We start from the raw sequence: 144,179 nt of genomic DNA, 5'->3' as shown, positions 1-144,179 counted from the left end.
TGTAGCTACTTACATGGCCATGTTATATTTAATTTGCTACAATTAACCACCTTCAAAAATAATCACAATAGATATATAATTAAGGAAGTGTACATACACTGTACATGTATTGTAAAGAAATATGGTTAATTACCCGGAGATCCCTTGAGTGTCAATGATAAACAATGCCATGGGGTGGTTCACACACGAGCCTCAAGTACTTCAAAAGAACCCTCTTGGTGGCAGGTTAAACAGATGGTAGAGGGATTGTGTTACATTAATGAAAGGTCTCTGCTTCACTTGAGGTATCTGTCTTCCTGACAGTTCATGTCCCTGTTGAGGACTTATCAAAGTTTCCCTATCATTTTTAAAGAAGTTTCATGTCACCTCCATTGCCAAGAGCACTCATTTTTAACATCCTCAAGGCCAGGCGAACGAGCACAGGGTGATTATGACACTTTAACCCCTCAAGGGAGCGTGTCACAAGAGGATCGCTACATTAACACAGAAAAACACATACATGCTCGACATTCTCACACACATCCACACATGCACAGATGAAAAATCTTGAGGAAAAGCTTAAAGTACATTCAGAAAGAATTCAATGTATATTTCACCCTTATGCTAAAATCATAAGAAGCAAAAATATGATACATTTTTGCAAATTTATGAAAAAGTGAAAACAGAAATATTAACATAAGTAGTTAATTAAAGCATCTTTGGCAACGATTATAACCTTGAGTCTTGTTGGGTTTGACACAGCTTTGCACACCTGGGTTTGGGAATTTTTTTGTCATTCTTCTCAAGCTCTGTGGGGTTGGAATGGGACTGGCACGGACAGCCTTTAGTGTCTGTGCAGAGATGCTCAATTGGGTTAAACTTAGGTCTCTGACTGGGCCACTAAAGGACATTCATTGAGTTGTCCCTAAGCCAGTCACGCATTGCCTTGGCTGTATGCGTAAGGTTATTGTCCCGTTGGAAGGTGCACCTTCGATCCAGTATGAGGTCCTGAGTTTTCATTAAGGGGATCTCTCTTTACTTTGCTGAGTTAAACTTTTCCTCAACCCTGACCAGTCACCCTGTCCCTGCTGCTGAAAAACACCCCCACTGCATTATGTTGCCACCACCATGCAATTGGCAGGTGATGAGCAGGTGATTTCAACATCATCACCTCTACTTTGTATTTAGTGCTAATTAGCAAATGTTAGTATGCTAGCATGCTACAATAAGATGGTGGACATGGTACATCAGCATGTAAGCATTGCTGAGCGTGATAGCATGCTGGTGTTAGAATTTAGATCATAGCCGCACTGAAGGACAGCCTCACAAAGCTGCTGGAATGGCTGTAAACTCTGCTGCCAGTATACTCAGTGAGAACTGCTTATTGCGTAGTCGAATAGCTTTGGAAATGACGGACAGCTTTTCTCTCTACCTTTCAGTGTGGTTGTTAAGAAGGGGTATAAACACTTGATCTTCAACGTGATCAGGCAGAGGCATCACAACAGAAACAAGTTATTTCTTGACTTCTCTGTGCTACGTTGAACAATTTAATAGGATTTGTACTCATCATGGCATATATTGTTCTTACAGATTTAATTAATTATGTAATAATTGAAAATATTCAGCACCCATTTCAGGTCTTTAATATTGCTACTTAACGCATAGTTTTGTGCATGATAATTAGCAGACTCGGAAGTACAGCAGTTTTTGCATGGTGATAAGTAATTTTGAGTGGAAAGAACAGACAGCATTAAGCAAGGGATGGAAATGTGTGCAGGGAAACAGAGCGCTCTAAAGGAACTGCTCACTGTTGCAGAATGTCCTTCTCACCCCAGTGAATCATTGACTTGTGATACAAGGGAGACTAACCCTGCCCTTTCCCCATTCCATCTCCCAACACTAACACGCACCACTGACACATGTCATACCTTGGTCACCTGGGAGGATAGGGGAGAGGAGAACATGGAGAAACATTGTCTGGGTGATAAACTGAGACTGCTTTACATGGGAATCCTTGCTTTACAGGATGGTCATCACAGACTGAACCCCTAGAGAACCTCAGTGAGAGCATGCTGACAGGCTGCAAAGACATGACAAGCCTATCGAGGGGAACAGACCTAAAGCCACTCTTGCAGTAAGACAGAGTAGGACACATATGAAAGGATTTCTTTGCCTAAAATGTCAGCTTGACAGTGATTAAAAATGAAACCCCACTATGAAAGGGTTATCGTTAAAAGGTCATCTGTTTTATCCCCTTCTGTTGCTTTCAAAGTCAAGTGTCTTGGTGTGACACACAATCATGACACACACATGAATGCACAAAAATGCAGCTTTAAACTTATAAGTCCCTCTGTCTGAGGGATTTAATAACAAACGAGACTAATGAAGTAGAATTCAGCAGGACAGAAACTAAAACCTTTCGCAAGCAACCTTCTGCCCATTATATAATCACAAATAGGGCTTAAAATTGACACCCACTAACCTGCCAAATGGGTCCAGAAGAACACATAGGTTGATGATAAAAAATTATATAATTTAAGGGCAAAAGGTTATCTTGCCTAGCAGCTAATAAAAATGTTGAAATAAAGTCAGCGACTCATTATGAATTGATGGTAATTTAACTGTGCAGTAGCTATTAGGTTGATAATCCAGAGAGCTAATTTCAAATCCACAAATAAAAGATAAGACATTTAAATGTGAAATAACTGACTTTTTTAACCACTTGGGAGCAGGAGAAATGAGCTGTGAACACAAAATTTACCTTTTGAGTTTAAATGGGTAATTTACAGTTGCTTATTTCTGCATGGGGAGCAATATTAACATTCATTTGTAGTAGTGTTTCTGGCCACTTGGCAAACTTAAGTCCAATATTTACTCTCCTTTAGCTCTGTTTTTGGTTTCCACTGTGGTCTCCTCCAACACCTGAGGGAACTATCTGGCTCTGTAGCTGCTAAATGCTCCACTGTGTTCACTGGCTAGTCGCTAACTGTGTCTGTCTTCTGTTTGGTGCTGAGCAGGTAGCGTACAGTGGGTTTTTAGAGAACAGCTGCCTGCTGCGGCAGTAAACAACGCTACCAAGCAATACAAGCGAACCAAGGTAGTAAAATTCATATACCATACAGCTAAACAATGAGCGGAAACTTGCTATAAAGCTGAGCGGAGCAACAATTTCAGGTCATAATTCTGTGTAGGTTCATCACTATGAGCAACCTCTTTCACATTTCACTCTTAATTTAATACAGTTTTTTGATATATATATTATAAATATTGATTATAGCTCCTTTAGAAGCTAAAATCGAACACTCTCACTACTATCACGTGCTTTGTCAGTTCTTTTTGTCGCATGGACTGAAAATATAATTTAATTGACTGGCCAGGCAACACAAACATATTATTTACTGAAGTGACGAAGTTGGATGGTATTGGCATTGTCAAACAGATATAACACAACAAACACATTCCTGGAACACTGATGCACTCGGCAACAACGTTATCTCAGATAAATACATAGATTAGATAGTAATTGATAGCCATAATCCAAGGATGAGTGTTGCAAAGAGCAAAAGCAACAGCTGTAAAATACATAACATAAACAGTTAGCCCAACAGTAAATTACTAGTTACATAAAATGTTATATAAGATACATTAGCATCTAGGGCTGCATAAAAATCTGATCAAGTGATTTTAACTTGAATGATCCAGTATCAATTCTGGAAATCCTGAGATAAATCTTTGCATTTGTGCCTCCTCTCAGCAAACTTGTGGATCTGTGCTAATAACGTTGCTGGATATATGAACTGTGATGAGCCACAACAGTCTCATCACAATAAACTGTGACATGATCAGTTACAATCTATGCAGACGCACTGCAGTTTGACTGTTTTTACTAAGAACCATTAGTTGACTCTGGCTATCTCATAGTGAACACAGAGATCGAATCTATATGATTGGGTTAGGCTGAAAAAAGACTGCACACTGATCTGATCTCTGTTTGGGTTTGCCGAGGAGATATTTTCTCAGCATTAAGATGTGAAGCCATGGAAGTCAAGTGAACAGTGTATGGATACTATTTATTTTTTATTTTCAGCTGCTGTCTGCAGATATCATGTTGATGTCTTGTCAACACAAACAGTGCAGAAGAATAAGTGAGCAAACTGTCAGTTTCTGTCCTGTCTGTGCTCAGAGCGATCATTAAAGTGGATGTCTGTACTTGAAGCATCTACTATTGACAGTCCATGTTTAGCTGTATGGGATAACATTTATTTTTTAAAATATGCATAATGATGATGCTCGTAAGAGGAGAATTTTTACCAGCCGTGACTGTGGCTGTTTCTGTTTTCACTTTATGAATGTGTGTGTGTGTTTATGTGTTCGTGAATGTGTGTGTGTGCGCGCACTCCTGGAGACATTTACTGTAGCAGGAACTACCACAGAGGCAGTTTAGAGTTCTTTGGCACGTTTGTATAAGAAGAAATTTAATTTCCAAGGATAAATTCGGAGAAGCACTTCACGCAACATCAATTCTGGACTTCTGGACAGGAGATCAGTGCCAATATTCAGCACTATTAGCCTCAGACAACGGCCAGCTTGGTAAGACTGATCGCAGGAAAAACTAAATAAACAAATCATAAATCAACAATCACTAAAAATGATGATGATAGATATGATATGCTTCCTCCACATAATCAGATGGATAACCCCGTTCCAGACATCTTTGTTTCATATCTACCAATTTGTCAGTAAAATCCTCTGTAATGTGACAAATTTGTGTGGCGATTTTTTTTCAAAGTAGTGTTTTAATGATGATAACCCCTCCTGGTGGGGAATACTTGGATAAAGACTTTCTACATCAAAAGTAGCCAAAATGCAATTACTCTTCACCTTCTTTATCTCAGAAATCTTGTTAATGAAGTTTATGGAGTCTCTAATGTAATGATGATACATTTGGCTTCACAAAACAATCTACAAAGTTTGAGAGAGGTTCTATAGTGAGCCAATTCCAGCCACTACTGGTCTAGTTGTTCTGATGTGTTTGGGCTTATGGACTGTAGGTAGGGTGTATATAACTGGGCATATAGGATGTGCACACTTCAGATACCATATTTCCTGTTTAGGAATAATTTTGTTCTGATGATCATTCTCAAGATACACAAAGATCTCCTTCTGAAAACTGTGTGTAGGATCTCTACTAAGTTTTTTGTAAAAATTTCTCATTATTAATTTGTCTCATATTTTCTTCCTTGTATTTGTCATAGTCCTGATCTATTACTGCTTCCCCCTTATCAGATGGTTTTCACATAATAGAAGATTTGTTCACAAAATTTTACAATGCTTTTTATTTATTTATTTATTAATTTTTTGCAGGCGAGGCCTATGTTTCATTATCATTATCTCTCCAGCTACTGCTGGTCACTCACTCTATGCTTTTGAGAAAATATTTTGAGAACATCTGGGAAGATGAATAAAAAGTGATGTTAAAATCATGTAATGGTCGGCTTCAATACACTCGATAATACACTCCTAAAGACTTGATACTCTCGCCTTGACTCCTCTCTTGCGCTCTGATGCTCTCCTCCACCAGCACCTTCCACCTGTGGCTGAGAACTAGGCCTACTCTCAGTCCTGACACATTAACCGAATCTCGTCAGTAACATGAATTAACTTTTTTCTCCAAATATCACTCGTCCTCGCGATTCTCCTCCTCTCTCTTTTTAAAATAATCTGTGATTTGAGACATTTCTGCAAAAAAAAACAAAACACAATACACGATGGGATGTAACGTTAATTTAGGGAAACTTTTAAAGAAGCTGGGTGTGCTTGGGTGTAAAAGAGATAATATTCACTTGTTAGCAGCAAAATCAGGTCGCCGCCTCCTTCTGCAGGCAGAAAATCTAGCGCGTTCGTATTCTTCTTCTTTGGTAATTTTGGATGGCTCTGCCTGATGCACGGATTACGATACAGCGTCACTACATTGCCATTGTGGCGTACAGCCGCAATTGCAGTTACAAACATCAAATCTACGGAGCACCGACTAAACTAGCCTACAAGTAGGCCTACTAGAATTTCCACCTACTAGGCGGAACGAAAATTGACGGGGGCAGCCGCCTCGCAATTCTCTATGCAGGAAAAAACCAGCACAGATTCCATCTCCCTTGTTCCATCTCTCTTGTTTCTGCTGACAGTTCTTCAATGATCAATAATATCAAATCAAGTGAACATTTGTTGGGAATTTTACCCCATCTCGTCTCAGAGTTCTTGCCTATAGTAGGTTCTTTTTGAATCGTTAGCTCCTTAGGGATACGTCTGTTGTGCCAGTTATTCACTTAAAGTTGTGCCATGTAGTTGTAAACGTGTTTCTTTTTCTTTGAGCCTCTGTACTTGAAGCTTCAGTTTATCTATAGAGATTGGGTTGTCCTCAGTCAGACTGCAGGGAAACGTGAGTTTTTTGGCATCTTCCTGGGTGAAAGAGTGAATATTTGCACAGTTTGTGGTTAGAGCATTAATTGCATGGAGTGTTTCCATTGTCTTGTCTGGAGTAGTGTTTGCTTGCAAGATTTTGGAGTGCTGAATAATTATAGACAGTCTGTTCGATGAGGATATTCGCGTGTCCACATGTCTCTGTCTATCAAAGCTTAAAATTAAATAAAAGCTTATCAATAGTTATACACTTATAAATAATGCTACAACAAGTGCACCTGGAGAGTAGATAAAGAAAATTTACTGGGGTTGTTTCTGAAATCACCATCTGTTTACTATATAGTGCACTACATTTACTGCCTGCCACTTTATTTGGCTGTTCATATTATGAGTGTGTTAATGCATCCACTACATTCTGTCCTCAGAAATTAACTTTCTGTTAACAATCCTACATATATAGATGCGAAAATTAACGGTGTGCATTTCTGCCAGCCTCCAACCTATTCGCTTGTTTCCGAACCACATTGGTTCGGACCAATGAGCTTCCTATGAAGGAGGATCTACTGGCAGCTACAAAGAAACGACTGTTCTTGCGTTTTCAAGAGTGCCTTTTATGTGCAAATTTTCCTCACAAAGACGGCAAGAATCCTCTATCAAAATGCTAACTGGCTTTCAAAGCTCTGCAGACTACAGCTTGTTGTTGTGTTTCCACTTTGGTGTTCTCGTACTACGTCATATGATTGACGGATGGTTTATCCAATAACTTGCAAAGTATTTTTTGAAAGCGCCTGTCCTGTCCAAACAAACAGTTTCCAACGAAGCCTTCCCAGATGGTTCTGTGTAACAAACCATCTGGTGCGTCAGGTTAACAAATCCTGCAAAAGACTATTATCAGATTTGGATCCATTCAGTCCAATAACATTTGGAAACTCTAGAAGAGTCATATGAATAAGTTGTTTTATCCCATTCATGTGTGAAGCTCGGTCAATGGAAATAGGGGACCAGCTCAACTGGAGACAGACTGTAGTGCTCATACTCTTGGAGGCCATGAGCGTGGGAGCATGAGGACACATTAAGGCTTTTCAGAGTATATGCCAAGTGACCAACTTTCATAGGAATACATGGGGCACCCTCCAGTATCCAGTTCTCCTTAACACATCCATGGGTGTGCTAGGCAGCTGTCAGTGTTAACAAAAAATGTTGATAATAAACTGAGATCTCCATTTACTGTCCACTATTGAGTAATCTCTTTAGTGTCTACCATATAGGGAATGTATAAGTGAACAAGGGGGTGCTTTTCACAGATCTGACAAAATGGTAACTGTAACAATGTCAGTTAAACTGCAACTGCTATGGAGCTGTGCCAGTTGTGGTTACTATAGAAACAGAATGTTGAACTGAGACCAACTGCTGGTGACAAAACAGAGTGAAACCTGAAAACTTCTAATGCCATTGCTCACAAATTGAAACAATTATGTAGAGTAGGTGGAGGAGGACTTTGATGATAATGGAGGAGGTTAATGATGCTGATTCCAGCACCAGTGATGTCCACCCACATGCAGGTGGCATCCTGTGGGCACAACCGTGCATCAGAGTCTCATGTTTGCTCACTTATTTTCTATGTATTGAAGAGTGTTTGTGTTTTAAAAAAAGGACAGATTCAAAATGGTCATGAGAAAGAACATTTAAGAGAGTGCCCTCTTCTTAAAGTGGTAGTTCAGGTTATTTGACATGGGGCTGTGTGAGGCACTTATACGTAGTCTGTGTATTATGCAACCAGTTTGGAGAAGCAGCCAGAGTACCGGCACAGAAGCTAGGGATGTCTTTTTTTTACATATTTTTAAAATCTAATGTCAGTTACTGTTAGAGGTCTATTATACACTGGTAACACATTTTGTACCCTCTGGGGTTCCTCGCGTCCAAAAAAGGACACACAAAGAAAATGCTATAAAATCATCATATATCAATATTTTTTTCCGCTTTTTTTGCATAAATCTCTTAAACCACTTCAGTTCTGCTCAAACCTACCAAATGTTTATTAGTTTTCAGGATTTTAACCCTTTAAATGCCAGTTTGAAGACATGTTGCCTCTTGTTTTATTAAAAAAAACAACACAGAATATGAGATATTTCCCACATAATACATGATGGAGGGATGTGACATTGTTTTATATCAGAGTCTTTTATATCAAGACATTTCTCAAAACCAGAGTATGATCAGGGTGACTTTTGAACACTGGAAATAAATCATGTACTCATCCCGGCAGTAGCCCCCGTGGCACTCAAAATTTCCCTGGAATTTTCTAGTTAGTATTATAGTACAGTATTATGATAAAAAAAATAAAAAAAAAACCTAACATGTCTCAGATGTTTACTATAGAAACATACATATTACTTGGACAAACCAAACAAAGGTTTGAGTTATTCTTTTGAATTGTTTTCAAACCGTACATTTAAATTTTATATTAGGAAAAGGTTTTATGAATCAATGTGTTTGAGAAAAATTCGACTTGGTTAAACTTCCCAGAAGTCAGTACAGAGAAGGTCACAGCTAATACTCTCTGTGTTAATACGGATAGATCATGGCATCTGGTATTGGTGGAACAGAGCAGTTGATGTGTCAAACCTGAAGGCTTTTTTCTGGTCTAACCAGTAACCCCACATTATCATTTGTAGCAATGTACTGTGGGAAGCAGAAAGTAACTGTGGTGAGATGCTAATAACGGTCTTTATATCCTTGTGAATTAGTTAGGGAGAGGGGGACTGGAACCAATTAAAGTTTGGCCACAAAAATATAAATTATAGTCATTTTCTTCTTAGGATATGCATTGTGATTGTTCTTTTCAGGTGCTAAATGTCATAATACATTTCACACTAGTGGACGTAACTTGTTTTATACCTTATTTATCCCCCTTTATCTTTTTCATGTTCAGTTAGAATACAAAGTGCAGAACAAATATTATCGCTTAACACAATGTATTGATGTGTACCTCAATACATTAAAGTCTTACCTGTCGTGATTGTAAAGCAGTGTAGAGCCACAATATGGGATGTAATGTAATGACATATCTATATTTTTTCACACAAACATATCCCGGTGGAGAAAACGAGAGTCAGGTGATGTTAAATGTTAAAGTTGGATTTCATGCTGGCACAGCGTGTGAGGCGTTCTCGCATAGCACCTCACTTATGAACCAATAAAACCCTTTTATGATGGTGAAATATCATCTAAGATGATTTTAAAGAAAACATCATGTCAGCATGTAAGACTGAAGTAGCCAACCATTTAGATATATAATGTGTGTACCTTGAATATGTAATCCTGGCACACACATTTATGGGCGATTTTAGGTGCATGGCATCTGATTCTAAAGGCATCAATGTTTTTCTCATATATTTGAGTCTTAGCAGCACTGTATTTACTCCTCTATTCATATGTCTGGTAGGAGAAAAGCTTTCCTACAGAGAGTGAAACTGAGATGACAACCCAATAAAATGTCCCTTTTCCCTGCATCTAATAGCATCTGTGCCTCATGTTTTTCCAAATATGCCTTGACAAATTTCTTTTATAGTTGCATGTATAGGCAGTTGCTATGTCGAGGAATTGTGAGCATGATTTAACTTGTTCTTCCATCATTGTGGAGCCCAGTTATTGATGTGCAATTTAGGGGTCATGGCTTGTTTCAGTTTCTCTTGCTTTATTGTGGTTAAATGTGTGGAAGCCAGCATCCCATATGTTTGTTGTACAAATGACACATAATTGGGTTGTTGATACATAGAGGAAGAAGTTAAGGGACTAATGATTTCAATGTAGTGTGTATGATTTTGGCCCATCTGAGAGGAGGTGGTAAATGAATCTAACTACAACAACTGTAATTACCACTGCTGTGTTAAAGAATATGGTGATGGTGGGCAGCCTGAGCTCAACCGTGAGTGTGGAATTGTTGCATTGAAATCAGTCAGCTGTGTAAACATCTATGACTGTAGTCACTCATGGTCATTTTTGTATTATCACTAGCACACCATGGTTATCAAGAGACATATCCAGGTCAGTCAGTCAGGTCTCTATACCTGTGAGCTATCAGACTTCTTCATGGTTCGCTGCCCTGGAGAAAATTTCCCTCTTTCCCAGTAGTGTATATGTAATAACATGAAACAACAAAGCCATTAGTGTTAACGTTTCATTTTAGCTATGAATCTGAAATCTTAATCTTAAATTTTTTTTTCCTTTTTTGGCAATTGAACACTCATGCCAAGCCAATGTCTCTTACTGTTCACATAAGTTATAGAGCATTTACAAAAGCAGTGTAAAAAAAGAGTGTAAGGTTTTTCAGATGACTTCCCACATATAACCTTGAGACCTGCCTGCAGTGTGTAGCACCATGTGGTTGTAAATGCCACAGTTTGCATGAATGACACAAACACATAAACATGTAATTATTAGGATTGCTACCACATTTGAATAACCTGTATATCAAAGCACAAATAATGTGTTTTATTCCAAACAAATATTTTTTTTATTTTAGAATTCAATCAGTCTTACATGTATTATGAAGAAAGTACAGTACAGTAAAGCTTTGATTTGGAAAAAGGTTGCGTCCTCCTACAGCTCTGTATCATGTGCTTCGGCCTTGGGACCAGTGCTCTGAGAGAAGATGACGTCAATATGCTGTTGCTCTCTGTCTGTGGGCGCATGGTTGTTTCTTTTAATGACTTTTACAAAATGCAAGAACTAAAGTGCAGCACACAAACATGTAACAAACAGACATTGGATATATATAAACATTAGTCAAGATAGAGCAGCCAGGACGGGCCATTCTTAAAAGAGAATGTTGAAATGGAAATAGGTTGTTGGCATAGCCTAATGTGTCATCATTCGACGCCTTGTCATGATATCCTATTGTGATTTCCCCTTAAAGTGATACTTGGGGATATTTGACGTAGGGTTGTGTGAGGTAGTTATCTATAGTCAGTGTATCACCTGCAGTAGATTCTGATCAGCGAAATACATGGACTTAAAAATGCAATCAATGAATGTTCATGGTAACATGTTTGAAAATGCAGACCCATCTGACCATGAGCACACCATGAGTCAGCAGTATTAGCAATGGTGTGATGTGTCATTTTGAGCTAAACAGCATTCATCTGAGTTAGACTTCTCTAAGTGTTTTACTGTAACTCTTGAGTATATGTGTTGGGGGGTTTGTGTGTGCCAACCTCACTAAGAATCTAGCGGCCCAATGACAAACGTACCTCAGAGTCTTTTTAATGGGTGACTGAGCCTGTGATAGAATACATAGACTTGTGCTCCAGAGCCATCGGTGGCAAACTTGATAAATGAACATGTGTTGGATAGAGAGGGGAGAGGTGAAGAGAGAGAGAGAGACAGAGCTGGCGCTGTAGCCCCCCTGGTTTTGGCGCTGGGGTCTACCTCGTGATTCTTAATGACTTGGTGGCGTTGATCTGTGAAGGAAAGAGAAAATGGGCCATTTAGGGAGAGAAACAGTCAACCTGCTATGTCTTGTCCATTGTCTGGGATTTAAGTGAGAAAATCAATTTGTCATGACACTTTGCCAATAAAAGTAATTCCCCCGTTCTCTCTCCCCAGCTCTCATCTGATATGCACACAAGGCTTAGCACCAAGAAGGGGGTTATTGGAATGATTGGTTGCACATTTAGACACTTGGCAAATACATGCCTTGTGTTTCCATATTTGGACAGACTAATGCTCACATTCACAATAACACACTCACACTCACACTCACTATCCAATTCTTCCATCCCTGTCTAAACACACACTGCACATAAAAAATGTGTTGGCTAGTTTAGGGTCAGGGTCAGGGACGTGGAACCAGAGTTCCACCAGAGAGTAGAAAGAGAGTGAGCCTGTATGTATAAGAGAAAGTAGAATCTGGCAATGTGGATCAACCATAATAGTCCAGGGCACCATGTGTCATGAAAATGCACCACATGACACTCGTGTCTCCCAATAGTACTCAAGGGAGGAGGGAATTTATTATCAGGCAAGAGATCCAGTCATGATGGCCAGCCTGACAAAGTTTTCCCCAGGTTCAATCAATCACATGTGTCCTCTGTGAAGAGGCACCACCACAAGGGGCCCTCGGAGGCTTTGCCAGCAGATTAGTCACAGCCGAGTCTCATTTCTGCAGCTGCACCAGTACAAAGATGGAATGATGAAGTAAGGCGGGTGGAGGGAGTTATAGGTGAGGGGAAGGCAAAAAGTGAATGATGGAAGAGTTGAGACAAGAGAGTGGGAGAGAGAGAAAGGAAGAAAAAGAAAGGATATGTGAGCAGAAAGGAGGGTACCAATGAGAGGTAAAATAGGAGGAGGAAAGAAAAAACAAATTACTGGCAACTGGAGTAATGATGAAATGGTGGAATGAGAAGGGAAGAAAAAATACAATAGAAAAACATGTCAAGAAATTCACATAGAGGAAGTGAAATGGATTGGGACATATGATGGTAGTCTAGCATGTGCGTTTTCAAGCATCCTTGGCACATGTTTTCATATGCAAATGTATTAGTTGTACTTTATTTTTCACTGGCCACATTCCAGTGTACTGTATGTATTGGTATGTAATTCAGTGTGTTAATATAATCCTAATTTTGTTGAGTTATGGCTTCATTGCTGCAGCACATCATTCACTAAAGGAGAATTAACATAGCAAAAATGCTCATTCATTAATTTTTCACTGTGTGCAAAAGCATTATACAATAACTACTAACTGCATTCAACCACCTGACATTTAGTGCTACTGACTGATGTGCTCATATTTCCCAGTTTATTTTTGCTTAATTTATATTGTGCCTCATTGAGTATAAATGTGAGGTTATATTATCTGCCATTATGACTACATGTCACTTGCCAAGAAGATATAAATTGGATTAAGTACTACATAATCACCTGGTACTTCTAGCATGTAGGTACTTACATATTTCAGTTAAGCATTATTTGCACACAAACTGTGTACATACATTGTGTTGACAGAAGTAATTACAGGGTTATCACTGTTTCTTTCTTATTTTTTTCGCATTTCAAAACAATCTTTTCATAAATTAATATAGTAGGAAAAAGCTGCTTCTAAGTTATTTATATATTAAATATATATATATATATATTTATATATATTTATATGTATCCATCAGTGTATGTTCATAGTATATATCGTCACCTTCCTAAAATAATGGCCTAAGTCATGTTTTGACAAAAATGTTTTTTTTGCCTAAATCACCCCCTCATGATGCTGGCCACCTCTGGTAAAATCGCCTGAATCCTCAGTTGAGGGGAACATGCAATTCTACCCCCGGTTGTATAATGGCCTATGTCAAAAGTGTGACTCTTTTGTTGAGTTTTTTGTGTTTCCTGAAAAACCTGAAAAAATGACTTAGGCCATTATTTTAAGAGGGTGTCGATATGCAAATATAAAAGATAGACATGTATGTTTAAATTTAATGAGAAATTGTTAAGAAAATGATATAAAGACATATAGAATTTTATTAAGCATGTTTTAATAAAGTTGCATTTTACTATGAGTATTTCATATAAGTCATGAACTGAACCTATACCTTCGTATATACAGAGGATGTATATATGTGATTATGATATGTCCTCTTATAGGTAAAGCATGGGGTAACATCACTCTTGATGTAGGACATATATGTCGTATATGTGTCATAACGCATAGTATAGTAAGTTATAAAAAGTCATAGTGTAATAATATGTAATACTATGACATTTTTATGCCTTACTATCCTATAACATTTTTATGCTATACTATATTATGATGTTTTTTAACACTTTTATGCCATACTATACAATGATGTATTTTATGCCATAGTATACTATGGCGTTTTTTCACATTTTTATGCCATACTATACTGTTATATTTATTTGCATTCTTATGCCTTGCTTTACTATCACATTTTTGACATTTTTATGCCTTAATATACTATGACATTTTTAGACATTTTTATGCCATACTATACAATGACGTATTTTATGCCATAGTATACTATGGCGTTTTTTGACATTTTTATGCCATACTATACTGTTACATTTATTTGCATTCTTATGCCTTGCTTTACTATGACATTTTTTATGGCTTGCTTTACTATGACATTTTTATGCCATAATATACAATGACGTATTTTATGCCATAGTATACTATTACATTTATTTGCATTCTTATGCCTTGCTTTACTATCACATTTTTGACATTTTTATGCCTTAATATACTATGACATTTTTAGACATTTTTATGCCATACTATACTGTTACATTTATTTGCATTCTAATGCCTTGCTTTACTATGACATTTTTATGCCATACTATACTATGGCGTTTTTTGACATTTTTATGCCATACTATACTGTTACATTTATTTGCATTTTTATGCCATACTATACTATGACGTATTTTGACGATTTTATGCCATAGTATACTATGGCGTTTTTTCACATTTTTATGCCATAATATTGTAAGGTTTGGATGATGGTGAACCCTTACAATCAGGATGAAGGCCAGCAGGATTGGAGTACAAGCATGAGAGAGGACAGAATCAGGCACACAAAAGTTGGTTGCAGAGCTCTTAGTTTACTGGTGAGCTGAGGCAAATGACACAAACAACATCCAACAGTTCTTACATAGAGGTCACAGGATGGCTGGACAACCAAAGCAGTCTGACTGGTGTAGCAGGTTACATTGGATAGCAGCGGCAGCGGTGATGTCCAACCTGACCCCCATTCTCTGACACCCTACCCTGCTTTCCCACCTGGTATAAGTACCCATAGCCTCTACCAAACATCACCTAGTGCAGGGACCCTAGACACTAGCACCACACATATTGAATACCTTTACAATTTAACCACACTGATATTTACATAAACTAACCTTTGGCCTAACACAGATCAAAATAGAATACATAATAAACTAAAGAAATACCCAACAAAAGCCAAACTTAAGTAAAACCCCTCTACCCACTCCCCTCTCTCCTTCCTGCCCACTTGGTACAGCCTGATGAGGTAATTGACACCTGCTGAGTCTGGCAGCATTCCCATGTGTGCACTCCATGAAAACACGCCCCCCGGAAGTAGACCTTAGTGAGGGGGATGCTTGCCAGCTCCCTCACACTTCTCTCCCCCTTCGGCAGGCTCGCCAACCACGTTGCGAGACAAAAAGTCAGCCACCGTGTTCTGCTTCCCTGGCCGGTAGTGGATGGAGAACCGATATGGTTGAAGGGACAGGAACCAACGTGTGATCCGGCTGTTGGTATCCTTCATTTGCTCCAGCCATTGCAGAGCCTTATGGTCCGTTTCCAAGTTGAACTCTCTCCCGAGCAGGTAGTACTTGAAGGTGTCGATGGCCCATTTAATGGCCAAACACTCCAGCTCCACTGCAGAATACCTGGTCTCCCTGGGAAACAGCTTCCTGCTAATGTATGCCACTGGTTTCCTTCCTTCCCCCTCTCCTTGCAGGAGGACCCCACCTATCCCTCGGTGAGAAGCGTCTGTCTGGACTATGAAGGGTAAGTTGAAGTTTGGGCTTTGCAGCACAGGCTCCTGGCACAGGGCTGCTTTGAGGTCCTGGAACGCCTTTTCCTGCTCCTCACCCCACACCACCTTGGTTTTCGCCATGCTGGTGAGATCAGATAAGGGCGCCGCCCTTGCAGAAAAGTCCCGGATGAAACGCCTGTACCAGCCCACCAGACCGGGCCAGTAAAACCGGCTCGCAATCCTGTCCAAAGTCTTTTTAGCCCCTAGATGACCTGCCCAGGGAATACTATGGCCCAACTTTAACACCTGTTCCTGGAGCCCCTGTGGAACCACCAGTCTTTCCCTGTCATCTAGATTGGCTTTGTAGTACAGCACCTGGTCTCCAAGGAAGTAACCCTCCCCTGCCACCTGACCCCGCTGCACTACAGCTGCTTGTTTAAAGAGGTCCTGCAGTGATTCATCTTGTCTCTGAAGGTGCAAACAATCACAACTTTTATCAGTATCACACACCTCTGGCTCTGAAAGTCCTGAACCTGTTCTAACGGAACCTGCCATTTTCTCTTGCCTTTTCTGTCTCCTACTTTTCCTCACCTTCACCGGACTGTCAGTAAAAACCTCATCAAAGTAAGGTAATTCAGAGAGAACATTTAGATCCACCTCACCTGAATCCTGGTCTGGACCCTGACTCTCTGGGTCACCCTGTGCTGTGAACTGGGGAACTATCTCCTCTGGACCCTGAACAGTTTCAGCTAATACTGCCTGCCCCCCGCCCCTGCCTCTTAACTCGGCCCTGGACTGGGAAACATGCTCCTCCAGCTCCTGCTGCGATGGTCGTGTGCTCAACTGGGGCTGGCTCTCTTCCCTCTGCTGCTGCTCCACCTCATCACAAAGGTTATTCATTTGGACCTGCATTTGGCGCCATCTTTTGTCCTGTCTAATTGTTTCTTTGTCCCACCTGTCACTCAGGTCACGTTGGCACTGAAGAAATTGCTGCAACATACTGGTAACTGAGTCCATCTCTGCAGGTACCAGGTGCTCCTCCCTAGGATGCATATTCAAAGGCAGCCCTCCTGCAGCACCCTCTTCCAGGCCATCTTCAGCCACATCTGTCTTTGGAGCTCTGCCGTGTGCTTTAGGTCCCATACTGTCAACTCTCCACGCTATACCCCTTCAATCTGGCCGCGTCTCATCCCACTTCTGACACCACATGTAAGGTTTGGATGATGGTGAACCCTTACAATCAGGATGAAGGCCAGCAGGATTGGAGTACAAGCATGAGAGAGGACAGAATCAGGCACACAAAAGTTGGTTGCAGAGCTCTTAGTTTACTGGTGAGCTGAGGCAAATGACACAAACAACATCCAACAGTTCTTACATAGAGGTCACAGGATGGCTGGACAACCAAAGCAGTCTGACTGGTGTAGCAGGTTACATTGGATAGCAGCGGCAGCGGTGATGTCCAACCTGACCCCCATTCTCTGACACCCTACCCTGCTTTCCCACCTGGTATAAGTACCCATAGCCTCTACCAAACATCACCTAGTGCAGGGACCCTAGACACTAGCACCACACATATTGAATACCTTTACAATTTAACCACACTGATATTTACATAAACTAACCTTTGGCCTAACACAGATCAAAATAGAATACATAATAAACTAAAGAAATACCCAACAAAAGCCAAACTTAAGTAAAACCCCTCTACCCACTCCCCTCTCTCCTTCCTGCCCACTTGGTACAGCCTGATGAGGTAATTGACACCTGCTGAGTCTGGCAGCATTCCCATGTGTGCACTCCATGAAAACACGCCCCCCGGAAGTAGACCTTAGTGAGGGGGATGCTTGCCAGCTCCCTCACAAATATATTATGACGTTTTTTGACATTTTTATGCCATACTATACTATGACTGTTTTGATTTTTTTATGCCATAGTATACGATGACCTTTTTTGACATTTTTATGCCATACTATACTGTTACATTTATTTGCATTTTTATGCCTTGCTTTACTAGGGCGTTTTTTGACATTTTTATGCCATACTATACTGTTAGTTATCTGCATGTTTATGCCATACTATGCCATGACGTGATTTAAAGATTTTATGGGTCATGAGTTAAGGCAGAATAATGGTACACTGGTTAGTGCTGCTGACTCTGATACAATGGATTAGGGTTCGAATCCCAACCATGGCGGTATTTGTGGAGTCTGCATGTTCTCCTTTACTTGCATGGTTTTCCAATCCAATTTCTTAGTATACCCTGACATTTTTATACCATTGTATACTATGACATTTTATGACATTTTTATGTAATATTATATTCAGATTTTTTCTTGACACTTACATATGGACTTATCGAGACATGCCGGACATATATGTCATTAAACAGGTAAGTGTACTATTACTTTAAGACAGAGTGATGGTACAATGGTTAGCACTGCTGACTGCAATACAAGAGGATTGGGGTTCGAAACCCAGTCATGGTACTCTTAGGTGTGGCAGTTACAGCATTTTCCAATCCAATATCATGTTATACCCTTAAACTTTTATACCACAGTATACTATGGCGTTTTTTGACACATTATACAATGACCTTCTTTGACATTTTTATGCCATACTACTACTATTACATTCCTTGTTGTTTTTATGCCTTGCTTTATTATGACATTTTTATGCCATACTATACTATTACATTCATTGTCATTTCTATGGCTTGCCATACTATGACGTTTTTATGACCTTTTATGCCATAATATACCATGATGTTTTTTTGACGTTTTATGCCATACTATACTATGATGTTTTTTGCCATTTTGTGCCTTAATACTATGTGTTAGTATTCCTTGCCATACTGTGATGTTTTTATGACCTTTTATGCCATAATATACCATGATATTTTTTTAAACGTTTTATGCCATGCTCTACTATGATGTTTTTTTTGCATTTTTCTGCTATACTAAACTATGAAATTTTTTGACATTTCTATGCCTTAATATACTATCTTGTTGTATTCCTTGCCATACTATTACGTTTTTATGACCTTTTCTGCGTTAATATACTACGATTTTTTTTTGATGTTTTATGCCATAGTATACGATGACCTTTTTTGAAATTTTTATGCCATACTATACTGTTGGTTATTTGCATGTTTATGCCATACTATACTATGTTTTTTTTGCATTTTTCTGCTATACTAAACTATGAAATTTTTTGACATTTCTATGCCTTAATATTCTATGTTGTTGTATTCCTTGCCATACTATGATGTTTTTATGACTTTTTATGCCATAATATACCATGATTTTTTTTTGACGTTTTATGCCATACTATACTATGATGTTTCTTGGCATTTTTATACCTTTCTACACTATGTCGTTGTATTCCTTGCCATACTATGACGTTTTTATGACCTTTTATGCCATAATATACCATGATATTTTTTTAAACGTTTTATGCCATACTATACTATGATGTTTTTTTTACATTTTTCTGCTATACTAAACTATGAAATTTTTTGTAATTTCTATGCCTTAATATACTATGTTGTTGTATTCCTTGCCATACTATGATGTTTTTATGACTTTTTATGCCATAATATACCATGATTTTTTTTTGACGTTTTATGCCATACTATACTATGACGTTTTTTCACATTTTTATGCCATACCATAGTATGGCATTTCATGGCCTTTTTTTTCCTTCCTATACTATATTGTCTTATGTCTTACCATACTATGACGTTTTTATGCCATACTCTACTATGATGTTTTTTTGACATTTTGTGCCATACTATACCTTTGCGCTTTTTGAAAATATTCTACCTTTCTACACTATGTGGTTGTATTCCTTGCCATACTATGACGTTTTTATGACCTTTTATGCCATAATATACCATGATGTTTTTTTGACGTTTTATGCCATACTATACTATGATGTTTCTTGGCATTTTTATACCTTTCTACACTATGTCGTTGTATTCCTTGCCATACTATGATGTTTTTATGACCTTTTATGCCATAATATATCATGATTTTTTTTTTATGTTTTATGCCATACTATACTATGACGTTTTTATGCCACTCTACTATGATGTTTTTTGCCATTTTGTGCCTTAATACTATGTGTTAGTATTCCTTGCCATACTGTGATGTTTTTATGACCTTTTATGCCATAATATACCATGATATTTTTTTAAACGTTTTATGCCATACTATACTATGATGTTTTTTTTGCATTTTTCTGCTATACTAAACTATGACATTTTTTGACATTTCTATGCCTTAATATACTATCTTGTTGTATTCCTTGCCATACTATGACGTTTTTATGACCTTTTCTGCCTTAATATACTATGTTTTTTTGATGTTTTATGCCATACTATACTATGACTTTTTTAAACATTTTTATACCTTTCTACACTGTCGTTGTATTCCTTGCCATACTATGATGTTTTTATGACCTTTTATGCCATAATATACCATGATTTTTTTTTGACGTTTTATGCCATACTCTACTATGATGTTTTTTGCCATTTTGTGCCTTAATACTATGTGTTAGTATTCCTTGCCATACTGTGATGTTTTTATGACCTTTTATGCCATGATATTTTTTTAAACGTTTTATGCCATACTCTACTATGATGTTTTTTTTGCATTTTTCTGCTATACTAAACTATGAAATTTTTTGTAATTTCTATGCCTTAATATACTATGTTGTTGTATTCCTTGCCATACTATGATGTTTTTATGACTTTTTATGCCATAATATACCATGATTTTTTTTTGACGTTTTATGCCATACTATACTATGACGTTTTTTAACATTTTTATGCCATACTATACTATGATGTTTCTTGGCATTTTTATACCTTTCTACACTATGTCGTTGTATTCCTTGCCATACTATGATGTTTTTATGACTTTTTATGCCATAATATACCATGATTTTTTTTTGACGTTTTATGCCATACTATACTATGACGTTTTTTAACATTCTTATGCCATACTATAGTATGGCATTTCATGGCCTTTTTTTCCCTTCCTATACTATATTGTCTTATGTCTTACCATACTATGACGTTTTTAAGACCTTTTATAACTTAATATACTATGATGTTTTTTTGACATTTTGTGCCATACTATACCTTTGCGCTTTTTGAAAATATTCTACCTTTCTACACTATGTGGTTGTATTCCTTGCCATACTATGACGTTTTTATGACCTTTTATGCCATAATATACCATGATGTTTTTTTGACGTTTTATGCCATACTATACTATGATGTTTCTTGGCATTTTTATACCTTTCTACACTATGTCGTTGTATTCCTTGCCATACTATGATGTTTTTATGACCTTTTATGCCATAATATATCATGATTTTTTTTTTATGTTTTATGCCATACTATACTATGACGTTTTTATGCCACTCTACTATGATGTTTTTTGCCATTTTGTGCCTTAATACTATGTGTTAGTATTCCTTGCCATACTGTGATGTTTTTATGACCTTTTATGCCATAATATACCATGATGTTTTTTTGACGTTTTATGCTATACTATACTATGATGTTTTTTTTGCATTTTTCTGCTATACTAAACTATGAAATTTTTTGACATTTCTATGCCTTAAAATACTATGTTGTTGTATTCCTTGCCATACTATGATGTTTTTATGACTTTTTATGCCATAATATACCATGATTTTTTTTTGACGTTTTATGCCATATTATACTATGACGTTTTTTAACATTTTTATGCCATAACATAGTATGGCATTTCGTGGCCTTTTTTTTCCTTCCTATACTATATTGTCTTATATCTTACCATACTATGACGTTTTTAAGACCTTTTATAACTTAATATACCATGATGTTTTTTTGACATTTTGTGCCATACTATACCTTTGCGCTTTTTGAAAATATTCTACCTTTCTACACTATGTCGTTGTATTCCTTGCCATACTATGATGTTTTTATGACCTTTTATGCCATATTATACTATGACGTTTTTATGCCATACTCTACTATGATGTTTTTTGCCATTTTGTGCCTTAATACTATGTGTTAGTATTCCTTGCCATACTGTGATGTTTTTATGACCTTTTATGCCATAATATACCATGATATTTTTTTGACGTTTTATGCTATACTATACTATGTTTTTTTTTGCATTTTTCTGCTATACTAAACTATGAAATTTTTTGACATTTCTATGCCTTAATATACTATGTTGTTGTATTCCTTGCCATACTATGATGTTTTTATGACTTTTTATGCCATAATATACCATGATTTTTTTTTGACGTTTTTTAACATTTTTATACCATACCATAGTATGGCATTTCATGGCCTTTTTTTTCCTTCCTATACTATATTGTCTTATGTCTTACCATACTATGACGTTTTTAAGACCTTTTATAACTTAATATACTATGACGTTTTTTAACATTTTTATGCCATACTATACTATGATGTTTCTTGGCATTTTTATACCTTTCTACACTATGTCGTTGTATTCCTTGCCATACTGTGATGTTTTTATGACCTTTTATGCCATAATATACCATGATTTTTTTTTGACGTTTTATGCCATACTATACTATGACGTTTTTATGCCATACTCTACTATGACGTTTTTATGCCATACTCTACTATGATGTTTTTTGCCATTTTGTGCCTTAATACTATGTGTTAGTATTCCTTGCCATACTGTGATGTTTTTATGACCTTTTATGCCATAATATACCATGATATTTTTTTAAACGTTTTATGCCATACTATACTATGATGTTTTTTTTGCATTTTTCTGCTATACTAAACTATGACATTTTTTGACATTTCTATGCCTTAATATACTATCTTGTTGTATTCCTTGCCATACTATGACGTTTTTATGACCTTTTCTGCCTTAATATACTATGTTTTTTTGATGTTTTATGCCATACTATACTATGACTTTTTTAAACATTTTTATACCTTTCTACACTGTCGTTGTATTCCTTGCCATACTATGATGTTTTTATGACCTTTTATGCCATAATATACCATGATTTTTTTTTGACGTTTTATGCCATACTCTACTATGATGTTTTTTGCCATTTTGTGCCTTAATACTATGTGTTAGTATTCCTTGCCATACTGTGATGTTTTTATGACCTTTTATGCCATAATATACCATGATATTTTTTTAAACGTTTTATGCCATACTATACTATGATGTTTTTTTTGCATTTTTCTGCTATACTAAACTATGACATTTTTTGACATTTCTATGCCTTAATATACTATCTTGTTGTATTCCTTGCCATACTATGATGTTTTTATGACTTTTTATGCCATAATATACCATGATTTTTTTTTGACGTTTTATGCCATACTATACTATGTTTTTTTTTGCATTTTTCTGCTATACTAAACTATGACATTTTTTGACATTTCTATGCCTTAATATACTATCTTGTTGTATTCCTTGCCATACTATGATGTTTTTATGACTTTTTATGCCATAATATACCATGATATTTTTTTGACGTTTTATGCCATACTATACTATGACGTTTTTTAACATTTTTATGCCATACCATAGTATGGCATTTCATGGCCTTTTTTTTCCTTCCTATACTATATTGTCTTATGTCTTACCATACTATGACGTTTTTAAGACCTTTTATAACTTAATATACTATGATGTTTTTTTGACATTTTGTGCCATACTATACCTTTGCGCTTTTTGAAAATATTCTACCTTTCTACACTATGTCGTTGTATTCCTTGCCATACTATGATGTTTTTATGACCTTTTATGCCATAATATACCATGATGTTTTTTTGACGTTTTATGCCATACTATACTATGATGTTTTTTTTTGCATTTTTCTGCTATACTAAAGTATGAAATTTTTTGACAATTCTATGCCTTAATATACTATGTTGTTGTATTCCTTGCCATACTATGATGTTTTTATGACTTTTTATGCCATAATATACCATGATATTTTTTTGACGTTTTATGCCATACTATACTATGATGTTTTTTTTGCATTTTTCTGCTATACTAAACTATGACATTTTTTGACATTTCTATGCCTTAATATACTATCTTGTTGTATTCCTTGCCATACTATGACGTTTTTATGACCTTTTCTGCCTTAATATACTATGTTTTTTTGACGTTTTATGCCATACTATACTATGACTTTTTTAAACATTTTTATACCTTTCTACACTGTCGTTGTATTCCTTGCCATACTATGATGTTTTTATGACCTTTTATGCCATAATATACCATGATTTTTTTTTGACGTTTTATGCCATACTCTACTATGATGTTTTTTGCCATTTTGTGCCTTAATACTATGTGTTAGTATTCCTTGTCATACTATGATGTTTTTATGACTTTTTATGCCATAATATACCATGATATTTTTTTGACGTTTTATGCCATACTATACTATGATGTTTTTTTTGCATTTTTCTGCTATACTAAACTATGACATTTTTTGACATTTCTATGCCTTAATATACTATCTTGTTGTATTCCTTGCCATACTATGACGTTTTTATGACCTTTTCTGCCTTAATATACTATGTTTTTTTGACGTTTTATGCCATACTATACTATGACTTTTTTAAACATTTTTATACCTTTCTACACTGTCGTTGTATTCCTTGCCATACTATGATGTTTTTATGACCTTTTATGCCATAATATACCATGATTTTTTTTTGACGTTTTATGCCATACTCTACTATGATGTTTTTTGCCATTTTGTGCCTTAATACTATGTGTTAGTATTCCTTGTCATACTATGATGTTTTTATGACTTTTTATGCCATAATATACCATGATATTTTTTTGACGTTTTATGCCATACTATACTATGATGTTTTTTTTGCATTTTTCTGCTATACTAAACTATGACATTTTTTGACATTTCTATGCCTTAATATACTATCTTGTTGTATTCCTTGCCATACTATGACGTTTTTATGACCTTTTCTGCCTTAATATACTATGTTTTTTTAATGTTTTATGCCATACTATACTATGACTTTTTTAACATTTTTATACCTTTCTACACTATGTCGTTGTATTCCTTGCCATACTATGATGTTTTTATGACTTTTTATGCCATAATATACCATGATTTTTTTTTGACGTTTTATGCCATACTATACTATGATGTTTCTTGGCATTTTTATACCTTTCTACACTATGTCGTTGTATTCCTTGCCATACTGTGATGTTTTTATGACCTTTTATGCCATAATATACCATGATATTTTTTTGACGTTTTATGCCATACTATACTATGACGTTTTTATGCCATACTCTACTATGATGTTTTTTGCCATTTCTATGCCTTAATATACTATCTTGTTGTATTCCTTGCCATACTATGATGTTTTTATGACTTTTTATGCCATAATATACCATGATATTTTTTTGACGTTTTATGCCATACTATACTATGATGTTTTTTTTTCATTTTTCTGCTATACTAAACTATGACATTTTTTTACATTTCTATGCCTTAATATACTATCTTGTTGTATTCCTTGCCATACTATGACGTTTTTATGACCTTTTCTGCCTTAATATACTATGTTTTTTTGACGTTTTATGCCATACTATACTATGACTTTTTTAACATTTTTATACCTTTCTACACTGTCGTTGTATTCCTTGCCATACTATGATGTTTTTATGACTTTTTATGCCATAATATACCATGATTTTTTTTTGACGTTTTATGCCATACTATACTATGACGTTTTTTAACATTTTTATGCCATACCATAGTATGGCATTTCATGGCCTTTTTTTTCCTTCCTATACTATATTGTCTTATGTCTTACCATACTATGACGTTTTTAAGACCTTTTATAACTTAATATACTATGATGTTTTTTTGACATTTTGTGCCATACTATACCTTTGCGCTTTTTGAAAATATTCTACCTTTCTACACTATGTGGTTGTATTCCTTGCCATACTATGATGTTTTTATGACCTTTTATGCCATAATATACCATGATGTTTTTTTTGACGTTTTATGCCATACTATACTATGATGTTTTTTTTTGCATTTTTCTGCTATACTAAAGTATGAAATTTTTTGACAATTCTATGCCTTAATATACTATGTTGTTGTATTCCTTGCCATACTATGATGTTTTTATGACTTTTTATGCCATAATATACCATGATATTTTTTTGACGTTTTATGCCATACTATACTATGATGTTTTTTTTGCATTTTTCTGCTATACTAAACTATGACATTTTTTGACATTTCTATGCCTTAATATACCATCTTGTTGTATTCCTTGCCATACTATGACGTTTTTATGACCTTTTCTGCCTTAATATACTATGTTTTTTTGACGTTTTATGCCATACTATACTATGACTTTTTTAAACATTTTTATACCTTTCTACACTGTCGTTGTATTCCTTGCCATACTATGATGTTTTTATGACTTTTTATGCCATAATATACCATGATTTTTTTTTGACGTTTTATGCCATACTATACTATGACGTTTTTTAACATTTTTATGCCATACCATAGTATGGCATTTCATGGCCTTTTTTTTCCTTCCTATACTATATTGTCTTATGTCTTACCATACTATGACGTTTTTAAGACCTTTTATAACTTAATATACTATGACGTTTTTTAACATTTTTATGCCATACTATACTATGATGTTTCTTGGCATTTTTATACCTTTCTACACTATGTCGTTGTATTCCTTGCCATACTATGATGTTTTTATGACCTTTTATGCCATAATATACCATGATTTTTTTTTGACGTTTTATGCCATACTCTACTATGATGTTTTTTGCCATTTTGTGCCTTAATACTATGTGTTAGTATTCCTTGCCATACTATGATGTTTTTATGACTTTTTATGCCATAATATACCATGATATTTTTTTGACGTTTTATGCCATACTATACTATGATGTTTTTTTTGCATTTTTCTGCTATACTAAACTATGACATTTTTTGACATTTCTATGCCTTAATATACTATCTTGTTGTATTCCTTGCCATACTATGACGTTTTTATGACCTTTTCTGCCTTAATATACTATGTTTTTTTGACGTTTTATGCCATACTATACTATGACTTTTTTAAACATTTTTATACCTTTCTACACTGTCGTTGTATTCCTTGCCATACTATGATGTTTTTATGACCTTTTATGCCATAATATACCATGATTTTTTTTTGACGTTTTATGCCATACTCTACTATGATGTTTTTTGCCATTTTGTGCCTTAATACTATGTGTTAGTATTCCTTGTCATACTATGATGTTTTTATGACTTTTTATGCCATAATATACCATGATATTTTTTTGACGTTTTATGCCATACTATACTATGATGTTTTTTTTGCATTTTTCTGCTATACTAAACTATGACATTTTTTGACATTTCTATGCCTTAATATACTATCTTGTTGTATTCCTTGCCATACTATGACGTTTTTATGACCTTTTCTGCCTTAATATACTATGTTTTTTTAATGTTTTATGCCATACTATACTATGACTTTTTTAAACATTTTTATACCTTTCTACACTATGTCGTTGTATTCCTTGCCATACTATGATGTTTTTATGACTTTTTATGCCATAATATACCATGATTTTTTTTTGACGTTTTATGCCATACTATACTATGATGTTTCTTGGCATTTTTATACCTTTCTACACTATGTCGTTGTATTCCTTGCCATACTGTGATGTTTTTATGACCTTTTATGCCATAATATACCATGATATTTTTTTGACGTTTTATGCCATACTATACTATGACGTTTTTATGCCATACTCTACTATGATGTTTTTTGCCATTTCTATGCCTTAATATACTATCTTGTTGTATTCCTTGCCATACTATGATGTTTTTATGACTTTTTATGCCATAATATACCATGATATTTTTTTGACGTTTTATGCCATACTATACTATGATGTTTTTTTTTCATTTTTCTGCTATACTAAACTATGACATTTTTTTACATTTCTATGCCTTAATATACTATCTTGTTGTATTCCTTGCCATACTATGACGTTTTTATGACCTTTTCTGCCTTAATATACTATGTTTTTTTGACGTTTTATGCCATACTATACTATGACTTTTTTAAACATTTTTATACCTTTCTACACTGTCGTTGTATTCCTTGCCATACTATGATGTTTTTATGACTTTTTATGCCATAATATACCATGATTTTTTTTTGACGTTTTATGCCATACTATACTATGACGTTTTTTAACATTTTTATGCCATACCATAGTATGGCATTTCATGGCCTTTTTTTTCCCTCCTATACTATATTGTCTTATGTCTTACCATACTATGACGTTTTTAAGACCTTTTATAACTTAATATACTATGACGTTTTTTAACATTTTTATGCCATACTATACTATGATGTTTCTTGGCATTTTTATACCTTTCTACACTATGTCGTTGTATTCCTTGCCATACTATGATGTTTTTATGACCTTTTATGCCATAATATACCATGATTTTTTTTTGACGTTTTATGCCATACTCTACTATGATGTTTTTTGCCATTTTGTGCCTTAATACTATGTGTTAGTATTCCTTGCCATACTATGATGTTTTTATGACTTTTTATGCCATAATATACCATGATATTTTTTTGACGTTTTATGCCATACTATACTATGATGTTTTTTTTGCATTTTTCTGCTATACTAAACTATGACATTTTTTGACATTTCTATGCCTTAATATACTATTTTGTTGTATTCCTTGCCATACTATGACGTTTTTATGACCTTTTCTGCCTTAATATACTATGTTTTTTTGATGTTTTATGCCATACTATACTATGACTTTTTTAAACATTTTTATACCTTTCTACACTATGTCGTTGTATTCCTTGCCATACTATGATGTTTTTATGACTTTTTATGCCATAATATACCATGATTTTTTTTTGACGTTTTATGCCATACTATACTATGATGTTTCTTGGCATTTTTATACCTTTCTACACTATGTCGTTGTATTCCTTGCCATACTGTGATGTTTTTATGACCTTTTATGCCATAATATACCATGATATTTTTTTGACGTTTTATGCCATACTATACTATGACGTTTTTATGCCATACTCTACTATGACGTTTTTATGCCATACTCTACTATGATCTTTTTTGCCATTTTGTGCCTTAATACTATGTGTTAGTATTCCTTGCCATACTGTGATGTTTTTATGACCTTTTATGCCATAATATACCATGATATTTTTTTGACGTTTTTATGACCTTTTATGCCATACTATACTATGTTTTTTTTGCATTTTTCTGCTATACTAAACTATGAAATTTTTTGACATTTCTATGCCTTAATATACTATGTTGTTGTATTCCTTGCCATACTATGATGTTTTTATGACTTTTTATGCCATAATATACCATGATTTTTTTTTGACGTTTTATGCCATACTATACTATGACGTTTTTTAACATTTTTATGCCATACCATAGTATGGCATTTCATGGCCTTTTTTTTCCTTCCTATACTATATTGTCTTATGTCTTACCATACTATGACGTTTTTAAGACCTTTTATAACTTAATATACTATGATGTTTTTTTGACATTTTGTGCCATACTATACCTTTGCGCTTTTTGAAAATATTCTACCTTTCTACACTATGTGGTTGTATTCCTTGCCATACTGTGATGTTTTTATGACCTTTTATGCCATAATATACCATGATATTTTTTTGACGTTTTATGCTATACTATACTATGTTTTTTTTGCATTTTTCTGCTATACTAAACTATGAAATTTTTTGACATTTCTATGCCTTAATATACTATGTTGTTGTATTCCTTGCCATACTATGATGTTTTTATGACTTTTTATGCCATAATATACCATGATTTTTTTTTGACGTTTTATGCCATACTATACTATGACGTTTTTTAACATTTTTATGCCATACCATAGTATGGCATTTCATGGCCTTTTTTTTCCTTCCTATACTATATTGTCTTATGTCTTACCATACTATGACGTTTTTAAGACCTTTTATAACTTAATATACTATGATGTTTTTTTGACATTTTGTGCCATACTATACCTTTGCGCTTTTTGAAAATATTCTACCTTTCTACACTATGTGGTTGTATTCCTTGCCATACTATGATGTTTTTATGACCTTTTATGCCATAATATACCATGATGTTTTTTTGACGTTTTATGCCATACTATACTATGATGTTTTTTTTTGCATTTTTCTGCTATACTAAAGTATGAAATTTTTTGACAATTCTATGCCTTAATATACTATGTTGTTGTATTCCTTGCCATACTATGATGTTTTTATGACCTTTTATGCCATAATATACCATGATTTTTTTTTGACGTTTTATGCCATACTCTACTATGATGTTTTTTGCCATTTTGTGCCTTAATACTATGTGTTAGTATTCCTTGCCATACTGTGATGTTTTTATGACCTTTTATGCCATAATATACCATGATATTTTTTTAAGACCTTTTATAACTTAATATACTATGATGTTTTTTTTGCATTTTTCTGCTATACTAAACTATGACATTTTTTGACATTTCTATGCCTTAATATACTATCTTGTTGTATTCCTTGCCATACTATGATGTTTTTATGACTTTTTATGCCATAATATACCATGATTTTTTTTTGACGTTTTATGCCATACTATACTATGACGTTTTTTAACATTTTTATGCCATACCATAGTATGGCATTTCATGGCCTTTTTTTTCCTTCCTATACTATATTGTCTTATGTCTTACCATACTATGACGTTTTTAAGACCTTTTATAACTTAATATACTATGATGTTTTTTTGACATTTTGTGCCATACTATACCTTTGCGCTTTTTGAAAATATTCTACCTTTCTACACTATGTGGTTGTATTCCTTGCCATACTATGATGTTTTTATGACCTTTTATGCCATAATATACCATGATGTTTTTTTGACGTTTTATGCCATACTATACTATGATGTTTTTTTTTGCATTTTTCTGCTATACTAAAGTATGAAATTTTTTGACAATTCTATGCCTTAATATACTATGTTGTTGTATTCCTTGCCATACTATGATGTTTTTATGACTTTTTATGCCATAATATACCATGATTTTTTTTTGACGTTTTATGCCATACTATACTATGACGTTTTTTAACATTTTTATGCCATACCATAGTATGGCATTTCATGGCCTTTTTTTTCCTTCCTATACTATATTGTCTTATGTCTTACCATACTATGACGTTTTTAAGACCTTTTATAACTTAATATACTATGACGTTTTTTAACATTTTTATGCCATACTATACTATGATGTTTCTTGGCATTTTTATACCTTTCTACACTATGTCGTTGTATTCCTTGCCATACTATGATGTTTTTATGACCTTTTATGCCATAATATACCATGATTTTTTTTTGACGTTTTATGCCATACTCTACTATGATGTTTTTTGCCATTTTGTGCCTTAATACTATGTGTTAGTATTCCTTGCCATACTATGATGTTTTTATGACTTTTTATGCCATAATATACCATGATATTTTTTTGACGTTTTATGCCATACTATACTATGATGTTTTTTTTGCATTTTTCTGCTATACTAAACTATGACATTTTTTGACATTTCTATGCCTTAATATACTATCTTGTTGTATTCCTTGCCATACTATGACGTTTTTATGACCTTTTCTGCCTTAATATACTATGTTTTTTTGATGTTTTATGCCATACTATACTATGACTTTTTTAACATTTTTATACCTTTCTACACTATGTCGTTGTATTCCTTGCCATACTATGATGTTTTTATGACTTTTTATGCCATAATATACCATGATTTTTTTTTGACGTTTTATGCCATACTATACTATGATGTTTCTTGGCATTTTTATACCTTTCTACACTATGTCGTTGTATTCCTTGCCATACTGTGATGTTTTTATGACCTTTTATGCCATAATATACCATGATATTTTTTTGACGTTTTATGCCATACTATACTATGACGTTTTTATGCCATACTCTACTATGACGTTTTTATGCCATACTCTACTATGATGTTTTTTGCCATTTTGTGCCTTAATACTATGTGTTAGTATTCCTTGCCATACTGTGATGTTTTTATGACCTTTTATGCCATAATATACCATGATATTTTTTTGACGTTTTATGCTATACTATACTATGTTTTTTTTGCATTTTTCTGCTATACTAAACTATGAAATTTTTTGACATTTCTATGCCTTAATATACTATGTTGTTGTATTCCTTGCCATACTATGATGTTTTTATGACTTTTTATGCCATAATATACCATGATTTTTTTTTGACGTTTTATGCCATACTATACTATGATGTTTTTTTTGCATTTTTCTGCTATACTAAACTATGACATTTTTTGACATTTCTATGCCTTAATATACTATCTTGTTGTATTCCTTGCCATACTATGACGTTTTTATGACCTTTTCTGCCTTAATATACTATGTTTTTTTGACGTTTTATGCCATACTATACTATGACTTTTTTAACATTTTTATACCTTTCTACACTGTCGTTGTATTCCTTGCCATACTATGATGTTTTTATGACCTTTTATGCCATAATATACCATGATTTTTTTTTGACGTTTTATGCCATACTCTACTATGATGTTTTTTTGCCATTTTGTGCCTTAATACTATGTGTTAGTATTCCTTGCCATACTATGATGTTTTTATGACTTTTTATGCCATAATATACCATGATATTTTTTTGACGTTTTATGCCATACTATACTATGATGTTTTTTTTGCATTTTTCTGCTATACTAAACTATGAAAATTTTTGTAATTTCTATGCCTTAATATACTATGTTGTTGTATTCCTTGCCATACTATGATGTTTTTATGACTTTTTATGCCATAATATACCATGATTTTTTTTGACGTTTTATGCCATACTATACTATGACGTTTTTTAACATTTTTATGCCATACCATAGTATGGCATTTCATGGCCTTTTTTTTCCTTCCTATACTATATTGTCTTATGTCTTACCATACTATGAGGTTTTTAAGACCTCTTATAACTTAATATACCAAGATGTTCTTTTGACATTTTGTGCCATATTATACTATTACGTTTTTTGAAATTTTTATACCTTTCTACACTATGTGGTTGTATTCCTTGCCATACTATAACGTTTTTATGACCTATCATGCCTCAGTATACTATTACATTTTTATGCCATACTATACTAGGATGTTTTTTTGACATTTTGTGCCACACAATACTATGATTTTTCTTGGCATTTTTATACCTTTCTACACTGTCGTTGTATTCCTTGCCGTACTATGACATTTTTATGACCTTTTATGCCTTTATATACTATGACGTTTTTTAACATTTTTTTGCCATACTATACTATGAAATTTTTTGACATTGCTATGCCTTAAAGAGGACATGAAACACTTAGTGAAGTTCACATAATTTACAAGACACATAACCCCTCTAATCATCTTCACATGTTTAACACCTGTCAGTTTAACTGGATTAAAAATAATAATAATCTAAATTACAGTTTTCTGACATGTGTAGCGCCATCTTGTCCTGGCGTAGAGCTTGACGTCATTTGGTTGGTTCCGCTGAACATGCTAACATGTGTAGATATGGTAATCAGTGACAGGATGAGTGACAGTGCTCGTATGACAGACTCAATGGAGAGCAAGAAAAGCCGAACTAAAAAGTGAATGGTGGGGGGGGGGGTATTGCCCCTGGATGCAGCAATTAATTTTATGGAGTTCAAAACAAAGGAAAGATTGTCTATTTTACATTCTTTACCTCTTAAATGGCAAGTGCTGCTTCGTCGTTGGCTAGCCGTAATGCTAGGGTTTGCAGTGAGCACTTTGTAAACGAGGACTATGTGGAGAAGATGAGTTTTGAATCCGGTGTCCTAGTCGCTTGCCGCACCAACAGGCTGAAACCCGAGGCTGTGTCGTCTGTGTTTAACTTCTCTTCTTACAAGACAGGCTGTACAGACATTCCCATCCCCTCTACTAGCAAGGATGTAGCTGTGCGGCATAAGGAAAGGGCTCAAGAGCGCAGGCATCTGGCAGAACAGAGAGAGGTGCGCACAATTATGAATGATGACAGGGGAAATCGTTTAAAAAAATAGAGCCTAGTCGAATTTTAATTGAATAAAGGTCATCATGATATGAAAAAACTTTTTTTTTGCCTCTACATAGATCGTACTCATTCTTCTTAGTTTTACTACTTTTCCACTTGTCATCCAGCTCTGATATTGCACAGTGCATTATTTATATGGACTAAACTATGATTTTTTTTTTTTTAAGTCTGTCAGTGTGATGATCCACAAAGGATAAAAAACATGTAATCTCAAGCACCACGTTGTGTTGCCGGCCCGCTCTGCACCTTCTGGAACCACTTGCTGCTGCTGCTCCTCTTCCTCCTCCTCCAAATGATTAAAGTGGCTTTGTGCACTTTCTCTGCTTCTCCTCCTCACCGGCTCGAAAGCGTATGCTATAGGGTTTCGATTAATGTCAGTGAAAGTCTGCTGTGCTTCGTCTTTGGCCATTTTTCGTCGCTTTTCACCGTAGCTGAATGCATGGAATCCCCACACACCAACCTAATGACGTAGCGTGTGACGTAAAGGCAATATGGCGGCGACCCAGAGCGAAGGCATAAGTTAACATCGATAATAAATCTTTAATAACTTAGCGTAATTGTTTTATATCCAAATTTTTTCAAAATATATTCTAGCACACTTTATTATGTATAAAAACTTGTAAAATTAGAATGTTTCATGTCCTCTTTGATATACTATGTTGTTGTATTCCTTGCCATAATATGACATTTTTATGACCCTTTATGCCTTAATATACTATGATTTTTTTTTTTTTAAGTTTTATGCCATACTATACTATGACGTTTTTTAACATTTTTATGCCACACTATATTATGACTTTTCTTGGCCTTTTAATGCCTTACTATACTATGTCGTCTTATGTCTTAGCATACTATGAGGTTTTTAAGACCTTTTATACCTTAATATACTGTGATGTGTTTTTGACATTTTTATACCGTTCTGCACTGTCATTTTATTCCTTGCCATACTATGACATTTTTATGCCTTAATATACTATGAGGTTTTTTCACATTTTTATGCCATACTATATTATGATGTTTTTTGACATTTTTATGCCATACTATACTATTAGATTCATTGTCATTTTTATGCCTTGCTTTACTATGACATTTTGTGACCTTTTTATGCCTTAATATACTATGACATTTTTTGATGATTTTATGCCACAGTATAAATGGCGTTTGACATTTTATGACACATTATACGATGACCTTTTGTGACATTTTTATGCCATACTATACTATTACATGTATTTGCATTTTTATGCCTTTATTATGACATTTTTTGACATTTTTATGCTATACTATACTATGACGTATTTTGACGATTTTATGCCATACTATACTATTACATTCATTGTCATTTTTATGCCTTGCCTTACTATGACATTTTTATGCCTTAATATACTATTACATTTTTTGACATTTTTATGCCATTCAATACTATTACATTCATTGTCATTTTTATGCCATACTTTATGATGACATTTTGTGACATTTTTATACTATACTATGACGTTTTTTGACGTTTTTATGCCATACTATACTGTTACGTGTATTAGTATTTTTATGCCTTGCTTTACTATGATGTATTTTGACGATTTTATTCCATACTATACTGTTACATTTATTGCATTTTTATGCCTTGCTTTACAATGACATTTTTATGCCTTAATATACTATGACATTTTTTGACATTTTTATGCCATACTATACTATTACATTCATTGTCATTTTTTTGCCATACTTTACTGATACATTTATTTGCATTTTTATGCCTTCCTTTACGATGACATTTTGTGACATTTTTATGCCGTAATATACTGTGACATTTTTTGACATTTTTATACCATACTATGACGTTTTTTGGCGTTTTTATGCCATACTATACTGTTACGTTTATTAGTATTTTTATGCCTTGCTTTACTATGACATTTTGTGACATTTTTATACCTTGCTTTACTATGACGTATTTTGACGATTTTATTCCATACTATACTGTTACATTTATTGCATTTTTATGCCTTGCTTTACAATGACATTTTTATGCCTTAATATACTATGACATTTTTTGACATTTTTATGCCATACTATACTATTACATTCATTGTCATTTTTTTGCCATACTTTACTGATACATTTATTTGCATTTTTATGCCTTCCTTTACGATGACATTTTGTGACATTTTTATGCCGTAATATACTGTGACATTTTTTGACATTTTTATACCATACTATGACGTTTTTTTGCGTTTTTATGCCATACTATACTGTTACGTTTATTAGTATTTTTATGCCTTGCTTTACTATGACATTTTGTGACATTTTTATACCTTGCTTTACTATGACGTATTTTGACGATTTTTTTGCCATACTTTACTGATACATTTATTTGCATTTGTATGCCTTTCTTTACGATGATATTTTGGAACACTTTTATGCCTTAATATACTACTACATTTTTTGACATTTTTATGACACATTATACTGTGACTGTTTTTTGACATTTTTATGCCTTGCTATACTATGACCTAATTTGACAATTTCATGCCATAGTATACTATGACATTTTTTGACATTTTTATGCCATACTATACTATTACATGTATTTGCATTTTTATGCCTTTCTTTACTATGACATTTTGTGACATTCTTATGCCTTAATATACTACAAAATTTTTTGACATTTTTATACCATACTATACTATGACATATTTTGACGATTTTATGCCATAGTATACTATGACGATTTTTCAAATAATTATGCTATACTATATTATGAGTTTTTTTGACATTTTTATGCCATACTACTATTACATCTACTGGCCTTTTTATGCCTTGCTTTACTATGACATGTTTTGACATTTTTATGACACATTATACTATGGTGTTTTTTTGCCATAGTATACTATGGCGTTTTTTGACATTTTTATGCCATACTATACTATTACATTCATTGGCATTTTTATGACATACTATACTATAAGGTTTTTTGACATTTTTATGACACACTATACTATGGTGTTTGTTTACATTTTCATGCCTTAATTTACTAGGAATTTTTTTTTTTTACATTTTTATGCCATACTATATTATGACGTATTTTGACGATTTTATGCTATACTATACTATTACATTTTTTGGCACTTTTATGCCTTGTTTATGACATATATATGATATATTTGTGCCAATATCAGGAATGATGTTACAATTTTTGTCATTTATAAGAGGATATATTATTATGACATAATCCTCTGGATATATGAATTATAACATATTGAATAATAATAATAATAAATAAAATGCAACTTAATGAAACAACATGTTTCTTGAAATTCTATACATTTATATACAATTTACTTAATAATTTCTTATTAAATTTAACCATACATGTCTATCTTTTATATTTATAATGAACATATACTGACGGATGTATATATTTAACATATGTCTATAATATAATCCTGTAACATAACGAGACATACTAAAATACATGTTTGTATTAGCTAGACATATATGTCAATATATAATATTGTTCTAATTTCTAACAGGTTTCATATGTAATTTTTACATATATAGGCTATGCTGTATATACATATATGATTGTACTTCATTTGTACATATATTTCACGTATGGAAATTCAACACATGTCCATATATTACGTTTGCGTATTGGCCTTTCTGAATGTAAAGCACATCTCATATGTTAATAAACCGTTGACAACATTAAAAAGTCATCTAGTTTTTTGTTTTGTTTTGTTTTTTTTTTGTTTTTGTTTGTTGTTTTTTTTTTGGAGGGGGGGGGGGGGGTGTTGCGACCCTACCAATGTTTAGACCAAACCTAAGCCCTTGTCTATACCTATGCTTCCACCACAATGTTGCACACAGTACAAACTAATTTAATCATGGCTTCATGCAAAACATTGATGAATGCTTTACACGTTTTTTAACAGTTAACTGTTATCAAATTCTCCACCAGAGTGTACTACAGTACAAATGAACATAGATACACGCAGCTATGAGAAAACACAATTTTCTGTTTCTACTTCTCAAGAAGATAGGAAGAAACTTGTACCAATTATGTCTTCTTGAACTACAGTTTCCCATTGTCTTTGGTAGGCGCTGCTGTAAGTCAAGTCTAGACTCGCTCTTAAAAACAGGCAACACACCACTGTCTCCTGAGAGAGCACTTCTTTGTTAATCCCTATTAACCTCTCCAGTGAGTAGGGCACAGGTTCACAGTCTTGGCCACTTAAGTTTGAGCATGACCTTACTTTGTGCTTACAACTGACTAATGTGTCTGCCACGGCTTGGCTGCACTCCAGTTTAGGTTTAGTTTTTCCACTCACCCACTCACCCCTGAGCATGTGCAAATAGAGGGAGGGAGGGCATGACCAGGTACTTAAGGAACTTTGGCTACCTCCTGGAGGTGATATAAGTCAAGAATGAGGAACAGGAATGAGTATGGATCAAAATGTAATACTATTAATACTGCTAAATCCATGCTCAGTGTCTGGTAAGCACTCCAATTCTTAGTTCTTTGAATGGAAAAAGTTCAAAATACTCTCAACCTTTGGAGAATTTGCCTTTATTTAGTTATTTTTGCAGGACAAAGCCAGCGCGTGATTTCAGTTTGCTCTTTGTGGTCTGACCATGGATGAATTCACTGGGGAAAAGACATTTTCTTTCCAGAGGGCTACAATTTTTTAGTTTTCAAAGACAGCAAGATACACTTTAACTCTATAAAGGCAAAAATACATGTATGTGTATAATAAAACATTGACTTTTAACTATTAAATTACTAGGTGAAGGTCTCTCTCTCTGTCTCTCTCTCTCTCTCTCTCTGAATGAGGGTAAACAAAGATCATGCTGCTGAATTGAAGATTCCCTAGAGAGTGTCCTCCATAAGTCTCAAATGGAAGAAGTGCGGTACCACCAGGACTCTTCCACAGAGCTGGCTGCCCAGCTAAACTGAGCAACTGGGGGAGAAGGACCCTGGTAAGAGAGGTGACCAAGAACCTGATGGTCACTCTGGCTGAGCTCCAGAGATCCTGTGTGAAGATGGGAGGAACTTCCAGAAGGAGAACCATCACTGCATCTCAATCTGGGCTTTGTGATAGAGTGACCAGATGGAAACATCTTCTCAGTGAAAGTTTGTTTAAAAAAAAAAAAAAAAAAACAAGATCTCTGGTCTGATGAAACCAAGATTAAACCGTTTGGTCTCAGTTTTAAGTGTTATGTCTAGAGGAAACCAGGGACCATTCATCACCTGATCAATACCATCCCCATGGTGAAGCATGGTGGAGACAACATCATGCTATGGGGGTCTTTTTCAGCGGCAGGGACAGGGTGACTGTTGAGGACTGAGGAAAGCTGAACAAAGAAAAGTGCAGAGATTGCCTTAATGAAAACCTGATCCAGAGCGCTGGGGACCTCATACTGGGAAGGTTAACATTCCAACAGGACAATAACTTTAAGTGCACAACCAAGACAAAATCCTCAAATCCAGGTGTGCAAAGCTTATAGCATCACACACTGCACAACATGACAAAATGTAAAAAAAAAAGTGGGTGAAGGGGTCTGGATACTTTCATATTGCACTTACAGTGCATTCAGAAAGTGTTAAAGATAACCTACATTACCTGTAAATGTGAAGAGTCAAAACATGTATCAATCAAAAATTAAATAAAAAAATAAAAAAACAATAAAAAAATCTAAAATAATCTTTAAACATGACCTTAATATCAGTGTAATGTAATATAATGACTAATCAGCAAAGAGCACCAGTGGAGATTATTACAGACACCAAACAAGTGAGCCATTTGATGTTCAATTTATCCGCAGCTTTTATTTTCTCAACATTTGCTCCTTTATATCATAACTTTTTCATTAGACTTGTTCTGTGCTTTCAGCTCAGCTCTCCCCCATTAAATCACTTTCTGTTCTGTTTCAGTGACTAAAAGAAGAATAATGCTGCACTTTACAGGCAGACCACATAGTACTCAGCAAGGGTCCTGGTAAAAAAAAAAAAAAAAGCCTGAGAAATAATGCAGTCTCTCTCTCCCTCTTGCTCTGCCTTACTCCCACACACCACAGACCTACTTCACTTCCACTCTACTAGTTAAGGATGTGAGCTACTGACTTTTAGCTGATGAGACATTCAGCTTAAGACAGCTGGAAGCTGTTTTAAATAGTTCAACACAATTGACTGATCCTGAGCTCTGCCTCAGTGCAGCAGTCACAGCTACACACAAACTTGTATGACCTTGGTCATATTTCTGCTCTAAAGGTGAAGTCAGATTTGGTCTGGCAAAAAGCAGGCAGGAGGACACTGCATGGGGAGAGCTGTAAGCATATACTGCAGTAGTCCACAAAGTTGTAAATTATACAGCTTCTTAGTAAAATAAAATAAATGTCTTGAACCTCTACCACTTGCTTCAAATTCTCTACAGTCAATCAGCTTCTTTTCCTCTGATGCTTATATCATCATCATCATCATTATCATGCAATTCAATAAAATAAAATGTAAACACAGCATTTCTTGAATGAGGGGTCAGTCCCACCTCTTCTTTCAAACTAGCTAGACATTTAATAGCCTTGTGATTCAGATTTAACTTTAAGTGGCACAAAAGAGGGAGGGTCAATTCACTTCTGCATTTTTCTTCACTGTAATCAATGGTTTGGAAAATACAACGTGACCATGGCTTAATCCCTCTAGTGTATCAAGTACACATATACATCTGCATCAAATCATCAAATGCTACAAACTATTGCTTTATTCCATTTAAAAAGCTTAAAACAAAACTTGATGGATGTCAAGAGGTGACTAAACTCTGCGAAGGACTTTTAAGTAACCAGTAACATTCACTCATGATGTAAACATGAAGATATCCAACATAGCAACTAGGGCTGCCTCTAATGATTATTTTTTTATCACTGATAAATCTTCGCATCCTTTTTTTCAATAATTTAGTCTGTAAAATGTAAATAGAATCCTGGGGTAATGTCTTTAGATTGATTTTTATGCCTCCGCGCCAGTGACTGCAATGACAGAGGCATTATGTTTTTAGGTTGTCTGTCTATCCGTCCGTCCCATTGTTGCGAATGCGATGTCTCAGTAACGCCTTGAGAGAATCCGTTCAAATTTGGCACAAATTTCCATTTGGACTCAAGGATGAACTGATTAGATTTTGGTGGGTAAAGGTCAAAGTTGAAGGTGACAGTGACCTCATGTTCCTGTGAATGCAATATGTCAGGAACGCCCAGGGGGAATTTTATTACATCTGGCACTCACGAAGGAAGAGAAGGGGAGGGGAGATTGTGACCATATTTCCTGCAATTTGGCTGGTTGGCGGAGGCATACAACTGTGAGGTGGTAATTCTAGTTTTTGTCAGGCCCACACTCCAAAGAGATTGTGAATAGATTTCCAATGTATTTTTGTTGTTGCAGTAACACAGAATGAAAACAGCAAATGCACACTGTCATGCTGGAACTTAGTAATATTTGTACATGTCTGCTTGAAAAATGCCTTCTGTGATTAGATAGGTTGTTACATAGGTGCTGAATAATTTTAAACAGTAAGCATGACTAAGGGGCAGATAAGCAATTGTATTAGAATTGGTATACCTCAGTTGTGCTAAATAAGATTTCTATGTGTGCCTATCTACAGTTTTGTGTTATCCAAGTATAATTAAGTATAATTTTGATTTATACAAACACAGATTAAAGGGATTTATTGGATCATCAGTGTTTTCTCTGAGTAAAAGCAAGTAGTGTGCATTTTCCAATTTCTTGCCGTCCAGAACTAGTTCTGGTAAATGTCATTTTGTTTGGTCTATGCATGAGTATGCTTCACATTTAAATTCACATTTGATTCAACAGGCCATATTTGTGCCACTCCCAATTCCCAAAAGACCGTGAAAGCACCCAAGAGAGTCTAGTAAATAGGACTCTAGGAACTGGTAGTGTTCATTTCCCAGGAAATGTTGATGAAAAAGAGCATGAGTAATGTCCTCAGGGAGAAGATGAGGAGATTAGAAGAAAATAAAGTTGCTCTGCTGTTGAGCAGTGGCCCGCGGCAAAGTCATACTCAGAAATCTGAAGTAACAAATATCAAGGTGTGACATATTGCTCAGAAGGTGTTAAAGAACACACCTTAATCAATTATGAAAAGTCATGCTTAGGCTAATAAATGACTTTACTGTTCCTCTTTTCATCTAATGTTCATTCGTTATAGCCATTTATTGTATGCTCTCAGTTGCAATGGCAGCAGACCACACAGAGTAACGCAGGTGTCCTGTTCACATCCTCCAGCTCTTCCTGGTACATTCCCAGACGAATTATATAATTCATACAGCATGTTGTAAGTGGTCTTCCCAGATGAACATGTTTGGTATACCTCCACATGGAGATGTCCTGATCTGATGCCCAAAAAACCCTTGACACAAAGGAGCATCAATTTAATTATGTTTAGCGTGGATATTTTTCTTCATTTTGTTTGTTTGTGTGCACGTGGGGCCGACTACGGTCAAATAAATTCCAGTGGGTTCAATGATGTAGATTGAATGAAATGAGAGATATAAAGAATAAAATAAGTTAGTCATTTTTCAAGCATGAATATCAAACATCGTCTGGGCCCAGCATCTCCAATATGTGAAAATTGCTAATTTCCTATGTTTTATATCATTGTAAACTGAATATCCAACAAAACAAGACATCTTAAGATGTGACCTTGAGTTCTGTGAACTTGTAATTGGCTTTTTTTTTCAAGCAAATTTTTTGACGCCTAGTATACTAAATGTATTGAGAAATAATTGTTAGATTAATCAACTATAAAAATAATCATTAGTTGAATTTTAAGCCTGTGTTCTATTGCAAAAAGCAGTTGTCCACAAAAGTGATAGAATGCACATCTAAACTACAAGGGCACTCAGAGAGTGCAGACCTCCGCCAAGGCCAATGTCCGACAACATACACCAGACTTTAGAGAAAAAAATCAAATTCATAGTAAATGTTCTGGAACTGCTCCAAAACTGAATGGGTTTTTCCCTGGCCCATGCCGCATCATTCCACCAAGTTTGTTGCAAATCGGTACTTACTCTACTTTTTGTGTAAAACCGCTGACAAATAAACAGGCATGGGTGAAAACATAACCTCCTTGATGGAGGTAATTAAAAATTAGTGGAGGTACGCTGACAGCTCATTATTTAAAAACAAAAATGGGCTTTTGTGCCTGAAAATTACCAGCTAGCACAAAGATCAGCTTTGTAGTGTGTTGTTTATCTAATTAAACAAACAAGTCACCCCTTAACCTATAGAGGTCATCATATAGATCCAGTTGCTAAAACAACTATACCTTTTCAATTTCCGTTGATGCATCAAAGAGTGGGATATATTCAAAATCCAGTTGCACAAAACTAATAAACCAAGATAACAGATAAAAGATAAAAATTGATGCAAAAATTTATCCTATAAAAAGTAGCACAAACAGATTGGATACCTATATATCTTTCAATCTCATGTTTGTTTGTTTTTTTTATCTCATCCAGGCTGCACCACTGCAAAATGCAGAGATGTGTGGGGCTCGGTGAGGCACTGCAGATTGAACACTTTGCTTTTACACCAGGCCTGTGGAGGGGTTATGAGGAAACCCTCAAACCACCATCTGTGCATCCTCTGCTGCTCTCAAATATCCTGACGGTTTATGTGCTAAATCATTTTCATAATGGGATTTTAGAACCTAAATTCACTTCATATTTTTTTACATAAATCTGTTGATAGAGTAAATACATTTCTAACAGATAGTACAAAACAGAAGCACGGTGTATAGAAAATAACTGGTTTGCCATCTTATAATGCAAACCACCACAATAAAAGAGATATATGCAGTTTGCTTTTGGGTAATGCCAACTGTGCTTCTGCTAGAATAATAAGAGAAAGAGAAATAACACACCATAAAATGCTCTCATGTACAGAAAACAATGTTTGACTGAAGTAACTGTGGACAACTTGTGTTGATAATTACCTGTAATTGCTAATATGACATGGGTAGAGTAAATGTCAAGCTTGTAGCTGACCCATTGACTTCGACAAAAGCTTGTCTTCACATTACCATACAACATAATGTGAGATTCTCGCCACCTTCAAATGAACAAAGATGAAAAAGAATTCATTAATTAGAATGTGCATAAATTGCCAGTCGCCGTATATTAAAATTAATGTATGTTAAAAATGCCATTACTAATTTAAACTGTTCAAATCACTTTTTGATTTGCAGTTATCCTTTAACTGTGATGTTTTGTGTTCAACAGGATACTAATAGAATATTGATGACTTTGACCTATTTAAGAAGAGGTTAAAACAAATAAAGAGCACTTTTGTGTTTGTTCTGCTTCCTTGCTGTGCCAGGACCCAGACTGGTAATGTCTCTTTAACATCTTTACACAACCAGAATTGCCTTTGCTTCCAAGAATAATCAGCAGTGCTAGTAGTAAAGAGGTCTTTGTCCCTTAATTTTTCCCTGTAAATGGCCATTTAGAGAGCAATTGTACCTCTTTCATTTGTTCTGATCTGCACCGAGCAGCGACATGAAAAGGTAATTAAAAAGAAGTGCTCATGAGGTCAATTGAAGCACAAAGACCACTATATAAAGTAGGTTTCTATCAAGCTATGCATTGATTTCTGTAACATGTTTGATAATTTTCATGAAGTCCTCTGAGGGAGCCTTAAAACCAAGCCTGGGACAGCAGTAATACATATTTCAGTTTTAAGACGGCCTTACCCTTACTTAATGAGTGTGAATGTGTATAAAAATTGTGTTGATGCTGTATAAAATGCTTGTTTTCTGCCAAGAAATATCCCTTGAGGAGAGGGGCATTTAATAAATATTGTTACTATAAAACAACACTATTGGGGGTTAGGAGTGTATATTGAAAGAGCAGTGAAACATGACTGTTCCTGTATTACCCTTGCCAGTTTTCCTATATTTGCTCCATTTTTCAATCCATTATTTGATTTCTCTGGTTGCTTTTAGTAAGGATTTAAATTAATGTCTTAGCAGTATAGCATCCTTATGGATGTGTTATGCTGCATACAGTAAATGTAGAGGAGGAGAGGATTTACAACCACAGGGAAAAGTTGTGCAAATTGCAGACAATTCAGAGGTTTAAAACCCATTAATTCCAAAAATGCAATACAGCAATAGTAAAATCATACAGTGTTGGTGCATTTCCATCTTTGTGAGGTCAACTATGTAGTGTAAATATGTCTTTTGGCTTAATAAGGAGCCTCTACAGTACCTATAATGAGTACTACAATACCTCTAACTAACAGTATGTCATCTTACTCTGGTCCGTGATAAGTCACACGCTCGTTTTTTCTTGAGAACTCTCATAAGTAATCTGTTATTCGCAGTCAAGCGAGGCCTCAAGTGAGTACTGAGATGTAACAGGTAAAAGGAAAGCATTGCCATGCTCAGTGTCTCTCAAACAATGACACTGTACGAAGTGTCATTTATTTCATTCTTGCTTTTTCCATGCAAGCAATTGTGCCTCAATGTTTTGATTTCTTTTTTAAATACAAGGCTCATTTGAAGCCATTAAGGGCTTTATATGAAGAAGGTGTTCTGGCCCATTATAATTAACATTTAGACTAATGTTAGGTGTTCTATTCTATTTCTATTTTGAATTTCTTACTGCTTCAATGTAAAACATCAGTTAGGGTCTAAACACTCATGGCACATAACCATAAGCCAGTCTCACATGAACTTATATCTGTTTGTTTTGGTAATGTCAAGGATTTCAGTCGATCCCTTCTTTTCTGGGCTTTGATTTTCCAGACTACACTTGGGAAAACATGTACAGGTTTCTTTTGGTGACATTCACGTGGCTGTCTACTGTAACATTTTATTTTCTGTGTTGAACCGGTCTCCCAACATCCGTTAGATCAACCAATACGCTTGTTTGAGATTTATGTCAGTTCAGTTGCTGGGATTTGGGAAGTGTGTGCAATTGTGTGACTCTTGTGACCTGTTGCAACCATTAAATCTTTCTTTGCATAGACCTTCAGAGATGTTTATCTTTGGAGAACCATAATGCCAGTCTTTTATTTTATTCACATCTTTTCAGCTTTGTCTAAAAATGTGTAAAAACATGTATTGTTAGGTGTATTTTTATATATGAATGGTTTCTATGAGTTGGGACAAAGTCCTCACATTTGCACTGTGTCTGAGCAGAATTTTGACAATAAGGCTAAGGTGGAGGTAGCCGTTTCAAAACTTCTTTCAGCTTGTCCATATGACAGCACCACCGGACTCACCAGTCACACAGTCATGTGGCCTCACATAATTGTCTGCTTAAATTAAACTATGCAATTGAAAGTTCCTCAGTCACCAGTGTGCTCCTGGGCCCCTTCACCTGGAAAGGTATAATTATATTTGGCTACGTCTCTGGAGAAGATGGGGAGGACAGGCGCTTGGCTCTATTCATTTTAATGAATGGGACGATGCAACTCTTCCCTTACATCAGTGCCTCCTGCACCCGAGGCCACTGATCCCTCCAATAATTTCTTTACCTCATCTTTTTGAATATGAATAACGGTATTAATTTTAATAGCACATACTACCAAATTCTAAATTATATTAACCTTTTCAAAATGACCTCTGAATTTACAATTTGCAAGCCATTTTCTGTTGGTGTCCACAATGGTTGAACAATCCTTTTCATGGATTCTTTTCTTAAAAACTATGGAGGGAAATGCAGTCTACTGTTGAAGGCACCATTTCACTTAAAGCACCGTATTGAATGTTGAATGTGAGACAAAAAAAAAGGAAATCATCCCATCACCCCTAGATCAGTGGCACAAAGCAACAGACATACCATTTTCTGTCCTATAAATGAAAATGTCAACATATATAGATGTGGTGGCTGACTTCACTATAGCACATTAGTTCTCCTTGAAAGGCAGTGTCCAATTTGCATAACGTATACTGCCTCCATCTGACTGACAGCATTTTGCTAAATAGGTAAAGATTTAATTATTAATCAGGTTTCATGTATGCTGCGGCATGTTAATAACGCTGAAGGGATAATGCAGTGAGCTCGTTGCTAATTTTCTGCACTGTGATGGGACTTCTTCAAACTTAGCGTGCCTCAGTTCTGTATCTTGTCAAATTGAAAATGACTGGCCAGGAGGATTGTCTGTGTTACATAAAGTAAACCAACATTAAGAAGCTAATTTCTGTTCATGAAAACATTTTTTTTACAATGTCATCTGTCTTACCAAATGCAATTCCTAATTAATATTAATCAATTACTATACATAAGATTAGTACTTCAGTGGAAAACCACATGTACTGTATGTGGATTAATATCCAGAATCTTTTGTGTTGAAAGCCAGGGAGGAGAATATTGTGCACCCACTCATTCTTAGCCTTTCCAAGCCCTTTTGGCTTAAGTGAAACCCTGTTTTACAGACCCTGACCAGTTCAAAACATATAGCTGTGTCTAAGCTATTGTTACATAAATGTTGCTTTATTTTATTCATTCAGGAATAACCAACTCAGTGAAAGTTGTCTGTTTCAAGACTTTCATGAATAAATAAAATTCAAATCTTTGCTCAACTGCCTGCTAAGGGTTATGCAATTCTATGCAACATTTTCCTGACAGACAAATCATAGAATAAGGTCTCCGGCACTCAGCCTTTTCTTTCCAAGACTACAGAATCAAAACTGAGCAAATATTTTTATCTTCCCATGTAACTCTGTGCAAACACATTGTTTTATTGTCTTGAAAAGATGGCTGCCTCGTGTGTTAGGATACCATTTGTCTCATGCATAATTAGTCTTTTTTATGTTTAACATGTCATTTCAATGCAGTTTTTACACCATATTATCTTATACTGTAAGCTGCTAGATAAATGTTGGACATCAAGATATCGAACAACCAGAAAGACATGGAAGCAGAATTCACAATATTTATGCACATCTGTCATTGCAGGATGTATTATAAATAAAGTTGAAACACAAGTCTGGTCTAGTTTCCTTCCGTATTTCCAATTTTTAATAAAATGTTGAAATTGTGCCTGTCTTCACTTATGGTATAGACCTACATATTAGTGCTGAAACAATTTATCAACTGATTGGACAAAAGAAAATTATTTGCCAACAATTTTTATAATTGATTAATCATTGTAGTCATTTATCAAGAAAAGAATAATTAGACATTTTCTGCTTCTTTGATTTTTCTTGTTCTGGGTTTATGACTTTTGCTTGAATAAAAGTAATTTCAAGACATTGCGTTTGATTCTGAGAAATTGTGATGGGTATTTTTCACTTGTCTCTGGCATTTTATACACTAAAAAGCAATTGATTAGCCTAAAAAGTCTGCATCATTAATAAATACATTTGATAATTAGTTGCAGCCCTCATAAAAGAAAACAATATAAATTCATAGCAAATGATCTGGATCTGTCCCAAAATTTTATGTCCATGTCCTGTCCCTCCACTAAGTTCAATGGAAATCAATTCAGTACCTTTTGCATTTTCCTGCAGAAAAAAAACAATGCCCTATCTCACAATGTTTATTAAAGTGACAAAAGAAATTCCTGGATCAGTCCCTTTAACAGGATCAGCACCAAAATGAATGGGTTGTTCTCTGGCCCATACCCCATCCCTCCACCAAGTTTGATACAAAACAGTTTGGTACTTTTTGCTTAATCCTGCTCACAAACCAACCAACCGATCAACGAACAGGTTAAAACATAACCTCCTTATAGGAGGCAATAAAGGGATAGAAAGGACAATTAAAAATACAACTACTATAATCTGGTTGCACTGGCCATGCTTGCCATCTGTTGGCATTATATTGCATTCAGCCCTGATAATGCAGAGACAGCAAATGGGAGGTGTCTGCTAGAAAGAACTCTATAACAAACTCCCATGAGGCCAAGAAAATACAAAGCCCCATACACCTTCTCACTATAACAAATACAACCTGAAACCATCAAAAATCTTGTATTTAAAGATAGAAGCTCAGCATTTAAAGTTTTTACCTCAATAATCCTCAGAATTGTCTTTTTCAAAACCACCAAAACTATTCAATACCATTTTCTTCAAATACATATTGAGTGTATGGTTTGTGCATGATCTCATGAAAACTACTTTTGCATGCCTACAGCAACAACCTCTCAAAGTCCCATACAGTAATAAAGTTTGCTTTATAAGTGCATTTATTTTATATTTAAATTCAAACTGACATGTAATTATTATTGTTCTACAAATTATCATAATGATGTTCAGACTTTTCCAAATATTCTATCAAACTACTGGTAACTAAATCACATCTAACAGTGTTAAAGTTGATGATATCTTTAGTGGTAAAGCAACATGACAGCTGTCAGTCACTTTGGCTGCTCAGCTACTTCACATTTTAGTTTCACTGATTGACAGGATAAGCTGCTGTTCGGCTCTGAGTGCTCCAGAGGTCCAGATTCAGATCCATCACCACAGATGAGTTCTAAATCTTGAGGTAATAGTTAGCAGGAGTTTTAATATGTATCAATAATTGGTCCAATCTACTGGATGAAACCAGAAGTCTATGGAGCTCTTACACTGCATAAATACCCAATTCTTTCACATAGTTTTGCCTGACCAATGCTCTTTCCTGACTTACAATCACCTCTAAAAAGTAACAGGCTGATCAAAGAGACTTGATGAAAATCTTGGTTTCTCAGTCACGGCACCCAAATGTATTTTTTGTTTGTTTGTTGCTGCCATGCCACTGTGATATTTGAATTAATGTTAAAAAAGAAAATGTTGACTCAGGTCAGCTTGAGGGGGCGAGGGAAACTGTAAATGGCATAAAGGCCAGACGCTCCAAAATAGACAGGACCTGCTGAGTGATAAATAGATGACCGAAATTTAGTAATACATTTTAGTTTTCTGTTGCTCACCCACTCTGTTCCTGAAACACAGAGTGAATTCACCTACATAACCCATCACTGTTCTCGTTACTGTTGATTAATCTGTGGATTAATCGATTCATCTATGGATCCGTTTGTCTTTGTAAAACTCCAGAAAAGGTAAAAAATGTCCACCACAGTGTCTCGGAGCCAACCAACAGTCCAAACCCTGCAGATATCTCAGTTTACAAGCCTAGAAAGCAAAAAAACAGAACAAAAAAAAAAACAGCAAATATTCACATTCAAAAAAAAATTCTGAAATGAGATTCTTGGCAAAACAAAATCGATTATCAAAATAATTGATTATTAATTTTAATTTAAGTTGACTAATCAATTTATCAACTAATCGGTATCTAAAAAAAGTTTGGTAGAATATGAAAATAAATGGATAAACCTGAGACAAAAAGGCGATCAATTTAACTGCCAAGTCAAATTAGACTTTCTGGTCAGGTACAGCCCTCTGAGTAACTATGATGTTCATGTTTCAGCTCTGTCTTTGCTAACATCTTTCAAAAAGCCTTCACATTGCATTTCCTAACTTGGGGTGCTTGCTGAGCATAATTCAAGGCCTTTTGTAGAGTTTAGGGCTCAACAAAATAATTGAAAGTTGAATTCCCAGTGTACGACCAATGTTACCTGAATAAATTTGCAAAAAGCAATCATCCACAGATCCTCACACAGACTGGTGAATTGTCTGGAACCAACTTCTATCACACCATATTATCTCAATATAAGGTAGTACTCTACCTCCTATAGGAAGATTGCAGCACATTTACGAAGCCCTCCAATCACCCACCTCTACTACCTTTTACTACATGGACCAGCCCTTAGGTAATCACACGCATATGCTTCTATATTCATGCACACACATTCAACAAACATCCTCACATGTGCACAGCCACGTACTATACAGCTTGACAGACTAAATGCTATTAATGTTCAATATAGTAGCATTGTGATGAAAAGCAGGGCCGCAGATGAAAGCTATAATAACCATAGATGCGTTGCTCTACAAAAGACAGACATTTTTATCTCCTGAAGGCACTGAAAATTAAAGTCCTTGGAACGTCTTCACAAAATAGCGAGATATGTTGCCTTGCTACCAACTTATTGGAAAAAATGGGCTATTTGTTATTACCAGGGACACTGAGAAAAAATGTGGTTTGATAATGAAATTGACTCCACAGCAACAGAGAAGTTCAAGTTTCGAAACAAAAATAGTGCATACATGTTTGCCTTACTGCATGTTTTGAGAGAACCCTTGGGTTGTGACAATTCACCCCTCAACAACTTATTTATGATGATGTTGAGGAGCTAATTAGCACTGGAATCTTGTGCTAAAATAGTATGTTAGCACAAGTACCTGCCTCATACACCTGCTAAGTTAGACTAACTGGTGGACATGACTTGGGCTCATATAGTGAAATAATACTTGGTGGACCAAAAGTGCCTTGCAGCCTTCCTTTATGTCACTTCACTACTATGCAAATGGTATCCATTTTCCCTGTGCCTGCATTTGTCTATCGAGAGCATAGTGCTCCCCTCTGCTCACTGTTTGTGGTTATGAATTTACATTTTAATGCAACGCTGTGAGGTATATTAACAATTATGCAAATATATAAGAATACCTGATAGGATCTTTCCAGCTGTTCTTGAGTGCAGGGGGCATGAGTAAAATGTGTTCATGGAATTTCAGCATGTGGGGAACAGAGAGAAATAAAAGCACTTATGGAAATAATATACTGTACCATAAACCATACTGCATTGGGAATACCAGAAGGATCATTTATAATAAGATCATCTATATAATCTGGGTGTGTTTTCAAGTAGAGCAGGAGTATCATTTAATGAAAAGTAACCATAAAAACAATTTAAAAAAATAAAATAAAATCAGAGACATGGTATAGAAAAGAAAACAGATGGCATTTTTGCTCTTGTAATTTCCCTAAACAATGCAATGTGTTAAAAACAAACGGTACAAATAGATCTCTCTCTCTCTCTCTCTCTCTCTCTCTCTACACTGGTATAAAACAAAGGAAAGCAGCAAATCCTCACATTTAAGTAACTAGAACCCATGTGTCTGTTTGATAACCAACTTCCAACTGAAATCACATTTAGTCGTCCCTTTCTGCAATCTAAAATAAAGCCAATGTGTTTATTTAAATGTATTGTTAATAGTTTTGCATTATTCAAAAGAAGAAAAAATACCTTAAGGGAAATATCTGATTGGCTCCTTTTCATTTTAGCGGGGAGAGGGGCATATTGGTGTCTGATTGACAGCAGCTGGCAGGTTGCCATGAGTGCCTGTGTTACACATAGGCAACCAGAGACAAAGTAAACAACTTGCACTGTAACTACAAGCAAAGTTTATATGTTATTTAATGTGCTGCAGCTGAGCAGCTAATGAGCTATCTGGCCTGCAAACTGACATTAGCAATGCTCTCTTCGCCAATGAATGTTTGTTTGGTTACTGGTTCAATAAGCTAAGGTGCAGGAGAGGACGTGTGTTCTTGTCTGCAAGTTAGATAAGGAGTCTTTAGCAGGAAAGCTAATGTTATTTGATGTCCAGCGTCTGTGGCTCTTGTGTTGTGCAGCAGGCTGCTGTCTGGCTCAGTGTGACCGTCTGCTATGATACAACACTGACGTTACTGCTTTATGCAAGACTTCATTAGCAGTAACAAATTAACAAATGAATGCAAAACTACGGGCCACCATCATGAAACCAAAGAATATAAATTTCTCCCTTTTACTTCTCTGTAGTGATACACAGAGCAGATCGTATGTATGCTGTAGCAGACAAAAGATTCAATTTAATTTCAAATGAACTTTTACCACTTCACAGATTATCAAAATTATGGTAATTTTTCCATTCAATGACATGGGACAGAAACATTATCATGGGATAAATTGACTAATAGCTTTGTCTCTGAATCATTTCACCATTTCATATAAACATGTCTCATTTTAAAAATTTTAATTAAGCTTTTAAGTTCAGGGGAGTTTTCTTTTTTTTCCAATCTCAGCTTTGTTATAATGTATTCATGAAAATGTGGTGAGCTTTACTGAAGATTTATATTTATATTTACTCCTAACACTCGACAGATTTGCCAAGTGTCAAGTCAGAAAAAAGTGTACTGTATGGCTTTTAGGATCTGCCCCTGTGACTGGTCATGGTTGCACTTCAATCCGTAATCCAGTCTTTTAATGACGACTGACAAATAGAACTCCAATTTACCAATTTATGTACACCACAACAGCGCAATTTCATGTGTTTACATTGAATTTGATATTATGTTTACTTTGCCATTTTCTGAAATTATACAATACACTTAACTTTAAATTTAAAATAATGGATCTATGTTTGGACTTAGATGGATTTATATTTATGTATAATGCATCAGTAAAAATTAATATTCTCAAACTGGAAAATACATCAATTTACTGCTTCAGTGAGGAATACACAGTCTCCTCAGGAAAACTTAAGAGTCATTCACCAAACATTTCATCTTTCATCATAATATTTGGGTTTAATCAAAGTTATGTCTCAGACTCTCATAGTGGAGCCTCCATGAAGCCACATGAGGACATGTTGATTCAATGTAGTGTTTCTGATGTCTTGTTCAATCAACTGTTAACTTGAGAAAACAAGAGAGAGCATTGCTTCAGTGCACTTATGCTGTATTACCCCACCAAGGATTTCACCATACTACAGCCATCCCACCTTATCAAGGTAATCAATTTGCAGCAGCTTGCTCGGAAAGATCAATAACTGGTTTAGATGCAAAGTGCCACCTCACAGTTATGCTGCCTGTATATTTATTTTGACAGTAAATAAAATTGGCAGCTCAGCCAATTTGAGAAAAAAAATATACAGTGGCTCGTCCTGAAATGACGAAGTGTTTGCTCTTTCAAGTTCTTACCTCTATCTGATGTTACTTTTTTGGAGCTGAACCTATTTCTACACTGTTTATGTTCTGGTAATGATAAACAGTGGAAACATATTTGCAGGCTTGCATATATAGTAACATATAGCTCAAAGTAGAATCTTTTTTTTAATCCGTACTAGATACAAAACATCATGTTTTCCCTCATGTTCATTATGTGTTGCTGTAAGATTAACACATTTATAGGATTTATAGGAGTGTTCAAAAAGACATATATAGTATAGCAATGCAGTGAGAATAATCTATCTATCTATCCATTCTAGGGCTGTCCCAAACGATTATTCTTTAAACGATTAATCTAGCGATTCTTTTTTCGATTATTTGACTAATCTAGCGATTCTTTTTTTTTATTAACCTAACAGTAATTTTATTGCAATTTAGTTTTGCTACCATCTTGACTTGCTGCACCAGGGTGTTTCCTCTTTATGTGCTCGTGCATGACTATCGTGCTAGAGTGATATGCCAGATGCACTTTGCAGAGTCTGCAGACTACCGCACTGTTGGTGTCAAGATTAAAGTATTCCCAAACTTTGGAGGACCGTGTGCGAGCCTTTTTTGCCGCGTGTTGCTCCACACGCTCCGTCATACTGCTGGTAGACGCCGCCATGTTGTTCAAATAGATTACACAGACGCAAATCATTCACGTAGTCAATGACTTACGCCACCGCGTTGTCCCAGCCCTTGCGCTGCGCTTGTATCCGGGTAAACCAAAGACGATGGATATAAACGGTCCCATTAGAAAGTTCCGGTTTTGTTCTATGAACATTTACCCTGTGTGGTTTTACACGACGCATCGACACTAAAATTCCACGTCGAATAATTTTTATAATTGACAACGTCGATTACGTTGGATAATCGTTCCAGCCCTAATCCATTCCCTTTAATAAAAATTTTACATTTACTTATTTTATATGTATTAGTTGACCCATGTTAATTGTAAATCAGAGCAGTGTTTTGTCTTTCGCTATATGTACATTCACACCCTCAACTTCATGTGCAAATTGAGAATTTCTTTGAAAACTGCATCGGATGGCTTTACCATGAAAATTAGTTTAACTTTATCTGAAACACTTTGACAGTGTATTTCCTACATAATAAATGAAGATAGAAATGTAGCATACAGATTCAAGATTTACTAGAAGCAGCACAGTACTAAAAAGAAATCGACACTGATTATAACACATCCTCTCGTCTGCTGTTTAGAAGCAGGAGATCTAAAGAAAAAGCCACTGTGCTTCAGAATCTTGCTGATTATCTAATATCCTATACGAGGCTGTTTAACTGAAAGCCCAGGAGAATGCGGGCTGGATGCATTCGTACCGGGAAGAAATGATGTTGCTCTTTGCTCTTGCCAGCTTGTCATGAATATCTGAATACTGAACCAGCCTCATCACCGAAAAGAACAACTAGATACTAAGTCAATGGCGTTTTGACTATCAAACAATGCCTCTTGTTTATCAAGTTTATCAAGTATCATGTTGTAAAACACCTTAAATGCAAGATCCAAAAGCAGTGGCTGAACAAATACTCAGATCTTTTACTAACTAAATAAAAGTACTGATACAGCAATGTAAAAACAATCCATTACAAGTAAATATCTTGTATTCACAATCCTACTTACGTAAAAGTGCCTAAGTATTACCAGCAAAATGCACTTAAAGCATCAAATGTAAAAGGGGGCACAAATCAAAGGTTAGAAAACACTTGTTTTATCTTTGACAATGTTCTTAATTTAGTAAGCACCACATGTTTTTATCTTAATCTGAAAAGAAACTAGTAACTGTAGTTGTCAGGTAAATGTATTGGAGTAAAAAGAACAATATTTCTGTCTGAAAGGTAGTGGAGGTAAATCTTCAAGTAATGTACAATAACATAAAAAATTGGGAAAGTGCTGTGAAGAAGTTGAGAAAATGCACTTAGTTACTTTCCACCAATAAAGCAGTTCTTCATGTTGAGAGGTTTACAGGTACAGTTTGGAAGATTGTACTGTATTCTTTATACTTTTCAGCAGAGACAAAATGATTGTGACTCCCTATAATTCCTGTGATGAACTATCCAAGTGGTGTTGGTGTCCTGACTTTCTCAAACAGAAGCAATTTAAATAGTGATGAAATAATAACATTTAATTTAATTTCACAATTGAATTGCAGCAAAATATTAATATATATTTAATATTGTATATATAATAATATTTCTAATAATAAACACTGATCATTGATTAATAAATAATTGAGGAATGATAAATTACCACTTTATCACTACACCTACCAATATCAGCATCTGCATTAATGGGAGAAAGAGGAGCTGTGTTTGCTTATAATAAACTCAACTGAAAAAATACACTGGGACATTTGTTCCTTTCTGTCCTTTACTGTGCCATTTTTCTGAAAAGACCAGGGAAAAGCTTCAAACATAATAAAACCGTCACATGTCTACTTCTCTCCAAACCTGCCGACTTTCACCAGCGAGTCTAAAATTGGAGCACATTCCTGGCTAACTGCATGCAGGTCCTAATCTGAATGGGACTGGCATATGCAATGGCCCTTAAGGGACTCTCTTTCAGTGTTGGCCATCTCAATAGGAGCAGAACGAGCTTGGCTTTCCACAGTGTGCACATATGCACACACACATACATGTCCAGTGGAGTTGTGTTAGAGTGCAGTGGCCAGCCTCTAGGACAATCAGAGAGAAAGTAAATGGGCTAGGGAGAGATAGTTAGACAGCGAAAAACAAAGTGATGGAGGAATAATGGGTCAAACAGGAGGAGACAAAAAATATATATATAAAAAAAAAAAAAAAATTGGAACAGTGAGCAGGGAGGGCTTCATTTGGTTTGTGTTTGTCAGATTACGGATTCAAATTGACCCTCTTAAACCAATTAAACTAAATGTTTCAGAATATATACAATTTCTTCAGAACAGGTTACATCACCACGGTAACTTTAGCAACAAAAGCAAATGTGAGGTGAAACTCAAGACACCTCTAATTAAATATGCATGCATTTAAGTACTGTGTGACCTCTACAAAGTACAGCACTGCATGTGTCCTGTGTTGTCCTGAGCCTTGAGATAATAATTATTTTTAAACTTGGAGACTATATCAGTCACACGTTTCCTTGGGGAGGCAAGTTGGGCAAAGCCCAAGGCGAACATTGCTTTGGGACTCCCACTGCCTCCCAAGATTCAACACTAATGTCCCTCGGTGCACCTCTTCCTCATTTATCATACTATCAAGTGACCCATATAAGAGTATACTTGAAAAGCTCTGAGGATACTGCAAGAAAAACTCTAGGGAATTTCTGTGAGGATAGATGCAGAGGTGTAGAGGCTTTACCTTCATTCAGAAATCAAATAAGTTCTTTACCCATGATAAAATGGTTCAATGTGGTGATGTAAACCATGAGTTTAGTGTTGATAAGAGTTGGATCATTCATATCTGACATATTTCTCAGCTCTCTAAATACAAAATCACCTTACTAAAAATTGTAACAACAAAACTTTTCAAGGTTCTATTGATCCAGTTATCACATTCTGATCTGAATTCTGTTGCTAAGCAATAAATGGAAAAGACATACTGTAACTAAACAAATAAACCTTTAAGCTGGGTGAAATCAATAAATTCTGTCACGCTGCTGCAAAGCTTAGATCTGTAACTTCTCTGCCCTCTTCTCTCTTCCTGTTGTTTATTTCACCTCAAAACTTGGATAACACCCCAACTAAAGCGTGATAGATACTGTGCTGGTTTGTACTTGATTTTGAAGCATTAAAAACTGAAACAGCATGATAATGTTTCCTTTTTTTAATCAGTTAGGATGAGTGCAACACAACAGGTAATAACAACCTCATTAGCAGGTCATCTTGTTTTGTTTCCACCATCACTGCTGCTTGCAGTTGTCTCCCTACATATAGTCAAGACTCTCCCATTTGGAGGTCACCATTCTGTAGTTTCTTAAGAGGAACAGCCAGTTGTTCATCTTTTAAATGCTGCTGATTTGCATCTTTGTGGCTTTGCTTTATTAAAAACAATTAATTTAAATCCTGTTGCTCCAAAACCTTTTGATATCTTATTTCTCATTTGGCATAGGTTTTGGTTTTACTTTCAAAATAGCAGTATTTCTGAAGTAGATGGATGAAAATGAGTCTTCGTTGGAGAAAGATAAGGGACAGACTCAGAGAAAGGTATTATGATAATACCTTAAATTTTTTTCTCTTTTTTTCCACACAAGCTTTGTCTTAAAATGAGTCTCCTGTCCTTCACTCATGCTGATCAGTTGAAGGCTTCTGTCTACTGGGGTTGCACGTCCTGAAAAACTGAGGTGAATTTTCTCAAAGGAATAGAGGATAGAAGAGGAACAGGGTTTGGGGGGATTACATGAAGGTCAGTAAGCTGTTGATAGCAGGGGGTAATTTAATTATAGTTCTGATTTCCTTGCATGACTTTGAAAGTATAAACATGTGTTGGTGTGTTTATACTTTGGACTGGCATTTTGAAAGATGAAATATTTTAATTCTAAACTTCAAAACAGCACTGTCAGCGCCTGAATGGTTCAAATCCCCAAACTGTCTGTGAGGATGTGATGACTAAACCTCCTCCTGTGTGATATATCTGAACAGCATTTTGATTGAATTGACTTTTTCTACAATATATCAGAATTTCCTTGAGATTACTGCTATTATCTCCATCTCTGAAAAGGACCTCATGTGTTTTTGTATGTTTTAAGGTGGAATTATATCTTTTGCATTACAGGATAGAGTAGTGTTGTCTGAAGTGCCACCAGCATAGGAACTTATTTTAGTTCAGTATCAGATTTCCAATTTTAGGAAAGTGGTGTCAGACTTTTGACCATCAGGGTATGTGTTATACATCATCCACAATAATTGTCATAGGCTTTATATTATTATTATTCATTTTTGCAATAATTTGCCATTGTGCTACAAGGAAACATTATTCACCAACAAAAAGCTGAATGATAATTAATAATTAGTGATAAAACTTTATTTTTTATCTCTGCCTGTTAGTCTGTGCTGCATCTTTCCTCATTACTCCCAGCCAAGCCAACATGAGTAAAAGAAAAAGCAGGCGTTTGAGTGTTACTTTTGGGGGAGGCAGGGAAGATAAAAGACTTAACATGTGTTACAACAGCTACATGCAAAAACAGGAAGGTGATTTTGGTCTCATTGAATAAAAGATTACTGCCATGCAATCATAAATAGCAGAAGCAGTCATGTCTGCAGTCACTAATTCACTGTGATAAATAGCAATGATCATAACATGAACCTACAGAGAATTATCACCCAAATCTACAGCTTCTCTGAGCTTTACAGGGTTTTATAGTGAGTTTTAGCTCTTTAGATGTCCAACTTTACTGTTTTGATTCACACTCATTGCTCTCTTATCGTTGTTTGTGGCTGTAGCAGGCAGACGTTTCTAGACACTACCTGCTCAATACCAAACACCAGATAGACAGAATAGCTGGTGAACATATTAGAGCATTTAGTCGCCCAAGAACCGGATATTTAACTCAGTAGTTGTTAGAGAACAATGAGTGGACATACATTTACCAGGTGGATACAAACATGTCTCCAAATGAATGACAGTGTTGCTGCTTGGATGTGTAAATAAGGAAATGTTTGCTAACAAGTTTGCCCTATCAGCTTAAAAGGTGAAGATATGTCAATTTTTTGTTCACAACTTGTTTCCTCTATTTTTGCTGATTCAAAGTCAAGAAACATAAAAGCCCCTCAACAATTCTGATTTTGTCATTTTTTAGTCATTCTGACTTCAGCATATGAGCACTGATGTAGCTGCACCCTTCTACTCTGAGTCCACTGTGTCCCTCTTGAGGCAAAGAAAATATTCAGAGAAAAGATGAGAAGACATGGAGCCCAGCAAGAAATAGCCAAATGATAGTGACCCTGCATGACAAGGGCAATGTGCCTAGAAGCAAAATAAACGAACAGTGCTTCGCCTTCATGGTGAAGTTATACCATAAATAATTAAACAGCCAATTCTTAAGGAATAAAAGGAGCGTGAAAATGTATCAGGGTTTGCACTGAGCCTCTCGCTCAGCCAGCAGCTATATTCATCACAGCCTCTATAATGTTCTTAATAAGCATCACCCAGCATTTGTCTCAAAATAATCAATGTGAATAATCAATGAGAACGCTTTACAGAAAATTCCACTGTCACATATGTTTGAACTGCCACCATCAGTCTGGGATCCCAAAGCAATCCACAAGTTATTTTGTGATAAAATTCTGCAAGTTACTTTGCGTTTTACCTTGATTTCCCTAAACCAAATCTCCTTCTGGCACCGATTGCAACTTTTCCAGAATGCCTTCTTACAACCAACAAAGAGCGAGAACAAGAAGCTGTTTGTTTAAGGTAAGGAAAATTTGTCTAAACGTAAGTGTACTATAAAAGCCATTCACAGATGTGGAGTGAAAAACACACACACACACACCGTCACTGAAATTTCAAAAGATTTAGTGCAGTTGATTATCTATATCTCTGAAGTGTATATATCTGTACAAGCCGGTTTTACACTGTACTGGCAGGAAACCAATTGATGCCTGTAGCATGAGAACATTTAACTCAGTAAAAATGTTTGGCAGTAATTTCAATATAGTGTATCTTTTGTATGAATTGTAGGGGAATACCAGTTAACTATTCTAAAAGATGAGGCAGAGTTTTTTTCTGACTACACTGTTTTCGGAAATACAAATATTATCCAGTAAATTCGTTAAAAACACGTATTTGTGTAAAATGGTTTATCTTTGGCAAAAATGATACCATCCAGTGGTTGTGCAATTACAGTTTAGCAAATGTTCTTAATTTTGACATGGTGAACTATTAGCTGAATGACGGCACATGAATATATTTTGTGCTTCTTTAAATAATGTCTTTGCATTGAGGAATGTCCCTATCCAAGACTTGGTATGTCACAAGAACTGGGACTTGATCCGATGCCAAAATTCAGAAAATGTGACGGTATTTGTTTTTCTACAGTACAGTAGGTACCAAAGGCACCGGTGATGTCACATGTACAAGAGATGTGATTCTTCTGGGACTGACCAGGGCAGTATAACAACCTTAAAAGCATCCTAGTCTGACATCAAACTCAAAGAGAAGAAAAGGCAGACACAGTAAACAATAACAACATGTGGAATGGCAGCAGCAAATGCTGGTGTAGCAACAGGTACATCAGGGACACGTTATAGACAACCTGAATGCAAAGGTGCCACAGAGCATTTCAAATGAAATGAGGAAACAGCTCAAACTTATCTAAGCAGCTCAAAGATAGCAATCTGTCCAAATCTGTACACAGGATTCAGGGTGAGTGAGTTTATGTTGTTAACTTTATATTAACAGCATGTCGTCAAAATGTTCATGTCGTTACAGCTGGCGTCAGTTGTTGCAACACTCCACAAAGGCTAACGTTAGCTTATTTAGGCTAACATAGAGTCAGCTAATAACGTGAGCTGGGTACTGTCATCACCGTTTTGCATCTGTATGTGTGAACGCTCTGTTAGTGTTGGTCTACTTTTGAACTTTGAACCGATGCAGGCCAGCTGTTTCCCCCTGCTTCCAGTCTTAATGCTAAGCTAAGCGAATGGCCCCTTGGCTCTAGCTCCATACTTAACACACAGACTTAAGAGCAGTATCAACCTTCTCAACTAAATCTCTGCAAGGAAAAGAATAAGCATGTTATGCAAAATGGCAAACTACCCCTTTAAGAGATGTCTTTAAGTTCTACTTTGTACACCCTCAGATAAATGAGCTGATAAACAAATCATAAGTCTGCATCCAAATAAATAATTGATCATATGTTGACATACTTAGTGCATACAGTGTATTTGGTTGCTTGCCAGTGAGACCCATGACTGGATCTTGGTTGATGAAGGCCTGTGGAGAGGGCCTCTTGTAAGTTAGTATGTCCTCTTTCAGTTATGCACCGCTTTGAAGCCCCCCAGGCTTGGAAGGCCAGGATGGGGGATCAAAGTCGGAACAGAATAATTTGACCAGCGTGCCTGTCAGTTTTAAGAAGATCTAAGCCATTATATCTACAAAAAAAACACAACAAAGGTAACATACAAAGTGAAAAAAGTGACATGCTTCTCACTCCAGCCTTTTATCAGATATTTCCATTGCCACAACACATTAATGTCGCTGCTCTCTAATTCTGGTTTCATGCTGTTTTTCTCCTGTCATACACAGTTCACGAATGATAGCTGTTAAGTGATTTTTCATTCATTTCTTTTAAATGTTCTATAATTAACACATGGTCATCACACTGAAATATGCTATAAAATTCTTTATCTGCGCATGCTGTAAGTTTATCAGACCACTTTGAATTGATGATTATTAATTGTTTATGGATGCATGGGGCAGGGGGTGAATTGCAGGAAGTAGGCATCGTATATTGGTTGTCACATTTCAGTGCATGTAGACCTCATATCTGCTGTGCTTCGATGATTACTCATTAACATCCATTTATCATTTAATGTCAGGCTCATTTATTAATTCTTAGATTACATAAACCGCCTCGGAGCATACTAAAACTGCATGTTAATGATCTTGCTATTTACACTGGCAGATGTGGTTTTAAGGGGCAACATTTCTAAACATATAAAAAAAATGTCTCTCAGATGAAGGTAAAAGATCGCGTTGTTACTAATGTTTGAGGTACTGGCAGCTACCACAATCACCTTAACTGAAAGGCTTTATAAAAAATTTGCATCGCAATAAGCTTTTTTTTGGTTTGTTTATTCACACAGTCATTTCTCATTTTTATCATTAAAGTTCCATTATCAAATCTCAGACTGTTTTGGAGATAAAGCAACCTGAACAGTTTTGTTAGCAGAACAGAAAACCCTATTTTATATTTCCAGCGAATGTCGCTTTGCTATAGATCTGTCTGAAGTGACAAAGTATAGTAGCTGAATAGTAGATGCCACACTGGTTTCAACACTGGGCAAATATTTTGGCAAATTGGCACCAGTATGCAGAATTACCTATTAGCAGTTTGCAACGTACACATAAATGTACAGGCAGTTGCAGGATTACTTTGATACTGAAGAAAGCTTGAAATCATGATGACTATCAAGTTCATTTATTCATCATGGACATCAGATATAATGATATACTTAGAAAGTGTCAATCACACTGAATCTCAAAATATGCCTATATTAAGATTTTAGTTATGACACCAAGACAGAGTACAGTCCCTATAACCCGCAGCTCTGCACTAGAAAATACATAAAAATAAAATAAACTTTTGTTATGTTATATTGTTTGTTTAATTGTGAAATCTAAAAGCTCTTTCTGTTAGAAAGCCTTGTTTTATATTAGCTGGTTTGAGCTTTTCTCAACTATGGCACATAAAAATTGATCTGTACATCATGATTTATGGAGCAGCAACTGATAATTTATTGGTTAATTAGTTACAGCATTTTTTGTGAGGGGCCCTGATTTAATTATGTCTCTACATTGTAGAGCTGCACGGAGATTAAAATTCCCCCAATAGAGCCATCACATACCGGTCTACTGTTGTATCTTAGTCATCGGCTCTGAGCCTTGCCACTGTACTCATGTTGTGCTCCTGTGTGTGTGCTCCTGTGTGTGTGTGTGTGTGTGTGTGTGTGTGTGTACCTCTGTTGCCCTCCAAAAATATTTCTGTAATAGGTTGGAGGGAAATGTAATTTAATTTGGTTTAATTAAAATTTTATTATGAATGTAATTTTGACCTACAGTACGAATCAATATGGTTAGATCACACACTATAATTATTAAAGCTGTAAAAGAGTAGTAGTATTGTTTTAGTAGCAGCAACAGTGAATGAAGTCTTTCAAATCAACTTCAATCTGCTCAATACATTCTTGCTTCCAATATATGTTTGGCCAGATCATTACATCCACCTGTATGTTGGTGGAAACTAGAAGGAGGAGTGTGTTTGAATTCCTAAGGCTAAATTTAACTTCTATCTTTCAGTGATATACAAAAGATGAGGGAAATGTTGTATGTAAGTCCTATGTACATTTACTCAAAAAAATCTCCAAACGTATCAATTTATTTTGAATATGAAATGAGCAAAAATCAAATTAAAAATCAGTAATACAAAAATGCTGGTGAAACATAAATTCAAAAAATACCATTTGGGGTGAAAACACTGTTGTGTAATTAATTATTTCATTTTTTTAGTTTCTTAGCCTGGATTCTGGTGCAAAGTTATAAGCTCTTAAGTTGTGATTTCTCCATCTTTTTGTCATTTTCTGTACAAATTTCTGTATAACTTGCTTTATGTTATTAAGGATTCCTGCTCTTATATAGGGAAATTAAAAGCTTACTCAAAAATGACCAATTACCTTAGTGTAAACTTTAAGGGCCGGCCAGTTCAGTTCAGTATTGTGGAGTCACAATAGTTGCATAGTCATTTAAATAGTCATTTTGATCAGATTATTTATTTATTTATTATTGGCAATATTTTCTAAAATAGTCTGTGTTTGGTTTTACAAAGTGGGCTGAAGCTCTGGAGCGTCAAAGCTATGACTCAACAGTCCCCTGAGTCACAGGGCACTGGGGCCAAAATATGCAGACTATGACACCATCTGTTTATTTCATCATTAGTGCTAACAATGACATCAGAAGGTCAATGGTCGCCTGAATAAAGGAGAGGGACCTATAAACACAGTGTATACGGCACATTACTCTATCTTTCTCCGAGAAATACACATCACATCTTCAGCAAACACTGCTCATAATATCTAACCATATTATCATGCTACCTCTTCCCGTTTTGTACCTTATTCAATTATTAATTCTCTGCTAGTATCTCTTGTATTATTGAAGACTTGCCCAGCTGCCCAGTTGTGCAACAGATAAGCTAATTATAATCTGCTACCATGCCACTGTAAATGCTAGTTCCAGTGTCCTGCACAGGGAAAATGACTAGCACTTTTAGGAAAGCTGGTTGGCTACATTTAGAAAAACACAGATACCACAGGAGCTTAAGTTATCCAAATAATAGTTGCTCTTTCAAAATGATTCGGCGCGAACAGTTTCTATTGCATCATCAGCGGGCATTCACAGCAAATCCACAACAGTTTTTCAGATGCCCTTTAGTAACTTTCTTTTATTTAAAAAAATAAAAACCTAGCAAAAGATTTAGCAACTTTTTGGACAAACCTTACCTACTTTCTATATAACAGAGTTGCCTATACTGCCCCGCAAGCCAGACGCACACCTCTCTCTGTCTCTTTGAGTGGCAGAGAGGCAGTACAGCAGTTTGTTAACCAGACAGAGGCTGAGAGACAAAATAAGAAAGATATTCTGTTGCTTATAACGTTCTCTCTGAGTGATCAATTTACAAGTAAATATATCTGAAATCACAGCACAGTCTTGTGTTTAATTTATGTTTTTGTTGATTTTGTCAAAAACATTGCAATTACAAAATCAGGATTTTAGCAGCAGAGCAGCAACTTGGAAATGGCTCCTGGTTAACATGTAGTTCTAATGGGCAACGTTTCAGTCACTATTTCATAATTCTGTTGTTTGACAATAAAAACATAAAACCATGGAAATTAGAACAGCTTCATTGGGGTTATGGCTGTAATAAACACTGTATATGTGAGCACAGAGCGTGGGCGAGACGCAAACGGATAAAGGGCTGAACCCAGCTCATAACAGGCAGAATGCAAATATGACACAATAACATCACAAATATACTAATTAGCGTATTACATCATCTAGCGACATTTAACGACAAGCTACTCTCCATTGAAAGTAGTTCCATAACAGTTTTCAACTACGTCCTCAATTTCGCCCATTGACCACAGATGGTTTTCATCTAGTCTTGTTAATGCCTGAGAGAGAGCGGGCAGGTCTCTCTCTTTATTCTACAGTTTGAACACTGTATTAATATATCATATATCAACATGTTTTGTAACTCCTGCCTATATTTCTCAGTGTAAATATCAAACAGTACTGCTAAAGGTATGCAGCTCTCTTAAAGCAATGAATGAAACATTTATCAATGTATACACTGAATAGAAAAAAGATAAGAAGAAAGAACAGATCAGTTCTGACAAAAAAAGTAATGGAAGTGGACATTTCTGCGTTTACAAAGCCTGTGCCTACCCGAATTGACTGAATCTTCAATCATTTTTTTTTTTTTTTTTTTTAGTTTTGTAATTTAATTTCATTGAAATAAAAGCAATTTAATTTATGCAGTGAAGCACAACAAATTGTGAGTTTAATGAAATACTGGAGCATAGTATTTCATATTTCCTGTTTTATTTATCTCAGTTACTTGATATTCAGCTCTAGCCTTGGCCATGAATTTTCATTTCAGATTATCATTAATACGTCCACCCTTAAACACATACAGCAGGCTTTATTTTAAATACTGAAAAGTTGCAGAAATAATCACATAATTTAAGTCTTTTGATTGCAGCAGTGATTTCGGTATTACATAATTAATGGCTGTTTTCACTACCTATGAACTTACTTAGTAAGCCTGTCTATGTGGTAATGCTGAGATTATTTTGTTACTACTCCTCTGTAGCTTCATAGATTTTTTTTTTCTAAAGAGGGTGCAACAAACAGAAGATGTTTACTTTACGTAGAGTGGCAGGAAGTGAAAAATCTCCTCGAATGTTAAAAAGCCATTGTAGAATGCAAAGAACACAAATGCATTCTCTCTCTCTCTCACAGGCAGCACAGGTAACGCCTGACAAGCTTTTCTTTATATTTCATTTGAGAAGGCATCCAACCAATATATCTGGTTGAAGTACGATGATTCAAGACGTGACAGAAGACATGATAGAAACCTTGCCATCTCACTGTACAATAATGACGAGGGAAAACGATGTACTTAAAAATCCAGGAAGCTGCAGATTGCATGAAGAAAGCAATCATTACAAGTTGAGTTCTGTAATGGCAGTCCACTGGACAGCCTGCCAACATAGTTTCACTTGTGGGTGTCACTTGTCATTGCATAGACCAGACCTCTTTAGCAAAGTGGTCTGACGCACTGGCTTACAGATGCATGAAAGGCTCCCACACATTTGATGTAGACCAGGACAACACCAGATAGCAGCTTTAAACCTCCTGAAAACTTTCTTTCAAATTATAAACAGGTGGAGAGGCACTCCATCATTGATGATACTTCAGGAGATGAAAGTCCCTTAGAGGTGGAGTATCGAGATGTCTATGCTATTTTAGTTGGCGACATCAGCCTTGAGTATCAACTCCCACAGCATCATAAGTGTGCATGTCACCTCTGCATCTTATTTCAACAGCTAATGCCACTGCTGCAGAAGTGAAACATACAAGAGGCTCTCATGCTCTGCTTCGGCTACACGCCATGCATCGTGAAAGAAAACAAAGTCCACCAAAGCCTTTGAAACTATGGAGCATGAAAGTAAAGAGCAGATTCTTACGTTCAGTGACAGTTTTTGGAACACTCTGTATCTATCTGCTGAAATGTAAGTTTTGTGCGTCCAGAAGGAGACAGAGAAAATGCAACCTTAATGAATTCAAGTCATTATCCTTCAGAACTTAATGGGTAATGACTTTTTTTTGTCCCTGCCTACTATTTGTTTATTAGATATGTGATCATTTTGGTTCAAAAGAAGTGGGAATTTCTGCAGAATATCTATGTGATAGACATGGCCCTGGCCCTGAACATTCAAACATTTCCAACAGGAAATGTTGGATTGCAGTTGGCCTCATCAACAAGGCCAGAGACCTCCACTGACACTGACTGCCCCCCCTACCTGACTTCTTCCTTGAATTACTATCTTGCACATCTCCCCTATATATTCTTGTACTTCATACTGTGAACTATTGCACATTCCCCCATTCCTACTACACATTGTACATATTTGTATTATTTTTATATTTTTCACATTTTTATTGTAACTTTTTTGTGGCAAAATAATTCTATTTATATTTACGCTACTTGACTAGCAGCATTTGCTTTGGCTTAATCTTTCTTTATATTTTTTTTCTTGCTTATGCACCAAAACACCAAGCAAATACCTCATATGTGAAAACCTACTTAGCAATAAACCTGATTCTGATTCAGAGGAACATTTCCAAACAGGAACTCATCTCTGCATATGTGCTTCCAGCTGCCAGCTCTGCACCAGCTGTATGAGAAGAAGCTCACAAAGTGTATAGACCTCTTCTTGAAACATGGGGGAAACATTTTGGACATGATGTGAAAAACACTTACTTAACTGCTTCTTCTATACTCCTACAAATTATCAGGACCTCTTGGACAACAGAGGAAAGCATCTTGGTGATGTTTGGATGGTGATTTTGTCAAGCTTCTGTCAAACTGTCAATGATTAGGGATGCACTAATCCGATACATAAGAGTCCTCATTAAGTGGGGAAAGGTATTGGCCATGAGGTGACCAATCCATATTAAAGACAGTTTATTTGTCAGTATCATTATAAAAGTTTGGCTATCAGTTACATTTATTTAGTGAAGGCGGGTTGCTGACTCAATTTTTTTTTTTGCAGTCCCTGACCTCATGTTTCCATAAATAAATCATGAAGTGAGGTGTACAGAGTTTAAATTTTGGGGAAAAAGAGCACTGGTACTGCAAGGCAATATCCCTACTAGTAGAGAACAAGCTGGACTGCTGCATCCCAATCACTGACCTCTGTAGGATTCTTTGGTTTGTTTTGTCTGTGTTTACAATAAGAAGAATTTCTATGTGTTTTTAGATGTGAAAAGTGTTTGGTGACTGAAATAAGCCGATTTTCTTCAGAAATGATTGAAAAAAATATCCTTCTCCTCTAATGATGGCACAGAACACAGTGGCATTGCTTTCAGAGAGGAAACTTTTCTCAGGTTGTTTCATCTAGTTTTAGGCTCCTAATGGCTTCTTATCACTTTATCAACAGCCTTATACCCTTGCATATTGGATCAAGAAATCCCTCGGTGTGCAATAAAACAAATGATTTATAGCATTTTGAATGGTTTCTGTGAACATTTTTGCAGTATATGTTGATTCTACTTAGTAACTTTCTGCCATCTTCTGACTGTGGGATGGATTTACAATATACCTTGGTGCTATTCTTGTCATTTTTAAATGACTCATCTGCCCCAGCTTAGTCAGGCTACATCCATTCACCTATTACCTAAACCCCTTACGCTACTCAGGGTCGCAAAGTATACCAGACAGGCAAACATTGGGCTGGAGGTTGCGTGCACTCTGGACACTTCACCAGTGTATCACAGCACCAAAAAAAAAAAAGCAACAATCGGTAAAAATGTGTGAAAGCTATCAGAGGTATCATGGCAGTCATGTCTGCAGACAGAGTAAAGTTTAAAGCAAAATAATGTATTGTTCTAGAGACTACCTGCACTCACAAGCATTTCCTCACTTATTTTTTCTCTACATATGTACACATACATACACATACACATACACACAGAGGCTTATTCAGAGCCAGCATGACAGCTTGGCCCTGTGATGCAGAAAGTGATAAGCTCATCTCCAAGTCTCTGTGGTACTGAGAAAAGAGAGAGCGAATGAAGGAAGGAAATGAGACCAGTGGAGCCAGCAAAAATGAGGAAGGGGGGATGGGGGGGGGGTGAAACAGAGGAAAGAAAGATAAAATGAGAAAACGGTAAAGAGAGCACATCACATTTGGGCTTGCAGACCTGAGCCCAAACGAGGGGACGGTGTGGATGAGTAAATGATCCTCATTTGGACTCTAGCATGTAATCACAGAGTAGCCATTTGCAGAGAAATACAATCCCAAGTCTGCCATTTGGAATAAGAAAAGAGAAACATTGGCGTATAATGAAAGACCCGTAATCCAGGACCTAACTGCCGATGTGTCAGCAGAAATATATGTATGATCATAAATAATCTTTAGCTAATGCTTCACCACACAGTTTCAACCCCCCCCCCCCCCCCCTTTAGTCCCCATAGCTCTACACCACTGGCCAATTTCCTAGACCATCGATTCCTGGTCAATTCCAGCCAGGGAGAGAGAGGCAACTCTTCTTCCCTATGGATTTTCATGTCACAACGATGACTGACTGCAAATAACCACTCGCCAATCATGTCCCACTTTCAGAGTGACCTTTCCCACTCACACTTAGCGCGATAACGCAATAACGTGTTTTATGGCGGGTACATAGACGAGCTTGATTTGGCACAAAAATTTGAACTGTGTTTTGGGTGAAACATGTGAATTGTGATGGTGATTGTGTTTGGTTAACACTGTAGCTGACTATCAGTCATCACATGCAGCACGTGGAAGACAGCTATGTGTGGGTGTATGTGTGTTTATGCGTGTGGGTGCACTTGGACAACAGTTTCTTTTCAATAGAACAGGTTTCGTCCTATTGCCAGTGAATACATGGCTTCAGAAACGACTCCTGGGACTATCTGAATAAACCATGCATACACGTGGATACACAATTTCCCACACGTTCACCCGCATTTGTAGAAGAATGTGTGCACCTCAAGCCTACTTCAGACCATGCATATACACAGTTTTCTAAAGCCAGTCACAGGTGAATAGACAAAAATAATAGTAAATAAAAAAGGAGAGAGAAATAATCTAAATGATAAAAGTTTGACAATTTCACTTATTACGTGGCTTTTCTTGCAGTCTATAGAGCAATTTGCAAAAGACCCATTAAAGATGCATTTTCAGCCTAAACTTGCTTTTGATTGTATGATGATTTTTATCAATTTTCTTGTATTGGATGCATCATTTTATTTTTTTTAATATTTCTGTCATTACAGCCTTTGTTATGTGATGTTGGAAAGTCTGTTTTAGTGACATCACACCGATGTTTAAAAACCGATGTTTGAGATATCACCACTGATGATGGTTTACAGCAGGGGTCCCCAAACTTTTTCCTGTGAGGGCCACATAACTTTTCCCTTCTCTGATGGGGGGCCGGGTTCAGTTTGTAACAGAAAAAGTGTGACGATCGCAGGGGTGCCTAAACGTAAAAATTTATTGTTTTCTAGAAAGCCACACATAACCAAATAACCCTTTCCGGGTTATTCACAGAAAGAAAAAAAATCAGGAAATAAATAATAACACTATTAATGAAATAAATAATAATAGTTCAGGGGGCCGGGCCAAATGTGGGGGCGGGCCGTATCCGGCCCGCGGGCCTTAGTTTGGGGACCACTGGTTTACAGACACACGATAATCCACATAATGGAAGCTGCTAATCTGGGATTGGTGGAGAACCTCACAGACAAGCAAAATTGCAATTCTTTGCTGTTCTTGTAGTTGACAGGTCTAACAAGAAGTCGAGCAAGCAGAAGTATTGACATGCAAATGTAATTAAGGGTGTGTCTACATCCATTTATGGCTTACTGGGAGTGGAGATGAGGCTGGGACACGTGTGCCCAGTTAAACAATGACTGAGATTTATAAAACAGAACCATGCCTATGTATACTTTTTAACTTGTTTTTATCGAATAGCTTTTCAGCCATGTCATGGCTAAACCTAAGAATAGTAGTGCTTTTAACAAAACTTGTTTCATGCACACAATATCATACTGACATCTCAAACTGATTATTATCACAGACACGGATTTGTTCACTCAGACACACTTTTCAGCCCACATACATCCTGTATCACCAGTTTTACTGTTTCTATTCTCCTACAACGTGAACCAACCCGCCACTTTATTCATTTTGTCTTTTCCTTACTGGGTTCACTCTCATCTCTCAAATGTCTCAATTCCCTTCTTCTATTTCCCCTCACACAAACTCTTTCTCACCCCACTATATATCCACTAATCATCAAGTTCTTACTATTACAGGTTTTTGATTCAGTTGTTTTAACTGATTGCTATGTGATCACCATATTCTTTTCCATAACATCGTATCAGAATTACTTTTTCAGTTACAAATACAAATTCTACCTTTAGTTTGACCATAACAAACTCAGAATCTATCTGGTACGTGCACCTTGACAGTAGCATGATCAAGTGTAAAGAGTCATTTGCTCTTTAACCTGTGCAGATGATTTAGGAGGGCTGGTCACACTCTGATTTCATTAAATACGCTTCACCTATTCCCTTGCTTCATTAATGAATGAGAGAGGTAGGTTAAAGATAGCACTATGCTAATAGGTTATGTGTGAGACAGGGAAAGATCGAGGTAGACACACAGAAAGAGGAAGGGAGAGAGAGTGGAAGACGGGGATTCGGGGGTAATCTAGCCAGGATTCAGAAGTCATTAAGGTCAGTTAAGATGAGGTCTCATGTTGCCACTATGGCACCTGGCTCATCAGTGCAGAGCTGAGGACACCAGGGAAAAGTGTGTGTGTGTGTGTGTGCGTGTGTGTATAAAAAAAAGACATGCAGTGGTGTTCCATATGGAGTATACACTGTATATGCATGTACTGTACATAACAAGGACATAAAGGCCACCAAAAGGTTTGCTGAATATGAAATGATGCTTCTTATGCTAGTGGTAAAGTGGCAGGGGCTGCTGCTTCTTTATTTTTTTCTTGAACAATATCCACAGTGCTACTTCACATAAAAACACTAACCCCAACCCTTTACATGGAACAAAACAATGCTACAGTTGCTGAATTCAACGAAAATTGATCGAGATCCATTGACCGATTCAAGTACTTCATTGACTTGTTAGTTTTCTGAAAACCATAATCCTGCTGTTAGCAGCACACATAATGCAATTTTAAGCTCTATGACTTCTTGCTTAAATGCACACTGGGAGTTCTAGTTAGCCTCTGCCCTAAAGAGTTTATGTGCACACACTTGAATCCTCAACTTTTTATGAAAGAAATAGATATTTTCTCATGCAGCTGTTAAGCTTTTTTATTGATGATTCAGTCTGGAGTATTTTGCGTTGATCCAAGTCACAGATGTGCTCCCACCTTGAGTAACATCGTCTATGAGGAACAATAAATGGGACTTTTGCCTCTGAAACTAGGGCTGCCTGAAATAGCTGCTCGCACTTTGGACTTAAAGCAAAAAGATCTAAACCCAACTGAACACTTGTGGGAGACTTTAGACTGTGAGCTCCACCAACATTGCCAAAACACCAAACTGGTGGATTTATTTTAAAAGAATGGTGTTTATCTTCTCAGTATCGTTAGAGACTTGTACAATGTATGCCAAGAAGCACAGCCCTTCCTGAGTAAACGCATCATTACTGGATGAATGCCTCCAAGGAGAGCTCCATCAGATCTACATGCACTATCTGGAGGCATTTTTTCAATGTGTTTCATGTCTATTGCAATTTGCACAGACCTTAGAAACACAAAAATGCAAGTGTGATCAAAAAAGGGTTTGTAAACATTCATCAGAAATGGTAAATTTACACAGAGCCCATTAGAGAAATCACATACTGTGTTTTGGCCGTTATATGAAAAATGATAAATCTGTGGGAGAGTTACTGTGTTTTTTATCTCCACAACTTCAAGTGAATATTTTTGGAAATAGACTATAAATGTCAGAGATATTATTATCAAGAATACCATTGTACCTAATGTTAAACTAAAAAAAATATTTACACCACTTAAAGCAAAGAAATAAAGAAAGTCAGACTTCAAAAGGTGCTGTAAAAACATTCAGATAGAAGAATGCTAATCATTTTGGTAAAATAAGTCACTTATAACAGTTTTGGTCATAAATTCTATAGACCTCTCTCAGTATGTCTCCATCTCTAGCACTTCACAGTGAATGCACACTTATATTCACAATAAGGTAACTTACTATATTCAAAACACCTACAACACAACCTACAATAAGCACCTGTACAACATTCATATACCGGATGACAAGGTTGAAAGCCCGAACATTAAGCTCAGATCATGCCATGTATTCACTTTCACCCTTCTACACTATGTATCACCGACTTCCATAAAATATGAGCCGCAGCCACACAGTATAATCAGAGATTCCTTCAGGCTTGTAATGTTATGTTATGTTGACAAGTTATTTTCACAGGTCACCTGTATAGCTGTACAGGCAGACAATGAGTTTGGATGGAGGAATTTTGATTTCAGATCACAGCTTTGGTTGGAAGCAATGAAAAAGTTTGACAGAATATGAGCTATAAAGGAGACCGCCACTGTATGGTCACAGAAGCATTCCTTCTTCTGTTGACTTGCAAAAGCCACAGAGTGGGGCATGTATTAAAAATGCATCAGATGGATTCACAGGCAGAGGACTGAGGGCTTTCATACTTCCATACTCATTACTCTATCCATTTACAGTGCAGTGGAATTATTATGAAAAGCGCTGCTGAAATTCAATTCGACATTTGCATCTTAAGAGGTGACTGTGATTTGAGTATGTGTGCGAGCATGTTGGTGTGTGTATTTGTTTATGCATGAGTCATCCCTCATTGTGTTGGAAGTGGTGTGAGATGGTGTAGTTATTTATTTATTTGACTTTATCACTTTTTAACCTTTATGTGATAAATCAAAGTAACAAAAGAAGGAAAGATAAGAAGAGGGAGGAATGACACGCAATTTGATCATAATTAGTGTGCCCTGATGTGCAAAGCTACTGCCCAAAACACTGAGTAGGTAAACCTGGATTTGAAGATCTGAAAACTGTTAGTTGAATAATCAATCATTTTTGAACAAAAAATGAATCTGCAAGTATTCTGATAATCTGTGGAGTATTTCAGTCAAGCAAAATTTCAATCTCTAAAATGGGAGGGTTTGATGGTTTTCTTTGCATATATCACAGCGGATGGAATATCTTGGGGTTTCTGATAAAACAATACATGTGTATATGTCACATTGGGCTCTGATTTATCATAATGGCCATTTTTTACTACAATCTTTATACTTCAAGTCCAACAGAATACTGTAGCTGTATGTCAAGTATTGATGGAACTGTTTTTATTACTGCTACTTGAATTAAGTAATAGTAAACGCATTGCTTAATTTTAAGCAAAAAGGTGCATCCATGCATAAGCACACATTGTGTGATTGTATAAATGTCCCGAGGAGAAGACAGTTTACTTCATCTAGACATTATGTAAGATGTAGGTCAACACTGTGAGGAGGACATATGTACTAAGTGTCCTCAAACAGATTTACTCCAGGAGAATGAATTAAGTTTCAACTTAGCATTGTAGGGAGGAAATAAGCTCAAATGTGAACACCTTACACATGAGATCCGTTGTTTTTATAATACATGTTTTTACGTAGTAGGTCACTTAAAGGGGGGAAACTCTGATCTTGTTTTGTTTCTCTTTGAAGAATGTGGGACATATTATTAATTCTTTTCATCATGGCTGGCAGCAGACTTCACCGAGACAGTCACAAAGAAAACTTCACACAGAGTGGTCTGTGGATTATCCTGAGTAACCAGAATATTTGTAATTCTCTGGCTGCTAGCATTGCTATAGGCTCGTAGTCTTGTTTTAAACTATGTCTTATTAAAGCAGTTGTTTTCAATACTTTAAGCATCACAAACAAAATCCTATTGACTCCCATTGTTGCACAAGTCACAATACTGGGCATCTCAAATTCTTGGCAAATCAAGATGACTAGCAGGATTTTTTTTTTTTTTTTTTCTCTGATTTTAGTGAACTGACCCTTTCATTTATTCTGCAGTTAGAACAAACAAATACAATTTTCTCAGCAAGCTATCATTGGTTGGGTCCCCCCTGGACTGGTGGATATTTCTCAAACAACTTAGTGAATTTCCCTGTGTATCAGTGGCAGTCAGCCAAAGTCTAAGAAGAAATATTAAAAGATAAATGAAAGTGGGAAGGTGTCATCACTAAATGCCTGGGGAGAACACTGGGCTTGACATTGATGTAGTAACATCAAACAGGTTTATTATGGTTCACACAAACACAAACAACATTCACAATGCCACCTGATGAGGAGTGACATGTTCTTCTTTTATTATTGAACCAATTAACTCATGCGTACCACTGACAGATGCATTCATGAATTTCAAATGGTCTCTTGGCCTCCCTGTGTTACCACCTACAAGGCCTGAATCCCTGAAGCAGGTGAGTGAAGCGCTTGAGCATGAGAGTCACTGAAGCATTTAAAATGAAAACAACAATACGAAATTCTCACATGTATATGCCACATGTAATTTTAGACAGTCTTCAGTATATTTTAAAAATACACATGCTGATTTTAGCATGCAATGAATGTTGATGTCCAACACTTCTTATATACTGTCAGTCTTAAAAATAATAAAACATTTAGGATATTCTGTCTTTTTCACAATTATACCATTTCCAATGCAAGTGGTATGTTTTTATAGCCCTAAAACACTAATGCAATAATATTTTAGTTACTTATTTTATGTATGTAATCTACTCTCCAGACAAATCTATTGATGTTAGACGATTCTGTAAGACTGAGGATTACATTCAATCCAATTTCAACATTTTTAACATTCTCGCTTTCTATGATATCTGTGCATGACAACTACAGTGGGGTTAGGGGTTAGGAAATGGTTATGCAAAGGGTTTGGCAACAAAAACATCATGGTAACAATTAGGTTGATCACTTTCAATCCATATTGGAGCCAACATGAAGTTCAACAGTTAACAAACACGTGACCATTGTGAGGTTTGTGACATGAGGCCAACCGCATGAGAGTTTAACATGCTACATGCCCACATACCACAACCTCCACACTTGCAATAAGCCATGTTACATATACACAAGGCAAATAGTAGTGCCCTTCACTTTGTCATCACATTACTTCCCGCATTGGTGCTGATTATAGGATGTAAATCTTGAGGTGTGGAATTATCCAATATACATGTATCTCTTTGGAAAACTGGGCTGCTGTAAGTTAGGATGAATTCACCTTTGGTCAAAAACAGTAGCAGGACACCTTCAATCCCAAGACTCTATTTGTTAGAAATGTACCTCTCCACACAGCCTATTTTATTATCTGCACTTATGTCAAAATAAAATCCTTTCCTGGTGATATTAACAATAAATGTCTATTGAGCTGCCTCTACGTGTTTTATGGTTTAAGTGGAAATACTGTAAGCAGAGCCACAATGGGCACCATGGGTGTGCTGCAACGATGACAGTTAAGGGACTCATAGATATATATCCAAACAGGTTACAAGCTTTCCTGGTTAAGTTATGATCATTTCCGACAGGTTTTTATTAACAACATAGTCCTAAAGTAAGATTGAAAAAAGTGGTTCCCATTTGCGTTGCAGTTTCCCTGAAGGCTGTAAAAGAAACATGACAATCATGTTTCTTTTGATATACAGTGAATGAGGTTCAAGTGACAGTTGTAAACAGGACCTGTTTACTTTTTACTGCCAATTTAGCACACATCATGCAAACTGATCTTATAGCAGGCTACTTCTGGACTTTACAAAAAGCAAAGTGAAAAACAGACTTTTACCTAGTTTTCTATAGACCATCCCCTCCCTTTACAATGTCATATTAAAGTTGTAGTTTGGAGGAATGCTTACTCAGTCATTGCAACATATTAAAAACTTGCATGTGCCCTGCAAAAAAAAAAAAAACACTTTTATAAGGTCTTCTGGAAATATGCATGGGTGTTTGTACATCAATATTTAAGGAGAGTGAATAGTACTCTAGTATCCCTCATGGCTTTACACTCCTTACACTTGTGTATGTATGGCCCATTAAAGTGAACATGATCACATTTTGCCACACAGTGTGTTAATCTAAATCAATCTATTCTAATTAAACATAATCTTATCTCATCTAATCTACATCTGAAGCAGCATAAATTCGTAGGGAAAGTGGAATGTATTTTATCTTTACTTTAAAACCACTGCACAAGAGTTTTTTTTTTTTTCTAGCTTCAATATGTTCCATGGAGGTGAAAATAATGGGTGAGATGTATTTATAAAATGATAAACACTGTCTTTTTTCAGCATTTCATGGGTTTCAACATGAACAGGGTCAAATATTTGGCTATGTATGCTTGGTGTGGGTAATCTGTTCCACCCTTCCACATCAGTAGGGTAATTATTATTTATTGCACCCATATGAGCAGCGTAGCTCTGCCCTTGTTATGGCATAATCAGGTCTTTACATTTATAATTTTCAACCTCAGAAGAGATATTTCTCATGTTATTTACACTCATTATTGTAAAGGTTAAGCCCTGAAATGCTTTGTCCCATTCATTTGTCTTTTCTGTCAGTAATGAACTCTGGCAGATAGGTTTACTAATCTTTTGTTTGGGCCTCTAATGCATTAGGATAAGGAAAAGAGGAGATTGTGATTTATTAGATACACTGGCTTTTGCGTACATAATAAATACAGAAAGCATGTCTTGACATCTGATTACACACCGAATGGTATGTACATATTGCACATTCCACCATTGATTAATCCCATACAACAAAGTAAAAAGAGGAATTTGGTGAAGATCACATACAGTTTTGACAACAATCAATATTATATAACATTTGGATGTAAATTTCATTTTCAATAAGCACATAGTGTAATAACTGTTTTGTTTAACAGAGTATTTTATGAATGATAATGACATTGATAATGGGGGTTAAACTTGCATAAACAGCTCTGTTCAAATAGAGCTAAACTGACAGTGACATAGTATACACCAAGTTTATTTTATCATTATGGTTTTCGTACCATAACTTAACTCCAACAAATAAATTAATCTCACTGAAAAATTGTGCATAGCTCAAAGCCTGAAGAGAACCAAGATCTTGTTTATAAAATGTGGATAAGTTACCAGAGAGCTTGGAGAGATGTTACAGGCTAAAGAAAACTCTAAACGTTCACAGTCTGATTAGAACTAATTATATTTCATTTTTTGTAGGATAATCAATTATTGGGTCTATAAAATGTAACAAAATAGTAAAAAAGAACAATTTTGTGCATGATGTCATCAAACAATTGTTTGTTTTTGTTTGTTTTTTTTATTCTGACCAAAAATCTATAAACCAAAGATATTAATATAAATTTGCTAGCTCATTAGAAAACCATCTAGAAGCTGGATCAAGGGAATGTTAGAATTTTTGCTTGAAAAATAACTTAATTACAATAAATTTATAATGAATTGGTTAGACAATAAACATTTCTGTTGATTGATCAACTGATTGTTTCAGCTCTACTTTGAGCACAGTAATATTCATGTCAGCCTAGCAGTTGACTGTATATGCATTACACTATATCACATGAATGTGCATCATGAAAAGCAGAACATGATGCCTTTTGGGCAAAATGTGTTTGTTTTTTTTCAGCTAGGGACCTAAAGCTACAAGCAATTTTGGATTTTTAATATATCAGAGCTGTTGTTGAGCTGTTTTCATGGGGTTCAAAATTTTCTAGCAGCACCCCTGCTTCCAGCTATCAACACTCTGACAGCCAAAAACAGGGTAAGTGCTCAGTGCTGTCGGTAGCATGCAAAATCGTGTCTGTTTCATTTCAGACAATGTGAAAAGAAAAGCAGGACTTTAATCCAGGCTCATGGATGTCACGCAGTCTATGGAGTGTTAGCTGGCTATGCTGTGTTATTTATGCCTTAGGGTGATGAGGCCAAAATTTCTTCACACACACAAACACACACCCGCACCCACCCGCACCCACACACACACACACACACACACACACACACACACGACTAAACCTGTTTAAAGTGTCTCTCAGAAAGAAGGAGGAACCCCTGGGTGAGTTTGATACAGCTATGTAGAGTCATACTGGTGAAATCTTCTGAGCTGTGGCACACAATTAACAGACCAATGTGTAGACCACAAAATATAAATGAGAGCAGAGCTATCCCAGGGCAATCTGTTCAAAAATTCCTCATGAGCTGCCATTAAAGAAGCAAGGCTTTTCCAAATAAAAAGACACTAACAAGCAGAACATTTACATTACAAGAAAATGTTTCTCCTTCATTTGCCACCATGCAGTGTGTTTTCACTCATATTTAAAAACATAATAATAAGCAATATTTATCACACACAAACACATGCATGCATCTGTAAAAATATGCAAGCACACACACACACACACACACAGTTGCACAAACACCCCAGGCCTGCGGCTTGGTAGAGCACTAATAGGCTTTGCTGTCAGCTCCTAGCCTTCCACCAGAAAAAGGGATGCTTTCTGTCACACACACAGTCATTGAAGTTTGTATCCAGACCTTTAACTGACTCTTCAGACTAGCAGCAGTGAGTCATGCTAGGGAAATCAGGGCCTATGCACCGACTATGTCCTCCCATTGCGTAGAGACACGCACACTCTTTGCTACTCCTCAGTTTAACCTCTGTGTATCTCCATTTGTATTCTTAGTCTGACACATTCTGTTTATTCAGCAGGCAGAGAGCAGGAAATAGAAGACTACATGCTGTGGGAGACTCAAGGTGATGATCGGGAAGAGGACACCCTCTGACTCTCTGTCCCAACTGCATAATACCATATACTTAATGCTGTATATGACTGCTATATCACAGTCTTTATAGTGTAGTTGTCTCTGCAGTTATTTTGCAATAACTTAATCTACATCACGAATTTGTCTGAAGAGGAAATTACAAAATGAATTTCAATAAAAACCAATTAAACTGTGAAACTACTGCCAGTTAAATGTAAAGAGAAAGTTCAACATTTCTACAGTTATTTATTGTATTTTCTGAGATATTCTTGGAGCTTTGAGTTCTTGAAAAGACAAAAATTGTGTCATGCATCCAAACTCCTCTTAATTGTTGTGATCTTACCATCTTCTTGGCCAAAACAATTGCCAGTGGCTTCTTTTGTGTTAAACTGAAATATATAATTGATTAGAAGATGGTCATGTCCCAAGCAGATCCTAGGAATCAGTATTGGGGCCAATCCAGGCATATTCTAATGGATCAGTATCAACTAAAGTAAAGCTAAGAGGTCTAAGTGCTCTACGCAAAGTGTGTGAATTTGAAACATTATTTGGGCGCCGCGATGACTGACAATGAAGTTAGCAAAATTCATGAATTCGCTAGGGTACAGACACTAAAAAAATCCCTCATCTCTCCCCTCCTCATTTTAAGAGCAGTGTACGAAACATTCAGCTAGTGGGTTCTCATTTTTTAGCCAGCACCAACAGTCGCTTTCGGTGGTTCACACTGTTCACAGCGGTGGCAGTGACAGAAGGTCATATCAACTGTTGCTAATAAACATCAATTCCGAGATACATTGATAGCAGGCAAATATGTAACTTACCTGTTGTGGGACTTGTGTCGTCTATGTAAGCCGGTGTCTGCAGTTTGCCAAAGATCATTTGTGAGTGAAGACAAACTACACTACTAATACACTTTATTATTATTATATTGTAATTACAGCACCGCTCAACCAGGAGAGGACTCTGTAGTTCCAATAACTCCAACAGCGTGATATGTCTTCTTTCTAGCAGATTTCTTTACATTGGTTCAGTATTAGAATCAAGTACTTTATGAAAAATAAGGTGTGTATGATGTAGTTGGCTTCCGCTGCAATGTGTCTGATAAATGTTTAATCAAGCGTTGCGTTGTACTCTGCATCAGCAGATATCCAGTGTTAATGGACTTGTATCAGGGTCAAAATAATTTAATTGGGATATTTGTGATAAACAGTCTTTATTTTTTGGGGGGTTTTTTTCAAATGTCACTGCCCCACTACCTAGCGCATGCTAGATACTTGAACCTACACTGCCTTTTGCCTCCACACTGTGCTCTGGGTGAGAACTCATACCACTGATCATCCGTACAGAACCTTAAGGACAACATGAACTCACACAACTTGGTTTCTATGAAAGCCATCCAAAGCTGCAATATCTTAATAAGCATCATCATGGGTTGACAGGTCGGCACATTAGAATATGCCACTGCCAGTGTTGATTCGCATCAACTCTCCAGATAAGCAGCAATCACATCCAGAGCATGCTTTCCAAATCAATTGACACACATTAACTGATGCAAATCTACGTGACATAGCTGTTGTGTGCTGCATTTTAGAATTAGTCTGTAGTATGGACTTGGGACAGGTGTCTCTCAGCTAAGTTAGAAAGATAGAGAAATAGATGGAAAAGCTGAAACACTCCAGTCTCTATTCAGTCGGATTGTAAAGTGGTGTATCTTTGCCGGCATTTGTTGGAGATTTGTGTGTTAAACACAGCCTCTCCTGTGATGATGGCTGTCAATAAGTTGAATTAGCAGTCATCAGTGCCTGTTCATGGATAGTGGTTTTGTATTTTTATGTGCTTCTGTGCTCTTGTAATTTAAACAACAGTGTCAGTAAAAGAAAGATTGGAGGTAGGAGGCAAAAGTTTGGCTCACACACACACTGGGGTTATTGATCTTTTAGTTGGCGCGTTTTTACACCTCTTACATACCCTAACATTCCACTTGTTATTTTATTATATAGTTCTGTGCTTTGTTTTATGGCCATGGAGAAATTGCTCTCAGGGAGTTTTAGCGTCCACACAACGCACACACAAACACACTTTCAGATGGAAACATCTATGCAAGTGGGTGCATTCAGCACATGCACCGCTAGCACCCACACACACAAATATGCAGTTTATGTCTGTCTCTCTGTCTCTCTGTCTCTCTGTCTCTCTCTCTCTGTCTCTGTCTCTCTCTCTCTCTCTCTCTCTCTCTCTCTCTCTCTCTCTCTCTCTCTCTCTCTCTCTCTCTCTCTCTCTCTCTCTCTCTCTCTCTCTCTCTCTCTCTCTCTCTCTCTCTCTCTCTCTCTCTCTCTCCTCTCTCTCTCTCTCTCTCTCTCTCTCTCTCTCTCTCTCTCTCTCTCTCTCTCTCTCTCTCTCTCTCTCTCTCTCTCTCTCTCTCTCTCTCTCTCTCTCTCTCTCTCTCTCTCTCTCTCTCTCTCTCTCTCTCTCTCTCTCTCTCTCGACAGGCCACATTTATTTATGGTTGCCATTTTCTCTGTCTTGTTGTCCAGGGGCAGAATTTGTGTTGGCATGTGGATAGCTTTAATGCCAGTCTCTTCACTCCAGTCTCTTGTGAGCTCTATCTACTTCATCTCTGTCTGCTATGCGAGGACAGTTTTACCATGTGCCTCTTTCCTTGTGTTCTTTGTCTGTCTCTCTGTTTTGCTATTACTTTTTCTTTTGTGATAGGCTGTCATCTGTCTTGATATTTTTTTACTCTCTGTCTGGCCTCTTCCAGTAATATTTTTGAGTCATCATGGTCATGAAATCTTAAGAAAGAGGGACAAAATGTTTGAAGTTTATACCAGGTAAACATGGCACACAAAGACCAAGTGTTAATCATCAATAAACCAAATCTGAAACATGCTTTTATACCTATACTGACTCATCATTAGGGCTGGATAAGTTCATATGGAATCTCTTAATCTCACAATACAGTACAACAAAACTAAGTTCATGTACTCCTGCTTTGCTATTTTTTGTAGGGAAATTTAATTGTTGTCTGGATTATTTTCCCTGGCATAATTTTACCAGACACAACAGTGATACATTTATGTACTACACACTGGTCAAGGTGGTCAGGGTGGATGGTGGGTCTACAAATTGCAGAATTTTGACACCACTTTTGAGACCTGGGTTCTGCATCGGGTTAGGTTTAGGTAATAAAAGCACTTTAGATATGGATAGGGAAAGATGGTAGTTAGAGTTAAATGTTAAAAAAAGTTATGCGTCATCTCTCATCCTTCAACTTATCTGACTTTTGCAATATTTAAACAAGAACAGGCTCTTTTCTCGAACATTAACTCCGTACTGTGAGTGTCTCAGCATAACCATAAAAAAAGGTGATGTACTGCAAAAACAGGTATTATTAGACAACAAAGAATTGTCAGTGAACATTTTGCTGATATGTTCGGTATCTACATTTTGTGACTTGCCAAATACAATAATTAACGTCTGTCTCCACATATTTCCTGTCCCTCTCTCTATTGTCCACTCAATGAGAAGAATATTTGACCGTAATACTTCTTATCCTGAATACGTTAGTAAATACCATGGATCATTTATATTGAGATAATCCTGCAACTGTAAATTTACTTTGTCAATATTGCCTACCTCCCCTGCCATGTGTCTGGCTATGTCCTTTAAAGAGGCATGAAAATGAGTTAGGTATATAGCTATCATTGAAATTATTTGTCACTGTGTTCATACATTAGTTGTGATCTTTCTTTGGAGGTACAATGTAATAACTGAACATGCCAGTTCGTGTCAAACATTCCCCTTCTCCAAAGTGCCTCATAAAACATTAGTTTGTAAAAAGCCAGTTTAATCTAACTCTACTGTAGTGATGATTTCTTTTAAAACGCTTTGAAAGAGGTTATTACAAGCACTGGAAGCTTTTCTGAAACAATATCCCAGAACAGCGCATTCTCCTCTAAAAAAAAAAAAGAAAAAAAAGAAGAAAAAAAAGCACCAGTGGGTGACTTGTTAAAACTAAAACTAATTCATTTGCACCAAAACTTTTTTGGTGTACACAAGTACACAGTACACAAATGCCTTTGGCCAACTCTACGAACTACAAGCGGTAAGAGTATAACTTTAATTAAAGAGGCTTTCTTGTGAGTCATTGGCAAACAACCATAAAACGGGGCAACTTAATACCCCCCTTCCTTTCAAATCAAATCAAAATTAATTAGCTCACACCAAGTAATATAGCACAGACAAATGCCATGTTATTTATATATAAAATATAACCAACCATTAATAAAGTGACTGTAAAACAAAAGCTTTTGTTTTTACTCTAAGCTCTCTTCTTTCCTCGTACTGCTGATAAACTGGAAGTGATGGTTCTGGACACTGAGAACATACACAGAGCTTGGTAGACTGTCAAAAGTATGCGTGTTTTACTATATGTATGAAGTGTCTTGGCCGTACATCCATTTAAATGTAGCCCTAAGCCAAGACCTGTTAGCGTGATAAGTGACAAGTAACCCAGGAACTTCTTAAGTTACTTCTGAAATACAGCCTTACCCTGTTTAACCTCGACTACTTGTCAGCCAAGACATTCTCTATTTTTGTCCCCCCTATGTTTCACAACAAGCCGACTCTTTTCCTGAAAGGCTCAGCAGCAACCTGACAGATGTGTTAGGGGTGCGCCGGGTTACTGCAATTGAACATGATGCACACTCTGCTCACAGAGGCTGGCTGAGGGAGCGTAACCAATATGAAAACCTCAACCAGAGCCAGATATGCTGTAAAAAGTGCAATTCTACATTTAATCTATAAATCCATGATCTACAAATAGATCTGGCTCGTTTTATCTTAGATAATTATAACATTTCATAGCCCATAACACTGTTATTTTAATACAGACAGATTCCAAGTCACTTTCCCGACAATGTCAAAAAATGAACATCACCTGCTGCCTGACTTCACAAAACGTTCTTGCCAACATGTTTCACCTACATTGTACAAATGAGCAAGACACTGAAATAAGTTGAGGAGGTAACAGTAATGCCTTGTGTGGATTGAGAATCCATATCATGTCACAAAATTACTGATCATGTAGGGCTGGGTACAGTCTGAAACTTTCTTTATATTACCAATATAATAAGCAGAGATATGAAATGATATATTTTCACCACCTATCTTTAGGAAATAAACAAGTTTTTCTACAACATTTATTTCAAACATTTCTACATTTATTTCAAAACATTGAAATAAATGTTGGCAGCCGTGTACAGTCACAGAAAACCCACACAGCTAATATTTTAATATTTTGGCTGATTAAACCTCTCTTCAGGACAGTGTGGGAATGTACCAATACTGCTTGATTGACATCTCTCTCACTTTCCTGTTACGCTTTGTTGCACGAGTAAGAGCAGGAATACTGAAACCTTTCAGATTACTCTTCACACGGGTCGACTCATCTTCAGTGTCACTAGCCAAAATATCTAAAACACGTGTATCTGTGTGCAGGGCCATTAAATATAGTCTGCACTCAAGCAACAACACACAATCTTTGCCTAAATAAAATACAATCGAAAATTGAAAAAATATTTAACTTAAATCACAGGAACAATCTGATTAAAGAAAAACACGCAAGGGTATGACTGGCCAGGCATTCTATGCTAACTTTCAGTACTTTCAGTTTTAACTACTCAGGCTACAGACATGGTACAGACATATTTTTGGGATTTATTTTTTTGGTACCAAGGGGGTCTTCAGTTTGATACCAAGATCTACTGTCATAATATATTTAATTTTATTTCAACTTCATGCAAGAGTCCAGTAAATCCAAAATTTCTGTAAAGCAATGCCAGCAAAACAAAAAAGAATATTGAAGAGGTATCAACTTTAGCAGAGATACTATAGCAAAAACAACAGATGATAATTCAAACCAGGGATATGAATTTTATGAAGTTGACCTTTGACCATTTGGATATAAAATGTCATCACTTCATCATTTTATCTTACTAGACATTTTTGTGAAATTGTGTCATGATTAGCATATGAGGAAAGGAACGGACAGACCGACAATGGAGAGATGGACAACCCAAAAACATAATGTCTCCCGCCAGACAGGCCTCCTCATTATCCAATATAATTCTCAGCCAACAGGGTCTTTTATACCTTTTTGAAATAATCTTCAAGCTGCTCTTGATGAAGCTGACTCCTGCATAAATCTAGACTGAAAACCTATTTGTTTTTGCCATCCTACACGTACACACAACTTTCTCATCTATATGGAATTAAAAATTACCAAATGTCCAGGAAAGTGGATTTTACTTTATTGGACTTTTTGGATTTAGTCTTTGTATATCTAAATTGGATTTACTATAATCCCACTGTTGTAATCTGGTTCTATTGTTGTTATAACTTTCTCTTCTTTTTTTCTATAATTACTTCCTCCTACCAATGGTTGATCCAAGGAGCATGGGTGGTCTCTTTGAATTGCCTCTCCCAAGTTTATTCCCATTTATTTCTGTTTTTTGTGGAAGGTTGTTCCTTGTTCTGTTAGAAAGCTTGTGCTGGATCAGGAACTTTTGATGATGCATGCCTGTTAAGACCACTGACACATTCCATGTCATAAATAAACCTGACAAAAAAAATAATGTTCTTGTCCTAATGGAGTGTGCAACATGTCGACCTCATGGCTTGGGCTTTGATCTGCAACAGCTGTTGACCTTGTATACACGTGTTTGCCTTTCCAATTATGACTAATCAATTAAATTTACCACAGGTAAAGTGTAGAAACATGATGATGATGATCCTGAGGCACCTGAGCTAAATTTCGAGTGTCAAGGGCCTGAATACTTATGTCAATGTAATATTTCAATTTTTTCCCTTTTTTTTTTTTTTAAGTCTGTTTTCCCTTCATTATATCGGGTATTGAGTGATTGTGGAGGGAAAAATTATTTGATTTTATTTTAGCATAAGGCATAATGTGAAAGAATTGTAGGGGTCTGAACACTTTCTGAATGTACTCTAAGTGAGGTGGACAAGGGGGCAATTAAAGTCCATTATTGCCTAATGGTTTTTAAATTGATATGTAAGGAAGAGAAATAATCGCTGACCCTATTCATTGCCATGGTAAAATCAAATGTTGCTGATTTCAGTAACAGATTGTTATCAGCATGGAAACACTAATTTTAGTGAAATTTGAAAACACATTTTCTTGTGACAGGCTTAAAAGATGACACAGCAGAGAGAAAACAGAGAACGTTAAAATTGATTTACTTAATTAAGTTCACATAAAAAATGTATTGTATTTGTAATGAGATAACTGTAAACATTTGATGATTGTTAAATGGACAAAACTAGTTGTCAGTTTTTTCTAAGATCACTGCGGTAACATGCATTGCCTATAAACAAGCACAATGTACAGATTATTTATGGTGAAAATGCACTGAGTTAAAGTAATCTCACCCCGATGCTGATTCATTACATCCACTAGTTGTAATCTAAATAAAACAACAGACATGTACAATTTGATTTCATTATTTAGTATAGAAGGTAGACTCAACTGTCAATCTATGTAGCTAGGTACACCTCGCTAAAACTAGTGCAGTCTAATACAACTGTCCTGTAATTAATCATATGAAGGATATAATGTTCAGTTTTTTAAATTAGGGAGGTGTTTGCTCAACTGTGCCATCATTTTTGAGGCTGTACTTTGTTGTGGTGTTGTTAAATTGTATTGCATTATACTGCCATGTGTTGTATTTTGTCCAACCCATTTATATCAATGGAGGTAGGCTAGATAACAGAAACACCTCTCTGATTATTGTACTGTATAAATAAAGTCTAACAGCTCCACAAACTACGAAATTATAACCTTTGTGAAGCTAGAATTTATTCTAGGACTTGACTACATGAGTTTAGCTAGAGGTACCTAATAAACTGCCAACTGACTTTATATGAAATGTAAACACTAATACAGCATTTCTCATACATGAACTGGATTTTGTTTGGGAAGAAAAAACAAGCTTGTGACAAGTATATACATGTTTTTCTAGAGTGAGCTGACAGTGACATCCTGAAGTAAAAAAAAAGAACAAACAAAAAAAACATGCACACTTGTATAATGCAACCACACACACACACACACAAGTGCGCACTATGACGCATTATACAAGCCATGTTTTTGGAGCTGAGCAGTCTGTGGGACATGAACTATTATATTGCTGCAGAGCAGCAGTTCAGCGCTGTCAGAACACATGCATTTATCATGGATGAACTGTCTTCTCTTCGTTTTAATTATCAGAATGTGCAGCTGTGTGGAAAATAATCCAAGGTGCACAGTGCCATATTTTAACTCCCACAGCAGAAACATTTTTTAGGGGTAAATATTTATCACTGCCATTAACCTTCAAGGCAAGATTATGGCTGTTTACAACATTCGGGTCATGGATGTTTCTCATAAATATTGTGCACAAATGTTGTAGAACAGCAACACATTCACACACATGCATCGTATGCAGTTTAACACACAAACACACATGCACCTTGGATGACTGTGAACAGCAGAAATTGTTCTTTTTGTATCTTTAACTTAAAAAAGCAAAAAGGCCACTGCACAGTTTGAGGATATGAACACACTGGCCTAGAGCCAAGGCTGTGAAAAAATAAGCTTTGAACCCAAAGAAAAGGTCTGAAACAGTGAAAAAAAAAATTATGGGTGTGAGACAAAAAGTTTTGAAAGTGAAAAAAGGTTTTCAGACCTTTCATACAAATGTGTCATTCATTCATTCAAACTCTTTAGTCAAGTCCTTTCTTCCATCAGCTTTCTACATGTTCTGTTAATGTCTCCATTATTTTTGTAATTTTTTAGCTGGACAAGAGAGGGAAACTCTTCATGTACAACTTTCAACCAAGTCCTTGTTAACAGCCTTGATGTGCAGAATGTTTCTGATAACAGCATTTTTCAAATTATTCTGATAACAGGAGTTTTGGTGAAAACTGGTGCAGTCTTTGTGCAACTTGCTGGCTGGCTACCACAAGCTTATATAGTGCAGCCAGACCAGGTAAGCTGAATCTTCCTGATGACCGAACTCCACCCATCAGGCTCCTGCAGCGAGAGGCCTGCTCAGAGAGGGTCGTCACATATGAAGTAGTCAAAGGAAATGCAATGTGTTTGTTGGTGAGCTCAGCACATCAAAAATGCATCTACAAAGCAAGACAACAGTCTTTTTCTGAATTTTTTGACAGTGGATGAGTTTGAAATATTGCAAGAAATAATGGAACAAGAAGGAGCAGCTGCAGTGAGCTGTTAGATGAAGAGCTGCAGGCGACAGTCTGCACACCTCTAACTTCTCAGCGAGGTAACCATATCTTTTCATTGTGCCCTGTTGTTCGCAGACTTGTGCCATGTGCAGCATAAAAATCAGATCACTGTTGCTCACAGAATGACTTCTTTATTAAAATGACAATAGTTTTTTCTTGCTCCCAGAACTCTGTGACCTGTAGAATTCAACCACATTCGCTGTTACCACTAGTAACAGTGATCAGTAATCTTTGAGATTGTCTCCTTAAACAGGTTTTATTGTTCAATTATATTAATTATACATATATTATTGTTTAACACAAGCACTCAAAGAAACTCAGGGGCTTTACAAACTTATTTTTAATGAATGCTCCAATCCTTATTCATATGTGCATGTCCACGAAAACTCTCTCTCTTTCAAGCATCTCATCAGCACTCAGGCCCTACAGAGCTTCATTTCCAGCCACAGTTTTCAAATGACACTAGAAGCATTTTGTGGCAAATCAAGCCACCAGCCAAATGTGAAAATGTTTTGAATCTCTGACTGCATCTAGAAGCTTTGAGATTTGACCAGCTATTTATTCAAATCAAGCTGTTTCACAAAAGGCTGGAGATAAATATTCAATATTTATGTTGAATTGTCTAAAATGTCTTGCTAAATACAGATTTGGCTCTAGAAAATAAATTGTTGTGTTTTTAAAATGTATTTAAAAAGAAAATTAAAAGAGTTCAAAGATATGCAGCAGATGTGCAATTGCAACCATAGAACACCATAAAGTTTACGTTTGACATTGTGGAAAAAAGTGGAATCACACAACATCCTGCTGTATTACGCTAACTATTTATATTGGCAGTAGTATGTATCTGCTTATTAATAACTACGGCAATATTGTGTACTGTTGTGTTGCAGGGCGGGAACAAACACATCTGATTAGATGACTGCATGTTGGATTCTCAAGATTTCTGTAATAACCTGTAGAAGTGCTTTGTGACAAATACCACTCCCACATCCCTTGAGTCAGCTGAGTGATCCTGTGGGCACAGAAGGCAAGTGACGAGTGAGAGGAGGAGGCTGGCACAGCTGACGGGCTGCACAGTACGAACACAGGAAAGAAACTACTTAAAATAAACAGTTTTGTGGCAAGTTACTTTGTTATTTTATCTGAATAGTAAACTATCACCTTACTATGTCAAGATTCATGACCTTCCAATACTTGAAAGTTGCCCACCAACCAAAAAGCATGAAAAACCACGTGAAACAAAAACAACGTGTTGATGCTCATGTTGAAATCAGTGAAGCCAAAATATCCCAGAATTGCCTCCATGGTGAACTGGTGACATCATTTGGACACAAGGTCTGCAGAGTCTGCACAGTAGTGTTTAGGGAGTGGAGCTGCAGTATCAATGTCCCACTCATAAATCCGCTCAACCCTGTAGCAAATCACCACTGTCAATCCTGACATTACATTCCCATTTTGTAGCATCAACTAACTAATTAAAACCAAACTTATCAGAAAGCACTTGAACATACATCATCATAATAATAACTACTTAAAATGACAGAAACCATCTTTGGGAAAAATTTATTTGATGTGTACTTTAATTTATTAGTTTGGCGCATGTCCCGTCCGCTTACATGGAGGGAGAGGGGTTTATAAGGGGGCAAATGAGACATTTTGGTTTCACTTTTGGGGAGCTGTGTTGTCCATCTTCATATACAGTCATTGGCTAGCTTTACCTGAGGTACGTTATCTTGTTCAAAAAGCTGATTTAGTCCTCCCCATAGTTACCATTGAAAAGGAGCTACAGCTGAATTTTTCACTTATAAAAGTAATAGAAGAGTAAACAGACAGAAAATGGCATGAACATATAAGGTCTGTTTTCCCTAATAAAAAAATATATATTCAGATAATGAAGAAGCAGAAGAAGAAGAAATTCATAGAGTTAGGAAAATAAAGACAATCACAGGACATTAACACAGGTACAACATATTAAAAAGAACAATGCAAATGGGAGCATGTGTAAAACATAGACAGAACTTAGTGTGGCGCAAACTGTCTGTAGACAATTAAATCTATACCATGATTATTTCTACCGTGTTGTTCACATAGAAACAGCACAGTGTGGAACCCTTAATAGGACAAACAAAAAAGTAGGACAACAGCTGTCTATATACCCAAATTCCAATTCTATTCCATTTAATTTCAACAATTTCCTGAATTTGCTTTACTCTGCAAGAGAACTCTGGTGATAAATAGGTGTTCACAAACACACAGGGTGCTATACAACAAACACCTTCAGAGCTCTCTTGTGACCCAGACCTTTCAGTCTATGCCTTGGCAGTTGTCTTGTTCATGTGTTTACTGAAAGGTATGGAGCATACTGAAAAGCTGGGACATATATTGATTTGGCCCTCCACAGTTGTTTTCCAGTATTTCTATCTCTCCTTGCTTTCTCTCTCTACTTCTGTCATTGTGAGGTAAGCTATAAATAATCTTAAAAGTTAAATGCCATGTGTTGCAACTGGTAACGTGCTAATTTTGTGCAACTTTGTCTCTTTGCACAACTATCACTGTTTTTTTTTTTTGTTTTTTTTTTAGATCTATTGCAGTATTTTTTGTTACAGTTGGGAATTTGTGCCCTGTGCAGTAACTGCACAATCACGATCAGCTCAGGTTGGGAAGGCTGACATCAACTTGTGTCCACTGATGGAAGCACCATTGAATTTGCTTTTAAGCACCCATCCAACAGCAAGAGAAATTTACTCTCTTTATACATTGGCACTACATTTTAGCAAAAGGCGGAATGCATTTTGCCTTTTAATTAAGCTTTTTGAGGGTTAATCTGATCATACTCTTCTCACACACTCACCAACAATGAGAAGCAATTTTCTTACTCTGGATCCTGAATCTTTAAAAAGCTCATATTAATTTGTACACTCAAGGGGATTAATAGCAGTCTTCCTATGGCATGTTTCTGTAAATGAAATGGGTGCCTACAGGTATATACCGTTATTGAATGAAAAGTCTCAACAGATCTTTTAATTAAAGAATATGTTGGTGTGTGGGATTTAAAGGAGTGAGCAACATCTATGTTTCAGAACAATTAAATATGATAACTAAAGGCCTAAGAAAAGTGGTGCTGTGTACAGAGCACAGTCACACACTTTCAGTGCACTTTAGTTATACAGTGTGTGCCCAGATGTGTTTTCTGTGTTTTCTCTCTCTCTCTGTTTTATATTTACAGACCCTGATTCAAAGAGAGCCAAACATGCTATTGTTGTCTTCAGTATCATATAGATCTGTTTTAACCAAGCCATACTGCTTAGCTCCAGACTGTGCAAAATGCAGATTTAAAGATTTTATTAATAAAGCATCTGGTTTGTAAAGGTCTCTAATGGTTGTCAGTTAAAATTAAAACAATCTCATGTATGTGATGTTGTGGAGATGAAAACATTTCAGCAATAAACAAATAAAAATAAAAATATATAAAATGTGTTTGATATTATTTTGCCTTCACAGTAGTACATTATTTTGATGTGTAAACTCGGCATGATGAGCCATTTAAATTAGCTGTATAAGAACATAATTCATAGGAGAAAGGGTTGTAGTGAGTTATGTTTCTCAGGGGATATCTCATTTGGCAGGGATGGTTTAGCATAGGTTACAGTGGCAAATAATTTATTGTTGAGCTGCTCACCTTAGCCTATATGGTATATATTTTTCAAGACTGGCTTGGGCAAGCAAGGAGAAAAATTTGTACTGGTTTGGTTTCATTTTGTCATACAAACATTCAACCATAACTACCTTGTCCACGTCTTTGAATAAAAGACTTATTTTTCTATATTATCAGTTAAAAAATAATGTGCTTGTTCTTCAACCATAACGCCCATCAGCTGCAGTCTTCCCTCAATGTCTCACTGGTACCATTCAGCAACAAGAATGTTGTGCACTCAGAAGCATTTTGACAGTGCCATACCTGAATACACAATCAACACAGCTACATGCACAAGCCAAAAATAAACAGACCTTAAGCTGAAAAAATATTATATGGTCTGCAGTTATGTGTGTAAAGCACTGATCAAGTGTGAAGGTGTTGCCTCAACCTGTGGCCGCTCATTATCAGAGGCTGCTGCTGCTGCTCACATGATGAGCAGGATCCCATCAAGCCCAACTCCACCCAGCACTCACCTGCTAGCTTCAGATTTAGTTCCCTCATGGAATGAAATGGTATTATATTAAGCAACAACTTCAGCTGTATTAGCAGTGTTTGCAAACTGAGGGGTGACGCAGGAGCATAAAGCAGAGAAACAAAGGCAGATTGTCTTACTGCCAAGATCACACTGGGTGCTCTGCAAAGCGCAGAGTATGTCATGTGGATAGGTGCTGAACTTCCTTCCCCCTGAACTTGTTTCACTCCACCAGGTAAGTGTGATTTTTTGGGGGGGTTCTTTTGCATTCAATTAATTCCATTGTTCATTTTCGACCTGACTATGAAGATCATATCACCTACACCAGTGGTGGTGATTGTCACTTGCCTCATGCTTCGGCCATCATTGTCTTTATAATACGAGAGCTCATAATACACCCTGTGAGCAGCACTACATCTTCAAGGCAGAATGGAAGCAGCAGCGAGTCACTATCGGAAAGTGACAAGACGGGCTAGAACAGGCCAGGCGTAGCTGGTTAGCATGCTAACGTCAGTAGAGGACAGAAATGATAGAAACAAAACCAAACACTGACTTTTCTTTCCACCAAAAGAAGACTGTTTTTGGTGAGTAAAGGAATTAAATCTGATGCTGAACTCGCAAAGGTTCTTCTATACTGGTTAGTAAACAGCCGTATATAGCAATAGCAAGAAAACTTTACTTTACCTTTAATGTCTTCAAATTGCTTGTTTTAACTGATCAACAGTCAAAAACCCAAAGACATCCAAGTTAGAATGATATAAACCAGTGAAAACCAGATGCTTTAATGATTAATCGATTACCAAAATTGCTGCTTATAATGTACTGCTAATCGACAAATTTGTTCAGCATTTCGAAATTTCCATATGAACATAATTCTTAGGATAAAATGTTGTTGATAAAAGATTGTATAAAGATTTTGTTTCAATTTGTTTGAATTCGACCTTCAGCAATATAATGTTCATCATTGCAGGACTTTGGACTTGTGCTTCTATGGTTGGTTTTTTTCACTTTGACTTGAGCAGGCTGTGGAGTTGATAAAGACTCACAACTCTGTCCGATGGGACACTGGAGGGCAGGATAGGGCAGAGGTGCTTCCCTGCTTGCCCTCCATCTCTCATTCCTCCCCCTACTTAGATCAATAACAAGCTCCTTAGCCATAGGTGCTCTCCAGGGAGACAGACCTGGAGCCTTCCCTCCTCAGCTCATTGTCTGTTGCTGACTCCGGCAGAGCCAAGCACTCAAGCCTGACCAACGCACACAGCCTCAAGCCTTCTGAGGAAATGGAACATGCAGTATGCAGGATACATAGAGCCTTTTGTCTAAATGTGGACATGCCTGTATGCACACTTCACGTCTGAATCTCTCTCTCTTGGCTCACACACCACACACACTAGAAAGAAAGAATCATAAAAGTGTTTCATGAAACATGATCAAAGCAAGGTGTTATGTCCAAAACACTAGAGAAGCTAAAGTACAAATGTTAGTCAATAAATGCAGTGAAGACGGAAATGCTTTTAAAGGCAGTACGATGAATGATGCGCTACACCATGTGATCCTGCAGCTTGATGGATGTTGCATATTTGTGTGTGATTAACCATTTACTGTGATGTTAAGTGACATAAAAAATGCTTTTCATGAAAATGGATTCGATTTCAGGAACTTATTTTGTGCTTTTATGAGGTATAGCATACATACTCAGTTTACATATTAGAATTGTATTTTGCAGACATACAAATACTGCACTAGTTCAGTTCTTCTTGGTTCAGATGGTCAATCCACAGAAACATGACTGCTCCTGACACTTTCTACTTATGATACATGCTATAACACACGTTTTGTATCCAGAGTGGGTGATGCACATAGGACAAAAGATCAAGATTAGACAGTAAAACAAAACTAAGAGTCAGCTATGCTAGCAGCTCTGTGTGGCTGTATAACGTTACAGCTCTGCTAACATCAGCATACTAACCTGCTCACAGTGAAAATACTATGTTATTAAGAAAACAACTAATTAATGGATTGACAAAATTTGAAATATTCATTCAAATTCTATATCTCTAGAAATTCATGCTTTCATTCACTTCAGTAATATACTGATGTAGACCAGGCAGTAGAACAGGATTAGGTAATACAGTTTGAAGATGGCAGATTTGACAACCTCTGGTTCTATAATACAAGGCAGAAATTCATGAGCTACCACAGATGGGATGGAAATGACCTCTGCGCACAAGTCAGGCAGGGTTAGATTGCACATGAACAGCTTTAAATCACAATTCAAGTCCTGTAGAAATACAAGACATGACAGATAAAGAAAGAAGGATGAGGAAATGAAGAGGGCAGGTGAAGGCTGCTGTTTTTTACTACTTTCAATGAATTGTATAACTAGCACCAATATTTGTGGTTCTCATAATCATAGGAATCATAATTCCATATCTTGCCATATAATGCTGCATCTTCTTACATTTGTTGAACTAAAACAGGAAATGTACAGTACAGGCCAAAAGTTTGGACACACCTTCTCATTCAATGCGTTTCCTTTATTTTCATGACTATTTACATTGTAGATTCTCACTGAAGGCATCAAAACTATGAATGAACACATGTGGAATTATGTACTTAACAAAAAAGTGCGAAATAACTGAAAACCTGTCTTATATTATAGTTTCTTCAAAGTAGCCACCCTTTGCTCTGATTACTGCTTTGCACACTCTTGGCATTTTCTTGATGAGCTTCAAGAGGTAGTCACCTGAAATGGTTTTCAAACAGTCCTGAAGGAGTTCCCAGAGATGCTTAGCACTTGTTGGCCCTTTTGCCTTCACTCTGCGGTCCAGCTCACCCCAAACCATCTCGATTGGGTTCAGGTCTGGTGACTGTGGAGGCCAGGTCATCTGGCGCAGCACTCCATCACTCTCCTTCTTGGTCAAATAGCCCTTACACAGCCTGGAGGTGTGTTTGGGGTCATTGTCCTGTTGAAAAATAAATGATGGTCCAACTAAACGCAACCTGGATGGGATGGCATGTCGCTGCAGGATGCTGTGGTAGCCATGCTGGTTCAGTATGCCTTCAATTTTGAATAATCCCTAACAGTGTCACCAGCAAAGCACCCCCACACCATCACACCTCCTCCTCCATGCTTCACGGTGGGAACCAGGCATGTAGAATCCATCCGTTCACCTTTTCTGCGAGGCACAAAGACACGGCGGTTGGAACCAAAGATCTCAAATTTGGACTCATCAGACCAAAGCACAGATTTCCACTGGTCTAATGTTCATTCCCTGTGTTTCTTGGCCCAAACAAATCTCTTCTGCTTGTTGCCTCTCCTTAGCAGTGGTTTCCTAGCAGCTATTTGACCATGAAGGCCTGATTCGTGCAGTCTCCTCTTAACAGTTGTTCTAGAGATGTGTCTGCTGCTAGAACTCTGTGTGGCATTCATCTGGTCTCTAATCTGAGCTGCTGTTAACCTGCGATTTCTGAGGCTGGTGACTCGGATGAACTTATCCTCAGCAGCAGAGGTGACTCTTGGTCTTCCTTTCCTGGGGCGATCCTCATGTGAGCCAGTTTTGTTGTAGGGCTTGATGGTTTTTGCGACTGCACTTGGGGACACATTCAAAGTTTTCGTAATTTTCCAGACTGACTGACCTTCATTTCTTAAAGTAATGATGGCCACTCGTTTCTCTTTACTTAGCTGATTGGTTCTTGCCATAATATGAATTCTAACAGTTGTGTATCAACCTGACTTCTGCACAACACAACTGATGGTCCCAACCCCATTAATAAGGCAAGAAATTCCACTAATTAACCCTGACAAGGCACACCTGTTAAGTGAAAACCATTTCAGGTGACCACCTCTTGAAGCTCATTGAGAGAACACCAAGGGTTTGCAGCGCTATCAAAAAAGCAAAGGGTGGCTACTTTGAGGAAAAGACCTATTTAAGAGTTAAGAGTTAATTCACACTTTTTTGTTAAGTACATAATTCCACATGTGTTCATTCATAGTTTTGATGCCTTCAGTGAGAATCTACAATGTAAATAGTCATGAAAATAAAGAAAACGCATTGAATGAGAAGGTGTGTCCAAACTATTGGCCTGTACTGTATGTATTTAGAAAAAAAAATGTTTATGCACATGATAAAAGATGGAAAAGGCATGTACTTTTGTAGCTCTTTAGGAAAAAAAAAAACATAACACAAATTCACTAGAGTCTTGCATCCCATGGACTGGCCCTGGATGACATAGGAGACATTCAATGTAATGATGATTCAATACCAAGAAAAAAACCTTCTCCACTCTGTACTTTATTATCTACGTCATTTATGCAGACTCCAGCGTTGTTCTCCCATAGCAATAGCATGTCCTTACAAAGACATGTACAGAACATCGGGAGAAGTACACAAATAAAACATAATGCTGTTGCAGATGTTATTGAGTGTAGTTGAGTTGTCCATGAGTATGACGGGATGTTCACTCTTTTCAAGGCCCACTACTTAAGCTCAAAACTCTTTGCCAAAGAGTGCTTAGTCCAAGTGTGGCTTTAAAGCTTACATATATTTTATTTATTTTTTAACTCATTAATCATAGGTTGGTCATTGCAGACGTATACAAATATGTGATTATGTGCATTCTTGGTAAGCATTCAAAAAGGACAAAAAGCTGAAAAGAGAGGTTGGTAGAGTAAGTAAGTAATAAGTAAGCTGCCCAGGCATCCCACACAATCCCTGTCCGTGCTCTGCACTCTAGGCTGGATAATCCAGGGGGTAATGATGACCACTGAGTCTCACTCCCTCATATTCTACGTTCTTGTCATGAATTCTCATGAGTTCTTGTTTAAGGGAATACAAACTGTATGGCCACTATTGTATGCTTTTGGTATGGGGCTGCTTATCATGGTTAAAGGGAAATATTAATGCAATAGCATACAGTGATATTTTAGACAACAGTATGGTTCATTCAATTAGTTTTGCAATATTTACATAGTGAAAATAAGTTATTACAATGTGCACACGAATGTTATATTCAGGCAAGATGATAGCCCGCTGTTAGCAGTCTTGATTCACACCAGTGTCATATACTGTCACAATTACTCTATTTGCACACCTGCCACAGTTAGGACACATTCTACTGTATTTACCCTGATATCTTGTCAAACCACAAATGGCAGGAACAGATGAATTAATGTGCAGATTTCTCTGTTCAATCTGTGCTGAAACAGATTATTAAACTGGATGTCAGTGCTCATTGTCCATACTGTAATTTTACTCGGAAGATCCCTCCTCTGTTGCTCTTCCTGAGGTTTCTTCTGTTTTTCCCTGTTAAAAGGTTTTTTGAGTTTTTTTTCCTTATCCAATTTAAGGGCCTAGGGTGTTGTTTGCTGTACAGACTGTGAAGCTCCCTAAGGCATATTTGTGATTTGTGACATTGGGCTATATAAATAAAATTGAATTAACACAATTTGTATAAAAAGTGAAGTCATAAAAATGTTTTTTAAGTTTAATGTGCAAGAATTTGATTGGCCTGCACAAAGCCCTGACCTCAACCCCATTTAACATCTCTGGGATGAACAAGAACGATGACAGTCAGTCAAACCTTAATGCCAAACATCAGTTCCTGACCGAACTAATGCTACTGTGACTGATTGGCAGCAAAATTCCTGCAGCCAGGTTACAAAATCTTGTTAAGAGATTTTCCCAAAAAGTGGTGGCTGTTAAAATATATTAAGCTCATGAACAGATGATCACACTCTTGTCCATATCCCAGTTCAGTGTGTGACACTCACTCTGTCAAAGACATTTGCCATTATAGGGTTGGCCCTACTGTAGCAGCCCAGCCAAAATATCCTGGTGTCACCCCTTTTTAACCAGATCTGCACCAAAATGTAATGGTTTCTTCCCTGTCCCATGCCCTATCCCTTCACCAAGTTTGGACACCTTATTACCCCCTTGGCGGAGGTAATAAAAATCACTGTGAAATTATATTTTAGCCCTCCACATCTCCCTCAATAGTGAAAATTTTTTTGGGGGCCTAGTATCAAGGCCCTGTCTAACAACTTATTTAGAATTTAGAAAGCAACAGTTTAGCAACATTGAAATTGTTATTAACAATAAAATGCTATTACAAAAAGAGGTCAAAACCTGGTATATGGCTGTAATGTGTATGGTCAAGTGCAAAATTGAGGACATTGTGGAGCCTGTAGATGGCCCCATGACAGTGTCATAGAAAACATTTGTGCCAATTCATTTTGAAAGAGCAACAACCAATGGGGAAATTCCAACACTCAGCCAGCCAACCAATGGTTCAACTTCATCAGTCAGTCAGTCAGTCAGTCAGTCAGTCAGTCAATCAGTCAATCAGTCAACGACAGACTGGGCATTTACAGGGCTGGCCCTTCACACCTTTGAATATTTAATGTTTTAGAGGGTGACTCTGAAACAAGGACAGGGCCTGAATAGACAATATGTTTTATGGCCCACTTGGCATTATTGTCCCATCCTATATACAGTGATGTGTTGATGAAAACGAATTCCAAAACTTTGAGGCTTTAATTTTCTTCATAATAAGGTTCATTTTTTGCTAACTGAATAATTAAAATAAGACCGATTCAAAGCACTATAATCCAACTATATTCTGTCATTGTAACATACTGTAGCATGGCACCTTGCCCAGTCTTCACATGCCCTGAAGGCTCTGCAGCAGACAACTGTAGATTAATTCATCAGGAACAAAGTCCAAAACCCCATGATAGCTACTACAGCTTTGGCTCAGTACCAAAAATGAAACATTTTAACCTAAAATGATTGTGTCTTTAGGAAAAAAAAGAAAATACAACTGATTATAGCTGAATACTTGCATTTGACAAGTTTCTTGGCATGGCAGTTTGTCAGGGCAGCACCATGATTTAATTCTGCAGTAAGTGAAGGACAGCACAGCAACTCCAAGCTGGATTTAACAAAATCCGGATTTCTAATCTTGTCTGCACATTATGCAGATAATGACGGGGATGTGTCCATGCTGGCTGGATGTCCCCACTTTGAATCATGATGGCTACTTACAGAATTACTTTTTCAGGAATCCTCACAGCACGTGTCCGTTTTACAGCTGGAACTGAGGATGAGGGACACTGCAAATTCAAGTACAAAAGCCAATCAAATCTCTGTCATAGTGGTTCAGCCAACACTGCACAATGAGCAGAGACTTTCCTGACAGTGGCTGTAGCTTGTTGTGCCTGGCACCTGGTGTAAGCCACAGTAATTCAGTATTCAGTTATCAAAGATCTGCACTTTCACAGGGTAGCATGAATTTGCATGATAGTTGTTAGTTTTCTTACATATTACATTAATGGCTTCCGTGCTCCATCACAATTAAGGCTTTGGAAAGCCTCACTGCTTCGCGGCTGATGAGATGATCCTCTGACATTCTAGCTTGTCCATCATCTGCTGTTTTCACCTTTCCATTATATTTACATGCTAGGTCTATTTTTTCCTCAGCAGCTCACGTCCAGGAAGTGAGAAATTTTCTTTATCTTGAATATATATATATATATATAAAATGTATAGCCTATTGACCTAAAGGTGCCCTGTGGAGTTTTCATGTAAACAAGCAAAAGTTATGTTTACATTCAATATAAGTCATCTAGACGCACTGTGTGCATCCTTGAGTTTTAAAAAATGTGGTGAATGCATTTCTTTCCTCATAAAACATTTATGAAGCAGATTTCTGAAGTATTATTTTAAATCCAGGATTATTAGTCCTCTTCTTCCCTTGTTGGCACACTGCTGCATATGTTGGCATGTTACCTTCTGCAAAACAGTGCAATAGTCTGAAACCATTGGGAGGAATGAGTATGCATTACCCATGCTAGTGTGGATGTGTGTCCTAATGCACAAGATAAAGAAAATGAGAAAAACAGCTCCACAGTATTACTAGAGGTCAAAAACTCCACAGGGAACCTTTAAACATTTAATGATTGATGATGATGTATTACATCTGACTTTGTTTTTACATAAATGTAGCAAGACTGGTTTTCTGGCTTGCTTCCCACTACTCTAAAGCCTTTGAAACAGAAGAAGGAATGATGCAATCTTCCTTCTGCTGATATTCCATATTATATTCAGGTAATACACTAGAATACCAAACTAGAATTAACGCCTTGCAGTTGTATGTGTTATTCAACACACTGGCATAGAATAATAGCCAGAAAAAGGTTTTGCAAAACATCATGTCACCTTGAATTTGATTTTTGACCTTTTGGATGTCATCACTTCATCATTTCATCCTATTAGACATCTGTGTGAAATTTTGTCATAATTAGCATATGCACTCTTGTTATGGAGGTCAGTGACCTTAACCTTAGACCACCAAAATTTAACCAGTTCATCCTTGAGTCCAAGTAAGCCTTTGTGCCAAATAACATTCATGAGAATGGGATGAATGGACTGGCAAACAACCTGAAAAGTATCTGTGACCAAATCAATCATACATGTTCTTTTAAAATGTATTTAGGATGCTTGTGAAACAAAAAATTTTTGCAAAACAACTCAAAACAATATTGGAACGATTTTGTAGCCACTGAAGTACAGACTGTTTAAGAGAGGCTTGCCTTCCAGCAAACACTGGAACCCTAACAAAGACGTAACAGATCCTTGGTGTAACTGAAACACCGTGCAGCTGTATTCAGTGAATGCGTGCGGCAAACCTTGTAGCCTTCATATTACATTGCAAGTATTTTGTCTGGTAATAATACATTTGTATATTTGTACAGTGTTGCTTTTTACCCTTATTTGCAAGACCTGTTTACTATGTTCTATGCTGGAGAATATTACAACTGAATTCCTCAGCTCCTTTACACCCATTCTCAACCCCACCACCACCACCCCTCTCTCACACACACACACAAACACACACACACACACACACACACACACACACACATAATGACAACTTTCCATCTTCCATGGTCCAATTCTAACTCCATTATATCCTGAACAAAATATTAGGATTTACTGCTCTTGCCATGAATAGACTGACTGGATCAGTTACGAAAGTTAAGAGTCTTCATTTCACCAAATTCACCTGCTAATTTCATTCATGAAAGGGAGGAGACGGGCTATAGATAGATTAAGCTTGGGCCTAGTGAGACCTGTGTTATACAATAGAGGTTCAGAAAAATATGAGAACAGTGTCATGCTGGTGGAATAGATTTTTAATTATTACAGGTTAATGACTTGTGTGCAGAGCTCACTGTTAGCACGTTAAGTTTCCCAAATGAAGCCTCTGCTCTTTGCAGTGCTGTTTTCTGTTCTCAGACAATGTCAAGCTACTTTTAAGGAGAGATCCTGAAATTAAATGAGACAACTGTAGTGCTGTCTACACTCTCTTCATCCCTGAAGACTCTTTCACTGAAAACGCACAGGGAAGATGTAGTGTGGTAGTTTAAACACTTCAGAGCGTGCAACCCTACTCCTGAGCTCTGGATGCTGCTATACAGGCAGACCTGTTATGCGCTCCTTCAGCACTTTCACAGCTCAGCATGAATCCATTCTGCTAAAAGGCTTATAATAAACTTCCAACACTTTCAAAGGTGCTCCTCAAAGGCTTCTCCAAGCTGGGTGAGAGGAATAGCCACCTACTAAAAAATTGGCCACTGTGCAAAACCAGAAAAGTATATTGTAGGCCTATTCATTGCAAGCAGACAGTCTTTAAGGCAGTATAATAGGATTTAAGAGTTAGATACATAGAATAGTGGAGCAGAGACCCAGAAACCCGTGACTGCAGCTTTGACAAGGTGATGAAATTTTTTTTTCTCTTTTTAGCTGTATGAAGCTGCTCTTTTGTGTGAAGGCTTTTGGTATTTATGGGTTACTAAATGGATTTGTGCATTTTTTTTTAAATATCCTCATGCAATTAAGTGTGCCAAGTTGTGTAATTAAATCAGTATGTTTAGTTAATTTATATTATGATTGGAATTTAAATAATTATTCAGACTTCATTCGGCAAAGCCCCCCCCCCAAAAAAAAAACTAATCAAAAGCATTTATTAATATTTAACCCAAAATGAGCGTCGTTTAATGTAAGAGTAAAAAGCACAAAATACCATGTATGAAGTCTGTAGTGAAATCTACCTCAGCCATGCAGTCTTCAGACAAAACAAGATTAAGTCAAATCCAAGAAAATACCAACACAACAGGGAATCAGAGTACAAGCAAAATGTCAACTCTCAACTGCCTCTTTCAGAAATACTGTTTATTTTAAGATTTAAATTGTCGTATGCTTTTATGCAATATGTACTTCTTTCATTTTTCATCCATCTATCTTCCATCAACCTGTAACCTGAGCTTGAGCACATCCTTACCCAAGCAAACACTGGAATGAGAGCCAGGGTAAACCCTGAATAGGTCAAACTCATTCACTCTCAAAAGGAAACCTTTGAGCAATTTTAAGTTTCCAGTCCACCAAAGCAGCATGTGTTTGGACTGTGGGAGGAACTCATAGCACCCAGAGGGAACTGACATGTACATGGTGATAACACGCAGAAACCATACAGAAAGGCTCCAACCTACACATCACATACATTTTTGTTTGGCATTTGCCTACAGGAATCGATCTAACTGTAAGATAGATAAGTGATGCATTGCTGGTTATAAGCTTTTTAGTTGCTGGCTTGGATGTTAGAGCTCACCACCAGCACATGAATGTATTGCGCCGCAGGCATGTTAGGTACACACGACGGACTGTGGTCCAATTTCACTCTGGTTACAGATTAAATTTTGACTTGCCCCTCTGTGCAGGGCCTTGCTTATTATGAATTAATCTGATTGTGGTGCACAAGGTTTTTAGTAGCTGGTTAACCTAAACCTGTAATAGCAACTCTATTCATTATATCTATTTATATTACATCATATGACATTAGCCTATATGTGTACAAAAAGCTTGTGTCAAGACAGCCAAAAATCAACAAGATTGAAAGCCCCCTCAAGATTCTCATGTGTGCTTGTGTGCTTCTGGTAATAACAGTTTTCACATGCAAACAAATGAATAGATTCAGAAAAACTCTACACTGAAATATGTTGTGAAGTGTGTAATTAGTAGTAGTAGTTCAAATTATGCCCTACATTATTATTCATTATACAACATTGTGCAGTATAAGATAATTATATTATCAGTGTTTAATTGTACATTTAGCATTACTGTAGGATTTGTATAGTTTTGTGTAGGTTGTATTACATTGTGCTTGACAGAAAAATGTACAGTATATCAGCCACATGAACATCACATGAACAGCCACATTTGTGTTTCTCATATTATATACAATATCCCAGAAAATGATCTATAAAGACAGAATTTACATCACAGTAATATTTTGGGATTATTATAACTAACAATTATATATATTTATTTATTTATCTATTATTTTATATATATTTTATTAATTACTTAATCTGCCAGTTTCCCTATTTCCTCAATTAATCAACCAATCACTTGATTTTTTTTTGTACATGAAAAAGTACAAAAAAAATGAAATAAACAAACAGAAATCAAGATGACAGCTATTTAACAATAGAAAACCCTAAAATACTCAGTTAATTATCACGTGACAAACAAAAGTAACAAAGTTTTAGATTATTTTAGCATTTTTGTATGAAACATGATTTAAATGGCTAATCTTTTATGACAATTGTTGATAACTTTTCTGCTGATTGACTAATCAATTAATCAACAAAATCCTCCTTCAACCTCCAGATAAAATTACAACAGATGCAGATGTGCAAAGAAGTGATTGCAGGACTTTTCTTTTATTCTCCACGTCATGCATTACTGCACACAAACTTGCATGTAAGCATTGTGTTTGCATCCTCTTGGCCTGTCATTCCAGTTTATGCATCTATCTGTCGATGCTCACATCAAAGCAACCCTGATGGGCTTCATAGCCTATCCTCATAACAACAAGAGATGTTGGCTTATTAAAAAATAATATAACCTGTTTTATGAGGCAGAAAATGTCTGGAGAAACATCTGTGAAACAAGTTGTGTATTAAATATGTAGGAGCTACATTCAAAATTCCTTTTTGCATGGGATGGCAGAGCTATAAAGAGAATCCAGAGTGCGGGCCCCCAAGCTTATTCAAGTCCCGCCATTCTCCCTATCTGACAGTCAAAGCAGAATGATCTGGCTCTCTATGCCTCCCGCTTACTATTTCCCCAACTCTATGGGGATAAAGCAGTCAGAATGTTCCTATCACTGCCAGAAATTAGTGACTCAGGATTGTCTGATCGTTTTAGAAAATCAAGAGAAAAAACAAAGCATTGGAGGTATTTTTGTACTCTGCTTTTCCTGAAAGCATTTTCGCAGGCTAAAGAGTTCATTAATGCCGTTTTTGTTCTGAAGTGGAGGCCTCTGGAGACGTGCAGACTCCCCAGGCAAGAAAAATGAAGGAAGGATGGGGGTGTGCTGCAATACAGCAGGAAAACGAGCACAATACTAGTAGATAGATTAAAGAAGCTGGATTTCAAAGGCTTCTTTATAACCTTTTAATGCAATGTTGCTTTATCCTTGAGAATTACAATGAACTGATATTTTTCTATTTATCTTCACAGAGCAGATTTTCCGACCTAATGGGATTGTGGAATCTGTATTTGTGCTTTAATCATCATCATTATTTGTAATGTAGATCTTTAGAGGACCCATTATTCTGTGGTTTCTGTGGCAATTTGACAAGACCTAATATCCATCAAGCAGCTCTCTTCTCCCACTTTAATTGCAGCTACAAACGGGTGACAAACTAAAGGAAAAAACTGAATAAATGAGTGGAAAAATAAAATGAATGCAGATGTTTCCACACACTGCATGGCAGAATTAAACAATTAACATCCCATCATGCTCTATGGCAGGTATAAAAAGGCTGAGTAGGCCCAGTTGATTCAGATTTGAGTGACTTTGAAAGGGGGGTTCATTTTTGGGACGCATGGCAGGAGCTTCAGTCACAAAGACTGCTCAACTGACTAGTGTTTCAAATGGCATAGTGACTAAAGTGACATCTGCATTTAGATCTATGGGAAAGACGTCAGAAAGAAGGGTCAGACATTTTGGTCAACTTGGCACATTTAGTGCGATATTTAAGGAAAAACAGAAAAGCAACTATTCCTCAATTACAAACTCACTGGTCTACAAAAAAAAATGTAATGCAAAAACATGATATGCTCAGATGAATCATCCTCTAACATATTCTCAACAAGTGCATGTGTGGCGTACACCAAGAGAATGATTTGAATGGCATGGTTTGGGTCCACTTGTCCCCTTAGAGGGAAGGGTCACGGCAAATCAATACAAAGTAATCCTTTATCCTATGAAGACTATGAGTGCAAAGAAAGTGTTGAAATTTAAAATAAAAAAACAACAACAAAAAAACCCAAGACCAACCTTTTTAGTCTGTTTTTTAATTGAATTTTATTTATTTATCTTTCCATTTATTCATATATTTTAATTTTTTTTTTTTACTGGTATTTTATTCTATGATTGGACTGTTTTCCTTTTAATACCCTGCTTTTATTTAATTTACTTCTACTTTTATTTTTTGTTTTTATTCTCTTCCAAACATTTCCTCTCTTTTAGCATTTTATTATTTTATCTTTACTGCTTTCTCTTAATTCTTTGAGATTTTTAATATCTTACTTTTCATTTCTTTTATCCACTGCAATACATGTCCTATGTTTTAATATTCCATTATTATACCCTATCCATAAAGCATGAGCATCTTTTGGAAGAATGGTGTTCATCCCTCAAGTACAGTTCAGAGACTTGTAGAGTCAATGACAAGGAGCACTGAAGTTGTTCTAGTGGCATGTGGTGGACCAACACCTTACCTAGACACTTTGTGATGGTTTTCCCTTTAATTTGTCACCTGTGTGTACACAGCTGCTTGGTAACTGGTGACTGCATTTGACACATTTGATGTGGTGAGGAGGGAACATACTGGCTCAGGTTAAACAGAAATCATTCAAACACAAATAGGGCTGACGTTTACAGCGGTATGGGGGGGAACATTCAAAATGTACACCATGCAAATGTAGACATCAAGTATTGCTCCCTGATGAGTACAAACAATCACATACAAATGGAAAATGTAATCATGCAAGTTGCGCGACAATGGCAATTTCTATGTTTTCCAATTTGTCTCCAAATTGGAAATCAAAGGGGCCCCACTGCCAGCATTTAGCTTGCTGCTCTCAGCGGCAGAACCCTAATATTGAATCACACAGGGGATCTAGTGTTTTATTTTTCCTAGATTTGGAGAGAACGTGTGTGTGTGTGTGTGTGTGTGTGTGTGTGTGTGTGTGTGTGTGTGTGTGAGATATATTTTTAAATATACACTGTATGTAAAAAATTAAAAATTAAAATGCCATGCAATGAACAATGTAGGAAAGAGGGACAGAGAGACACACAAGAACCACTTAAAGCATATTTTTGCTATTGTGCTGGCATAAGTTTCATTTCATTCTGCAAAATGAACGGTAGGCATAAAGTTGTTTAGCAACTCTGTAAAATTCTCAGACTAAATACTTGCACAATTTATGTGCAAAAATAGATTCAATGAAGCGCAGTAAGTCTCTGGTGAAGGTTTAGTTCCCTTTACATTTCAAATCTTGGATGTATATGTAACTGAGAATGCATGCATATACTATACATATATGTATGCTTGTGTGTATTAAGAGCTTAAGGGCTTAAACACAGACATTAACAAGAATGTGTGGGCCTGAGGATTTTAAACATCGTCATCTCTGGCGTTTGGTCCGTTGCACCAGAATGTCTTCTGCCTTTGAGCCTTGAATTATATGTCTCACTGACTGCTAGTGAGATGAAAGGCTCCATTTTGAAGTGGTTAGTGCTGGTGTGCTCGACCGGCTGCCTTATATTCCTCCTCCTGTCAGAAACACTTGGCTAGACACGTGTGAAAACCCCACTGCCATCCGGAGCCTGTTATCACATGAAAAGGCTGCTCTCTGACCATACGACATTTCTGAGCATGTTATTGTCCATCGCATTGTGTACAATTTACTTTGAGACTCATGGGAACTCGAAGTACGCAGGGGCAAAATGCACTGATGGTGCTTAAAATAGTGATGAAATCCTGTTTGAAAGAGATACACTAGTGTTACCCCAGCATACTGGCACCTCTCTACAGCTGTGGAGTTAATATGGATGGGAGGAAAGTGCAATTTATATGCATGGCCATGGAAGGGACACACCTGGATTTGCCTTGATGAGGAAAATGCTTCACTTTATATGCCATGTTTTTAATTTTAGTCTTCTTTTAGCTTTCCATTAAGTTATTTTCAAAGTTAAAAGCCTCATTCCTACAGAGTGCCTGTCGTCGAGATGAAGAGCTATTACTTTCACATCTGGGAACAACAGCATCAACATAAGATGGTATGGGGAGGGCACTGTCTGTGCAAAACAGATTTTACTTAGCTCTCTACAGAAGGCTGATATAAAACAATTGGCGGCTATCACATGCAAAATGTAGCCAAAACAAATCAACTGTAACCAATTTGGACAAAAAGCCATCATGGAAAATTTACCAGAAAATAGTTTAGAAATGAGTCTGTAAATCTGTATCAAAATAAAAATGGAGAATAAGGATGCTGAAGATTTGCAGGCTTTTACTGTTTATTAGTTTGTCATTAGATTTTCGGTGGGTATTTAAAGTGCAAAATACCCAAATTTATTAAAGTTAAATAAGAACCACTTACAGAAAACGTGAGCACACTCAATAATATGCATCAACAAAGGCTATGTTGTTGTCAGGCAATGTGGCTCTGACCAACAAAATGACCAAATGTGTCAATCAACCTTTTCTCCTAAAATACAGTTTTTCAATGTGCTATTCTTGTATATACACTAGTGACCACCAAGGTTGTTTCATATCTTACACTGTGTTTATCATCCACTGTGCTATTGTGTCATATCATAAACCAGCCTTTGTAAGTGATATGACACTATGAGAAACTCTAACTCTACTTTTAAGTCCAAGACAAACAAGGCCATGCCCAGTGCCAACCAGAAAATGTTACTCCTGACATTTTCCACATATAGTCACAGCACTAAATCACAAGCATGTCTAAAAGGAATTCACAGAAAAAGAGGAAAAAGCCTACCAGGATCTAACTAATCAATAATCAAGAGAAAATGAAATAATGCATTATGCAACAAATGAAGGTATAGATGACAACAAAGCATACATAAGTATAAGTTTTGACATGTCACAGTAGGGAAAGCACAGGATTAAATAAGAAAAGAAATTGTGTCTGTATTTGATTTAGCTACTTTAGTTTCAGTTATTGTGCACGTCGGCTTATTGTCACACTGTCATCGCTCTTTGGAACTTGTGCTTTTCTAACAGAGACAAGTCAAAATGTCTGCTGTGAATATGGCTTATTGTTACGTTTGACAAAATGTTTCTGCACGATATCTGGTGGGCACAATGATGATGAATAGGCTGTTAGGAAGTTTCTAAGAACTATTTTGTACTTTATACTAATTCAAACTGTAATTTAAACTCTGGTGTGCTTTCAGGGCACGATGGTGGCCAAGGGGTTAAGGCACTGACCCGTAACGTTCCAGTTTGGGTCCACATGGGGATATATCAAATAAAAGCAGAAAATTATACCACTGAATGCTATGCTGCTCGTCACATACATCACCAAATTAAGTTTAAGTGGTCATAAACACTTGCTTCCCAGTTTTTTGTCCAGCACAGTTTCTTCAGCCTTACTGGGTTAAAGTTGATGAAAGGTTTAGAGATTTAGATGCATGTTTTAAGGCGTGTGAAAACAAAACAGTAATGGATTTGTGGTTGATATGACATTTCTGTACACCAAATACAGAACAATAAATCTTTAAACAGTAAAATACAAAAGCCCTCACAGTTGTACAACCTTACATTTTACATAATGCAACATTCACTGTTCCATTGCAGCATCCATGTGCTTTAGATGTGACAATGTCAAATTAGGGTCCAATATCTGTAGACATTATTTTAAATATAATATTGGCACATACAGTAGATACAGCATATTCAGCAAACCATGCTCCAGCAGCATGCGGGAGTTTGGTGTAACAGTGAAATATCTTGATAAAATGTACAATATGGGGCTTTGTCAAGATCAATATTTAAACAGTTGTTTCATTATGTAAGATTTTTTAGTGTTTCCCTTAAATTGAAGAGCAATGACGTCTCATTTATTCCTTTTCCTTTTTCATTGCTCAAAGTAGACCATATTTCTATGTTCAGCCTAAACTGAACATCAACAGTCTCTCCAGGACCATGTACTGAAAATATACCAGTCATAAGAGTGATGGATAGAGCTACTTACAAAAAGGTACAGATGCATTTAATGGGCAGTCGAACATTTTAATGGTTATAGGAGCACCTTGGTGCCCTACTCTAAGTGCTCACAACACCTCACTGTGCTATTAAGTGCAACCGGAATGGAATTATAAAGGCATGAACAAGGTTTGAGGAAAATTAGCACTCTAAATCCTTACCACAGAGACCACCAATGGACAAACAGGGAGATAGTACTACTGTCCACATTTCCCCCTGTATATAATCTTAAAGTCAACCTGAAGATCCTTTCATGGCAATGCTTTTCATTATATCTGAACATACCAGAAGGTCAAAATGCAACAAACCATTACAAACTGTAACTTGCAAATTTCCCGAACCAATTGAAAAACAGGATCAATAGGTATCACACAGAGGAGGAAAACCTTGAAATCAACTTAGTACAAATATCTACCTATGAAATGAAACTACTAAATGTATTGGCTACTTTCAAAAAAATATTTAATAATGGAGTGATGTAACATCTTGGATTTTTTATATGCAATGAATCTGCAATGAATAATAGCATTTCCCCTAAAAAAAAAAAAAAAAAAAAGTTTCAAGGAAATTAAATTAAGGCTTCTTAGGGGAAAAACATGGGGTTTTTCAGCTCAAAAACTATTTATCAAGATGTGTGGCACTCAAGTTTTTATGTAGGATCAAATAACTTCCAGATGTGACAGAACTATATTAAAACTACACATAATCAAAATTTGGTTGCACGACATTGAAAATCATAAGATATACTAATTTTTGAAAATTTAAAGATTCTTCGCTCAAGTACATAAAATATTAATTTTTATTAATTTTTTTACAACATGAATACATGTTGCAAATATGTTGGGGTTTCTTGAGTGTCCAGTGCAAATTTCATCCCAGTGCAAAGTAGGCAATTGGTGAGACTTACACATACAAAGAATAGCCAAAATGATTCAATTTAGCTCCAAGGGTCAAACAAAAAAATTCATAACTTAAAAAGTTTTTGAAGAAGGGATGCATATTAAAGACTACACTATTAAGTATTGCTACTCTCATTAGTAGTCAGTTAAACTAATTAATATACAATGCCAGCTGTTACATCTAAGATGTTATGCAGCCACCACCAACTGGGGCTACAGCCCCGGGAGACAGTAGGACAGTGCTTTGGGTCTGCCTGCACACAAACTCATACAATCCTGCAAGACATGCTGGAACTCCATCAGTGACATGCTCCAGTGCATCCACATGTGATGTGTGATGGGCCATCACTGCTGTTCTGCCAGACAGAACAGTGACAAAACTAACAGACGCCAGGACACTGAAGCTGTCTAATGATGATTGGCAGACAATTGAGTTTATGCTACCTGTGCTGGATTCCCTCAATCGTGCCATCATTGCTGTGTCTGGTGAGAAATATGTATCAGTGTCAAAGGTGTTCCCCATGACCATGAGTTTGCTGAACAGGCAAACATGACAAAATAATTAAAAAATAATACTTTTTAATGAGGGAGAGACGAACACGTTCCACAGACACAGAGAGAGCTAGAAGTGAGGCGCTGCTTGCCTCTTCTCTCTATCACCACCAAAAGAACCTGCGCTTTCTCCAGGTGGAAATGCAACAGCAGCAAGACAAAATCTAATGAATGATGATGAGGAAGATTCTGATAATGACGACTGCAGCTTAGACCTACACTCTACCAAAACTGCAGAAACAATGCTTTAAGACTTTACTTAGGGATGGCTACGGTGAGTCTGCAGATCAAGATGAGCTGGAGCGCTATAGAAACCAGTATCCCACCTAACGAAGATCCACCTGTGTGGTGGTGCGGGACTTTGCTACGATTTCCAAAACTATGCCGACTTGTAAGTCACTATCAGAGACGTTATCAGGACTTGCTGTAGAATAGCATTATAAAACTGTTATTCTAGGCCTAAGTTTTTACATTACTGTTTTTCAACAAAATCTATGACATGAACTTGGAGGTCCTAGGTGAGCTGATATGGAACGACCCAAAAACTATGTAATTGTCATTTTTAACATGTTTGCCAGTCATCTGATTTTAAATAGACATTTTAAATCTTCTATAAACCTATGGCCAGATCTATACACAACACATACACAAAGAAACCATGCATATGCCATTTCCCTCACATAAACTTGTATTTATGATTACATATCAAGAAATGAGCATGTTTGTACACATACTTAACACCATTCACACACAATGTTTTTCTACAATGAGCTGAGTCTGTAAATCTTTATGAATTAATCTGTAAAATACTTATCAATTGGGCCTTTATTGCTAATTGACAGAATTAAAAAGATCACAGGACATAAGGGGAGAGCGAGATGAGGGAATGTCATGCATCAAAGCTCCCCTGGCACAAGCATACCTTGGCTGCTGCAGCTCATGGTCGGAGCTGGGAGAGTGATAGGCTGCTATTCATTGTGGATGGGACCTTGTTGTCTTGCAGCCTGGCACCACCCGCTGAGCTACAGACATTTGCACTACAAGGCAAAAAAACAGCTCAACTTTATGCAGATGTTCTCTCTAGCACAGATAAAGGGCCACAATGCTAATCAGCCTTGCCAGCTCCGGCATAATTTTTCAACAATATGTACCACAAACAAAACTATTCTTTTCTGAGGAAATAAACTGCACAAAGAAATTAACTATTTCCTCGAGTATAGTAAAGCAGCATCTAAACACAAGTTCAGTTCAAGAAGAGTTTGTAAATTACATGCTCAGCACAAAACGCACAGAGCTTCATGAGAGGTCAAATACTACCTACTCTGTACCTGTATGTGTGAATGCAGTGTTTTACCTGAGGTCATACCTGCACCTTGATTAATACTTTTACATGTTAAATGTCATAATTTATTATTGATTTACATTGGAGGTATTATTTTAATTTTCTGTGTTTATGATCCTCTTATTTTTAGGCTGCTTTAATATCACCACTATCAACCAAAGTCTTCATTACCTTTGTGACGTTTAATGATGATGATTAAGATATGATGGCATTTCTACATCTGTTTTAAACTTACTGCTGGAAATCAGCGCCAGTTTCACTTAAGATTTGTAAAACCATCCAAGTGCATTGTCAAATCTGTCAAAAGTAATGCAAATTTATATTTTTGTGTTTGCACAATCGCATAGATTTAATCATACAACCACAGAGTTTAATGGATCTGGTCCATACACAGACCAGCATGGTAAACCAGGCTTTCCACTTCACAACTATAAACAATTAAGAGTTTCTCTTTCAAGTGAACTTGAGGTGTCTCTGATATCTAAGTTAAATCCAGAGTACCAAGAAAAGAACAGTAGAAACGAGGGCTGATGCAAACACCACACAAAAATGTGCATGAATCAATTCAGATGCTTCTTACAGTAATGATATAATGCCAACCATGGAGCCACTACAACCCCCCTAGAATCTGGCTTGTACCAACACTACAGTCAGTGTGTGTGCTTGTGTGTGCTTGTGTGTGCTTGTGTGTGCGTGTGTGTGTGCATGTGTGTGTGCATTATTGCACATGTGTGTGTTTGATACCTGCAGTTAGATTTATTGGATTTGGGGATCTCTCCTGCTGTGCACTCTGTGGTACGAGTGAGCTTGACTCAGTTTCTCTGTGTGAAGCTGGCAACACTCAGACTGACCTTGCAGTTGAGGTGTCACTATGCAGAGTTGTTGTCATTACTCAATTAGACAGAATTAGGCACTGGCTAACGTGACAGTAGCATGCTGTGAAAACTGAGTCTGAATTAGATTCTAGGCTTGGCAAGGTTCATTTTAATGGGACAGCGATGGAATCCGTCACAACAGGTCTTTTTTTATGTGATGATATATAAAGCCTTAGGACACTGCCCCGCCTGCATCTCTCTGTAGCAACTAAAAAACCTGCACTCCGCTCAAATAAACAGTAAGGTTAATGGAGTGTTAGGTCAGGACAGATCCTGTTACACCACTTTCAGACTGAAACAGTACACAGCTTAAAACCTGCGCTGCTGGTCAATCTCAATGGGTCTACATGCATGATCCAGCCTGGGTTCATTGCGGGTCAGTCACTGCTTGGCTTTGGCAAACAGGCCATTTCTATTAGGGATGAGTATTTAATTAAATGTTGTTGACATTTAAACAACATTAATCCAAACACTGAACTGTTTTTTAAAAAAAAAAAAAACATAAGGGAGACAGAGAAGTATCCAAGTGGACAAGCAAGACATAGAAGCATCAGGAGAGACGTGTCTTATAGGAACAGCTATATGAATATATGGATGCATGTGCATTCAAAGACGTGCATGACATAGTCCTTTCCTGTATGCAAAATAAGTAGTAGTGTCTGGTTTTGATGAAGAAATTAGAAATGCTTGGATGCAGAAGAGAAAATATTCACTTGTTTGAACTGCCAAGAAATATCAGTGGGCCGCCGCCTGACAGTAGCACAGTACTTGAATAAGTGTACTTAGCTACTTTCACCAACTGCTTGGAGGTGGAAGTGCTTCATAAAAACAACTGGTAGCCAAGTTTACAAACAGCTTCAGAGGCTGTCAAACAACTAGATAGAACCTTCATGCTAAGAAATGAGCACTGAAACCAAACCAGGGAAAAATATTACTGTATGCACAGTTTACCCAGCACCAATCACACAATGCAGGAAAGAAAAAAGATACATGACCTTAGCTAACCAACACTGCAGTACACAATTCAAAACCACAGACCACGGCAGGGTTGACAAAACATGAATGTACACAGATGCAGATAAAGGCAAAGCACAACTTAATCTACAGCACAACATGCACAATAATACCAGCGCTTATGATGAAGGATGTTTGAAGTTAGCCTACAATTCGCAGCTTTCACACATGTGAAACTGTGTTTCCAACAATCTTTAGATTCTAAGTACAGTAGTGTTTGATATATAAATCCAGGTTGATGTGGTCTAGATTGGGGGGTGGGCAGTGAAATCACATTGTTTGTGGTTTCACAAAATCAATAAAGGCTTCACAAATCTGAAGCTATGTTTTAAACAGTTGCTGCAGTCTACTTGTTAATCATGTTTTTTTTTTTAAAGCTAGATCTGGTCTTTTGTTGTCTGGTTGAAAATGTTGAATCGCCTTTTTTCACTTTCATTCATAAAATAAAGGTTACACAAATCTGAAAGTGTTTTTTCAACAGCTTTGAGGCATTAACAGGGATGTATCACTCTTTCACAACAAGTGGATCAAGAAACAAATAACTGGTTGCTCAATATTGTCATTTAAGTTTCCCTTCACTTCCCAATGAAATGGCGAATGGAAGATAGCTTCAGCGTTTTCAATAATAATGATAATGATAATAATAATAATAACACTCACTGTTTGAGGTCGTCGGTTGTTATCATCTCAGGATAATTCAACAGTATTCCTGTTGCAGGTCTTCAGGTCATCTGCACTTACTGGATCCTCTCTGTGTTAAGTACGAATGTGGTGTTATGTTTTGGCCCCAGCACTATAAACTTGTTAGCAAAAAACTCACAAATGAGCATCAGTTACCTTTATAAAATGGGGCTGGGTGACGCTGGATATAGACTCAGTTTGGTTTGACTGAAATCAGTCCCGGCACAGCGACAGAAGCAGTCGGTTGTTATGGGGAAGGTGAAGGCTGCACCTGGCTCAGGTGTTAGCTTAATTAGCCCGGAAGGATCTTGATTTTCCTCGCTTGTTGCATTCGCCTTCTTGCCAACTTATTTATTGAGGTACTGCGGCATGTTGGCATGTCCCGACTGCTATGTAGTCAAAGGGTCCCAAGAAAAAGGTTTCCAAAGTCTGTTTTTGTTGTTAGCCTGCAAAGTTTCGCCGCTGTGGCCGCCCACACAGTCTATGGTAGCCGCCGGTGTTATCTACTTCCGGTCACATTAATTATCACCTGCCTCTACTAAAGAGTTACGCCCCAACTTCCTGAAAAAATTATCAGTTGCTACGGAACAATGTAAAATGAACAATAAAAATTAATGAAATGTTGGATAATGATACCCCTCCAAATTATAAAATGTAACATTAAAATAAATAGGAAATACCAAACAATTAATTACTTAAAGTTACCATAGGGCTAAACCAAATTTAAAACCTTTTTTTTTTTTTTTGTACTATTTTTAATTCTGATTTAAACTATCAGTGGCAGGGTCTGGTCCAAGCAGCAATCTCTGGAGCTGAAAAATGCAATTCCTCGAATGACCAGTAGAGGCTGGCTCTAACAGCGAGTCAATCCTCATAGACTCTGGTGTTAAAATGCCCAGTTTTACAGCAGAAATAAACATGTTTACAGCCTGGTACAAGAAGCGGCTTTGGTCTCTATAGCTAATTTCTTTCTTTTTTTAGGCTTTCCTTAATGACTTTGTTGATCCTTCTCCTCTGCAACAACATCAGGTTGACATTTATGGTTTTATTTGAAATGTCTTGACAGCTATATGAAGGCTTTCCATTAAATTTATGACATTCATGTACTCCTCAGGATGAACTGAAATAACTTTGGTGGTCCCTTAACTTTTTATTAGTGTTGTTACATTATGCTTATGTGCCTATTTCTCGCTGTGAATTGTTTTGTTTTTTTTGTTTTGTTTTTTTTGATGGACATAGATGCTCAAAGTCCATCCTATCCAGCCTGATGTGGCACTAACATCATTTTCAGCATGTGAATCCTTGCCTGAGCAGAAAAACTCATTATTTGATGAAACATTAAAACAAGTACATTTATATTATAGCTTGATTTATATCAGCAGTTTTCTGTGTTTTACTGTTACAACTGAAAACCCCATAAAAATCTGCTGACCAGGCAGAGAAATGTTTAAAATTTCATCAGTCAAACACTTCTTATCCACTCTTTAACCTTTGTGAAAGCACATCCCTCCTGATGGGTAAATATGGACTCCAGCAGATAAGCTCCTCGCATGTCCACTCTCTTTGAAAGCTAATGTTAATAGTAGATATTTAATAGTTGGAGAGACAATAATAGTCAGTGATGGAAGGAAATAACTCTTCAACATCCTTCGTGTGTGATAGAATTTTCCTTCTGACTGGCAAAGGCTCACGCTTAGTAGAGGTTACTGTCGTTCCACATTCAATTACAGACAGACATAAATCAACCTGTTTCTCCAGCCATTTTGGGCGACGGATGACCACTTTATTATGAGCTTGCTCAAATTTGCAAAGGGTATTTTTACTCTTTGCCACAATGTCCTTTGCACAGTGTAATTTTAACAATGACAGCTTCGGCTCATTAAGGTACCATCTGGTGAAATGCAAAATAAAAGAAGAAAGCACTCAGTAGTGTGTAGACCTCCAACAGGGCCTAATAATCTTGTAAGCTGTTCAGCATTCAGTCATGTACCGGATAGATAAAAAAGTAAAGTCTGTACTGACAATATTGCGATGGGTCATGGGTAATCAAAACCAATACATTTCTTTTTGGTGTCTTCTGGACCATGAACCTGTGGTTTAACTTAAATATCCTCAATTTCAGCTGAAATATATGTGCTGCTCTCATTACGATTCTTACTGCTCAGAACACGTAACTTTTGCACCCCAAGATATGCCCTCGGCATACAGTTGAATATATGAATAAAGTATTATAAAAATAAAGTATGATAATATAATATTAAAGTATGATAATATAATATTAAAGTATATAATATAAAGTATTATAGTCATAGACATACTAAAAAAAGTACATCACATCTGAAATATAGTGAAACACCAAAGAAATGTAAGATCTCTAAGATGCAATATACAGATTGAAGGGGCAATGAACTGCTAAAGCCACCATGCTTGATTAGTAAATATTTGGTTAATAATGATGTTTTCTTGATTACTGATGGTGTGACTGAAAGCTTCCCAAAAGCTGTCAGCTGCTGTCTCCATGCTCAAGAAAGAACTTCCAACCTAAAGTTTTAACACAGCATGAAAGAGAAGTCTGTTCTAAATGAAACTTTTGTGGTGATATTTTGTCAAAATCTGATGTACAATCTGATGAATTTTGGCACAGACCATTCATATTATTTTAAGAAGTATAAGCTACGAAGTCACAATCAAACTACATTGGATTGCCTTCTATATACAGAATGCCATGGCATATCTGACACTGTTTTCATGTGTAAGCTACTGTCACTGTAACCGGAAGTAGACACTGTTGCTCTGCCATTTTCTGGGGAAAATCAAACTCCATGGATGAATTGAATTGGTGAACCACTGATCTTGCCTTTAATCTTGGCTTTTCCTGAAGATCAACTGCTGTGCTGCTATAAACAGCTGTGGATGACCAGAACAGGGAGAGACAATTAGTTCATCTGTTTATTGCAAAGACTCATCACTGATAAACAGCCTAAATGTGCTAATGGAACATTGTAATTATGAGCCAGTCAAAACAAGTGTATATGGAAGACAGGTGGTGAATTCTCAGTTTGTGAATGAACTAATCAAATCAGAAAGTTAAGTTTTTACAATTCATTTTATAATTCAGAATACTCTTTACCGTCATAATATTAAGTTGATAATGAATAAACAGCCTGTGGTCAAGTTGCTTATGCTGTCACTGCGAGAAGCAAATCAACATGCCACATGCACACCAGTCTTGTCAACCTTTTTTAAACCTGTTTTTCAGAAGGTGTGACAGGAAGAACCCCAGGCCAGGTATCACCGCCCACCTCGACACACAGCTCTAATGGGACCTCACTTACAGTCACCTACCCCTCACTCACACTGGCCATCTCTCAACCTACTTCCATCCTTCACTGACACGAGTGAAACTGACAAAATAACAGCCCCCCATTCCCAAACTGTCCATCACTCTAAAGGTCAACACAACACTATGGCCCTGGTCCCCATCCAAACCCTTCACCCAACAGTATACTGTCCATTACACTTGGAGACAGCACTGTGCCCCCCCCCCCAGACTGTCCATCACTGCCATCCAGGTGAGAAGGTAATTGGGGAGGTTCTGCCCGAGCAAGGCAGCAGCCGCTGACAACATCCAGAGTGCACTGAACTTGTACCAGCTAGCCAGCTGTGGTTTTACAACACCTGTTCAACATATCTGTGCACATTATGAAGGCTTCTGTGGAGGAGGATGATGCTGCAGGACCAAAATGTAAAATAAAATCATATGCCTATGTTTGAGTTTGTGCAAATCAAAGTCAAACAGACTTTGTCAAACAGAGTTGGTTATTTTAACATGGGAATCTATTTCCTCAGTTTTTAGTCATACCCACATATTCTAAAAATATGCTGTAAACTGTAAATTTACTTAAACAATGTGCTGATAGGAGGGATTATGAATATATCCTGATTATAGCATATAGTTTTAAAGTGAGACTGTCAGCTGCAAGAGCATCGCAGTGTGCAACCTGATGTAGACCTACAATATGAACACATTGATATGAATGCGGACTATTTTTTAAATAATGATAGAATATTGTGCTTTGTCAATTATTTCCATTGTGTTTTAATATGCTGAACTGCAAACTTAAAACATTTTTTTTTCAACCTACATTGCAAACATCACACAGAAATGTTAATCAAAGTCAGTTACATTAGAAAGGCAAGTATATGGTGAAGAAATGAAACACTGAGATCTTCAGGACTTTGAGAAGGAAAATTTTCCTTTTGAAGAGTAGTGAGATTTGAACATGCAGGAGTAAAGGCCAAGTCACATCAGGATTAAAACCTGAAGTTTGCGCTGGCAGCAATCGGAATCGAATGGAATTGTAACTTAGCAGTACACTTTAAACTTCTCTGTCATGAACTGCTCCACAAAAGAGTAATGGTTGTAGACAGTTATGAGAGGGGTGTTGATGGAACAATTAGGTCTTTTATAAATAAATTGTGTAACTTTAGCTACTAAGCTAACATGCTTGCTAACTAACACCTAACTGTTATCTTGAAGTTTTGTTCTGCCCTCTTTAATATCTGTTTATCAAATTAAATATGTACAATCTTAAGAGCGAAATGCCTCAGAGGGAGAGAACGGCACAGTGAGGAGAAAATAAAAAGAAGCGCGGGGAGCTATTGACTGATAAGCACTAGCATGTTCTTAGATTGTTGGTATACTAGCACTTATGACTTGCAGCTACTTGTTCTCCAAGTCTCCACGTTACCAAGCTTTTTGAATTAAATATTTTGCAAAGATGTGAGGATGAATTTTTCTGTGTCAGTGCAGCCAAGCCTAAAGACTTTTCTCAGCTGTGAAGGCTTGTGCTTGTGGGACCTTTTCATATTCTCAGAGAGATAGAGACATTGTGCCGGGGGAATGGTCGGATTATCGACCGTCTACCAGGATCACATTTTTGCTTTAATCATTGGCTGTACGGCCAGAAACCATTTACATCCCCCCAGTCTGGATTTTCAGATTGAAAACATAGAATGAGTCAGACAGAGGAGTCTGAATCTGGGCAGCCACACTGAAATGCCATGCCCACTTGACCTCCTCAGACACATTCAAGGAGTTGAGTTAGAGAAGAAGGAAGCATGCAAAAGGAATTACTGGCACAAGGCTTCAGAATGAGCAATGTGCATGTGTGAGTGTGTGTGTGTATGTGTTACCCAGACCATTGCAAAGCATAGTCCAGCATTCAGATGAGATCAAGAAATTTCCAGTCTCTCCCCACCTGAAGCCCTGCATGAGAAAATTAGAATCAGAAACATGTTTGAACCTTTCCTGGAAGAACATCTAAAGAGCTGACATTAATATTATACATGATAATATATACATTAATAAATTAAGAAGGTTTCATTTCATACCTCTCCAAAACTGCAATGAATCTGTAGTAACATGTCGATGGTTTCAAACTGAAATCATTCTTCCACTGCAAAATATTTACTTACATGCCTTGTATCACAAATGATTTTGGCCATATGAAGGAGCCTAAATAAAACTAAAAATCTGCGCCTCTGCTTTAGAGCTAAAAATGTGTCAGCTATCTCTCAAAAATGTTTAGATGATAACCTTTACGTCTTCCAAAACTTGGTGAATGGGTTAAAGAAGACAGTCATCAGGTCACCTAAAGATGATTCAACTCCATTTGCTCTGATTTAATTTTCATTTTGTGTTATAAAACAACTGCAGCCATAAAAGAGGACACTTTACAGCATTGATGTCCATCTGTGCAGATGGCAGAGTCTCCTGTGTGTTCAGTGTCAGAAGGCACCTGACACCAGAGACTGAAAGCCAAAAACCATATTGCAGCAGCTGGTTGTATGCTGTTTATCACCATTCTGCCTCTGGGACTTTTAAGTCATTTTCCTCTCCGTCTATTTTTATAGTTGGTCTGAGGGAGGTTTGTTTAACTAGATTAGAACTCTGTTTTAATCCTTTTAATACAGCACATCCCTCGTAGACATCTCTCAAATCAAAGTATTAATATCCTACTCTGCAGTGGCATTTCTGCTACCATCATTATTTCTTTTTAATTATTTCTTTTTAATTTTAAAAGAGAACAGGCTGTCAGCCAATATGTCATGTTTTATTTGGATGGTAGAGATGGATACACACAGGGATTATTGTAGTTAGACAGCACCACAGTCAGGAATTAATCCCTCCATTAAGTGGACTGTGTTACAACTTCTCCCCCATGGCCCTGTTTCCTAAACACAGGGTACTTTGGAGATGCACGAATGCCTGATGCCTGTTGTGTTTAATGGTCATTAGTGGGACAATGTGGATACACAAAGAACCTTATTCCTTATCGGTGACTAAACCACTGAATTACCTAATCTAGTGTTGCATGAGCAGCTATTGGGACAATTATACTTGTCGTTGCTTTTGATTTGATTCATGAGAGTTCAAGGTCATGTTAAGCAATCAATTGATTTGCTCTCCACGCTTTGATGAGAGGGTGTGCCAGTGATGCCTGTAGGGGCTTGATTGAGCTTTTCTAAAAGGAATGCATTGTGCTATCTTTGAAAAATGAACTAATTCACTGGAACCACTTGGCATGAAGGGAGGTTGAAGCCAGGTCTCAGTGTCTTCCCAAAGACCAGACAAGCTATATAAGCGTCACAATTGTAGAGCGCACACCGATGACTCTTTGCCTTTAGAGATCTCAGACTTCTATATTGAGAGCCCAGAGCATTCCTGGGGTTTCTTTCATGCTGACTGATGATGTTTCAGACTTCTGTTGAGTCCCAGCTCTCTCAAGGCTCTTCTTCTTTCACCAACACTCCTGTCCTTCCCTCAACAACTCAGCAGGCTTAAGAGAGATTGACAAGGACTTCAGTGGTCAATGCTGGCTTATATACCTGACACAGACTCAGCAGTTAACTTTGAGGCCGTGAGAAACATACACAGCTTTAACTGCTAAATTGATGGATGGCAATCTACCAAACAGTTTTAAGGAACTGTGATCACTACGACCACACTTGGCCCATGTTTGAAATCGTCCCCTAATTCACTACTTCCAATATACACTAGACACACAGATTTGGGACACTCATGTATAAATGTCAGTGTACAAGTTATAAACATCACTTTTTTCACAGTTTTTAAATTTCACACTAGAGAGTCAGACACTCAAATAAAATAAGGGAGGGTATTTGTAGATAGTGCACACTATAGTAAATAGGGAATGATTTCAGACACAACATAAGACTGTCTAAACACAAAGTACCGAAGACGCTGATGGGAATGTCATTAGTTTTACAGGTATTTTGTCATGAGCCAAAGTTTTCAACCACTTGAAATGTTGACCCGATGATGGTGATGGATGAGTTAAGTGATCACCAAGTTATTACAATTCATCCTCTGGGGATCATGAATGTTTGTACCAGATGTGAGATACTTGAGAAACCACAAATGTCAACCCCATAGCAGCACAAGAAGAAAGGTCAGGAGATCACCATATTGTGATTTGGATTCCTGTGGGGAACATGAATGTCTGTACAGAATTTCATGGCAACCAATCTGATAGATATTGAGATATTTCAGTCTTGACCAAAGTGAAGGACCAATAGACAGACTGACCAACACTGGTGTCCTCAGAGCCACACAGATAATATGTCTAGAAAGTATCATATACAGTACATAAAAATCATGGCAGGTGTGGTGGATCTGGTAAAATATCACAAAGATAGCACTAACAGTGCTGACCTATGACTAATTATCTCAAGTCACAGTGGAGTAATGGGCCTTCACCTGTGACCCTGAATCAATATGCCTTTTCTTGTAAGCTTTCAGTACTAATAGATTTTTTTTTTTTTCTCTCCTGGAATCTTTTCATCTGCAGGTCTTGCATGGTAATCTGTAATGATTATGTCAGATTGTTCAGATTAATAAAAGCAATCACTGCTATGATACTCACTCACAGATTGATGAAGTAGCCGCTGCAGAGTGCTGCGAATATGACAGCAAGAAAGACACGTGAAACTTGGAGGGTCAAGTTGAGGGATTTATTAGAGAAGGGTGAATATAAAGGTACTGTATGCAGGGATTTCTATTCTCTGAGCAAACCACAACTAGTCAAACCTCTCTGTCTATATTTATACGCTACACAACTTCCAATCAAGGTCATCATAGTTAGTGATGTAATAATTAAATAAATGAATTTAAAAAGGCAATACAATATACCATAAGTGTGCTTCGGAAAACACACCGTATGGATTATTATTATAATCATCAGGAACAAGGAAACTACTTGGATGCCGACACTTCCAGGTATCTTAAACATAAGTTATTCCTAGCACTACAGGTTAACATTCAAATTGAAAAAAAAAAAATATCAAGGGGGAACATACCAACACTGATATATTCCCTTTATAATAACTCCTCTACTGAACCATTCAGGATTTCCATTCAGACAGTTTAAATGTGTATACAAGCAGCCAGTCAGTAGCACGTTAATGATATAGCTAGAACATCAACTGCCACAAATTTTTTAAATGCCACTCTTCCTCCTCTGATATGTTTCTTTTTTTTTAAACTCCCATATTTTCAAAAGTAGTTGTGTTTGTGTCACATTTTGGATCTCACATATTAAGCTACAATAAGATCGATAAATAGTGTTGGGTGTGTGCCGGCTGTCTGCGAGCCTCGAGGCCCGCAGTGTTCACAGGAGCCGCAGTGTGGCAGTTTAATATGTACTGTAGTCCTCCTGAGGTGTCACCAAGCACAAACAGAGGTGGGTTAACACAATGTAAAAAGGGACTTTTTCTTCAACTCGTCAGCGTCATGTTTTGTTGTTTTTCTTGGGTAAGCACGACGTTTTTTCTTTTTCTTTCTTTTTTTCTTAGAAGGAGTCCATGGCCTTGAATTCGCTGAGGGCCTGGACAGGGGAGATGTGTTTCTTCTGGGAGCCTCGTCGCACACGTGTCTGGCACTCCTCGGGCTTCTCCCTTTTTACCAGCGGCTTCTTCTCAGGGGCCTTCATGCGCCAAGACACCACGGGTGAGTTAACCGCTGCTGTGCCGTACACCTTCTGGTACTTGGTGGAGGCTACATAAGATGCCTTTACAGTCAGCACCACTGCGTTCATTAGGTTCTTGGCCGCTTGGATCAGGGAGGTGGCACTATCCAGCTATGAGAGGGCAAGGACAGTTGGAGGGGAAAGAGAGAGAAACACTTAGAGTCAAGTGAAAAAGTTTAACTGTTAAAGGAAAAATCCCATATACATTATTCTTCACCAGGGTCAGTGCGCTCAACAAGAACATTAGGACATATTAGCTACACAGAGCACTTAGGAGGTCTGTGCTGCAACTAGCAATTAAGCAGGATACAAACATGGCCATCGCTATATGACATCTTACTTTAGCAGTTCTTAATTAGCAGAGGCAGGGGTCAGGTGTACCTCTGTCTCCGTCTGTTTTGTTTGGCTGACATTTAAGGGTCGGTGGCCAGTGGGCCTCCTCCTACCCCATGCCGAGACGAGTCAACTGTGCAGATTTAATGAGTGTGGACTCCAGCTGGCCACCATGAAAAGGTTAAAATCTCAGCAGGGCTTACATATCTCATGTGAGACAAACTATAATAGAGTCCTGAGAAATCATGAAGAACTGTAGCAGCACAAGATGCAAGAAAATCCAAAGCAAAAATAAAAGCCAAGTCTGATTTTAATTAGAGGAACAAATCAAACTAAGACAGTTAATAAGGAAATTCTTTACAGATAAAACAGTGGGATTGTACTGATTCCATTTTTTCTCTCCTGAATAAAAAATCTGATACCTAAATTCAGGATATTGGCAGATAGAGAGAATGGTAAAGCTTTTTTGTCCACTTTAAGTTAGAACTGGACTTTCTTTTAAAGTTCTACAAATTTTAATTATGTTGTTATATTGTGTATATTGTGAGGTTTTGAAAACTGAACTGAAGACAGTTATGAAAATGTATTTAATGTGGATCATTGTACTCTACAGCATGTCTGTCTGGCCTGGAAGAGGGATCCCTCCTCTGTCCTTCCTGATGTTTCTCTATTTTCTTTCTTTCTCCACTTCCTTATCCAAATTGAGGGTCTAAGGATGGAGGGTCTCATGTGCTGTAAAGATTGTAAAACGCTAATTTGCGTTTTGTGAATGAAAATTTACTTAATATCCATATTATCAGTTTAATAAGGTTTAATAAGGTCACTGTATAGGACACACACACACACACACACACACACACACACACACAGATCAATAAAGAGAGCTAAAAGTTTATTGTGCGATCAAGTTTTAGAGGGAATTACAGTTCACCACATGATTATGCTGATAGAGAAGTTTTCTCTTTAAAATGAAAACCATGTGACAGCTACATGTGACTGCAGCTGGAACATGTATCGAATAACTTTCCTTTGGTTTGAACAAGTATTTCCTAGCTTTATGAAGAGATAAAATCCCTTCATATAGACATCTATTAGCTTTGCAGGTGGATTTGGTAAGATAGATGACATATTACTATGAGATCAATCTAATCAATGTTTTTTCATTAATACTACGTTTTGAAATAGAGAATATGCAGCAAATGCATCATGTGTCCTCTTTATCTTTCAAGGAATAAAATTATATTTTTAAGATTAAAATTTACCTTGTTTGTGTTTCATTGCTAAACATTGAACATATAGTTTCTGTACGTTGGGAAAAAAAAAATAATGAAAGGTTTAAATGCCAAGTGCAAGCAATGTGGGATAACTGTCTGATTTTACTTTGAGCTGTGATAATAGGGTTCATGAGGCATAAAAAATAGAAATGGAAAAAAAAGCCTGCGGTGCATCTTTCTGGTATTATTAGATAGTAATCGGTCTGAAATAATTGCATCAGCCTTAATATGCATGACCCTTCATCTGGTCTTCCAAGCTTAATCCTGACCTTGAACTAAAAGGTTTGCCCACCCGCAGTGCACAGCATAAAAACTGTCTGAAATTAACCAAGTCTAGTGACTCAAGTCTAAAAGCCTATCAAGAGCATCAGTGATAATGAAGCTGGTCATGTGCCGCTCTGTGTGGACAGACTTACCCCAGACACGATGAGCTCCCCTCCCAGGTTCTGAACCTCAGCTTTCACCTTGCTGCAAATGTTAAGCTGATGACAGTACAAGGCAATTCTTTGCAGGTAGGCCAGCAAATCCTGCTTGCATGCTGAATCAGGGCACTGAATGGAAAAGAGGCACAAAGAAAAACACAGTCAAAACACACACCCACATAAGAATAACAGCTATAAGTGGACATTGGATTTTACTAAGGAATTGAAAAGGTATTAAGTGTATTTTGTCATAATTATCATAGAAATTGTTTAGTTATGGCCAAAAACATGTTTTGTGAGGACACAGCACAGGGTCATTTGCAATTTGAAGTGGACGCTTGTGCCATATTTGAAGACATTCCCTCAAGGCAATCTTGATATATCGGATCACAAGAGTGGGACGGACAACCTGAAAACATAATGCCTCCGGCCCGGCCACAGCTGTTGTTGGTGTGGAGACATAACAAACATGCAATTGATTTGAGCTGAGCGACACATTGGCCAAAATGCAAACTAGCATAGTGACATCTCACTCCTTGTTTGGAGAGCCATGCTATATTTCATGTAAAAACAGAATCATCTGTGATGAACAAAGAGCCAACGACAAGACAGGATATGTAATTATATCATGACAGAAATTAAAACCACCAAAGCACTTGATTTGTGGTTGAGCCATAGAATTTGGAGGACATAAAAGGTCTTTGGCTTATTGTCAAAAATTGTTTGTTTCCCCAAACAGGCTTAAGATGTGTGTTCTCTACCAAATTGGATTGTTATAGAACTCATGGTTTCTGATGTTGAGGCCTTTTTGAAGCAGAGAACCAAGAACAGCAATCCTGACGAAAATAGTAGGGTTCCACTGTTTTGGGTTGCTAATTACATTTGCACTGGAAGATGTTGCTTTTTTTTCAGTCGTGGTTTGATGCAGGTAACGGTTTCAAAGCCAAGTTGTTTCACTGCAGGGTGTCAGGCTCATTCATTTCACATACAACAAGAGTGTCACAGCATGCTGCACCAGAAGAAAACAGATCAATCGACAATGAACGGACTAATATTTAGAAGCACATGAAGACACATGAGGCTGTTGTATGTGTCTCTCTTCTTCTTCTCCTTTTCTTTGGAAGAAGTTCTGACCTGGTCCTGCTGGCCTTTGTGCTACTTCAGTGGTGTAGAACCCAGTCATACAGTGCAGCAAATGGACCAACAGGGAATACGAGGACAGTCTCCTCAGATCTCCTACTATTACACAGTTTGCCCCTATTATTCCATCTGGAAGCCTTCCAGGGCTAAAGCTATGGCCCACTAAGCTCCCAGTGGGTTAAGAACACTGCATCAGCTGCCTAAACACTGTGAGCATCATTTTGTAGCAACACCTTTCTTCTAGCCATTAATATTAAACGGTCCTAACTAGGACATTCAGTAGCATCACTGTATGGGGAAATGCACAGCTCATTTCCTTGTCTTGTGGGCTCCGGTACAGGAGGATGGCAAGTTAAATATCAAGAATGTGATATGTATATACCAGCTCCAGAACTAGCAGCTTTGTTGGCCGCCCATCTTCTCTCCTTCTCACTGAGGAAAGGCCTCTCGTGCCAGGACAAATAGTATTGATTGGCCACAAGTGCTCACAAATTGCGAGTAAAACACTGTCCTCCTGTTGTCTGGTGAAATGTTTGTTACTACAGTCTACAAATAGAATTGCAAAGAGCAATTCAATGCATGGTTCACATTTATAGTTATGGCCACTATCAGAGCAGGACGTTCAACAACACAGTGAATAAGACCAGAGTTGCCACCAGCACCAGTTTCATCTCAATAAGTGTCGCTGAATGCAGACTGAGGTGGAGCTGCTAGCTCATAGAGCAGCCAGTGAAGCCTTGGGCATTATCACTGCACCGCCAGTCCTGGCTAGCATCACAGCTAACTGCACTTCATGCTCCTGGCACACCACGAACAAACACACACACACACACACACACACACACACACACACACACACACACACACACTTACACACTTACACACTTACACACACTTACACACACACACACACACACACACACACACACACACACACACACACACACACACACACACACACACACACACACACACACACACAGCTGCTCCAGGCATGTTTCATGCAGACATGACACAATTGTTCCCTATTGTACCGTTGACTAATAGTTAATTTCTTCCACAGATTCCCTGTTGATGTAAATAAACTGTATGGTCCATTACTTTGCCAGGGCCATTGAAGCTCTCTGTCTCTCTCTCTCTCTTTCTCTTTGTCCTTCATAGTGTAACAACATTCATTACTGACTAGTGAGAAAACTGGGCTATGGCCTGATTTTACTCAGCTTTCTGAAACTCCTTCTGACCTCAGCACTTCTCTCCACATGTTGGTATTTTTTTGTTTGACAAAAAGGTGATAAATCTCCTTAATTTTGTTGTTGTTGTTGTTTTTTTCTGCATAATTAGGGCCAGAACGAATGAAACAGGCTCACTGTGGAAATTCAGGACCATGATGTGAACTCTGTTCCTGAGTGTGGCAGTCTGTCAAAACACCACTCACACCTCACTCTGATGTTGCATTTATAGGCATGGTGAGACTGACCTTTCCTAAATTATTAAGAGTGTAAAAAGTAATTTCTAGCCTTTCTATGTTCTTATTTCTTCATTCATTCATTACATATCCAATAGTAGACAAAGACAAAAGAGAGGGAGGACAGAAATGAATTAAATAAAAGTGCTATGACAGATTCAAATTGAGCATGTTATACAGTTATAGAATATGCCTTCTAGCTGACTGGACCACTGCAGTGCCTCTGACAGTCACCTGTCAGTTACTTCAAGAAAGCTTGTGATCTTTCTATTTGCTCATCCAGCCTTTGGCATCATATCTATAGAAGACTGAGCATTTTCCTATTCTAGTGCCTACGGAAACCACTTATTATATTTAAATGTTTTCCTTCTTCCTTCTGTTATATTCCACCGTCCGGAAAAAGTATAATGGAGCACTGTGAAATAACAGAGCAACCCGAGAAACCTGGTGTTACCATTCATGAATATCATTTAAACATCCTGTTCTTTATAAAAATTATTTGTGAAAATGATCAAATATTTCACAATAAAAATGTGGAAATATACAGAAAAGTCTGAAAAAAAACCCCATAACTTTTATAAAAGCAATACGTTTTCCTTTCCTCCTCTAATCATCTTGTGACCTCCTGAGATTAATGCGACCCTGAGGTTGGGAACCACTGAGAAGCCACCGTGACTGTGCTAATCACAATTCCTAAATACCAAAAGATCAGGCTCATCCCTTTCAATTAGCAGGGTTCCTATCTAATGTACACACCCAAAACCTACTGACAGACATTGGTATTAGCTGAGACACAATATGACTCTTAATTTTGAAGGATTACATGCTTCCTTTATGCATCCAGATTTTTAAAAATTAAACATTGTATCTAAAGGGATGAGGAAAGACCATAACATACTATATGGTATGTGTCGTAAGATGTATGATATATGAAGCATGATACAAGAGATTGCACTTTCGAGAAAATGTAGTCACATTGGCTTTTGAGGTTCACCAAACAAAATAAAAAAGTCATATTGATCAGACTATAAAACAAATCTTTTTCCTCCTGAAAAGCTGAGACAGGATTTCCACTCAGCATTAATTTTTGAAGTTAGTTGGTACTGACTCCTCCCCAGCCAGTTCCCGTTAAAGTGTAGTTTTTGTTTTTAGTGAGAAGCATTTTAATTACACATCAGTCACACTTGGTTTCACTGCTGTCAGTGGAGGCTACAGGAGCTTTGCTCTTGTTGTTCTGCACTCAATGCGACAGAGGCTTCCGCTGTGACAACTAAAGTGAGACCTGGACGTCTGAATGCTTCAGACTTGCATGTGTTTAGCAGCATTTGTAAACAATAACTTGACACTTCTTGACAAGTTCTACAAGACACCACCCCAACTGAAATGAAACTTTTCTTACTGTCCACAAATCCCATCAGACAACCAAAACCAGCACTGAATTGATCCTAATAACAATTAACGTCTGTGTAGCCTCAGCCTCAATTTCTACTCAAAAACTTCTAAAAATACAGCAGTGAGCTACACAGCTGCACTGTGTTATGTTTTCCTTCATTACAATGAACGTTGTCACTGTAGTTTATTTTGAGTCAATCCCATATCCGATGTCCTGCTGCAATAAATAACTGCTTGTAAACCAAACTGTTTTAATCCACATCTAAAAATAGTCCCAGAGAATTGGACTATTTACTCCTGTCATTTATATCTGTTAAAAACTAAATTGCTCAGCAGATTTAGTAAAAAAAAAAAAATATATTTTCAAGCTTTACATCTCCAGAGGGAATGAATGGGCTTGGGGCTGAATGCAAGAGCAAAGAGTAATGAGAAATGGGACACATTTTGTTTTGGTTTTGGTCTATTAATGGGATTTGTTGACAACGGGGAGAATAAAGCATAACAGCCTTATACTATGATGTTTATTGTTTATGTTTAGCCATACTTTATATAAGAATACTCACCTTAATATAACTACACAAGACCTCAAGAGCGACCACCAACACAGCTACATTTTAGGCCAGATGGTGCTGCAGAATTGCTTAGCAATCAAAAACCTCCTGTCTCAGGCAGACTGATAACAACCGTCACATGGCAGAGCTGCTCGTAACACTCAACAATCAATGTATGTCTAACAATAGGTGCTCCTAATGTCATACAGCTGGCTTCCTCCGTTTACTGTATAGTGTGTCTATAGGAGGCCTATTTAAGAATGAAACAGAGGAGGGAACATGGAGTGGGAAAAAAAAAGAGTAGAAAAAAAAAGGCACTGCTGGAGTGAAATGGGGTGAGATGCCTCGAGGGGTTTTTCTACGTCAAGTGCTGTGCTTAAATGACTATGAAAGAGCTCGCCGTCCTTCCACCCTTCCACGCAGAAATTCCTTCTGCTTCACACGTGTTCATCAATAGGGCTGATGTGGAGTCATGGCAACAAGGTTTGCTACTTAAGGGACCTGTCTGAAAGCACCGGAGCAGCCTTTATTCCTACTGTCAAGCTACAGCCCTCTCGGCCAGTACAGGTTACGTACCATAATGTGTGAATGCAAAATGCTTGTCTTCTTCATCCAGAATAAATACAAATAATCAAGGTCATGTTAGTTCTTGTGTAATACCATTAACATGCTTGATAAAAGCAAACTTTTGCTGTTTTAACTTTTGCTAATTCATTCCATTTACTGAATGGCATGGCAGAAAGATGCCCCAAATGCCTCACATGAAAACATTTTTATAATAAAATACATGCCAGAAGTGAAAAGGTCCTCCAGCCCCTCTTTATTTCCTGATCATAGCTCTGATGTCTCTGGAAGTGTAACAGAAGGCTTTGAATATTCAGTAAACACTGGTCTAGGAACCATTTAAGTGAGAATTAAAAATGGCAAGCCACCTGCTCTTTCATTACAGCAACTGTTGATTCAGACACGGGCTCTGCCAGTGATTTGCCATGTGACAGATTTACTCCCACCTAAACCCTGTTTACACTGATCATCACTCGGCAGCCTACAAGCCAAGACGTGAATACATAAGCACACAGAGATAAGTTCATGCTTCCTTTGTCCTTTCTGTCCCAGATCCAGGGGAGACCTGCATTCTGAGACAAATATTCTCACAAATGGAAAAATGCAAGAATCTTTATATACAAGGCTCAAACAGGCTGAAACTCCTACTTTTCATCTCTCTGTTTGTGGTAATTACTGCATAACAGACAAAGTTATGAATTCACAGCCTGAAACTTTGTTCTGTGGTGAAATATGCTCTGGAGAGGAGGACAGAGTGACATGAGAAGAGCAGTGACTAAAGACGCCTTCTGGTCAGTTGAAAGCTTAGCATACTCCACGGCCACTCAAACTGACAGGCAGTCTGCTGTGTGCTAACAGCAGAGTATTGTTGTGAAGTCACATATTGTCACAAGAAGGCGCGGGATGAAGAAGCTGTACAGTAGATGGAGAAAAACAATCTCTTCAATTCTGGTATATTGCACCATGAGCGACATTTTTCTGTATGTACTTCAATCTAACCACCTGTGTGTTTTTGAATTAGGGATGCATACAGCACCCTGGAAAGGATCACTCCCCCCTGAGTGGTTTTAACAAATTTAAAATGCACTCACAGGAAACAATAATGTAGGCTTGGAAAGGTTAGCAGGTTATTTTCTTAGTTGTCTTCAGGATATCTAAGCAGCTTGACAGCATATTTTAATAAAATTTAGTAGAAAGTTAGGTCATGGGCCGAGTGTTTGTTTTTTCTGGTGCAAATTCAAACTTTGCATTAAATGAAAGCCTTTCTGCCATATGAATCTCAATATCTGTGTGCATTTTGAAAGATTTGGATCCAGATAAAAGTATTAAATTAACATATATGTCATATTAATATATTAAAAATGGATAAAATGACATGTATGACATGACATGATGTAAAAGAGGTAGCTCTCAGTGATAAACCCACAGATACAGAAATTATCATCACACCCTGAAGTTCCCCTCATCTCCACAAAGAGTTGCAGCATCTTATAACTCAATGTTCTGGTTTTCTGGACGGCAACTTCACTGTTTTGGTTCAGTCTGACCACTCCCATCTTTTCAGATACAACAGACAGCTGTTTTCAGCAAAAATGCTCTGATAAACCACAATGTGTACACTGTCTGCTCAGCACCAAACAGCAGACAGGCAAAGCTAGCTGCTGTTAGCTGGTAAGAGCAATGGAGCATTTGGCAGGTAAACAGCCATATTTTTTTTCCTCAAAGGGTTAGAGGAGGTTGGAAGAGAGCAGAAAAGAAAGTGAGTATTGGACTTACATTACGCTGTATCTGCTGTGAATAAGCCACTGTTGGCTGATACGTTTGCTATATCAGCTCTCAGCTGTGTTTAAAACTTGTTGCACTGCCCCCCCCCAAAAAATCAATTAACACGGGTTTAAAGTAACATTTGAACCTTTATAAAGCTACATTTTAATCATTAAGTGCCTTCTTGTTATCAATATTACATTGAAATCCAAACTCAAGCGCATAAAAGACCAATTTGTGGATTATAATTTAAACCACAAAATAACTCTGAGTGCAGTACCTTGCACGTGCACACTACACCAAAGATAAAGCAGCTTGTTGGTGATCATGTCTGCTGGTCTCAGTGCAGTTGCGGGACTTCAGAGAAATATTTGATTCTAAATTTTGATGTGAGCTTCAGCTTAGCAGCACAGCAAAGAAGCCCAGCGTGTGATACTGAAACCAACGATAATTATTCCAAGGGTTTGCTAGCAAACAGCAGTTGCAATTACAATGACAACAGGCTGCCTTAATAAATCAGCGAGTCTTGTGCCTGAGTTTATTCTCACTGCTTATTAGAGACAGATGAAATGAAGAAGAACATTATGCATGACCTGGAGTGCTGCTAGCATTCTGAAATACCTCCCACTTCATTTGCTGTACACACACGCATACACAGCATACACAGCATACACAGCATACACAGCATACACACCTATTTCTTTTCTCTCCCATCTTCCCTTGGCACAGCACTGATTGATTAGATATTGAAACTGGTCTGTCAGCGTGTTTTAGAGAGGTACTCATCTGATAATGAATGCAACACCTCGGTTGGGAGCTAATTATATTAGAGACACAACTTGGTTCTGCTGTCTTGCTCTCTCAGTGTTGGCCCCATTGGGAGACAAAGTCATGCGGCAACAAAGCCCACCACTCCAGCTGGGCTCATCAATGCTCACATTAAAGATTTCCAATGTCCATGCCCACTTACTCTAAGTCAAAATTTGCTCTGCAGCCACATAAGATGACACAGTCAGACTGGTTGAAAGTATAATAGTAAAAATGACAATGCAAATGGAGTTGTAAAGCTACCTGATCTGCGACAGCACGGGCCAGTTTGTCCATCCTGGAACCAGCCTCTGCAATCTTCTTAGCTGCGTTGATCACATCTGAGGAGTTCTTCAGGGGGCCTTTGCCTCTGGGTAAATCCAAATGGTGACAAAGAAGGAAAGGGGTGAATGTGTGTAGAGGTGCCGAGGCAGAGGACATGCAGAGCTTCCCTTTAAAGACTGAGCTCACTCCTGTGTCACCCAAGCTCGTACAGCGGCTAATTTGCTTTGGCTGGCAACAGGAATATGAGACATAACAACCAAGAGTCTGTAGATAATGGATGTAACAGATATAGTATACCCTTGTCCCTTATGGTGTATCAGAGACATGCTTTAAAGCACAAGGACACAAAAGACTTATGATTTTAAAAGCTACAACAGTTACATTAGGTAGGGAAGTCAAAAAAAGAAAAGTAGAAAAGGAATTAATGGCCAACAACTGAGCCTGTTTTCTGTTTTGTGTTGTCTTGATTTGACAGCACAGGGAAAGTTAATGTGGCTAAGATAAGTGTTTTCCTGTGTGTGATGTCTCATCTTTAGGCAGTGGTAATCTGAAGTTTCCACTCAGTTTGTTCATTTCAATCTGAGTCACTGGGGTCAATGCCAAGTAATAATGGTGCAGTCACAGTACTACAGCCATAATCACTCATGACTAATCACTCATGGCTCAAATTTTTTATTTCTTTGGTTCTTTTAGGTTAGTTCCATGCCCTGTAATTGTGGAGTGGATCAGAGACAGATATCCATCAGTTTGGCATTAGGGATTTCCCAGATACGTTAAGCCTAGATGGAACAGATTGAAATTAAAGCTATTGGCTTTTAGTAAACATACACAAGAAGACTTGAAATGCAAACAGATAATCTGTTACAGTATATCTTTGAATCACAGCATTGCTACACAGTCTGATTAAAACGGAGGTTATCTGGGTCACTTTGTCTCTAACAAACAGTTTAGAGCTAGGGTATGGAGCACCTGCGAAGGCAGGAGTGTCTCTCAGAAATCCCACTTGTCACTTTATGTACGTAAAGCTGCCGTTTTTTTTAAATATAAATTATGGGTCACAAAGTTATTTGTATGAGAGAGGGCTGACCCACAGAAAATTACCTGCTGTTGCCCTCAGCTGTACAGAGTTTTTCAGCATTTTTCAGCTCACAGTTTTGGTTTCATGGCGCACAGCTTTTCTGTTTTGGTTCATTCTCAACACTTTAATCAACTTGTTCACAGATACAGCAGCAAAAAACCCCTAAAAAACCAAATAAAAAAAACATAAAACATCTTTACACACACTGTATACTATCTACCCAGCAAATGGCAGAAAGACACAGCTAGTAACTAGAGACCATCTTTTGATGGGATCACACCAGCTGCGGTGCCCGTAAACATGTTGATGTTCTGGAGTTTGTGTATCTGCTAGATGTGCGATTAAGCAACAGTTTGCTAACAAATTAGCCATATTAACTTAAATTGTGATAATACATGAGTGTTAGGATTACATCGTGTTTCTGGTACATGTAAGTGTCCAAAAAGTCAGTCAGCTTAAAATTTTGTTGCTTTGTGCTTGTCACTTTTACCTGGTGAAGTCAGTCATCTCCATCATGATCATGCACATCTGCTTGGCCAGCACAATGATGTCATTGCCGTTGTCGTCCCATTTGGCCACTTCTGCATCTAGCTTGCATTTCTCCTGTCTGAAGCTCTCCACCTGCTCAGCAATCTTGGCCTTCTCCTCCTGGGGAAGCTGTGCCATGATGGCCTGCAGGCAACACAGGAGTGTGGAGGAAATAAAAGCATTAGAAGAGAAGGAAGAGGTTGTTAGGGGAGTAAATTTGAGCAGAATAAATTTGGAACATGGCTCAGAAAGAGGGAAATGCCAGAAGAGAAGAATTTAGGTAAAGGAGGCAGATAAGGTTGTGGAGGACAGAACGATAGGGGAATGAGGAAAGGGGCGAATAAGAAGAGGGATTAGTTAAGGAGAAAGAGTATAAAGGGAAGTTTATAAAAGCTGTAGCGCCATTTGTTCTATTTTTTTTCCTGTCCAGTCTACTTTTTAATCCGCCCTACAAAACTTGAACATTAAGTTTAGAGTCTGACTATCCCTGCCCTTCTGAAATGCTTCAAAATAAAGTTCTAAACTTTACATTTAATGGCTGGACCTTTTCAAACCCCATGACATCTTATACCCATAAAGAGCAAATCCATTTTTGCCTTCATTTTTTTTCCTCGATGAGAATACATTTGCTCTCTCAGCGGCCTTTGGGGGCAGGTACAAAATGGCATAAATCTTGTGGCAAGGTCACAGGCGCAGTAAGGACCTGGTATTATTTGGGAGATAAATGTATAATTACCTCAGCTTCTTAGACCAGAGAATGAATAATGCATTTGTTCAACATTATGTCAGGGAGGTGAGATGGAAGGAAGAGTAACCTGGTTTCCATTAGGTCGATTCTATTGACTTGAGAGGCAGAGAGAAAACGAGTACAGTAAAAAAAGAAAAGTCACCATTCATTGTTTTTTAACCTCATCTATTATTGACTGTCCTCCAAGAATTGCTATTCTCTTAATGAAATAATCGCCCTTGTCCTCCTTTTCCCTCTCTCACAGCTAAGCTGGTGCATGGTGGCACGTGGTGAGCTCTGTGAGAAAGTGCATCACATTTTTCCAAGGAAAATAAGGAAGAGCAGGAGGAAGTAGTCCAAAAGAGAAAACTGAAATGACAACAGATCCATGTGTCCATGAGTTTTGGCCTACTAATCGCTCTGTGAGCAAAGTTGTGCGAAGCTTTGATGGCGGCTCACACAAAAAAACACCAACAAAAAAAAAAAAAAACAAACAAAAAAAAACGACCCAGAATGACATAAACAAACAAGCAAAACCGGCCCCCTAAAGGCCAGTGTAGATTTCCTCTGCTGCTAGTGCCAAGACACACAAACAACAGTGAAACAGCAAATCCCATTAAACAGCTTGTGGGGTGCAAGCACTGCTCACATTTAAAACAAATACCAAGTTAATATGTATTTGGAGTGCACAATGAAGAATGAGCAATTTAAAACAGACTGGAGATGCCAGCAGGACAAACTTGTATTCACTCTGCAGGTGTGCCTCCTACTTCCCTATCTACATAGATTCATTCACTAATCAGACAGATCCCTAAATTGAATTATTCATTATTGGCTTAGTTAATTAGCACTAATGAAGTTTAATAAACAAATTGTAACCAAAATCTCGAACAAAGAACGTGAAGCTTGCCAGCTAGCTCTGGCAATCAGTCCAAGTCTGCTCACACGGCATTATCGTCTCACTGAAACACCCTTTTTCTTATGCTGTGTACTGAAAGCGCCAGCATACTCTAACAGAGCGCTTGTTGGAGGGTCAAACAGCATTTGGCAAGATATGTGAAAGGTAAATAAGCAGGGTTTGATCTCCTCCCTTAAGCAGTGTTTTTTTTTTCTCGTTCTTTAAACAACAATTTCTGTCACATTTTGTGTGTGCAAACAAGTGCTTCATGACGCTATGAATGCCTTCAAGGGAAGACTGGAAAGCCTGCGCTGTTATCCCCATATGTAAACAATTATGCACTCACCTCAAACGTATGCTGACACTTGCTGCTGTTCATACTGCATTTCAAAAGCCCCACTGCCACCCCAGCATTCACCTGCAGGCTCTGAATCTATGCTGGATTTCACTGGCGGGGAAGTTAGTATCATCACTCGCCACTGCTCTGCTGAGCGTGCTGTTTCCTTGTGGGGAGCGACAAGGTCAGAGCCTAGATGCCAAATATCAACACTGCACATTTACTCCATTCACATAATAATCTACATCACCGGCTGATCTGATGCAAATCAGTGTAAATAATTGTACAAATATTTATAAATATAACTAGAAAAGTCATTTTAGTCCAGACACTTTGCTTGTGCTCTCAGCTTGTGGTCCTGGGTAATCTGAAGCACCCTGGGGTGTGGTTTCCTAATTACGTGTTCATGTTTAATGTAGCCAAAAATATCATGTAGGCAATGCTGTACTGTAATTGCTGTCTAATCAATAGCGACACAGGTGAGCGCTCTGTGCCACCAGGCAGATCTCTCTGACCTGCAGACTGGAGTGTGGTCGTTAGCATATCTTTGCTGCTCATTACGTTTCTCACCCCCAACTGTTGAGGCATCAATTATTCACTTATTTCTATAATTACACCATACAGTGTGCCGCCGGTCTCAAAATGGTGGGTACACCATTGAGAAAAAGTACAATTATGGATTTGCTAAACTGCACTCTAACAAGTTAGATAAAGAATGTATGTTGAGAATCAGTGTAGTTTTATGTAAGTGCAATCAAAATGCCATCCTCTGCACATAAGAACTGCATTAAACCAAAATGGAGCTTTCTCCCAAAAAAAGTCTCTTCAAACTCAAGAATTTGGATTGAAAATTCCTTTTCTAAAATTAGGGATCAAGGAAGGTTGGGGAGAGAGAGTGAGGGATTTGGTTGGTATTGCGATTCACTCTGAAAATGGTGTGACAAAAGAGAGAGAACATCAGGGAGGAAGAAAAAGAGAGAGAGAGAAAGAGAGAGGGAGGTCGGTTCTGAATACAAAAGAAAACTGCAGCACAGGGGTAAACATATGAGCCAATTGGGACGTCAGGGGAGCAGGAAGGCACTTGGTGAAGCCCCACCTACCTCCCTCCTCCCCCATGCTCTCTAGAATTCACTTATCCCCAAATCCCTTCCCCTACTTTACTGATAACAACAAGGAGCGGGCCTTGGGAGCTTAACATAGTGGCAAATCCGGCCGAGGGGTGCTGTGCCAATACACTCTGCGACTCGGCTACGTCTGCAGGGATTAGAGCGCTTTCCGGGTTTCTTCACCGAGCGCGGCGTCTTGAAATGACTTTAATTTGTTTCATTTGAAATAAACTGCCCAGACACTCAGAGTTCAATTTTATGGATGACCTATCAACAGTGTTATCCAATCATTGTGTTAAGAGATGTTGTATGTGTGTGTGTGTATGTGTGTGTGCGTGTATGGGGGGGGGGGGGGGGGGCCTTTGTGTTTGCCTCCCTGTGCATTATCCGTGGTGTGTTGTAGAAGGAGAGTTCGCGTCTGCATGTTCTAATAGAAAGAGACACTATGTACAGGCCTCCTTCCCCTGTGTGTTTTTCTGCTTACTCATTATGCATGTTTGCTCTAATAACTTAGCTTTATGCGTAAGTATAATAGAAGTGACAAGTGGAGCACCACACAAGGCACAGCACTGGGAACAAAGCCTCCTGGGACTGCCCGGACCTGATTTGATTTCTTTCTACGCTGAGCAAGAGGGAGACAGTGAGATCCAGAAAGTGAGAGGGAGATATCACGCCTGTGTCCTGTGTGTGATTCCCGCTCACTGGAGGGGCTTGGAGGGATCATGACTGTAAACCTCAATGTGCTCATGTCAGCTCCTATGGAGAAAATGGATTACGCTTCCTCTTGTCTGTTTGAATAGAAAACACAGCACCAGCGTGCACTTGGCATGACCGTAAGAGGACATCAAGCTTTATCCTGACACGACAGGCTCAGGCCGACTGGGCAGATCACCAGTGGTTCACGGCAAACACATCTTTTATGGATGTGCTTGCCTTCTGCGTGTGTAAATGTTTAGTCTCTGAGGGCATAACAGTGTCTATGAGTGGAAAAACAGGCGATATCAATTAACTGCGTGAGAGGCCTTGTCAGTATGCCAGATGTATAGTATGCTCTACACGATAGCGTGAACTAAATATGCATATAGGGGTATAAACGTTTGATAACACGCTGCAATACATTGTCGGGTTTTTATTCGATGCGAGCTTGAGTGCAAAGCTTGCTTATGTGTTAAGTGTTCTTGAACAATCATTATATTTAGCCACGTCATCTTCCTAATCCACTTTATATCACTGTATTACAGTAACAAGTTATGACAAAGGGACACGCTGTGACTTCAAACTGTTCCCAAGAAGAGCTGCCCACTCAAAGCACAGCCGAGTGCCAGGAGAACGAGTTAACAGTTTGGTGCTGTGAAGCTCCTTTGTGCTGCAGCGCTGGTGCGTCTAAGCTCAGATGGTCTTGCAATGTTACTCTGCGGGAGCCTTAGTGGGAGTATACATACAACAAACTCAAAGCACTTCACACCCAGGACCCCCACAGTCATCCTGGAGCCGCTATCGTGCACCCAAAACCTGGGTTTGTTCTCTCTTCTCATGGTTGGAATTCAGATTTGACAGCGTTGTATCTTGGTTTAGCAGTTGAACTGAGCAATTAAACAAAACTTTCTTTCCCTACTACTTAGGAGTTCTGCAAAAATGGTTACACATGGGTGTAAAAAATCTATTATATTTTACTTTAAACACATCAGAAGTTCATATTTTACATTTTAGTATATATTATAATATTAGTATGCATTACGGCAATAAAAGACATTGTTTGAAAGTCCCTGGGGAAATTTTTTACTTTCTGAATAACACTTATTACTAGTTATCCTCCTGTTTGTTTGTTCAAATGTTAAATATGACCTATGTTTAACTGATAAGGACTTCAAGTGTGGATTGTGGCTCCTGTTTGTCAGGTGTAAAGGTGGAAGTTGAGTGATACTGTTGTAGGGCCATGTGCTGTAATGTCATAGGGAAGACGTTGGGAAAACATGACTTTTACTCAACTTTAAACATGACATTTTTGTGCCTTATCCTAACCACACCTTATCCAACCAAGCGCTGACTAACAATTTTGTTCTGCCGACAGGGGAGTTAGTTTAAAAGGATTCTCATATGTGTTGTTCTGGAAGGCAATGACAAACAACATGTTCTGTCATTTAGTTTGAAAGTCTTGGCTACAATAGGTGATGTTAAGAAATGATACAGCATTTTAAAGCAGAATGGGCTTTTCATTGAGAAATCTCTCCCAGGGGTTCTGCTGCTACAGCCTCGGTTGCTCTGGTTTGGTCAGGTAGATTACAGTGGCTAATGTTAGCTAATGTTATTAAGCTTTAACATTACTGAGTTAGTTTGCTCACTTTATGACTCTTCTCTACTTACATTACTGTTATGCTATGATTTTGTATTAATCATTATCCCATTCTTGCTACTTGTGGCCACAGCGAGATAGCCTTAAGCCTTTAGGATAGCCTTAAGGATGAAGGGTTGATTCTTAGTCGGGCCCTAGGTCCTGACTTGGTTGTTTTTCTTTTTAGCCATCACAGTGGGGGCTACAGCTGTACAGTACATGTATTTAGCAACGATAAGTTGCAGTTTTGGGTTTATTTATTTCTCCCTTCTTTGTGCATTACCCCCATGTGTACAGACTGTGTAGAGACCCAAGCAGTATAATACAGGCCTGTGCCACAGGGAGAGGCATTGGGCCAAGTCACACTCCTGCCATCCACAATCCATTCAACATGCAACACACCGCTAGAGCCTCTATGTTGCTGGAGGGGAGCAAGCACTGATACCCTCTTAATGTTCTTTAAGCTGGGCCCAAGTGAAAAATTGCTAATGTGCAACAAAGCCCAGACCCTAGCGATGGTGACTGAAGCCTTGGCACAGTACTATACTGTATTTTGTGTTCTGTCTGGCATCTGAGGGGAATTCGGTAATTAATTATTTGTTTGTGATTGCAATTTTACACCTGCCATCCCCAAACAGTGTTTATCTAAAATAATCCTGCTTGTTACAATAATTTAAATGGACTTTCATGCTATGTAAGTGGAAGTAGTTGGATGAATCGACTCAAGTGTGGCCAGAGAAAGGGGTGGGTGCTGGGTGTGAGAGGCAGTTCAACTTGCACCTTCATTCATATAACTGCAGCAACGGTTCTGCTTTTTCTGTAATTTTTTTAAAATGTCAAATTCCACAACTATGGCACTTTCGAGAAGTCGCAGCACACTGGGGAAGTGAACATCGACTCACCCGAGCACTCTGTCCAGCAATAAGCTGGTCATCTTCAGTCTGGACACTAGTCCTGCTGCGAGTATCATAGTCTTCTTGTTCAAAGTCAGAGTCATCTTCCAGCTCCTCTGGTGTCTGTGAGAAACACAAAGACAAAATTGGGCAAAGAGTCAAAGAGTGAGAGAGAAACTGGAAAGGAAAAAAAACCTCCTACATTGACAGCTGAAAAGGGCAATTTTCTTTGACTTCATCCCGCACTGTGGAGGAGTAACAGATAGCGTTTGTTCCCCTGTGTTGTCATGCTTAGTTTATAGTGTCTCATTGGGAGTTTTAGTTCAAACTCTGGCAGAGATATCACAGAATTTAAAGAGTCAAATCTCAGAATGAGTTATTCTCTGAAAATGGACATACAGTACATGTGAGTTCCCTCAACACTAGATTAAACACACAATGAAAAAAGCAGGAAATGGCCAAAAGAGATTTGGTGAGTTGATCGGGTAGTTTTTCCTGCACCTTCTTCCCTCAACAAAGGTCTTCTGTCCAATTAAATAACAAATGGATGTCACTTTGAAAATGCAGAAATTAGGGATTATAAGGATTTTTCATGTATTGGCTTTGATGGAAAG

General features: G+C 37.2%; 1 protein-coding gene and 1 long non-coding RNA gene across 4 annotated transcripts in view; both read right to left on the bottom strand.

Moving 5' to 3' along the window:
- Positions 1-39,232: 39,232 nt before the first annotated feature.
- On the bottom strand, positions 39,233-117,133 carry LOC130167005 (uncharacterized). The gene is made up of 3 exons (XR_008827217.1): positions 116,776-117,133; positions 116,599-116,689; positions 39,233-39,521 (listed from the first exon to the last, which is right to left on the bottom strand). It is a non-coding gene; the product is annotated as an uncharacterized LOC130167005 (long non-coding RNA).
- Positions 117,134-124,642: 7,509 nt separating this feature from the next.
- ctnna2 (catenin (cadherin-associated protein), alpha 2) overlaps positions 124,643-144,179 on the bottom strand; it is a 360,950-nt gene continuing 341,413 nt past the window's right edge. For all 3 annotated transcript variants that reach the window (XM_056370618.1, XM_056370606.1, XM_056370611.1), the window contains exons 14-18: positions 143,575-143,688; positions 137,235-137,416; positions 135,646-135,751; positions 127,693-127,827; positions 124,643-125,780 (exon numbers count right to left, since the gene is read on the bottom strand). In XM_056370618.1, coding sequence (XP_056226593.1) covers positions 125,493-125,780; positions 127,693-127,827; positions 135,646-135,751; positions 137,235-137,416; positions 143,575-143,688 — 825 coding nt within the window. In that variant the 3' untranslated portion in view covers positions 124,643-125,492. The remainder of the gene's footprint in view (positions 125,781-127,692; positions 127,828-135,645; positions 135,752-137,234; positions 137,417-143,574; positions 143,689-144,179) is intronic.

The sequence above is a fragment of the Seriola aureovittata genome, chromosome 3, assembly GCF_021018895.1.
Source record: "Seriola aureovittata isolate HTS-2021-v1 ecotype China chromosome 3, ASM2101889v1, whole genome shotgun sequence".
Lineage (NCBI taxonomy): Eukaryota > Metazoa > Chordata > Actinopteri > Carangiformes > Carangidae > Seriola > Seriola aureovittata.
This window is presented reverse-complemented; position numbering and strand designations above follow the sequence as displayed.